Source organism: Heterodontus francisci, chromosome 32 (genome assembly GCF_036365525.1).
Source record: "Heterodontus francisci isolate sHetFra1 chromosome 32, sHetFra1.hap1, whole genome shotgun sequence".
Classification (NCBI taxonomy): Eukaryota; Metazoa; Chordata; class Chondrichthyes; order Heterodontiformes; family Heterodontidae; genus Heterodontus; species Heterodontus francisci.
The window spans coordinates 31,380,472-31,520,104 of record NC_090402.1 but is presented as its reverse complement, the minus strand read 5'-3'; the positions used below and the strand labels follow the sequence as shown (position 1 = coordinate 31,520,104).

Here is a 139,633-nt window from a genome sequence, read left to right as displayed (position 1 = left end):
GTGACACTCTTTTACTGCTGGGCACTCGCCTGTATGATTGAGGCGATTTGTCAGGACTCTAAAGATTTCTTTCATACCATAGAATGATGGTAGGTGCCAACTGAAGGCACACCCGATTGAACAGTCCTACCCAGAATATTCCAAGTGCTCATTTCACTGTCTGAAAACCATGTTAAATATTTACAAATAAGATAGGGTTGAACTGTGGGGCTTTAGAGTAAAAATAGGGTCATAATCTTGCTCCCTTTGCCAGCGTTATAAAAAGCAATAAGTTTATTGTACAATAACAACTCATATTTATATAGTGCCTTTATTGCAGGAAAACACCTAAAGACACTTCACAGGAACATTATCAAACAAAATTAGACACCAAGCCTCAGAAGGAGATATTAGGGCACGTGACCAAAAGCTTGCTCAAAGAGGTAGGTTTTGAAGCGGGAAAGAAAGGCAGAGAGGTTTAGGGAGGAAATCCAAAGCTTAGAACCTTGACACGGTTACCAATGGTGGAGCAATTACAATCGGGGATGCTCAAAGAGGCCAGAATTGGCGTAGAGCAGAGATCTCGGAGGGTTGTAGGGCTGGAGGAGATTACAGAGATAAGGAGGCAAGAGGACATGGAGGGATTTGTGAACAAGGATGAGAATTTTAAAATTGAGGCATTGCTTAAGCAGGAGCCAATGTAGGTCAGCGAGCACAGGCGAGATGGGTGAACGGGACTTTGTGTGGGTGAGGACAGGGCAACAGAGTTGACCTCAAGTTTATGGAGAGTAAAATGTGGGAGGTCGGCCAGAAATGCATTGGAATGGTCAGTCAGGCATGAATGAAGTTTTAAGCTGCAGATGAGCTGAGGTACAGGCAGAGTCAGATGATGTTATGGAGTTAGAAGTAGGCATTTACAGTGATGGTGTGGATATGTGGTTGGATGCTTATCTCGGGGGTCAAATATGACACCAAGGTTGTAAACAGTCCAGATCAGCCTCAGACAGTTACTGGGGAGAAATGAAGTCAGTGGCTAAGGAACAGAGTAAGTGATGGGGATTGAAAATAATGGCTTCAGTTTTCCCGATATTTAGTTGGTGGAAATTTCTGCTCATCCAGTACTGGATGTCAGTGTGAAAATTAAGTGAAAGTGGAGGGGTTGAGAGAGGTGGTGGTGAGGTAGAGCTGGGCGTCGTCAGCTTACATGTAGAAACTGCCACTGTGTTCTCAGGTGATGTTGCTGAGGGGTAGCATGTACATGCAATAGGAAGGGCTCAAGGATAGATCCTTGGGGAACACCAGAGATAACGGTGCTGGATTGGGAAGAGAAGCCATTGTAGGTGATTCTTGTGCATACTCATCGGAGTAGTGATTCCCATGTAAAATCATAGAATAGGTTGTTCTTGTTGATCGTGCCTGCAACTTTACTCTTATCAGTTTTTAGATTGCTTCTGCTGTATTTTAGGGTTTACAGAGTAACTAACGCTGCCAAGTCTTTCCAAAGTAGAAGTTTGTCCATGGGTGGGAAATCTCAGCACACAGTTCAACCAAGGGCGCAGATGGTCATTTTTGCGGAACAATATTTTGTCACAGAAAGGTTAACTGTTGCCGATCAGCTTTCTCAAATAGCATCCCCATGATCTCTTCTAGGGACTGGGCATCCTGTGAAACTTCTAACCACACACATTTTTAATCATTTTGGGAGTGAATTTCCATGTGGTGAGTTGCACCACTTTTACACCAATTGAAAAAGATTTGCACCACCGGAGTTCTAGATTTTCCTGGGTCAGCTTATTTGTTTACATTGAATCATAGAAAATAGCACAACACTGAAGGAGGTCAATTGGCCCATCGAGTCAGTGCCAGCTCTTTTCCAATGCATAATGGATGTAATTTGTTGGAGTATATGGAAATTAGAAGGCAACCTCTAAAAAGGCGATTCTGACTGAACACATCAGGAACAGACTGGGGGACAAGCAGATAATGGTGAACCTCTGATGTGCTTTTAAAATGTCCTGTAATCTTCCCGGGGTAACTGCTCACCTTCTCTCTGCAGGCTTTTGTGAAGCTCTCTTTTCTTATTTCACTTCTGATTTCCTTGTTTATCCATCTAGGACGGTGTTTTTTTTAAATCTACCATTATTAATCTTAGGTTCTATTTGCCCTGTGTGTGTCTCACTGGGCTTTTGGCAGCATCCTATTTATCCTGAACTGAGATGTTTATAAACAATTTCCCCAGCTAATCTGTTTTAGCTCTTCCTGCATATGCCTTTATAGTAGGCCTTTTTAAAATTGCATTCAATCACTGCGATTTGTTCTGAAAGTTAATATGTTACACATCACATGCTGAATTACTGGTGGTTATTCAGAGCAGGCTACAGATCTATTTGATACCTTTTTCAGTTAAATATATTCATGTAGGCCCAATGCACTCCTTAGTTGTGAAATACTGCCACCTCCTGGCTGGATGCACACTTGCTTTTGAGATTGAGAAATCGTGGGCAAATTACACAGCCTTTAAGTCATTAACTTAGAGAGAGAGAAAAAAGTCCAAATGTGAAGGAAAGAGAATGTGGTCTAGCAAATGTACATCTATAATACTGGTCACATTAGATCTCTGCCTGAGCATTCACCCAGATTTGGCATCGCCATCTACCCATTGGTTATACTTTCCAATTTATCAAGTCTGCACCTGAAATTGGCCTCCAATCAGAATTGATCTTCATGGGGAGACATGTATCCACTGTATTCAGTATACCTTCAAGTGGTTTTAAAATGTAGCATCCATCTGAAGCAATGCTAGATAGTCTCATACTGCTGCAATTCTTGCTTATTCCTGCCTTAGAAACACATTCCATCGTTAATGATTTTAGACCTTTGATGACAATCTCCATCTGTCTTGAAACTGCTTTAATGTATATTTACTCATCAGTGTGCTGGAAGCTAAGCTCTGCCCTGTTGCAAATTACAAAAATTATGGCAATAAATGTTTTTATTTCTTAAATTTCTTTGGTCTGAAATGTGAATGATTTTGAATTACTTTTCAGATGGTATCTGTCTTGTTCTGCTGGTCATGAACTATTTTGCTAGCATTGGGAATAGTCTTCAGAGCTCATTACATTTGCTTCAGTGTGAAAACCAATAGCATTCTAATCTAACGACTACGTTAAACCCCTGACAGAACTTGTTCAGACTGTTTTGTGTTGGTTCCTAAAACCATGAGGTTAGAAAGAGTGAAAACATGCACCAACTGGGTGCTGTGCTAATAAATCATATCTGTTTGAAAGTCTGGATTTAGTACTCAATTTTAGGCCTAACTGCTGTTTACCATAATTTGAACTTACCTGGAAGTGCTAAATCGACACCTGCAGGTTTAGCATTCAAGCGCTGATTAGAAGCAATTTTGGTGGAGCAGTACATGTGGGCTTCCTGCAGCCACTTCCACTGAAGATGTGGGATGGGCTGGCTGACACACAGCAGCAGGTTTCAGGATCACTCAGTGACTGACTGAGAGAGCGCACAAGTTCGCAAACACCGCACTGGAGGTCCTGGTGGAGGAGGTCCACGTACTATCTTGTTAATGTGCTATTAATATCGAATGAGGAAAGCAGATTCTGGTCAAATTAACAGGAGTTTATTTACAAGGGATCTTCTTACTAGAGTATCTGCATGAACACTGATCAGCACAGGTACAGGCATCACATCCTGTGATGATGCTTAAGGGTCTACATACATAAACTACCCAGCAACAGCTTACATACGTTATACAGTCCAGTGGAGAAGGGATGTCCTGTACCCACAGTGGGGAAGAAGCCCACCTATCCTTCCTGTCCCACACTCCTTTAGCAGCTGATTCTGCTCTGTCTGGCCTCATGTCCTCCTCCCATTCCTCTTCCAGAACAAGGAGTACTCCTAGCAAGATGTCCATGACCAAGCACTCCCTTTCTCCTGCTGATTCCTATAAGGTGTGCAAGAAGGAAGAGTAGCACAGCACTTACTCTTTTTAGGTGGTCATCAGAGAATTTCTGCAATAAATTTTTGCTTGACAAAGTATCCCAGAAAATCTCCCAAAGTGTCTTCTAACCTTGAGCAGCAAGTGAACAGTAAAAGGTGATGTACCTTTAAGTAGCACTCAAAATCCTCAACAGCGACATGTTTACTCCCGATCAGCTAGTCGCTGTTAGGAAAGGGCATTAGGTAAAGCACTATCAACCAAAATACTGTGCAGCCTTGTTAATGAGTGCTAACAGGCAAATTAAGTAACAACAGCTCCTTAATCATCCTCTAGGTGGCAGTACCTAGCTCATATTTCAACTCTTTTGAACTAAGTAAAACCAGCATTTCAGCTTGGCCACCTCGGAGACTCTTTAGTGCCTAAAATTTCCAGGGGAAATTATCCCCCATATACTTAGTAAGAATTTTTTTTTAAAACTGCTAAAAACATCAGGTGGTGATTTATTTTAAATTATGGTCCCATGTGCTGCAACTAAAGGTCAATTATGTGCATCAAACATACAAAAAACTGACTTCCAAAGGATGGTTTCAAGATTTGAAGATTAGAATTTTTTTTTACGAACAGTTTATATCTAAAACACAATGTCACGCAGCACAGAAAGGGTTAAAAGAAACAAACCAAAGTGCTTCACATCAAAGCGAGAGGGTTGAAGAAAAAATATAATTGAACAGTGTGTGCTTCCAAACTAGTTTTCACTAAATAAACGAATACTCTCAAGATCAAATAAGTTGCATAAATTCAATGATAAAGTAAATTGTATGTGATTTGTAGATGAAAAAGCTTTTCTTCACGTTCCCTGCTTTCTTATTCCAATATAATTAGACCCAAGAGTGAAAGGCTGGATGGTGAGAGTTATAAATATTTTAGTTATGGTGTATATTTCACAAATATTGTTAAAATTATGATGGATATTGGTACGAGTGAAGTAGAATTTCATCAGATCACTTTAACATTGCAAGAGACAGTTGTCAGTAAAAAGGATTTCTTTCAGAACTTCAAATGCTTTGCTACTGTTCCCAGCCCAAATTATCAGGGAGTTATAGTACACTTCAAAGTTGGGGGTGGGGGGGTAGGGGGTGCGGGTGGTGGTGAAGGAGAAATACATAAACTATAACAAATTTATAAGATATGGAAGGTTAAAAATATGCATGACCTATGAATAAGCGGCATACAATCACCATTGTGAAGCCTGGTGCTGCTGAAATCTATCTTTTCTATCTTTTACCTTGTTCACCTTCATTGCTTTCTATTTCCCTCCTGGTGTTTGGCCTTTGCTCCGTGACATTTTGGTCAGCTATGTGGCCTGGTCCAATCTAGACCTCCTTTGTTATCTCTTGCCCCACCCCCACCTCACTTGCTTATAACCTGTGACTTTTCTAATATTTGTCAGTTCCGATGAAGGGTCACGGACCCGAAACGTTAACTCTGCTTCTCTTTCCACAGATGCTGCCAGACCTGCTGAGTGGTTCCAGCATTTCTTGTTTTTATTTCTATCTTTTCTATCTTTGGCCTCCTTGTCTCGAGAGACAATGGGTAAGTGCCTAGAGGTGGTCAGTGGTTTGTGGAGCAGCACCTGGAGTGGCTGTAAAGGTCAATTCTAGAGTGACAGACTCTGCCACAGGTGCTGCAGATAAAATTGGTTGTCGGAGCTGTTACACAGTTGGCTCTCCCCTTGCACCTCTGTCTTTCTTCCTGCCAACTGCTAACTCTCTTCGACTCGCTACTCTTTAGCTCCACCTTTATGGCTGCCCGCCAGCTCTGGTGATCACTGGCAACTGACTCCCATGACTTGTGGTCAATGTCACAGGACTTCATGTCGCATTTGCAGAAGTCTTTAAAGTGAAGACATGGAAGGCTGGTGGGTCTGATACCAGTGACGAGCTCACTGTACAATGTATCCTTGGGGATCCTGCCATCTTCCATGCGGCTCACATGGCCAAGCCATCTCAAGTGCCGCTGGCTCAGTAGGGTGTATGTGCTGGGGATGTTGGCAGCCTCGAGGACTTCAAGATTGGAGATACGGTCCTGCCACCTGATGCCAAGGATTCTCCGGAGGCAGCGAAGATGGAATGAGTTGAGACGTCGCTCTTGGCTGACATACGCTGTCCAGGCCTCGCTGCCGTAGAGCAAGGTACTGAGGACACAGGCATGAAACACTCAGACTTTTGTGTTCCGTGTCAGTGCGCCATTTTCCCACATCCTCTTGGTCAGTCTGGACATAGCAGTGGACACCTTTCCCATGCGCTTGTTGATTTCTGCATCGAGAGGCAGGCTACTGGTGATAGTTGAGCCTAGGTAGGAGAACTCTTGAACCACTTCCAGAGCGTAGTCGCCGATATTGATGGATGGAGCATTTCTGACATCCTGTCCCATGATGTTCGTTTTCTTGAGGCTGATGGTTAGGCCAAATTCGGTGCAGGCAGCCGCAATCCTGTTGATGAGTTTCTGCAGACATTCTTCTGTGTGGGATGTTAATGCAGCATCATCAGCAAAGAGGAGTTCCCTGATGAGGACTTTCCGTACTTTGGTCTTCGCTCTAAGACGGGCAAGGTTGAACAAACTGCCATCTGATCTTGTGTGGAGGAAAATTCCTTCCTCTGAAGGCTTGAATGCATGTGAGAGCAGCAGGGAGAAGAAGATTCCAAACAGTGTAGCTGCAAGAACACAGCCCTGTTTCACACCACTCGGGATAGGAAAGGGGTCTGATGAGGCACCGCTATGCTGAATTGTGCCTTTCATATTGTCATGGAATGAGTTGATGATACTTAGTAGCTTTGGTGGCCATCCGATCTTTGCTAGTAGTCTGAAGAGACCACGTCTGCTGACGAGGTCAAACGCTTTGGTGAGATCTATGAAAGCAATGTAGAGGGGCATCTGTTGTTGCAGCATTTCTCCTGTAGCTGGCGAAGGGAGAACAGCATGTCAATGGTTAATCTCTCTGCTCAAAAGCCACACTGTGCCTCAGGGTAGACAAGCTCAGCCAGATTCTGGAGTCTGTTTAAAATGACTCAAGCGAAGACCTTCCTCACTATGCTGAGCAGGGAGATTCCACGGTAGTTGTTGCAGTCACCGCGGTCTTATAGAGGGTGATGATATTGGCTTTGCGCATGTCCTGTGGTACTGCTCCCTCATCCCAGCACAGGCAAAGCAGTTCATGGAGTGCTGAGAGTATAGCAGGCTTGGCACTCTTGATTATTTCAGGGGTAATGTCGTCCTTTCCAGGGGCTTTTCCACTGGCTAGAGAATCAATGGCATCACTGAGTTCCGATTTTGTTGGCTGTTCATCCAGCTGATCCATGACTGGCAGAGACTGGGCTGCATTGAGGGTGATATCAGTGAAATCAACATTTTCCCTGGAGTACAGTTCTAGGTAGTGTTACACCCAGCGGTCCATTTGCTTGCGTTGGTCAGTGATCGTTTCCCCTGATTTAGATTTGAGGGGGGCGATCTTCTTGATGGTTGGCCCAAAAGCTCTCTTAATGCCATCATACATTCCTCTGATGTTTCCGGTGTCGGTGGCCAGCTGACTACGACTGCATAGGTGTTGCCAGTAGTCATTTGCACAGTGCCTGGCTGTTCTTTGTGCAGCGCTTCTGGCTACTTTAAGTGCTACGGATGTTAGCTCGCTGAGGGCTTTCTTGTAGTTCAACAGTGCAATGCGCTTAGCGGCTATGACAGGTTCCAGCTCTTCAAAGTGAGATTGAAACCAGTCTGCATTCTGCTTCTCACGTGGTAATCAGTGGTAGCTTATTTATATTAACTTAGGAATGTATGAATGCTACAGACATCAGTAAGATCACACACTTCCACTGTTGCAATATTGCACACCTTCTCTCCATCACTGCTGAAATTTGATTTGTTATGCCAAGACTCAACTTCTCACTCATCCCACCTTCATGAGTTTCTGCCTACACGAACACAAAATCATCAAAAATATCCTGCTGTCCCACACCCTCTCCCCACCCCATCTGCACCGTGACCTAATACGTACGTACCAAATTCAGAATCCAAGGGCAGGGTTTTATGCGGACTTCAGGAATGGGAACGGAGGCGGGGGCATTAAATCAGGATGGGAGATGCAGACTGGAAAACATGGAGGGCAGACAGTTGACAGCAACGTGGCGGGCAGGCAATTAAGGCAGTTAAGAGGCTTATTGACAGCGGTTTTATTCTTAGTTTTAAATTTTACTAATGATGTTTGGGAATCACAGGGCTTCGGAGCTTCGCCTGGTTGACGGAGGTGACATGGAGGTGGGAGCTGATAGCTGGCTGCAAAGTGAGGCCATCGGGAGAGGCAGAATCGACTGACCGGCAGGGTGGAGAAGGGAGGGCATCGGGAATCATCTGAGGAGTAGTGGCAAAGGTGCCAACACTGCAGGGTTGCCATATCGAGGTAGGCAAAGGGCAAGTGCCATCTCATCAGAGGTGACAAGTTGGGGGAAGGGGGCAGTTGTTGGCAGTGAACGGATCGAATAATAGAATCATAGAAAGTGTATATCACAGAAAGAGGCCACTTGGCCCATCGTGTCTGTGCCAGCTGAAAAATGCGCCACCCCGCCCAATCCCACCTTCTGGCATTTGTTTCATTGCCCTGCAGGTTACAGCACTTGAAGTGCATATCCAGACTCCTTTTAAACGAGTTGAAGGTTTCTGCCTCTACTACTCTTTCAGGCAGTGAGTTCCAGACACCCACCAACCTCTGGATGAAAAAATATTTTCTCATCTCCCCTCTAATTTTTCTACCAATCACTTTAAATCTGTGCCCCCACATCACTGACCTCTCTGCTAAGGTAAATAGGCCCTTCCCATCCACTCTATCCAGGCCCCTCACAATTTTGCTTATTTCAATCAAATCTCCCCTCAGCCTTCTCTGTTCCAAGGAGAAAAATCCCAGCCTATCAAATCTTTCCTCATAGCTGCATTTTTCCAGTAAATCTCTGCACCCTCTCTAGTGCAATTACATCCTTTCTGTAATGAGGTGACCAGAACTGCACACAGTACTCAAGTTGTGGCCAACTAATGATTTATACAATTCCAGCTTAACCTTCCTGCTATTATATTCTATACTTTGGCTCATAAAGGAAAGGATTCCATACGCCTTCTTAACCACCTTATTGACTTGTCCTGCTACCTTTCAGGGATCTGTGGGCATTCTCTCCAAGGTCCCTCATTTCCTCTACACCTCTCAGTATTCTCCCATTAATTATGTATTCCTTTGCCTTGTTTGACCTCCCCAAATGTATCACCTCACACTTCTCCAGGCTGATTTCCATTTGCCACTTTTCTGCCCACCTGACCAATCCATTGATATCTTCCTGCAGCCTACAGTTATCCTCCTCGCTTTCAACCACATGGCCAATTTTTGTGTCGTCTGCAAACGTCTTGATCATGCCCCCTACATTTGCATCCAAATCGTTAATATATAGCACAAAAAACAGGGGACCCAGTACTGAGCCCTGTGGAACCCCACTGGAAACAGCCCTCCAGTCGCAAAAACACCCATCGACAATTACCCTTTGTTTCCTGCCACTGAGACAATTTTTGTATCCAGCTTGCTACATTTCCCTGAATTCCATGGGCTTTTATTTTTTAACCAATCTGCCATGTGGGACCTTGCTGAAAGCCTTGCTAAAATCCATGTAGACCACATCAACTACATTACCTTCATCAATCCTCCTTGTTACTTCTTCAAAAAATTTGATGGTCAATCAGACAAGATCTTCCCATTAACAAATCCATGCTAACTATCCTTGATTAACCCGTGCCCTTCCAAGTGACAGTTTATCCTGTCTCTCAGAATTTATTCCAATAATTTGCCCACTCCTGAGGTTAGACTGACTGGCCTGTAATTATTCAGTCTATCCCTTGCTTGCTTTTCAAAGGTACAATGTTCGTAGTCTTCCAATCCTCCAGCAATACACCTGTATCCAGTGAGGACTGGAAAATGATCGATAGATGCCACCATGCCCCCCCCCACCACCCCCCACCCCATTATTTCCTCTCTTCTTCTTTTAACAGCCTGGGATACATTTCATCCAGCCCTGGTGATTTATCAACTTTCAAGGATGCTAATCCCATTAATACTTCCTCTCTCCCTATATTTATAACATCCAATACTTCATTCACACTCTTCCTCCTTAACTACAAGACCTCCATCATCCCCCTCTTTTGAGTGGGGGTGGGAGAGGCCACCTATCATGGGCCTCATTCATCCAGACTTCAGGGACCCCATTGAAAAGGAGGTTCAGCAGAGTGGGAGAAAAGTCCAGGCACTGGCAGAAGCACTGCAACGACCTGTGAGCCCATAGGAGGGTCAGCATCGGCCTCCAGATGATGGAGAAGGCATAGAGGGGAAAGCCAGCAGCCTCCTCCATGCAGATGGAGGTATTCTCCAGAGAGGGTCTACCTGTCAAGGATAGACTACCTACAGAGGGCCCGAGTGGCAGTGCCAATGACGGCTTCACCTCTCCAGGGAGGCCATCACTGACGCATGTGCTCTGATGCAGGACGAGCTGTGCCCCAGGGGACTTGGTGTCATTAGTGCTGAAGGTCACTGTGGCGCTGAACTTCTACCCCTCTCAATCATTCCAGGGACCACTGGGGACATGTGTGGGATCTTACAGTCAGCGGCCCATTGGTGCTTCAAGGAGGTCACCAATGCCCTTTCCAGGAGGGCTGGCGACTATGTGCGTTTCTGCATGGATCCCAAATCTCAAGCTGAGAGGGCCATTGGGTTCGGGGTCTGTGACCACCGTAAACGAATTCTACAGGTCTGTGCATGCTTCCCGGGAAGTTGCCATGATGCCTACATTTTGAGGCAGGCGCCAGAACTTTTCCGATCTCCCGCGTGCCGACGGGGATGGATCCCTGGATACAGGGACTATCCACTGAGGACATGGCTACCAACGCCTGTGAGGATCTCTTGCACACATGTGGAGGAAATGTGCAACACATGTCACTGAACAATGTAAGCGACCATAGCGCAGGCCACTGGTCTGCTCAAGATGAGAATTAGGTGCCTAGATTGGTCCGGTGGAACAATTCAGTATACCCCAGCGAGGGTCTCACGTACCATGGTGGTCTCCTCTTGACTGCACAACCTCGTGATACAGAGTGCGGAGGCGTTGAACAATGAGGAATTCAAAGAGTGCGATGCCTCCTTGGGCGATGAGGATGTGGAGGAGGAAGTTAGCTAAGCATCGCCAGATGAAGACTGCAGGGACAACAGGAAAGATGCCATGAGATATGTGCAAGAGAGACTCACAGAGCCCTTATACATTCGTGTTTCCTTTGTTCTGTACTGCCAGTTAAGGTTGACCTATAAAGACTTACCTTTATGCAGCCCTATTGTTGCCTTCCTTCCTTCAGGGGGCATTCACTTAGCGCCCAGACGGACAGAGCTCAGCTGGCAAGGCTCCAGAATTGACTCTTCGCAGCAGGATCGCTCACCTTGAGCCCCTTGATGAAGGCAGGGTCGAAATGAAGACCTAAAGGCTATAAATAAGAGGAAGGCGATCTGGCGTGATGGAAAATTATCTTCATTATGCCTGACATACCCTTTCTATTTTCATTACACATTCACCCATGAAAACTCTATGCTTCTAGGTGCTCTTTATTCTTTTGCTATTTCTTTTCCTACGAAGTGCTCCCCCTGCGCTGTCAGCTGAGGTGGAGGCAGGCTGCTGACCTTGCTGCCCCTTGGTTAATGTGACCTTGGCGGTCGTCCTCTGAATGCCTTAGGCCTGGAGAGTCCCGGCATGCTGAGGGCCTTCAGCACAGAAGCAGAACTATGCTCTGTAGGCAAAGATAAAGGAGGAAATGGTGTCACTGGCAGAGGGGCAGAGGAACTGCTGCCCACACCAGGGGCACCCTGATAGAAACCCCCAGCTGTGGGAGGCAGCCACTCCTCTTCCCTAGCAAGGCAGACTTCTGCCTCCCTGCTGACCTGGGAGTCTGGAGGACCTGGTGGTGACTCCAGATCCCTGTCCCCCTCTTGCCTTGCCACTGCTGCCTTGTGGTCCTGGTCAAGATGAGGATATGCAGGTCTATACAAATGTCCTGCTGGATGTGGCCCTCCATCAGAGCCACCGATCTCTCAATGGAGGATGCCACCAGTCAGAGACAATGCTGAGCTCGAGACCTGGATGGACTCCTCCATCGTCCAGGTTTCTAAAAGCTTTCCCACCACTGAGGTTAGACTGACTGGCCTGTAATTGTTGGGCTGATCATTATATCCTTTTTTAAACAAGGGTGTAACATTTGCAATTCTCCAGTCCTCTGGCACCATCCCTGTATCTAAGGAGGATTGGAAGTTATGGCCAGTGAGTCTGCAATTTCCACCCTTACTTCCCTCAGTAACCTCGGTTGCATCTGATCTGTTCCGGGTGACTTATCAACTTTAAGTGCAGCCAGCCTTCCTAAAACCTCCTCTTTATCAATTTTTAACCCATCCAGTGTCTCAACTACCTCCCCTTTCACTATAATTTTGGCAGCATCTTCTTCCTTGGTAAAAACAGATGCAATGTACCATTTAGTACCTCAGCCGTTTTCTCTGCCACCACGTGTAAATCTTCATAGAACATAGAACAGTACAGGCCCTTCGGCCCACGATGTTGTGCCGAACCTTTAACCTACTCTAAGATCAAACTACCTACATACTCTTCATTCTACTATCATCCATGTACCTATCCAAGAGTCGCTTAAATGTCTCCAATGTATCTGCTTCTACTACCACCGCTGGCAGTGCATTCCACGCATCCACCACTCTCTGTGTAAAGAACCCACCTCTGACATCTCCCCGAAACCTTCCTCCAATCACCTTAAAATTATGGCCCTTGGTGATAGCCCTTTCCGCCCTGGGAAAAAGTCTCTGACTATCCACTCTATCTATGCCTCTCATCATCTTGTACCCCTCTATCAAAGTCACCTCTCATCCTTCTTCGCTCCAATGAGAAAAGCCCCAGCTCCCTCAACCTTTCTTCGTAAGACATGCCCTCCAGTCCAGGCAGCATCCTGGTAAATCTCCTCTGCACCCTCTCTAAAGCTTCCACATCCTTCCTATAATGAGGCGACCAGAACTGAACACAATATTCCAAGTGTGGTCTAACCGGGGCTTTATAGAGCTGCAGCATAACCTCGCGGCTCTTAAAGTCAATCCCCCTGTTAATGAAAGCCAACACACCATACACCTTCTTAACAACCCTATCAACTTGGGTGGCAACTTTGAGCGATCTATGGACATGGACCCCAAGATCCCTCTGTTCCTCCACACTACCAAGAATCCTGTCTTTAAGCCTGTATTCTGCATTCAAATTCGACCTTCCAAAATGAATCACTTCACACTTTTCCAGGTTGAACTCCATCTGCCACTTCTCAGCCCAGCTCTGCATCCTGTCAATGTCCTGTTGCAACCTACAACAGCCTTCCACACTATCCACAACTCCAGCAACCTTCGTGTCATCGGCAAACTTGCTAACCCAGCCTTTCACTTCTTCATCCAAGTCATTTATAAAAATCACAAAGAGCAGAGGTCCCAGAACAGATCGCTGCAGAACACCACTGGTCACCGAGCTCCATGCTGAATACTTTCCATCTACTACCACCCTCTGTCTTCTATGGGCTAGCCAATTTTGTATCCAGACAGCCAACTTTCCCTGTATCCCATGCCTCCTTACTTTCTGAATGAGCCTACAATGGGGAACCTTATCAAATGCCTTGCTAAAATCCATATACACCACATCCACTGCTCTTCCTTCATCAATGTGTTTTGTCACATCTTCAAAGAATTCAATAAGGCTTGTGAGGCATGACCTGCCCCTCACAAAGCCATGCTGACTGTCTCTAATCAAACCATGCTTTTCCAAATAATCATAAATCCTGTCTCTCAGAATCCTCTCCAATAATTTGCCCACTACCGACGTAAGACTGACTGGTCTATAATTCCCAGGGTTATCCCTATTCCCTTTCTTGAACAAGGGAATAACATTTGCCACCCTCCAATCATCCTGTTTCACGTTGTCCTCACAAACGACCAGGTCCCTCCCACTAGTGAATACTGAAGCAAAGTATTCATTTAGGACCTCCCCTACCTCCTCCGACTCCAGGCACAAGTTCCCTCCACTATCCCTGATCGGCCCTACCCTCACTCTGGCCATCCTCTTGTTCCTCACATAAGTGTAGAACGCCTTGGGATTTTCCTTAATCCTACCCGCCAAGACTTTTTCATGTCCCTTTCTAGCTCTCCTAAGTCCATTTTTCAGTTCCTTCCTGGCTACCTTGTAACCCTCTAGAGCCCTGTCTGACCCTTGCTTCCTCAACCTTAAGTAAGCTTCCTTCTTCCTCTTGACTAGCTGTTCCACATCTCTTGTCATCCAAGGTTCCTTCACCCTACCATCCCTTCATTGCCTCATCGGGACAAACCTATCCAGCAGTCGCAGCAAGTGCTCCCGAAGCAACCTCCACATTTCTGTCGTGCATTTCCCTGAGAACATCTGTTCCCAATTTATGCTCCCCAGTTCCTGCCTAATAGCATTGTAATTCCCCCTCCCCCAATTAAATATTTTCCCATCCCCTCTGCTCCTGTCCCTCTCCATGACTATAGTAAAGGTCAGGGAGTTGTGATCACTATCACCGAAATGCTCTCCCACCGAGAGATCTGCCACCTGGCCTGGATCGTTGCCAAGCACCAAGTCCAACATAGCCTCCCCTCTAGTCGGCCTATATACATATTGAGTCAGGAAACCTTCCTGGACACACCTGACAAAAACTGCTCCATCCAAACTATTTGCACTAAGGAGGTTCCAATCAATATTAGGGAAGTTGATGACAACAACCCATGACAACAACCCTGTTACTTCTGCACCTTTCCAAAATCTGCCTCCCAATCTGTTCCTCTGTGTCTCTGTTGCTATTGGGGGGTCTATAGAAAACTCCCAATAAAGTGACTGCTCCTTTCCTGTTTCTGACTTCCACCCATAATGACTCAGTAGACAAACCCTCCTCGACGACTTCCCTTTCTGCAGCTGTGATACTATCCCTGATTAGAAATGCCTCTCCCCCACCTCTTTTACCTCCCTCCCTATTCCTTTTGAAACATCTAAACCCTGGAACATCCAACATCCATTCCTGCCCCTGTGATATCCAAGTCTCCGTAATGGCCACAACATCGTAGCTCCAAGTACTGATCCATGCTCTAAGTTCATCACACTATTCCTGACACTTCTTGTGTTAAAATAGACACACTTCAACCCATCATACTGGCTGCAACTTTGCCCTGTCAACTGTCTAACCTTCCTCACAGACTCTCTGCACTCTGTATCTGCCTGTTCAACAGTTACCCCATCCACTGATCCGTAGCTCCGGTTCCAATCCGACTGCCAAACTAGTTTAAACCCTCCCGAAGAGCTCTAGCAAACCTCCCGCCCAGGATATTGGTGCCCCTCCAGTTCAGATGCAACCCGTCATTTCATTTTTGCTTCTCTAATTTCTTTTCTCATTTCCCTTCTGAAATTTCTATATTCAGCTTGGTTGTCACTTGTATTGTCAACTAAAGCCTGGCTACCCGACCCGAACCCGACTAGACCCGAGCACATGTGTTGGGTTCGGGTTGGGTCGGGTCGGATCTATATTCCGAGTCCAGCATTCGGGCTCGGGTTGGGTCCGCTGGACAGTGCTGCTTCCGGGAAGTCACGGGGTCAGGCTTACCCATGATTCCCCACAGCTCCATCTGTGGGAGTAGCCTGCTGCCGGAACGGATGAAGGATATTCATGTTGGGTCGGGTCAGGGCGGGCGCGAGAAATAATTGAAGGACTCAGGCTCAGGTTGGGTTCGGGTTGGCTGTGGTCGGGTCAGGTTTTAATTTTATACCCAAGCCAGGCTTTATTATCAACCTGACATCTGTCATATGCACCATTTTTCTGCTTCATCTTACTTTCTATCTCTTTCTGGCTTTGTTTGTTTTATCTGAACACACTTTAGAAACACTTCCTCCTCTGTGCCCTTTACACTATTACGATCCCAGTCTATATTCGGATAATTAAAATCCCTCTTTATAACTGCTCTATAGTTTTTGCACCTTTCTGTAATTTTCCTGAAAATTTGCTCCTCTGTATCTTTCCCATTAGTTGGTGGCCTATAGAATACACCCAGTAGTGTAATGTTACCTCTATTGTTTCTGAGATCTAACCAAATAGATTCTGTCCTTTACCATTGTAGGGCATCCTCTTTCTCCAGCACCGTAATGTTCTTCTTAATCTATAATGCCACCCCTCCGCCTTTCTTTCCTTCCCTATCTTTCCTGAACACTTTGTATCCAAGAATATTTAGTACCCAGTCCTGCCCATTTTGAGCCAAGTCTCCGTTATCACCAGGACATCATATTCCCACATGTCTAACTGTGCCTGCAGCTCACTAACCTTATTTACCATGTGTTCACTATAAACCTAATTTAGGCCGTATTGCATTCCCAGTTACTCAGACACCATCTAATATATCTTACATCTTACTCTAGTACTATCCGTCTCACCTAATTCTTTGTGCACCTTGTTTTTCCTCTCCAATGTTACCTCGTCATTCCCATCCTCCTGCTAACTTAGTTTAAACCCTCCACAATAGCGTGAGCAAACTGCCCCACAAGGATATTGGTCTTAACATCCTAGAGAGAAAAGATAACCCCTGGATTCTTTTCTACACTATCTCCTCTACTTATTCTCCTTAAACCTCTCTCCACTGCACCCTCCAGCTTCACCTCCAACCCATGTTAGGAGCTCATGAGCTTCTTTGTTAGTAAGATTCAGACCATTCTTTTCATGGGCTCTGCTGTTCCATCCCCCTTCAACACCTCTCGTCAGTTGTCCAGCTCAGTTGGTTCCACTTTTGATCATAGCCAGAGGATCTATGACAATGACCTATTTTCCTGTTCCTGTGCTATTTTCTGGTGTTCCCCCAAGGATCTATCCTTGGCTCCCTCCTCTTTTTCAACATGCAGCACCTTAGTGACATAATGTACAGACATGGAGGCAACATCCACATGTATACTGACAGACGGACAGCTCAACCTCTCCACCATCTATGTGTGCTCAGTTTGTTTGCCTGATGTCCAGTTTTGAGTGAGCCACAGTTTCCTCTAGGTAAATATTGGGAAGACTGAAGCCATTGTCTTCGGAGCCCATCACAAACTCCATAACCTTACTACTGCTTCCATCCACCTTCCGAACCACTCTCTCTGATTGAAACAGATTGTTCACAATCTCGGTTGAGGTTCTGACTTCATATCTCTCATCAAAAAGATCATCTACTTCAACCTTGCAACATCATCTACCTCCAAATCTTCCTCAGCCCAACCACTGACGAAACCTTTATCCACACCTCTGTAACCACCAAGTACCAGTCCCGCTTATCCATGACTCCTGTTCTTGCTTATCTACATTGGATCCCAGTTCCTCAATGCTTTCAATTTAAAATTCTCATCCTCCCTTCATGGCCTCACCCCTCCTTTATTCTGTAACCTCTTTTAGCTATAAAATCCCACTACCATCCCCACAAGACCTCTCCATTCCTCTGTCTCTGGCCTCCTCTGTATCCCTCCTCACTTCTCCCAACCATTGGTGGCTATGCCTTCAGTTGTCTAGGTCCAATGCTCTGAAACTACCCGACTGCCTCTGTATCACCCCTGTTACTATCTCCTTCCTTGGTCTGATTACATCTCCATGATGATCCCAGGATTTTTTATATGAAAGCTGCGATACAAATGCAAGCTGCTGTTGTCCAATCTTATGCTATTCCTCAGCTCAATACAAATTAATTCTATTTGGACAACTTCTCTATTTAAATCCTTATGTTCTGGGGCTACAATATTGTATCTCAATCATTCTCCCATTTCTTGCTTTCCTCCTGAAAGCTTTATAGCCTCGCTATTCCTCTCCCACCTAACATATTAGTTTAAACCCTATCCAACATATTCAATAAAGTATCCTGCCAGAGTATTGGTCCTAGTTCTATTCAACGTGCCCAGGTGGCTCGAGAGAGTGAGCCTGCAGTGTCTGCCAATATGCTTGATGCCTTCTGCGAACAGTGGGCACCGCAGGGTAGTGTGTTGTGGATATCAATAAGGGAAACATGATTTTGTTGGGAAGTTATCCTTTTCTTCTGATGGCACTTGCTGCTTAATTTGGCATGTTCTCAGTTTGATTGGACCATATTAGTGGTGTCCTAAAGGGGACATGTTTGTTTGATGGCCTTGGGCAACCCCTTATGGGGTCCATCAAAAAAGCCCAGTTTTATTCAAGTTCAAGTGTCTCCACTGCTGAAGGAGAAGAGCCTTCCTTGCTTCAGTTCATGAGAGCCTCACCTCTACCCCACACCAATCCCAACATCCATGCAGTTTCAGCGGAGCAGGGGAAAGCCTCCCACCAGCGCTTCCGGATCTGGAGGAAGGGGGCGTGGCCTAGAGTCGTTATGCCGTCACAGCAAGCTGTGTCACGTGACCCGATCAGCTGAGGCGCTCGAGCGAAGCTGGGGGAAATGGCGAGTCAGTCGCAAGGGATCCAGCAGCTGCTGCAGGCTGAAAAGCGGGCGGCCGAGAAAGTGGCCGAGGCTCGGAAGCGTGAGTGTTCTCTGTAGCTACATAAACATTAGGTCCGGGGAAAGTGTCTCCGGGCGGCTTTTATCGTGGGGTTGTGCTCTAATGCCGGGGCCTGGGATCCCGTTGGTTGGTGAGGGGTGTGTAGAGGCCTGGGGGAGGGGAGGGGGTAATGGGCGGGTGATGGGGTCACCCCGCCCTACCTCTACCGCCAGAGTGTATAACAGGCCTCCCGCAGTGGTTCCTCAATTGGACTTGACGTTGCACTAAACATGTAGCCACTCTTCTGTACTGGAGAGTATTCTATAACTACACATATGAACTAGTGTTAGCATAGCTTTTAGTTAACTTTGTGTTTGTTTTAATGTTTTCTTAGTTGCCAGACCAAGTTTTATTTTCCTTTTCAGCTTTCTCCTCTTCGCTGAAACTCCTCTTCCTTGCCTAAAGTATTGCAGACTGTACTTAACTAGCAAGTTAAATTCCCACCCTGGATGTTTAAGTTCAAATTGTTTTTTTAGCGTAAATATAATTTTGAATTAATGGACTGTGCTTCTATGGTTCCACTTGCCCTCTGATATGCCCTATTATTTTGAATGCTATTGATCATAGGAACATTACAGCTCATTTCCCAGACAAGACAAGCCAGATAGACTGGAAAGGTCTTTTCTGGTCTAATACTTTCTGCCAAGCCTGAATATGTTCTCACCCACAAACACAGCTGCACTTGCAGACTGAGTTTTTGTGTAACGATTTGGGCTGAGAACCTGGCTTTAACTCAACATGTGCTTGAAATTGTTTTGTGACACTTTTTGTTACAATTTTTGTTACAAACTTGAGTGAACTGGTACTGAAATTATTCACTACAAATAACCAATATCTTTTTCATATTTTCAACTCTATTCTTAGAATTTACTTTTTACTTTGGAATTAATTGTCATTTTTGTTTTTAAAAAAACATACTCCCTAAATGTGTGTTTGAAATATTTCTGGAGTTTGCTCAGTTAGCTTGTCAATGTACAGATTGTGTATTGGTTAAGTTCTGCTTTTCCTGCAGCACTTCAAAACTGGGAGCTTGTGTGTAAAAGGCTAAAACCGTTGTGTAACTTCCAAGTATTTTTTACTTGAATGTGCTTGTTAAATATTTTTGAATCAATGCTATCCTTTTATAGAAGAAAATTAGAATATTGTTAAATGTTCCTCCTTAGATTCTAGCTTTTTTCTTTTTTTAGGATGGTGTGTCACTAGTAACATTAGTGTTCCATGTCTTGAGTGAATTTAATAAATCGATACTATGGCAATATTTCTTAAAAGGGATGGTTATCTGAATTCACTGGGGCATTATATTTCATATTAGTCAAATAACCAGCAGCCCCAAACCTGTTGAGTTCATGTTCAAGATTGATAAATGTACTTAGCAAGCAAAGGCTTTGTTCAAGGCAAATGTGTAGATACAGGAGCTACCTAAAAATTCAATTTTTAAATGTCCTTGAGGAATTTTTTTGTATTTTTCTATTTAAAAACTAATGGCCTCCATAAACCTTTCTTCAATTACAGGAAAGAACCGCAGATTGAAGCAAGCAAAAGAGGAAGCTCAGGCTGAGATTGAGCAATACCGTCTACAGAGAGAAAAGGACTTTAAAGCTAAGGAAAATGCTGTATGTAGTAAAAGTACACTATATTGTAGTCTAAACTATAAAGATTGTAGTAGGTTAGGCTCAAAGTTACAAATTCTTGACATCTAATACTTTAATTTGAAATCCTACTCATGATTTTTAAATGCCTCTGTTTTCCCACTTTGGCCTTTTTTTATTTGTTCATGGAAGCATAGAAAATAGGAGCAGGAGTAGGCCATTCAGCCCTTCAGGTCAGCTCCGCCATTCAAAAAAGATCATGGCTGATCGTCTAATTCAGTACCAGGTTCCTGCTTTTTTCCCCATATCCCTTGATCCCTTTGGCATGAAGAAATATATCTATCTCCTTCTTGAATATATTTAATGATTTGGCCTCCACTGCCTTCTGTGGTAGAGAATTCAACAGGTTCACCACCCACTGAGTGAAGAAATTTCTCCTCATCTCTGTTCTAAATAGCATACCCTGTATCCTGAGACTGTGACCTCTGGTTCTGGACTCTAGCCATCGTGAACATCCTCCCTGCACCTAGCCTGTCTAGTCCTGTTAGAATTTTATAGGTTTCTATGAGATCTCCTCTCATTCTTCTAAACTCTAGTGAATATAGGCCTACTCGACCTAATCTCTCCTCATACGTCAATCCTGCCATCCCAGGAATAAGCCTAGTAAATATTCTTTGCACCCCTTCCATAGCAAGAACATCCTTCTTCAGATGAGACCAAAACTGCGCACAATGCTCCAGATGTGGTCTCACCAAGGTCCTGTATAACTGCACTTCAAGGGATGTGGGTGTCGCTGGCTAGGCCAGTATTTATTGCCCATCCCTAATTTCCTTTGAACTAAGGCCATTTCAGAGGGCAGTTAAGAGTCAACCCATTGCTGTAGGTCTGGAGTCACACGTAGGCCAGACCAGGTAAGGACAGCAGATTTCCTTCCCTAAAGGACGTTAGTGAACCATCACAACAATCGACAGTGGTTTCATAGTCATCATTAGACTAGCTTTTTAATTCCAGATTTATTAATTGAATTCAAATTTCACCATCTGCTGTGGTGGGATTCAAGCCCATGTCCCCAGGGCACTAGCCTGGGCCTCTGCATTGCTAGTCCAGTTACATTACCACTACGCCACCGCCTCTTCATAACATTTGCATTTACAGTAACCTTGTTAGTCGTAGTAAGGTTTCATGGAAGCAGGAGCTTTCTGGTTGAATACCACTGATATTTCTTGAGAAAGCAAACTGTTGAGCTTCAGTTAATTGCTTTCAACTCTGACCTTTTGTAGAAAATCCGAATTAATTTCAATTGTCTTGGTGTAAAACTGAATTTGTGGGGTCCAAGGCCGTGATTCTGCTTCCAATGCACTGTGCAGGCTTTGTACAGGTGCAGTTGCTGAATAAAGCCAGAAGGGCTGGTTTTGTTTTCAATTTGTATAGCTCAGTGATGCAATAGCTGATAAAATGAAGATCTGATGACTGGTTAGTAATTCCTCCATTGCATTTAGTTCAGTTACATGTTAAATGGGATATTTTCCCAAGTCAAGTTGTTTGCACAATTATATATTGAAATACATGGTCTGGTGCTAACATTAGAAGCTTAGAGGTGAAACTTTTCTGAAAAGATGCAGGGAAAAGTTGTGCAGAAATCCAGGCACATTTATTTGAATAGTACCTTTCTTGCTCTCCGGACATCCCAAAGAACTTTACAGCCAACTAGGTACTTTTGTAGTGTGTACACTCAGGCACAGGAGTAGGCCATTTAGTCCCACGAGCCACTTCCACCATTTAGTGAAATTGTGCTGATCTGCAGCCTAACTCCACATGCCTTTGCCCATATCCCAAAGATGTTATTAGTCTCAGATTTAAAATCTAACAATTGATCTAATATCAATTGCCATTTGCAGAAGAATGTTTCAAATTTCTACCCTTTCTGTGTAGAAGTGTTTCCTAATTTCACTGAAAGGTCTGGCTTTAATTCTTAGACTATGCCCCCTAGTCCTGGACTCCCTGACCAGTGGAAATGATTTCTCTATTTACCCTATCTTTTCCCCTTAATACCTTAAATTTCGATCAAATCACCCCTTAACTGTCTAAATTCCAAGAATTGCAACCCTGGTTTGTGTAATATCTCCTTGTAATTTAATCCTTGGGGTCCACTCCCTCGAAGGCCAATATACCTTTCCCAAGATGTGCGCAGAACTGTTCACCGTATTCTAGGTGTGGTGTAACCAGTGTTTTGAAGAGCTGTAGCATAACTACTTCCCCTTTGTATTTTAGTCCTTAAGAAGGGTAGCAGGGATAAACCAGGTAATTACAGGCCGGTGAGTCTAACAGTGGTAGGGAAAGTATTGGAAAAATTTCTGAGACGGGATTAATCTCCACTTGGAGAAGCAGGGATTAATCAGGGACAGTCAGCATGGCTTTGTCAGGGGGAGATCGTGTCTAACAAATTTGATTGAATTTTTGGAGGAGGTGACTAGATGTGTAGATGAGGGTAAAGCAGTTGATGTAGTCTATATGGACTTCAGTAAGGCTTTTGATAAGGTCCCGCATGGGAGATTCTTTAAGAAAGTAAAGGCCCATGGGATCCAGGGTAATTTGGCAAATTGGATCCAAAATTGGCGTAGTGGCAGGAGGCAGAGGGTGATGGTAGAGGGTTGTTTCTGCGAGTGGAAGCCTGTGACCAGTGGTGTACCGCAGGGATCGGTGCTGGGACCGTTACTGTTTGTCGTGTACATTAATGATTTAGAGGTGAATATAAGGGGTAAGATCAGTAAGTTCGCAGATGACACAAAAACTGGTGTCATAAATAGGGAGGAGAATAGCCTTAGTCTACAGGACAATATAGATGGGCTGGTAAGATGGGCGGAGCAGTGGCAGATGGAGTTTAATCCTGAGAAGTGTGAGGTGATGCACTTTGGGAGGTCTAACAAAGCAATGGATTATACAATGGATGGTAGGACCCTAGGGAGTACCGAGGCTCAGAGGGACCTTGGGGTGCTTGTCCATAGATCACTGAAGGCAGCAGCACAGGTGGTTAGGAAGGCTTATGGGATACTTGCCTTTATTAGCCGAGGCATAGAATATGAGTAGTGGGGTTATGATGGAGCTATATAAAACGCTGGTTCGGCCACACTTGGAATACTGTGTACAGTTCTGGTCGCCACACTACAGGAAGGATGTGATTGCAATGGATAGGTTGCAGAGGAGATTCACCAGGATGTTGCCTGGGCTGGAGCATTTCAGTTATGAAGGCCAACTAGATGGACTGGGGTTGTTTTCCTTGGAGCGGAGAAGGCTGATGGGGGACCTGATTGAGGTGTACAAAATTATGAGGGGCATTGATAGGATAGATAGGAAGAAACTTTTTGCCTTTGCCGAGAGGTCAATAACTAGGGGGCATAGAGTTAAGGTAAGGGGCAGGAGGTTTGGAGGGGAGTTGAGGAATTTTTTCACCCAGAGGGTGGTTGGTATATGGAACACACTGCCTGGAGGAGTGGTAGAGGCAGGGACACTTACGGCATTCAAGAAATATTTAAATGAGCACTTGAAACACCGTAACATACAAGGCTACGGGCCAAGTGCGGGGAAATGGGATTAGTTAGGTCAGGTGCTTGATGGTTGGCATAGGCACGTTGGGCCGAAGGGCCTGTTTCTGTGCTGTAAATCTGACTCTAAATATAAAGGCCAGCATTCCATTACTTTCTGTGCCTGTTCATTACATTTTACTGATCTATATACCTGGATCGCCGAGTCTCTTTGGACCTTCACTGTTTCTAGCTTTCATTTAGAAGGTACTATTGTCGTTTTTAGGTCCAAAGTAGAATTTGCCTACATTGAAATCCATTTGCCACAGTTTTGTCCATTCACTTAATCTATTAATATCTTTGCAACAGTATGCTTGCATACAATATTTACACTCACTGTTATAATGTATCCTAATTGAAAGGGAAGGGGGCACATACTCTTCATTCACTAAATGCTTCAATTGGGTTGATTCTCATACCCATTTACAAAGCTTTTTCTGAGTTAATTGATCTCAGCCAGAGCAGAATTAGGACACAGTCCCTAGGCAAAGTTTAACTGGGGTCTTCTAATCTTAATCCAATAATTTCCATTGCTGGCAAGTACATTTCAGTGGAAATTGACGATAGGATTGAAGTTGGCTGTGATCATCCCTAAAGCTTTCTGAAAAAACTTCACTTTCCACTCCTCATTCCATATCTTCATATGGGGAACGGTGTCTCGAGTGAGTTGCAAGAGGCCATTGGCAACTGTGTATCTTGTTAACCAATCAGGCTGAAGAATTGTGAAATTAATGGCGCAAGGACTGAACGAAATGTAAATTAGAGTGGCTAAATTCAATGTCAAATCAGGTACAGAAAGAAAGTGGGAATGAAAGATTGGATTGAGAGAAGAGGCACAAAGGAAAAAATGAAGAAAAATTTTCAACTTGAAATTTTTCACTTAATCTCGCAACAATGCAAACTTGAAGGAATGAGACTTCGAACTTGTAATAGTTAATTTTCAGTGTCAGGTTGATTAGCAGTAAAAACACCTATTCCATAATTAAAAGGACACTTGGAATGAAATGGACAGGTCCTATCTTAGTGTAGCAAGTTTGTTCTACTATGCAAGTACAGTAACTTGATGCCATTCAATGCATTTCAATGATTCTGGAAAAAAACACTCAATAGGCCTAGTACTTATTTTTTGAATTGTATTTTAATGAAATGCAAACCTATCTGTTCCAAAAGGAGCATTTATACTTCGGGGCCAATAAATGATTTACAATTGCACAGATTATTTCAGGCATATAGTTGCAATTTGGTCTACCTGCAAATTAGATTCGACTGGCAAAGCAATAATTTCCTTTATTTAATTTTGGAAAATGACCATATCCCTTTTTAGATCCAATACTTCAAATGCACAGAATTGTTGCTTCTCTCCTCTGCCTCCTCCCCAAAATCATCTTTCATTTATTAAAGACTTAATCCCATCTCCCCTTTTTTAAATAGTAAATCATTACAGTTATAACAGTTCTTGCTGAGGCAGACAGCAAGACACCGTTCTTGCGAAGCTAATGTGGAGCGGTGCATCTCCGACAGCAACTTTTGGATTATCGCACATCTGCTCTTGCCTTAAGTTGCTGTTGCAGCTACACATAAATAACAGCAGGTTGTTTAGCTATGCCCCTATTTTGACAGTAGATTATGGCCTATTAACTTGGATTTGAAAATTAAGTGGGAATAGAATGCCATTTGAATTTGGCAGGAAGGATTCACTGACAGTTAAGGAAACTGGTCTTTAACCAGATGTGACTGGTTCTGCATTGCATGCCATTCATGTCACCAAGTCATATTCTGAGATTGTTATTGGTATCATATGGTACAGTTATGTCTTATTCAACATGATTCACTGAGTCTTTGAGCAGCTCGTTTTGTTTGTCCATGAATTTTGAGCTTTGCTTGAAGGGAATTCAAACTTGTACTAGGTTACCAATTTTAATATTTAATGAACAGTTTTGCTACTAAAATGTTTACAATTTTAGGGGAAGGGTTCAATATGGGTCTTGTTTATAGAATTGAAGACACACTTGACATTTTTACATTTCTTTTTCAGGCACTTGGTTCACATGGTGATTCAGCAACTGAAGTAGACAAAGACACCCAAGAGAAAATTAAGAAAATTGGAGCAAACTATGAACAGCACAAGGAAATTGTCATGAATAACCTCCTTACCTTAATCTGTGACATAAAACCAGAAATTCATGTAAACTTTCGCATTAATGGTTAGAACTAGAATGTAGTTTTGCCTTAAACAATACCAAAGTACCATTGGGATAGCCATATTTTATGATATTACCATGGTTGTGCAAACTCTTAATTGTGCAGCATTTTTACTTAATAAAATCTGCATCAGATGAATTTGAAACGAGGGCAGTTTTGAGTTTCTACTGTGAAGTGTCCTTATTAATGCTGAAACTAAGTTCCTCATTTTCACTAGATTTCTCCAGACAAAACTGAAGGTGCTATAACTAATGACTTATATTTAAAAGAGGGGAGGTGGGGTTAAGTCTTTAATAAATGAAAGATGATTTTTGGGAGGAGGCAGAAGAGAGCAGTAACACAATTCTGTGCATTTGAAGTATTGGATCTAAAAAGGGATATGCTAGACATTTTCTAAAATTGAACAAGGAAATTTATTATTGCTTTGTCAGTTGGATCTAATTTGGAGGTAGACCAAGTTGCAACTATATGCCTGAAATGGTCTTGTTCAATTGTAAATCATTTATTGGTCCCAAAGTATAAATGCTCCTGTTAGAACAGATGTGTCTGCATGTCATTAAAATCCAATTCAAAAAATAAGCCTATTGAGTTTTTTCCAGAATCAAAGCTGTTTAATAGCTGGTTCAAATGTTTTCCAGGTTTGTGTTGAGATGTTTTGATTAGTGTTATGCAGTATGATATAGCGCAATAGTTCTGAGCAGTTTTTTCTTTCCACTTGCACTGCCTCTAGAAATGTTTTATGCTGCTTACTATTTTCTGTAAACTTTTTTGTTAAAAAAAAAACTGTCTTTCTCTCCTAATATACCTGTAGCAATAAAACAATCACTGTCCTCTCATTGTGTACACAGATTTGTGTTTTTGTTGCACATGCATGTCATGGGACTTTAACCACTTTCTCGGTCCTTCATCAATTGAACATGATTTTCTGTATTTGATCAGGAATCTACAATTGGTTTGGTTCTTGTGCTGAGAGTCTATTTACTGTACCTGATATTCATCCAGTGCACCATGTGCAAGCGTTTTTTTGTTCTGTTACTTAACTGGTATTGAATAAAAGATAATCAGTAAATATTTTTTAAAATGGACTGATCTCTAGCCTATTAATAAAATCTAAGTGGGTGCTCTGTACAAAATGGTTGCAGCATAGCAGTGACATTTCAATGGTAATCATTGATTGTAAAGAGCTTTAAGATGTCCAAATACAAGGTATTTATATAAATGTTTTTCATTCTGTGACCCCTGTTGCAAGTCTACATGTATGTAGGTTGGATGAGACTCCAATTCACTTGTGATTTTCCCCCCCCCCCCCCACAGGTAAATAGTCAATGTATATACTTTCTGCAGTACAGTGAAAAATGGCTGATTAGATTGCCAGTGCCCATGGAACCATATCCCAGCAGGTATCGAAGAAGCAGAGGAGGGAAGGGGGGGAAAAATTGCTCAACAAAACTTCTGATTTTTTGTTCTTGCTGTTACTGTCCTTCCTCTGTCCAGTAAAATATACCTGCATTCAGAATAAAACAACCTCTACAGTTCCCTGATAACATTCTTTCAGACCAGTTTCACAAAAGTGCTTTATAATGCATCAGTGTCACACTTCCATTTCGCAATATCATTAGCAGGTTGGAATGGCTCCATGCTTACCCACCCATAAGACTGTTACTTTTCAGTATGTATTGTAGCTACCTACTACCTTCCCTGTTTTCAAACCTTGGGCATAGAACGTTTAATGTCATCTTGGGGTGAATGCTTTATAAAGGTGCACAAGTCAAGCAAAAGTGGCAACAGCAATCCCCTATATTATGCCTCTAGCGCTCCATCAGGATAATAACTATGTTGAATGCTTTCCAACAACATTAACTGAACAGTATGCAGTTACGCTTGAGAGATAACATGATTTAGACACAAACATCTCAGATCTGTGTTTACACCGATCTGAGAGTACCAGCAACCTGTGATAATTCCTTACAAAAGCTGCCCTATGAATTGATGTTTACACAGAATGGGTTGGAGTGAGTTAGGATTGTCAACTAATAGGCAGAAGGGAAGATGGGGATAAATTGTACCTGTTGCAACCAGTCGATAGATTTGTATTAACAAAAGATTAAGGAAGTTTGAAATTTGGACATTTGATACTACTTGCTGAATACATTGGCAATTCTCCAACTGAAATCTAATGTCAGCTACAGTGAAAATGTCACAGTGCTTGTTTATTTTCTGAATTGGTAAATTGCTTTTGTTCTTTTTGATTGCATTTGTTAATAGTCTGCCTCAAGCTAGAATCAGTGGCAAATCTATCAATGAATGAAAGAAATAGAAAGGAAGTAGATAGCATAAATTTGAATTAAAGAATAGTAGGATGTGAGCACATAATTTAGGTTTCAATTCCAGTGCATTAGTGCAGGACTACTGCATTGGCGGAGGTACCCTCCTGTTGAGAAATTAAGCTGAAGCCAAGTTTGCCTGCTCAGCTGGATTTTGAAAATTCTGTAGCACTATTTGAAGAACAACGAGGGGCATTTCCAGTGTCTTGGGAAACATTCCTCCCTTGCTGAATACCACTATTTGATTCCTATTTGTGGAGCTTTTCTTTGAGAAAATGGACTGTCATGTAAATAACAAGAGTATGCAGCACTTGAAGAGTTGTTGATTGATTGGATGTGAAAATTTTGAGGACATGACAAGAATATATAGACATTAACAGAAACCTGCAAAATTTTTATGGTGAAATTAGTAACTTTAGTGCAATAGTATGTCTTTTAAATACAGGATTTCTGGTTATTCTTTCACCAAAGACCTTAACAGAACCAGAACTTCTGCTCTGGAAAAAGCTACCTATAGCTGTGCATGTGTAAAAACAGGCCTAGGAATGTAAACACAAATAGTGTCAAAAGTCAGGCTTTGTGACTTGTTTGTAGTCGTAGAATGTGAAAGTCTAATTGGGAACTGTTTCTCCTGAGCTGAAAAGGCAGGTTTACGATGTGCACATATCTCAAAAGTTTAATTTAATGCAATAAATGGAATTGGGTTTTTAAAAGATGCAGTTAGCAACCACTTCCCTGAAACAAAAAGTTTACAAATTTGTCATGTATCTCATCCTGCTGAAAAATGTTTTCATTTCTGCTACTCACCTTCGTCCCAGTTGAAATGGCGCCACTTGTGGACCATTGCTGCTCGGTGCGCGCACGAGGAATGGGCACATTGGTGATCTGCTTGAAAGGCTGGCACTGTACCCTGGAGGGTCAGCACCTCATCTGACTATACCCTGGGGAGAGAGAGAGAGAGGCAGTCGACACCTCGCCTGACTGCATTGGGGAGTCAGAGGCGACACCTTGCCTGACTGTACCCCAGAAAGACCCACCCCTCTGCCGCCACCAACTCTTAGCAGACGGGCAGGACAACACTTGCATATCTCAAAGTTTAATGTAATGAACAGAATTGTGTTTCTAAAAAAATTGCAGTTAACAACCACTTCCCTGAAACAGCATTTTAATAAATTTGTCATGCATCACATTCCACTAAAAAAAAGATTTCATTTCCACTACTCACCTCTGTTCCAGTCGAAAATGGTGCCAAAACCTAAACATGCCTCATGTGCCTCCCTATGCGCCAGACACTGTCCACCAATTAAACCCACCAACAGATGCACCCCTTAAACTGACCAATCAAAACAGTCCAGACAAAAACTGCATATTATTATAGATATATATGGGCATTCCTCCCTCTCTTCATGCCACTATTGACAGCTACATTCTGGAATTCCTTTCTTAAACCTCTTCTGCTCTCCACAGCCCATTCCTCCTTTCAGTGGCACTTTAATGCATGGGCCTACTGAATCCCAGCCAAATATGGGGCCCTGTGCATATATGTTTTGTTCAAAGGAGACCTACTGTTCAAAGGAGACCTGCCGTTTAGTATATTGTGATATGATGTGCTTTATTATTTATGTAGTGCGTAACCATTCTACTACCGGCCTATTTCTTCTTACATTTTTCTACACTTTTGTGTTTTAATAGATGGGAAAGGAGGTTATGCAAAGTTGAATGTGGCAGGGTCCCAAGATTTCTCAATCCAGTTCTGCCTCCTTTAAGATCCTCCTTACAACTTATCTCTAACTCGGCTTTTGGTCACGCCTCCTAATCTTTCATTCTTTGATTGGTGTCCATTTTCGTCTGATGGAGCTTCGAAAGTGCGTTGGAACGTTTTCTACTTTACAGGCGCAATACAAATGCACATTTTCGTTGTAGGTCTATCCTTTCTTGTTAATTAACTGCCATTGAATTCTTTCACTGGATTTTTTTTTCTTAATTTTGATAAATTTGAAGATAATTACAATGAATTTTTTTGGCTTTATGTGTTAACATAGGCGAATTTTCCACTAATCAAAGCAAGTAGTTGGCATGTCGTCAATGGAAGATCCATATAAATTCAAAGAACAAGGTTTGCTGTAGTTTCATTGCGTGACATAAGTGCAACATGATGAAAGTATGAATTAGGTGTCATGTGAAATAAACGTAAGTTATAATGCTGGAATTTTATTGCATTTCTTAAGAATAAACTACTTTATAAGAATAAAACCATTTTATCCGGCAACTATACTTTTGCTCTCCGTCAGATGCACAGATGTTACAAAACAGTTTTGATAGCAGTGCAGTTGAAGCATTTTATTTAAAAGTGTGCTTCTTCACACTAAGCGAGCTGATGGTATTTTCCACGTTAATTTATTTGGGCGTGATTGATTTTAGGCGTTTCTGTGGGTTAATAAAATCTCAATCCTTGAGTGGCTGAGAGTGGACTCTCCGAGTCAGTGGGGGAGGGAAAAGGAGGAAGGGATAGGCATGTGTGAACAGTGGCTGAGTGAGACGGATCAGAGGTCCAGGTCGAGGAGCATGGCTTGTGGAGCGGGACTCGCTGATTTACCCGAGTCTCTCTACAGCAGTACAGCAGAACGGGATGGCGCCGTCCAGTGGCTAAAAGGTCAGCTCCAAGTACTTTCCGCAGAAGTTGTGAAAAGTCACTAGAGCGCATCTGTTTAAGGAGTTTGGTTATTTCAGCGCTTTTCTTGATCAGTTGGTTGAGTTAAATCTAATTTAAAAACATGTTTTTGTATGGATAATTCTTCTGCCCAAACTGCGTTTAAAAATGTAACAATGATGGATAATAGTTTGTGTTCGGCTGGCTACTGACTGGGAATGCTTAATGAAAACTGATGTGCTCTACTGATGAACATCGGAAATGAAAGTACTTTGCTACTTGTTGCAATACTTTATAACTGGGCCGTAACTTTCCATGAGTGGACGATGGAACAGGGACTTGGGCAGTTAACCTCACGATTCACCACAAACGATTCAACTTATTTCTCTCTCTCTTTGGCCTCCTTATCTCGAGAGACAATGGATAAGCGCCTGGAGGTGGTCAGTGGTTTGTGAAGCAGCGCCTGGAGTGGCTATAAAGGCCAATTCTGGAGTGACAGGCTCTTCCACAGGCGCTGCAGAGAAATTTGTTTGTCGGGGCTGTTACACAGTTGGCTCTCCCCTTGCGCCTCTGGCTTTTTTCCTGCCAACTACTAAGTCTCTTCAACTCGCCACACTTTAGCCCCGTCCTTATGGCTGCCCGCCAGCTTTGGCGAACACTGGCAACTGACTCCCACGACTTGTGATCAATGTCACAGGATTTCATGTCGCGTTTGCAATTGTCTTTAAAGCGGAGACATGGACGGCCGGTGGGTCTGATACCAGTGGCGAGCTCGCTGTACAATGTGTCTTTGGGGATCCTGCCATCTTCCATGCGGCTCACATGGCTGACATACGTTGTCCAGGCCTCGCTGCCATAGAGCAAGGTACTGAGGACACAGGCCTGATACTTTTGTGTTCCGTGTCAGTGTGCCATTTTCCCACACTCTCTTGGCCAGTCTGGACATAGCAGTGGAAGCCTTTCCCATGCGCTTGTTGATTTCTGCATCTTGAGACAGGTTACTGGTGATAGTTGAGCCTAGGTAGGTGAACTCTTGAACCACTTCCAGAGCGTGGTCGCCAATATTGATGGATGGAGCATTTCTGACGTCCTGCCCCATGATGTTCGTTTTCTTGAGGCTGATGGTTAGGCCAAATTCATTTAGTTAACTTATTTAGTTGCTCTAAATTGCCCTAAACAATGTCAGTGAATGTAGTCCAGAGCTTCATTTGACAGGGAGTGCTCTCATCACTGAGTTAAAAGGTTGGGAGTTCAAGCCCTACTTCAATAAGAAAAACTTGTATTTATAAGTGCCTTTAACCTAATAAAATCTCCCAAGGCGCTTCGCAGAGCAGTATCAAACAAAATTTGATACCAAGTCACAGAAGGAGATATTAGGACAGATTGGTCAGAGAGATAAGGAGGCAGAGAGGTTTAAGAAGGGAATTACAGAGCTCAGGGTTTAAAACAGGGATGTCCAACCTTTTCGGGCGGAGGGCCGCATTGCGATTTTTGCTTGGTCCAGGTGCCCAGTGAGCAAATTTCGAAAGATAAAGGCATTAAAAATTTATCATACTAATAGTAATGACAGTGGCACAGTGGTTAGCACTGCAGCTTCACAGCTCCAGCGACCTGGGTTCGGTTCTGGGTACTGCCTGTGCGGAGTTTGAAAGTTCTCCCTATGACCGTGTGGGTTTCCTCCCACAGCCAAAGACTTGCAGGTTGGTAGGTAAATTGGCCATTGTAAATTGCCCCTAGTGTAGGTAGGGGAATGGTGGGGATGTGGTAGGGAATATGGGGTTTGGGTAGGATTAGTATAAGTGGGTGGTTGTTGGTCGGCACAGACTTGGTGGGCTGAAGGGCCTGTTTCAGTGCTGCATCTCTAAATAAATAAGCACCAAATGTGCATTTTTGTGGAGAAGCTTTAAATGAGAAGACTAATATATTGACTTACTGTCTCATCACTATGTTGAAAGCTGATTCAGTGATATACCTGGCATTGTTTTTGCTTTAATAAGTAGTCAATCTCTGCCCACACACTTGATGTAACTTGATGCAGAGTATTCTGGATAGATGTCTATCTTTCAGGAGAGACCTTGATCATTCCCCCTCCTCTCCTGCGCTCGGTGTGTGTGTGTCTCGTTCTCTCTTCCCTCCCTCCTCCCCTCTAGGGCTAGGAGACACAGATTGAAAGTTTTGTGCAAAAGATGCAGGGGAAATATGAGGAAGCACTTTTTTACGCAGCGGGTGGTAATAACCTGGAACTCACTGCTCACAAGGGTGGTGGAAGAGGAGACGATCAATAACTTCAAGAGGAAGTTGGATGGCGACCTGAGAGAAATAGACTTGCAGGGCTATGGGGACTGAGCCAGGGAGTCGGTCTGACTGCATAGCTCTGTGGAGAGCTGGCATGGACTTAATGGATAGAAGTGCCTCCTTCTGTGCCATAAGTAAATAACTGTTTGACTCTCTCTTGCCCCTCTCTCTCTGTCCCCCCTCTATCTCTCTCCCCTGTCTCTCTTCTGCCTCTCCCTGTTCCCCCCCTCCCTTTGTCTCTCCCCCTTTCTTCCTTGCTCCACCCTGTCTGTCTCACTCTCTCTCACGCAGAGAGTGGAATGCTCTTTTGAGGTTCTTTTAAAAGACAGTTGTTTTAAAAAAGTTTGTTGTCAGAAAACCCAGAGTCTGTTGGGAAACGACTGTTCTCGATGTCAACACCTGTCACCTGTGAAACTGACAACAAACTTTAAAAAAAATAAATTACTTTTAAAAGAACTTTAAAAGAGCATTCCTCTCTCTGCAACTGTGTCAGAGTCAACAGCTGTCACCTGTGAAAGTGACAGCACAATAGTTTAAAAGCCGGACTGACAAAGGGAAATTTCTCATCTCCAGTCACGGTGAGGTTGAGGAATGGCCCCGGGAACGGTTTACATCAGCGGGCCTGATGGAAACATTTGATGGGCCGGATCCTAGCCCCTGGACCATATGTTGGACAACCCTGGTTTAAAACATTTCTTCCTGTGAAAGGCATGTCAGTCTGTCACTACACCAACCCATGATGATGCTTCACTATCATAAAGACTATTACATATATCCTTCTAATGCTGGATGAGCTGGTGAATGTGTTGGCTATCCCTCAATCTGAGGATGATGTCTACTCAGGGTCACGACTTTCTGCCATTGGTCTCCATGTGACTGAGCAGGCCGATTTTTGACTGCAGATCTTTGTGCACAAGGGGCAGGACGTCCCACGAGCTAGTGGGATTCAGAGTGCAGTATTTGCTTTCTCTTCTTTCCTTCACTGCTGTTGCCCTGCCTCATCATTAAGGAGTTGGGACTCGAAACATGATGCAGCTTGGTGGACAAGTTGTCACCATTCTGAGTGGTTGGTAGCAAGCTCTTCCCAGTTGTTAAGGTCAATGAAGCCACACTTTGAGGAGAGTGTCAGAGTGTCTTCGAAGCATTTTCTATGTCCTGCCATGGAACGTTGGCCATTTGAGAGTTTGAGAATAGAACCTGGCAGAGGAGACTATGTTCAACCATGCAGACACAGTGGCTAGTCCATCGTACTGTCAGTACCACAGTGCAAGGTCTTTGTATGTTAGTTAGAGGATTGTTAACACGACGAGTAATTAAATTGTTGGTGTTATAAAGGCCAGCTTCAATTCAAAAACTCAGTTGTTTCAATGCATTTTTAATTTAGAATTGAATCGCCTCTATCTTAAGCAGGTCTGTATAAAATAGAAAGCGGATCTGTCCTGTTACTAAGATGCCACTTTAAAATCTCACTTACTTACAGTTTGATACACCAACATGTTAGTTATCATACAAATGAGTTTTGGGCTTGGTACAGATATGAATCTCGAACTGGTGTCACATGGCTCCAAATTACAATTCATGTTGGTGAATGAATGAAAGGCTTGACAAACACTGGATTGACATTATTGAGAAAATATGGTGGCTTGCAACAGCATACCGATGCACACCTTAGATTAGTAATAAAGTGAGTCTTTTGGAATACATATAACAACAGCCATAGATGAACAGATAAAACAATAGATCTAGGTCGATGGGCCAATTCTAATGTAAAAGACGTTATGTAGCTGGGCAGCAATAAGTTGCAATATTCTCATGTCGTTCACTTTGGTCACTATTTGATGTCTTTTTTTTCATATTTTAGTGCTTCATAATGGTCAAGTGATTCTGGTTTTAACCAGTGACAACTATTACTGGTCCCAAGGTTTTGATATGGATGCCTGTGCGAGGAGACTGGAAGGATTGGGATTTCAGGTATAGTAGTTTATTATAGCCAGTTCCGTATCCTAATGCTAACCTGTTTGCTCCCATGATCCATGAAAATTTGCATTTCACAGGGTGATGCAAAAATGTGGGAAGACAAGTTTTTTTTTAAACAGGTGAGTAAAAAGTTCTTAATATAACAAGTGCTAAATATCAGTGGCCTAGATTTTAGCTCTCTCAGTGTTGGTTTCAACGGTGCAGTTTATTATGTTTTCATCAGTTTCCCTTAATCATTTAATTCTTGATGCAAATTTCAACCACAGATATTACTAAATGAATTTCAAATGTCGATTGAGGATCAAGCTACAAAGATGTAATCTTTTCTGTGAATGATGCATTTGATTGTGGAATACAGTGGTAATTCTGACACAACATTTGAAAAGGATAATTAACAATAATGGAGAGCAACCTTCTACATCTTCTTCAATAACTATGACATTCACTACTTGTCTAAAGCTGACCTTTCTTTTCCTAACTACAGGTATCCCCAGGTGAATACAGAAATAAAATTGAGAGTTCACTAATGGATTCAGAGGTACGAAGATACATATTCTTTACCTCTCGGGCCTTCAGGTTGGTGCTGGTTGTGGTAAGTTTTATTGCACTGGGAGTGAGAAATTAAAAATGACCACAGCATAAAGAAAGCACAGCGGAATTCTGCAGTAATACTTGAGTAAAAGTATTGTTAATTATTTTGAGCATTAGAAGTTCTTGTGAAAATGGCCCAGTAGCCTTATAACATGCTAAAGAAATTCAACAATATAAAATTCAACACATTTGTTTCTCATGAGGGAAATCAAAATCTCACTCAAAGGGAGGAATTTGATTGTGTGCGAAAGTGTAAAATGGGTACTTGTGAACTGGCTGCCCATTTTACATCTCTCCCGAAGTCAATAAAAATATAAGTTGGGAGATGTATAAATTGGGCAGCCATCTTGCTATCACCTGATTTACAACATCACGCAGAGTCAAAATTAACCCCTGAGTATCTGAAATAGTTTTCATACTAGATCTGTGAATACTTGAACCTCCAATTTTAAGTTTTGACTCGGTTGCAGGAATGTTTAGAGCCACTGAAAATAAATGATTGGTTTCTACGTCTGGGACTTACTGACTCTGCATGACAAATGTTAGGAGAATGTTTAAAGTGGATGAGAAATTCCACAACTGTTAATGGAAATAACTCTCAGCAGGAGAGCAGTGAGGATGAGACTGCTTCTTTTGAAGTTGTCATGCTCACCATTATGAGGAATTTGTAACCTGGCTCCTATATTATTCTTTTAAAAAGTTTGACTCTCCAGCTGAATGCACTCTGCTTATTTAAACTCAGTTAGAAGTGACAGCTGGGATACAACAGACAATTATTTGTAAGCTTAGGAGCTCACTCTATTATCGAACAAAGCAAAAGTATTCACACATTATAAATGAGTCCAGTGAGCAAGGCCAATGATAAAATAACTAAAAGTAATCAAAAGCACAGAAAGACATGTGAACAGAAATTGTGTGGGAATTCCATATTTTGCTGTCATCACTAATTGGAGATTAAAACTGTCTAAATCATTATCAAATTCATTATGTATACATGCGGCTAGCACCGCAGCCTCACAGCTCCAGCGACCCGGGTTTGATTCTGGGTACCGCCTTTGTGGAGTTTGCAAGTTCTCCCTGTGACCGCGTGGGTTTCCGCCGGGTGCTCAGGTTTCCTCCCACAGCCAAAGACTTGCAGGTTGACAGGTAAACTGGCCATTGTAAATTGCCCCTAGTGTAGGTAGGTGGTAGGAAAATTGTGGGGATGTAGTAGGGGATATGGGATTAATGTAGGATTAGTATAAGATGGGTGGTTGATGGTTGGCACAGACACGGTGGGCCGAAGGGCCTGTTTCAGTGCTGCATCTCTAAATAAAAATAAATAAATAAATAAATAAAAAGGTCATAGCAGAAAAATGTTCAGAAAACACAGAGTTGGATAGGAGCTCAAACAGACTTTATCACCAGCAGAATGAAAGAATATTGTATAAAAATCCTTTTGAGGATAGTCCAGCTGGATTAAATAACTAGAGCCAAGATATAGCCAGGAATCTAAAGACCTCCATCCCCAATCTAGACTGCTTTGGTGCTCCAGCATGGACAGCATTCTTGCAGGTATCTCTGTATGTCCCACCTCCTATCCTTACGATAGCTGGGTAAAATGTTGATGAAAAGTGATGCTTCGAATCCATTTCCACTCCTGCCTAGATAATGCTGACATTAATTTCTTTGCAATTGATTGTATCATGTATACCTTTTTGCACCCAGACTGAAGCACTGTGGCTGAGGTGGCAGGTTTGAAAGGCTGTAGTTATTCTTCATAGATTAATCAACACATAGCAACAGAAATGAGCAGAAATTTCTGCAGCATCCCATATGTATTACTTATTAGTTAGCAGCTAAGTGTTTAACATCATTTAGTACAGCCCTCAATTCTCAAACATGCCATTTCATTAAGTTCTTCTCTTTAACAATAAGATTGACTCTTGATAGCGTCCAGGTACTGGAGCAAGACTAAAAATTATTCAGCAGAGACTGACAAGATCTGCAGAAAATGAAACGTGACATCAATGTTATGCAGATTTGCTAGAAAAGTATCTCCCTGCTATTACAACAGTTGTGAACCTCTGTACAATTGATGTTAATTTTTGCTTGAATGTTCCATTGTGTTACGATCATCTGGTTCATGGTTTTCACTAATATTTTAGAGGTCACTTTTAGATGTGGGGAATTAAAGTGTAGCTGTAAGAATTTCAAAAGGTTGCAGCCCACTCAAGATTCAAAGGTCAAAGATCTCTCCATGAGTGTTTACAGAGACAGAGTTAGAGAGGTGAGAGCCATAGAACAGCGGGTGGGCTTGTTTAGTTGGCAGTTGGCTTTTGGAAAGCTGTTGGCTTCAGACAAGCTGTTGGCCACAGAGAAAGCTGTTGGCTTTTGGAAAGCTGTTGGCTTTGAAAGCAACTGGGCTCAAGATCAAAGAGGCCATCAGGAACCAGGGGTGTTTCTGTTTTGAAGCAGGCCCCTGCTCAAGCTGAGAAGTCCAAATTTGGGAGATTTTATACCTCAGAAGATAGCTGAGAAATTAAGGAAATTGAAGTGAATTCCTAACAGCTGGTACACTTTGGATTGGTCCTAGGAGAAGTGAACCAAACCGCCAAGATCCTGTAAAGTATAGAGCAACTCTTGGGATGGAAGTAACAGTCAAACAGGGGTGTTCTGTTGAGATTTAGAGTTTAAAGTGTAAGTGTTTCCAAATTGTAATATTGTTAGTAGTGTTCTGCTTTGTTTAACTCTTAACTCTTGTACAGTAAAGTTTTTTGTTTAAAACATGCGTGGCATAATTCTTTCAGTAATAACTGGGAATTTGACTTTCTCTTTTTAAATGTTAACAGCCCCTAAAGGCTTTATAACAATAGTAATAATCATTTCATCAAAGTTTAGATTACACAAATATGGGTACTTTCCATTTGTATATACACTTCCCTTTTACAGATTTTCTACCTGACTGCTTGGGGGAACATATACTCCACCTTTCATCAGCTCAACATGAATGTTCTGTTTTACCTGCTTGTGAGCCTGGGTGCAACAGTTGTCACCATCATCATTATACTGCTCCTTGATCGATACACCAAGAAGGTATGGGGAAGAAAGCTGCTATTGCCCAATTTGTAGTGTAGAGGCAACTCTGTTATTATCCAACATGTAATACCCATGATTGTCATCTTAGGAAATTCTCAATCTTATCCATACCACGAGGTGAGGGTTCTAGATGGAAACTCATTGGAGTTTGAGACTGTTATTTGTTTATCAGTTGGGTTTAAATTGTATTCAGGTGGTGGGTATTAACTGGGGACTCACCTGTATTTTTATATATATATGTAACAATGTGTGCAGTCAGTGCAATTTGAATTCATGCTCTTTCCCAGTGTTTTCCTGTCCCGCTTTTAGTTTGCATGAGATCTGCACAAGTGAAATCAGTTACTAAAAGTGCAGATCCTGCACTGCTGGCTGCAAAATGAATCCAAAACCATTGGGACTCACGACTGTAATAAGCCAACGTGGGAACCGGTAATAGACTGGCAACTAAGATGACATTTTAGATATAATGGAGTCTGAGTTGGTTATCAAAAATGTGTTGGCGTTATTAACGACAGGAACTGGCTCATGGATCTAAAAGGAGTGTGGCTTGAAAGAGTCATTGAACATGACAGTGTGACAGAGCTGAATTGGTATGCAGAGGAAATCAGACTGCATAACCAAACTACCTTTTTAAAAATCAACAATCTCACTTGTTGAGACAACAGGGATCAGATATGGTGTGAGATATGGAAAAGTGTTAAAGTTGGTGTTAGTGATTTTGTGGCTAAGGCATCTTCCTGGGTCAAAGTAGAGGAGAAGCCTTTGTTTTGTATCTAACTGCTATTCTTGACCAGGGAGCCCTTGATGCTTGACACAATGTCCTTTAAACGTTGTGTGTTCCATTCCTGAGCAATAATCGCCATCAGCTTGAAGAGCCCAAAATGGAAGTTTAAAAGAAAACTGGAATGTGAATTGTAAAATCTACTAATATTGATGTTTTATCATTTGTAAGATGTTATTGATGACGCAGTGGATGGCCTCGAACTTGCCGAGTTTCCTCTGTATGGCTTATGACATTCTGGCTGCTGTGTGTATTGATTAGAAGCACACAAAGTGAGACAAGGATTTTGTAGTTGCAGATTTCAAAAAATGTAGTGAGTACTTTGCAGTATGCAGTTCAATATGATGTTGCAAGGTTTTTTGGGGCTTTCTTTTTCCATCAAACTTTTGCAGTGTTTAGCTCACATTACTTTTCAATTGACAGCACTATTGTGTTAGTATTGTTACAGCATTTGAGACTTTTATATTGCTTCAAAATTGGTGTTCACTTTTTTTAAGGACTGCACTTGTAATGTAAATTTAAACAAACTGTGGCACAACTGGGGAGGGATAGTGGTAATCATGCTTCTGCTAATAAATTCTAAACTTATACTCAAAAGTTAAATGCTAGAAATGAGAAAATACATAGAAACACAGAAAATAGGAGCAGGAGTCGGCCATTCGGCCCTACGAGCCTGCTCCGCCATTCATTATGATCATGGTTGATCATCCAGCTCAGTAACCTGTTCCCGCTTTCGCCCCATACCCTTTGATCCCTTTAGACCCAAGAGCTATATCTAACGGCACAGTGGCGCAGTGGTTAGCACTGCAGCCTCACAGCTCCAGCGACCCGGGTTCAATTCTGGGTACCTGCCTGTGTGGAGTTTGCAAGTTCTCCCTGTGTCTGTGTGGCTTTCCTCCGGGTGCTCCGGTTTCCTCCCACATGCCAAAGACTTGCAGGTTGATAGGTAAATTGGCCATTAGCAATTGCCCCTAGTATAGGTAGGTGGTAGGGAAATATGGGGACAGGTGGGGATGTGGTAGGAATATGGAATTAATGTAGGATTAGTGTAAATGGGTGGTTGATGGTCGGCACAGACTCGGTGGGCCGAAGGGCCTGTTTCAGTGCTGTATCTCTAAACTAAACTAAACTCCTTCTTGAAAACATACAATGTTTTGGCCTCAACTGCTTTCTGTGGTAGCAAATTCCACAGGCTCACCACTCTGGGTGAAGAAATTTCTCCTCATCTCAGTCCTGAAAGGTTTACCCCTTATCCTTAGAATATGACCCCTGTTTCTGGACTCCCCCACCATCGGGAACATCCTGCATCTACCCTGTCAAGTCCTATTAGAATTTTATAGGTTTCTATGAGATTCCCCCCTCACTCTTCTGAACTCCAGAGTAGATAGCCAGAGACTTTTTCCCAGGGTGGAAAGGGCTATCACCAGGGGGCATAATTTTAAGGTGATTGGAGGAAGGTTTCGGGGAGATGTCAGAGGTAGGTTCTTTACACAGAGTGGTGGGTGCATGGAATGCGCTGCCAGCGGTGGTGGTAGAAGCAGATACATTAGGGACATTTAAGCGACTCTTGGATAGGTACATGGATGATAGTAGAATGAAGGGTAGGTAGTTAGTTTGATCTTAGAGTAGGTTCAAGGTTCGGCACAACATCGTGGGCCGAAGGGCCTGTACTGTGCTGTACTGTTCTCTGTTCTATGTTCTATATATTCCAGTGTTCTATCCTTCATCGACTGGCTATCTGAGTTCTAACAGAGACTCCCAGACCAGTACATTAAATGCTTCCTGTCCACTGGGTGAAGAGCAACATCAGCACATGCCTCATAGGAGATTACTTGACTAGATGTTTTTGATTAAGGAATTACTTGTGGAATCTGAAAGAAGAGGGAAGTTGAAATAAAGTATATTTTGCAGTTTACTAGAGAGTAATTCTGTAGTTTTGGAGTAAAACCTGAAATTCAATTAGTGAAATATTTCACTTTATTAGTAAATTATTTTTAAGCGTAATGGCAGTTTGACTGTTTAGAATTCCAGAGTTTACATGGATTAACTGCAATCCTTGAAGATGAAAACTTTTTGGGAATCATAGCTCAATTGGTTTTTTGTTTTATATTTATTTTTTGTGAATCTTTTGCTCATCAGAATGAGAGGTATCAGTGGTAGGAATAGAACATTTCCACTTTTTGGAAACACTCGTAGGCAAAACATAGGTTAGATAGAAGACAAAACACCTTCTACTCCCCCCACGGGGAGGTGGTGGCGTAGTGGTATTGTCACTGGACTAGTAACCCAGAGACCCAGGGTATTGCTGTGGGGACATGGGTTTGAATCCCACCACAGCTGAAGGTGGAATTTGAATTCAATTAATAAATCTGGAATTAAAACCTAGTCTAATGATGGCTATGAAACCATTGTCGTTTGTTGTAAAAACCCTTCTGGTTTACTAATACCCTAAAGTTAAGGAAATCTGCTGTCCTTATCTAGTCTGGCCTACATGTGATTCCAGACCCACAGCAATGTAGTTGACTTTTAATTGCACTCTGAAACGGCCTAGCAAGCTTCTCAGTTGTATCTAACTGCTACGAAGCCAATAAAGAATGAAACCAGACAGACCAACTGGCATCGACCTAGGCACCGGAAACAACAACAGTAAACCCAGCCCTGTTGACCCTGCAAAGTCCTCCTTACTAATGTCTGGGGGCTTGTGCCAAAGTTGGAAGAGCTGTCCCACAGACTAGTCAAGCAACAGCCTGACATTGTCATACTCACGGAATCATACCTTACAGACAATGTCCCAGACACCGCCATCACAATCTCCAGGTATGACCTGTCCCACTGGCAGGACAGACCCAGCAGAGGTGGCGGCACAGTGGTATACAGTACGGAGGGAGTCGCTCTGGGAGTCCTTAACATCGACTCTGGACCCCATGAAGTCTCATGGCATCCGATCAAACATGGGCAAAGAAACCTCCTGCTGATTACCACCTACTGCCCTCCCTCAGCCGATGAATCAGTACTCCTCCATGTTGAACACCACTTGGAGGAAGCACTGAGGGTGGCAAGGGTGCAAAATGTACTCTGGGTGGGGGACTTCAATGTCCATCACCAAGAATGGCTCAGTAGCACAATGACTGACCCAGTCCTAAAGGACATAGCTGCTAGACTGGGTCTGTGGCAGGTGGTGAGGGAACCAACAAGAGGGAATAACATACTTGACCTTGTCCTCACCAATCTGCCTGCCGCAGAAGCATCTGTTCATGACAGTATTGGTAGGAGTGACCACTGCACAGTCCTTGTGGAGATGAAGTCCCGCCTTCACATTGAAGATACCCTCCATCGTGTGGTGTGGCACTACCACCGTGTTAAATGGCGTAGATTTCAAACAGATCTAGCAATGCAAAACTGGGCATCCATGAGGTGCTGTGGGCCATCAGCAGCAGTAGAATTGTACTCAACCACAATCTGTAACCTCATGGCCCGGCATATCCCCCACTCTACCATTACCATCAAGCCGGGCTTCAATGAAGAGTGCAGGAGAGCATGCCAGGAGCAGCACCAGGCATACCTCAAAATGAGGTGTCAACTTGGTGAAGCTACAGGCCAGGAATACTTACGTGCCAAACTGCATAAGCAGCATGTGATAGACAGAGCTAAGCAATCTCATAACCAAAGGATCAGATCTAAGCTCTGCAGTCCTGCCACATCCAGCTGTGAATGGTGGTGGGCAATTAAACAACTAACTGGAGGAGGTGGCTCCACAAATCTCCCCATCCTCAATGATGGGGGAGTCCAGCACACCAGTGCAAAAGATGAGGCTGAAACATTTGCAACAATCTTCAGCCAGAAGTGCCAAGTTGATGATCGATCTCGGCCTCCTCCCAAAGTCCCCAAGATCACAGACGCCAGACTTCAGCCAATTCGATTCCGCGTGATAACCAGAAACGACTGAAGACACTGGATACTGCAAAGACCATGGGCCCTGATGACATTCCGGCAATAGTACTGAAGACCTGTGCTCCAGAACTTGCCCACCCTTAGCCAAGCTGTTCCAGTACAGCTACAATACTGGTATCTACCCAACAATGTGGAAAATTGCCCAGGTATGTCCTGTACACAAAAAGCAGGACTAGTCCAACCTGGCCAATTACCACCCCATCAATCTACCCTCAATCATCAGTAAAGTAATGGAAAGTGTCATCAACAGTGCCATCAAGCAGCACTTGCTCAGCAATAACCTGCTCAGTGACGCTCAGTTTGGGTTCCGCCAAGGCCATTCAGCTCCTGACCTCATTACAGCTTTGGTTCAAACATGGACAAAAGAGCTGAACTCAAGAGATGAGGTGAGAGTGACTGCTCTTGACATCAAGGCAGCATTTGACAGAGTATGGCATCAAGGAGCTGTAGCAAAACTGAGGTCAATGGGAATCAGGGGGTAACTCTCCGCTGGTTGGAGTCATACCTAGCGCAAAGGAAGATGGTTGTGGTGGTTGAAGGTCAATCATCTGAGCTCCAGGACATCACTGCAGGAATTCCTCAGAGTAGTGTTCTAGGCCCAACCATCTTCAGCTGTTTCATCAATGACCTTCCTTCAAATCATAATGTCAGAAGTGGGGATGTTCACTGATGATTGCACAACGTTCAGCACCATTTGCTACTCCTCAGATACGAAGTAGTCCGTGTAGAAATGCAGCAAGACCCGAACAATCCAGGCTTGGGCCGATAAGTGGCAAGTAACATTCGCACCACACAAGTGCTAAGCTATGACCATCTCCAACAAGAGAGAATCCAACCATCTCCCCTTGACATTCAATGGCATTACGATCACTGAATCCCCCACTATCAACATCCTAGGGGTTACCATTGACCAGATACTGAACTGGAGTAGCCATATAAATACTGTGGCTACAAGGTCAGAAGCTTGGAATCCTGCGGCAAGTAACTCACCTCCTGACTCCCCAAAGCCTGTCCACCATCTACAAGGCACAAGTCAGGAGTGTGATGGAATACTCTCCACTTGCCTGGATGGGTGCAGCTCCAACACCACTCAAGAAGCTCGACACCATCCAGGACAAAGCAGCCAGCTTGATTGGAAACCCCTCCACAAACATTCACTCCCTCCACCACCGATGCAGAGTGGCAGCAGTGTGTACCATCTACAAGATGCACTGCAGCAACCCACCGAGGCTCTTTAGACAGCACCTTCCAAACCTGTGACCTCTACTACTTAGAAGGACAAGGGCAGCAAATGGTTGGGAACACCACCACCTGCAAGTTTCCCTCCAAGTCACACTCCATCCTGACTTGGAACTATATCGCCATTCCTTCACTGTCACTGGGTCAAAATCCTAGAACTGCCTTCCTAACAGCACTGTGGGTGTCCCTACCCCAAATGGACTGCAGCAGTTCAAGAAGGCAGCTCACCACCACCTTCTCAAGGGCAATTAGGGATGGGCAATAAATGCCGGCCTAGCCAGCAATGCCTACATCCCATAAATGAATAAAAAGAAAACAATGTGCCTTAAACCCAACCTCAGATGAAAATTCTCCACCAAACCAGTATTTTAAATTTCTAATTCCAACCATGTTTTCAAACTGTGAGATTTGGTATGGAGTTGTGGAAATTTAGCTTTTCATTGGATTTGTGCACACTTGATACTGGTTTGGTCACGACCTAATTTCAGTTCACTTTATAATTTCATCAGTCTGGGCTGGATTTAAATGTGGATCCCAGCAGTGGAAGGACAATTTGATAACCCTCCCAGTTCATTGATTCCTTTCTCAGCTATCGTTTATTGTATAAATGACATGTTTTACATTTGTTGTCTTCAGACACTTTATTTGTTTCTTTTCCAGATTAATGTAAACACAGATCTGCGTCTCGCTGTTGTGAATGAAACGCTAATGAGCCACAATCTATTGGTGGGGATCACAGACACCATGGAGGGTTTCAGAAGTATACTTCAAGTATCCCTTTTACTATTTAAGTCTGAAGTCTTGCCGTTAACAGATGCAGGAAAAAATAAATGGTGATGTCCACAATTATGTATTAGGATTTACCATATCTGCCTTAAGATTTATCAAATAAAGCCATATATAGCTTGTTTTGAACTGTCAAATATAATACATGTTGATTAATATGAATTAAGCCAACACTCAATTACCAACAGGACAAAGTGCAGCTTTAGGTAAAAACTATTCAAGAAAAGAATTGACATCCATTTAACACTTACCAACAAATGAGTTTTATATAGGTAAATTGAGCATTTTGTGCATAACCAGATCCTTTCAACAGTAAATGTATAATTAGATAATCTGGTAGTGTTGGTTTAGTTCACCCTACACTCTTCGAATAGGAAGCCTTTAAAGCCATTTGATAAACTGCTTTATCTGAAATAGAGCACTCCCACAGAAGCAGCACTGAAGTGTCATCTTAAATTATGTGTTCTAGCCTGTGAAGGGAATCAGATGAGAGTGCTACCAATTGGGCCAAGCTGACATTTTAGTAGATGAAGGACCGAGTGAGTGACAATAATGTTGGTAGTGACTTTATTTTCTGATTTCTGAACATGCAATATAATGTAATTACAAAAGTAATAGTTTTGTTCAAAACTGTAATAGCACAGTGTCATTCAGCTTTGCTCAGGTAGCAGTAGTCTTTGATAACATGATGCCCACCACTTGGTGCTGCTTTGGGGCTTCACTGTGGGCACTTTATCCAATGAAGTAACAATTTGTTTCCTGTGGCAACACTTATAGTCTAAGGATGAAAATGAAATGCATTATCTCTCCAATCGGGCAGTTGCAAGGTTGAACTAATCTTGCTGTATAATGGTTCAATTTTTGTCTGTGATCCAATAAATTGTTTCCAATGTTAGGTTACACCTCCAGTAAGTCAACGGCAATCTTCTTTATCCCTGATTGCTCAGGAATTTCTTTATCTTTTTCTGGTTAACTCTTTATTTCATAGCATGTTAAGGAGCTCTTTTTTTTGTTTTTGATGAGTTGACCTGCATTCACTTCGGTCTGAATCAATCCTTGTAACTCTTGCAAACAATAAGGAAATTTGACTCACTCACTGAAACATACACCAGTGGTTTGTAGTCGAGACTAGAGGCCTGCATTAGGTCGGGAAAAAGAACTCGACCCGACCCCGCCCGAGCCCAACCCAGCCTGACCCTGACCCGACCATCCCTTTACTTACCTTCCTGATATCGAACCTGCAAGAAGCTGCAGCGCATGCGTGAGACGTCATAGTGACATCACTCACTCACGGCGCAGACTCAGTTTCGTCCCGGACTCCCAGCTCAGGTAAGTTTTTATTTTTAATACTTACCAGCAGAGCACTTACAATGTGTGTCCGGCCCGACCCGATCTGACTCGATCTGGACTCGGCCCGACATGACCCGAGCTTGAAAGCCAGCCCCAGAAGATGGGCCCGACCCAACCCGACCCGACCCAAACCCAACATATGTTGTCGGGTCCTGTCGGGTTCGGGTCGGGTAGCAGGCCTCTAGTAGTAGTAGCTGAGTAGTGGTGGGTTCGGGTCGGGTCGGGGTCAGGGTCAGGTCGGGCTTAGGGTCAGGTCGGGCTTGGGGCAAACTCGGAGGGAGTCGGGCCTGCTCGGGCTCCGGCTCGCTGTGGTTCGGTTGGGTTTGGGTTGGGTTCTTTTTCCCAATCTAAAGCAGGCCTCTAGTTTGTAGCAGTCTTTTGCTTCTTTTGTACTCCAAGATTAAAGCTTTTAAATGGAGGCTTCTTGTGTATCTTTGGACTAATATTTGGACATTTCCTTTCAATCCAAACTTATCAACCCTTAATATGTGCATTGTATCATCAGTTTCTCTGGCTCCCGTTGACCCCTATTGATCATCGACACCCTAGCATATATCAAAGAATTTTCATGTCTTTATTTTGTATCAGGATTATCCTTATCCTTGTCCTCATAATTTTTCTACAAGATAATAGAGGCATACACAAGGGGGAGAAATTCAAACTCATTTTAACTGATTTTTGGGAGAATAATTAATGTGGGGGGTTGGGACACAAATTTCAGACTCCAATGCAAAATTGTTGAGCAAATGGGCACGGTTGGTGCAAGTCTTCTATGGCCTAACCTTGGTGCTTAAAGTGACGTCTGGAGACCGCCCGCATAAACGTAAGCAAACTTTATTTCCTCCTCCTAGCTCCACAAAAAAATATTGTGGACTGCTGCCAGCCTGGGCTCACACACAAGCTCCACCCCGCCACCCACCCACCAACGTCCCAGGACCTACCTGCAAGTTGGCTTGACATCAGAGTCGAATAAAATTCCTAAAACCCCAACTGGCAAGCTACATCAGAACGTTGATGCAGCTGAGGCCCGAGTTTCAATGGGTTTCAGTGGATGTTTCCAGTCCCATTAAACTGGCATAAGTTGAAATTCTCCCCCAAGCAAACAAAGTCTTTTCAGTATAAATCCATATATCTTAATTTCCTCTTTCTACTTTGAATTGCTTTGAATCAATGGATTAAGATAATCTTTGTGTGCGCTGTTCTCCTGGCAAATCAAGGCAATTATATTTTTCTTGCTTCTCTTCTGAAACATCATGAAATGATGAATGGACTTATAATAAAACACTAAACTACAGAGTACAAGATTAAACACCATACATAATTTCCTTTTATAATTTTCTATCAATGCATATAAAGCCTCACTAGGCCCTATGATATTACATTGTACACTCAGTAGACTTGTCAGGCATGAACCTTAACAATTTCTATCAGCTATTATTCATATATTTTAACCTTGAGAAATGCAAAGAAATACTGACAACCCTACTTGAGCAAAGGAAGATGGATTTCTTCTTCCAGGTAATATATGCATGTTTGACTTTTAAAATGAAACTCCAGTCTCAATCAAGAGATGTCAGTGTTGAGGAATGGAACAATTTCCCACTCCCCTGTCCTCCATGCCAGCCTGTAGCACTGACAGGGTTAAATGCAGATTAAAGAATCACTAATTACAAAAGAGAATTTCCTCATGCATCAGTTTGACATTTCTATTCTCCTTTGGGTCTTGCTAAATATCAAAGGTTGCCACTTTGACAGCAGTTAGTTTTTAAAAAATCATTCAAGGGATGTGGGACTTGCTGGCAAGGTCAGCATTTATTTCCCATCCCTAATTGCCCTTGACAAGGTGCCAGTGAGCCACTTTCTTGAACCGCTGCAGTCCATGCTCTGAAGGTGCCCCCACAGTGCTGTTAGGGAAAGAGTTCCAGAACGTTGAGCCAGCAACAGTGAAGAAACAGTGAAATATTTCCAAATCAGGATGATGCGTGTCTTGGAGGGGAGCTTGTAGGTGGTGGTGTTCGCATGCACCTGCTGCCCTTGTCCTTCTAGGTGTTAGAGATCAAGGGTTTTGGGAGGCGCTGTCGAAGAAACCTTGACGAGTTGCTGGAGTGCATCTGTAGATGGTACTGCTGCCATGGTATAGTGGTGATAGAGGGACTTGTGGATGAAGTGCCAATAAAGCAGTTTGCTTTGTCCTGAATGGTGTCTAATGATTTGTGTATTGTTGGAGCTGCACTCATTCAGGCAAGTGGAGAGTATTCTGTCACACTCCTGACTTGTGCCTTGTAGATGCTGGAAAGGCTTTGGGGAGGTGAGTAATTCATACAGAATGCTCAGCTTCTGACCTACTCTTATAACCACGTTATTGATATGGCTGAAACAAAAACAGAAAATGCTGGAAAGACTCAGCAGGTCAGGCAGCATCTTTGGAGAGAAAAAGAATTAACTTTTTTGGCCGTTAACTCTGTTTTTCCCTTTACAGATGCTGCCTGACCTGCTGAGTATTTCCAGAATTTTCTGTTTTAGTTTCAGATTTCCAGCATCCACAGAATTTTGCACTCATGTGGTGGATCCAGTTAAGTTCCTGGTCAATGGTGACCCCAAGGATACTGAGGGGAGGGAGGATTTTTTTTTGTTCCATCATGGGATGTGAGTGCCGCTGGCAAGTCAGCATCTGTTGCCCATCCCTAATTGTCTTTGAGAAGGTGGCAGTGAGCTCACTTCTTGAACCGCTGCAGTCCATGTGGTGTAGGTACACCCAGAGTATGGTTAGGAAGGGAGTTGGTGCTGGTAATCCCATTCAATGCCAAAGGGAGCTGGTTAGACTCTTATTGGGGATGGTCATTGCCTGGCACTTATAGAGTCATAGAGCCATTACAGCACAAAAAGAGGCCATTTGGCCCATTGAGTCCATGCTGGCTCTCTGCAGAGAGCAATCCAGTCAGTCCCATTTCTCCACCCCCCCCTCCCCCCACCCCACCCCGTAGTCCTGCAAGTTTATTTCTTTCAAGTGCCCATCCAGTTTTCTTCTGAAATAATTGAACTTTCCTGCTTTCACCAGCCTGAACAAGCCCAGCTTCTCCAAGCTAACCTTATACCTAAAATCCCTCATCCTTGGAACCATTCTGGTAAATCTCCTCTGCACTTTCTCAAGAACCCTCACATGCTTCCAATAGTGTGCTTACCAGAACTGGATGCAATAATCTAGTTGTGGTCTAACCAGAGCTTTTTAAAGGCTCAGCATATCCCTGCTTTTATACTCAATGCCTTTATTTATAAAGCCCAAGATCCCATATGCTTTGCTTAACACTCTTTCAATATGTTCTGGCACCTTCAAAGATTGATACACATGAACTCAGGTTATCCTGTCCCTGCACACTCTTTCGAACTGGGCCATTAAGTATATATTGCCTCTCCCTATACAGGTCTTGCTGCATATGGACATGGACAGTGAGCAAGTGAGCAGGTTATTGGTGAGTTACTGCCACTTGATAGTACTGTCATGACCCCATTCATCACTTTACTGATGATTGACAGTCAGCAAATGGGATTGGCTAGATTGGATTTCTCTTGCCTTTTGTGGGCAGGATATACCTGGGAAATGTTCCACTTTGTCGGGTAGATGCTAGTTTTGTAGCTGTACTGGAATAACTTGGCTAGAAGCCCAGCTAATTCTGGAGCACGGGTCTTCAGCACTACAGTTGGGATGTTGTCAGAGCCCGTAGCCTTTGCTTCATCCAGTGCACGGCTGTTTTTTGATGTCACATTGAGTGAATCGAATTGGCTGAAGACTGGCTTCTGTGATGGAGGCGACCTCAGGATTATGTTGGGATAGATCATTCACTTGGCATTTCTGGCTGAAGATGGCTGCAATCCTTTGCAAAGGCATTCTTGGCTTTTGTACTCAAATGCTGAGTTCCACCATCATTGAGAATGTTCATGGAGCCTCCCATCTTGTTCTTTGTTTAATTGTCCACCACCATTCATGACTGGATGTGGCAGGACTGCAGAGCTTTGGTCGAATCCATTGGTCGTAGGATCATTTAGCTCTGTCTATAGCATGCTACTTCCATTGTTTGGCATGGATGTAGTCCTGTGTTGTACCTTCAGCAAGTTAGTACCTCATTTTCAGGTGCACTTGGTGCTGCTCCTGATATGCTTTTCTAGACTCCTTATTGAACCAGGGTTGGCCACCTTGCTTGATGGTAATGGTAGAGTGAGGAATATGTCACAAGGATACAGATTGTGGTGGAATACAATTCTGCTGCTACAGATGGCCCACAGCACATCAGGGATGCACAGTTTTGAGTTCTGTTCTGAATCTATCCCACTCAACATGATGGACAGCATCCTCAGTGCTAATTTGAGACTTTGACTCCTACCACTCCTGTCATGGACGGATGAACCTGCAACAGGTAGGTTAGTGAGGCTGAGGTAAAGTGGCTTTGACACGCTAGTTCTCTCACAACCTGCCGCAAGCACAGTCTGGCAGTTACGTCCTTCAGTACTCAGCTGGCAATGGTGGTACCGAGTGTACAATCTGTACCGTTGCTACCCTCAGTGTTTCTTCCAAGTGCTATTCAACATGGAGGAAAACTGCTTCAACAGCTGAGGGAGGATGGTAGGTGGTAATCAGTAGGAGGTTTCCTTGCATGTGTTTGACATGACGCTATGAGACGTCATGCCGTCCAGAGTCGAGAACTCCCAGGGCTACTCCTTCCTGACTGTATACCACAGTGCTGGTGCATCTGTCTTGCTGGTGGGACAGGTACAACTGGGTGGCTTACTAGGCTATTTCGGAGGGCAGTCGAGAATTAACCACTTTGCTATGGGTCCAAAGTCATATATAGCCCAGATCAAGCAAGGACATGAGTGAACCACATGGGTTTTTAACAATAATCCAGTAGTTACATGGTCACTATTACTGAGACGAGCTTTTTATTCCAAGTTTATTAAACTGAATTTAAATTCCTCAGCTGCCAAGGTGGGATTAATATTCATATCCCTGGAGCATTAGTCCAGGCCTCTAGATTACTAGTCCAGTAACAGAGCCATTAAAGCCACTGTTCCCGCAATAAGGGCAGTTTTGTATTGAAGGCCAGGAACCTCTGCCTAAAGTAGGTACAAGTTGTGAATATGACATGAACTTCTTTGATACTACTTCAAGATATTAACAGGAAAAGACAGGCTAGATAAAGATAAACTATTTCCACTGGTTGGAGATTCTAAAATTAGGAGCAGACCGATCAGGAGTGATGTTAGGAAGCACTTCTTCATGCAAAGGGTGGTAGAGGTTTCAAACTCTCTCCAACAAACAGCAGTTGAAGGTAGAACAGTTGTTAATTTTAAATCTGAGATAGATAGATTTTTGTTAAGCAAAGATATTAAGGGATATAGGCCAAAGGCAGGTAGATGGAGTTAGACCGCAGATCAGCCATGATCTCATTGAATGGCAGGACAGGCTCGAATGGCTGAATGGCCTACTCCTGTTCCTATCTTCCTATGTTCCTAAAACAGAATCACTCTGAAAGACGGCTTTATAAGAAGCAGTTGCAATTTGACACAATTCATTCGGTTACAGTACTTTGCCCAGCTTGCCCATTTTTCTTGTATGACCCTAGACAATGGGAGGGAGTTTTTACAGGAAGTGGGGGGGGGGGGGGGGGGGTGGAAAGGTTGGTGTGCGCATGGGGAGTTAAATCCCCTGAAATTTACATTGGGTTGCGATTCTGACATCATCCCATCGTCTTCTGGGTTTCTGCAGGTGGGATTGAAGGCGAGCAGGGAACCCCCTTGGATCTGTTGGGTAAGTTATTAAGGTAATTAAAAATGTTTTAACCCTTATTTCTGGATTTTCCAGCTGGGGATCAGTTTCCCAACAGGGGTCACCAAGGCACATGCACAGTGGGAAGAGCTTCTTCAGTGAAACTGACAAACTGGGAAGGCTTTGATCAGTGAAACTGAAGATCTCCAGCCATGGTCATTGGAAGACTGCTGTTCAAAGCACTTCTTCTTTCAGAGAATGCTTTAACTCCTTGGCAGGTGATTGCCAACGTCTTGAAGGGACTTCACCTGTCTAGCACCTTCAGCTGCACTTGTTGCCAACCTTCACCATGGCATGGGAGCATCTTATGCACCTCTGATAAGGGGTAAGAGCAGAAGCACTAGCTGCCTTCTCCTCAGTTGCATGCCCCTCCACAGGGCAGAGGGGATGGACAGCAAGATCCAGCTGGAAGGAGGTGAGACCCCCAGCACAGGGTCTACAGGCAGAAGATCAGCTCTCCTGATGTGTCTGAGCACCAGTGCCTCAGGAGGCTCAGGGTCTCATAGCAGGTCACTGCTGACATCTGCAACCTCTTGGAACAAGACCTCCTTCCCAGTGGACCAAGTGGGCATGCAACTGCCAGGTGCCTGTCACTGGAGGGCCACCTCCTCCCCAGGGTCACTGCGTATCACCAAGTTGTGTGCTCTCTTCTGCACGGAGAGAAAGTAGAGAGTTGTGAGTCTTCATAAAGTCTATTGTGGAGAGGAGGAAAGGACAACATTTGTGGAGGGTGACTGTAAGGCATGAGTGCGAGAGGGCAATAGGCTGGCTGTGTGTGTTTGCATGTGTGTGTGCACGTGTATGTTGCTCAGATGGGGATATGAGGAGGTGCCTGGAAATAGAGGAATGATTGGAGCTGCAAGGTGCGTTGTTCTGTGGAGTGCTGTGCGAGGCAGTGCTGAGAAAATCAGAGTGTGGGGCTTGGTACCTGGAAGTGTTATGCCTCTCACCTGCCATACCCTCCAGAGGTCCTGGATCCTCTTGGTGCATTGTCTCCAGTTTGGAGGGATAACACTACTGCTGCTCACTTCCTTGGCCACTTGGAGAGGTTGTCCTCTTCCACACATCCTTGGGAGAGCTCACCTCACTGCGGCCCCATAGATTTTAATCCCGATTTTAATCATTCCTCCATTGCCAATTATGCCTTCAGCTGTCTAGGCCCACGTTCTGAAATTCCCTCCATAATCCTTTCCAATTCTCTAATTTTCTCCTTCTTTAGGACACCCCTTAAAATCTACCCCTTTGATCAATGGTATGGTCATCTGTCCTAATATCTCCTTATGTGGCTCAGTGCCAAATTCTCTTTGATAACGCTTTTGTGAAGCACCTTTGGATATTTTGCTACATTAAAGGCGTGATATAAATAAATGGTGGTGTTATTAAGAATCCTTTGATTGAAATATGCAACTCAAATTAATGAATTTTACATGGGTAACTGATCTGAAAATTTATTTAGGTTGTGTAAACTTTCCTTACCTGCCCCTCTGGTGTGTCATCTCCATTCTTTGTTTAACTTGTGACCTGGTCGCAATGCCAGTTGGCAGTTCTTAGTAGTGTTGACTGATAACCAAATAATAGTCTCAGCTAAAGTTTATAAGTGTCTCTATCAGATCTGCTGATTTAAATTTGTTGTACATTGCTGAGCTTTCCAGTGGTGTTTTCTTGTAAGCCAAATAATTACTTCAAGTTGTACCAAAGCATGCTTTGTGTAATATACTGCACAAGTTGTCTAATGCCAGTTTATGTCTGATTATAGTCAGAGTTGCAAAAACAGCTGAATCATCTGTACGTGATACCAGGACACACTGTGGCTCTGCACAAAGAAGTCCAGAGTCAAGTAGTTGTCACCTCTGAGGAACAACAACCCCTGTTATCCAGCAATAACAAGAATCATAAATCTAAGGTTACCTTCAGCGACGTAACCAGTTTCGACCCTCAGGGTACTTCTGAGGTAATATCATTTGTTATCTTGAATTGCAAGTGAAGCAGAAATGATGGATCTTCTAATTTAGTTTAGTTTGTGTTTTATGTTTTCCCTGTGCTGAGGATTTTTTTACGTGGTGGGTTGTTATGATCTGGTATGCACTGCCTGAAAGGGTGGTGGAGGCAGATTCAGTGATAACTTTCAAACGGAAATTGGATAAATAATTAAAAGGAAAACATTGCAGGGATATGTGGAAAGAGCAGGGGAGTGGGACTAATTGGACAGCTCTTTCAAAAAGACAGCATGAGCACGATGCATGGCCTCCTGTGCTGTATGATTCTCTGTTAGAGAGTTTCTTGGTATGTTTTTCTGCAGTAAACGTGCTAAATAAATGTAAGTTATTGTTGTTCCAAACTATGATGATGATCCATATGCAGTCTGCAGACCCCCAAAGGCTCAGGCAGCTTTACCTCTACTATATTTAAATTTTACTCTATTTGTTTCTTCCACTTGAATTTCACGGATATGATGGTTTGGAAAGGTTTGTTCTCAGCACTGCTCCTTAATTGGAAGATAAATCCTAAAACTGAACACTGAGGTCTGTTAGTATTAACATGAGGTATTTGCATTTGCAGTATGAATTGCAATGTAGCAAGGTTCCAAATGTAATAGCTATTGCTTTCAGTCCAGTGCTCATAAATTCAATGACAGCAGAAATAAAAGTATTCTCCAGAATCTTACCACAGAAGTGTCAATGAGTGCAAGACTTTTTCACGTGGAATGTATCAAGGCAGTGGGATGAATACTTATAATTAACAGGCAGCCTGCCGTGTTCTGCCTTTACTGGTGCTCCACACCAATTTGAATTCCTTTGTAGCTCACCAGGCAAATGGGATTCTGGATTTTCTAAAAGGAAATATTGAATATATAGGAAAGGAAATACTGTTGAATTTGTATAAGACATTGGTTAGGTCACAGTTGGAATTGTCAATATATTTCTGGGCACCTCACAATAGGAAGTTTATCAGAACCATGGTAACAGTACGGCAAGGATTGACTACAACAATATCAGAAATGAGAATTTATATTTACGAAGAAATGCTTAAAAAGTCTGTACATTTTTTAAACTGGAACAGAGAAGAACAGAAGGGTAGAAGTTTTTAAAATTCAGGAAAAGTTTTGGGAAGGTAAATAATGAGAGATTGTTTCTCTATTTGGCAAATTGGAATCAAGTGGTCATTGACACAGGATTATCACAACAAGAATGAAGGGGAGTAGCTTGTTTAACAGTAAATTAAATATTTGAAAAGGTAAAATATAAAAGAATAAGAGGAAGAGCAGGGAAAATGGGATTGCAATAGTTGGCTGTAGTTCAGGACCTAGCACAGGCCGAATGTCCTCATTCTATCGACCTGTGATCTACATGTTAACCGGAGTAGCAAAGGACCTGCAGACATTCACACAGCAGAACCTGAGACATATCAAGCTTATCAAAAACATTTTAAAATTCCTTGTCACTTTATATTTTCTTGAAATATAAGTTCAACTTGGTAGTTACATTGGTTGTGTAAATGAGATGAGTTTGACAATATTGTAGATTACTTCTGCAGAAACTGGACTTTTAAAATTAAGTGGATTATTTCAATTAGATCGACCTTTTCAACAAGTACACTGGAACCTGCTATAATGCGGAACTCGGTCAAATGTGGGTCCGTCTTGGACTCCAAACTTTTCATTTAACTATCTTGACGAGCAGTGCAAAGGCAAAATTAGATCTACCTTGTAAAGGCCTGCTCAGGTCAGGAAAAAGAAACCCAACCCGAACCCAACAGAACCACATTGGACCTGAGCCCGAACTGGCCCAAATCCCTCCATTTTCTCCCGCGCCCGACCGGACCCGAGCCCGACCCGACCACCTTCCGATTCTGAATCCGTTTCTTTTTAAACGATCTTTCAAGTCCAATTAATACTCTGTGTGCCCGACCCGGCCCTGGCCCAACCCGGACCCGGCCCCGGCCCCGGCCCTACCTGACCTGAGCCCGAAAGCCAGACCCGGAGGAGCAACCCGACCTGACCCGAACCCGACACATGTCGTCGGGACCCGTCAGGTTCGGTCGGGTAGCAGGTCTTTACTGCCTTGGTGCTCCAAAACAGAATATCACAACGCACTGAAATATCAGTAGTCAGTCTGTTCACTATTTTATATTGCATCCATTGGAAAAAGTATTACACTGTACAAAAGTTAAACATTTTCTGCTGAGATTATCATAAGCATTTAGAAGTCCAACTTTTCCTTTTTGTAACTTTAATGTCAATTTAAGTTTCACAAATATATGGAATAGAACAGTAGTGTGCATACACTCAGTCCTCTAAAATCTAACTTCCAAAATAGAAGCTTACATGGAAATAATCAGTAATTTTGATGCTTGTATAGATGAGATTCAACAAGTAAAAGTTTGTTTTGAAAAGAACTTAGTGAAATATTTTCTTGTAAAACGTGCACATCAAAAATTACACATTCATTTGGATTGATGTTCAGATTATCTGATCGTCCCACACAGGTAAAGAATAGCAGACTAGAAGGTTGATTGCAGTCCACCATTTTGGGCGGCACAGTGGCGCAATGGTTAGCACCGCAGCCTCACAGCTGCAGTGACCCAGGTTCAATTCTGGGTATTGCCTGTGTGGAGTTTGCAAGTTCTGCCTGTGTCTGCGTGGGTTTCCTCCCACAGCCAAAAGACTTGCAGGTTAGTAGGTAAATTGGCCATTATAAATTGCCCCTAGTATAGGTAGGTGGTAGGGAAATATAGGGACAGGTGGAGATGTGGTAGGAATATGGGATTAGTGTAGGATTAGTATAAATGGGTGGTTGATGGTCGGCACAGACTCGGTGGGCTGAAGGGCCAGTTTCAGTGCTGTCTCTCTAAATTGGCTGGAATTTTACCCTTGGCAGACAGGAGCCATCCACTGACTGAAAAGTTGGGGGCGATCCCGCCTCCTCCTGGCCTGAGGATCCAATCTGCATTTTGCGGTCCCCAAGCCCTTAATTGGTCCCCAAGCCTCATTGAGGCAGGAAGTCCCACCTAATGGAGCTGCTGGCCAATTAGCGGGCCGACAGGTATCTGTCTCAGCAGCGCCACTGGGAGCGGTGGCCACTACTGGGACTGTAACCCAGCCATCGCAAAGAAGATTAAAAGCAAAATACTGCAGATGCTGGAAATCTGAAATAAAAACAAGAAATGCTGGAAATACTCAGCAGGTCTGGCAGCATCTGTGGAGAGAGAAGCAGAGTTAATTTTTCAGGTCCTGTTCTGAAGAAGGGTCACTGACCTGAAACGTTAACTCTGCCTCTCTCTCCACAGATGCTGCCAGACCTGCTGAGTATTTCCAGCATTTCTTGTTTTTATCGCAAAGCAGATGTCGGGGAGCCCCGGAACCAATGTATGTTTTTGGTGCCTCACCAGGGGTGATCAGTTGGTCCCTGGTGAGGCAAGGGTGGTTAATTGGGAGGACAGGGGGCGTGTTGGGTGCTGGGGGTGGCTGGGGCAGCGGGGGCAGCCCTCTGTCAGGTGGCTTCTCTTGGGCCTGGGCCACATGACCGGCCCTGGGTAAAATCCCTGTGGTGGTGGGCTGGTTTTCGCCGCTGCCCTGCGTAAAGTGGCGGCAGAGGTGGGAGCGGGTTGGGAAGGGCCCCCTGAGCCTCCTGCTCCATCTTACAACCGCCCCCCGCCACCTTCTCGCTCTTTGGGGAGGTGGGGGGGAGTGTAAATTTACAGCCATCCTTACAGTTTTCTACTTCTATTTGTAATCAAGTGAAATGCATCTCCGTACCATATATTTTGGCCTATTTAAATAGTTAAGTTAATCACCAGCTTTGATTAAAATGTTTTGCAATAAAACTATTTTTCACCACTATTATAGATAGAAATAATAAAAACAATCCAATTTCTGAAAATTGGAACATATGAAGCAAGTGAAGAACATAATTAAAGCAGATCTATTTGCTTGTATTAATTCATTTCGCCCTAATTGACCAAGAAAAATCTTTACACAGTGCCGTTGAAAGGACTTTGTCATAATGCAATCTCACCGAAAATGCGATCTCAAGATTTGGACCCCATGGGTCGAGCCACAGCCGGGTCACAGTGTATATCAGGAGCACTTTTCACTGTAGTCTTCTCAAACAAAACTTCTGCATCATTTTTATGTTTGTGGCGACTGGACTGAGTGGAGTTCTATGACAACGTGAAGTGTGCAACATGCATATATAATAAATACATTTTAAAAAGTTTGGATTTTTGGAAACAATTGTAGCTTTCAGATATATTCACTGAAAAGGTGAAGGATTTGTAAACTTCCCTTCATTATCCTTCAAGTTATTTCTGCCACATTAAGCTGTACAGCAGAGGTCATGAAGCATTTTTCTTCATGCGTCGCCCAGGTCCATGCTATGGAGCCAGTTGGTGACAAACATATATAACATTTAAATATATGTTCCTGTTACTTTGCATTCATTTGCAACTGCTGATACAAATGGATCTTGGTATTCTAATTTTCGTTTGATCCAGCAATAATATAGTAGTCCTATGATGAGCCCTCTCCAAACATACACATTTCAAATCAGTGAGCAAGAAATATTATCACACATGGGATTGAGTTACCTAGGCTGCAAGGGTCACATATAGTCTCACTAACTCATTTTATTTTTACTTTATCTTGCAGGAAATGGCACATCAGCTGCTGATCACATACAGTGGAGTTTATGTCAGGCTTTTAGTGACTGGTCAGCTGCCTCCATCACCTATAGTTCACCACGCTGATCAGATCCCTGCTCCATGCCTTTGTCAGTATATACAGAACAGTATACTGAACCTCAAGAATATCTAAGAGGCCATACTACTAAAAACAAACTAAATACTAGAATGCTTGTGCATAAAATAAGTCAACATTTTAAGATTTTAAGTTATTACATGACATTGTGAGTGTAATTTAGCTATTGTATCATTTATACTGAATGAACACGGTGTTGCAGGTGAAGAGTGAAATGAAGATTTCTGCTCTATGTTCTGATGTGAAGTGTGGCCATTGGAAGGTATTCTAACTGAGTTTTGTACCTTTTTGGACTTTAAAACCAAAGCGACAGCCAATTTTAAAATCAAGGAATAGAAACACAGTAACAGCAATGGGCACTTGGGCTAAGGCGAGTATTTGGTTAGTCTGTCCTTTTGGCACTGGATGGTGCAGTGAATTGGAGTACCATCTTTTGGGCCTGAGTTTCAAACCAATAAGATCAAAGTCTCCTTGTAGGGGCTGCTGAGATACCATATGAATTATGAAATATGAACTAAAGATATATGTCCCTCACTTCAACCTACCTGTTCAGTGATTACTTTTGTTTATGTATAGGTCAGTTGTATTTTCTGCATCAGCACTCCTGGGATTTTGTTTTCTAGGGGAATATTCCATGATACATAGATTTTTTTTCTTGTTAATATTCTCCCCTTTAGTCTACCCTCAGTGTTGGCTCCTCTCCCAGTCCATGGCTGACGCCCTCTGGACACTGGCCCAATGAAATACCAGGCAAATGAATTTCACCGAGGTTTCCTGCATATTGTACATGAACAACTCGCAATCCAACCTCAATCCGTTTTAAATTAATAAATGACAGTTTAACTTGGCTGTAGGAGGAACTATAAATTCATAGTATCAACTTCAACATTCACCAGAAAAAACATTTCTGGTATGGAATTTTATAAAATAATTTGTTGATTTTTAAAATATTTAAATGCATAATAATTTGGGAAAAGTTATATTTTTCTATTTTGGTAAGGTGCAAGCAATGGTTCCCACATAAAACTGAACATTTTTTCTTTGAAGAGAACCATCAAGTGGAATAGTATTGCATTTCCCACATCCTTTGTCTCTTCTGAGATTAATTTACTGCAAATTGAATCGGAAGTAAATTAGTTTGTTACTGAAGGTGCATGTCAACAAGCAACTGGTTTGAGGATCTTAAAAATCATGAAAAGAGAACAATTGTTTTATGTATGGTAGACTACTTTTTTAGTTTAGTTTAGACATACAGCACTGAAACAGGCCCTTCGGCCCACCGAGTCTGTGCCGACCATCAACCACCCATTTATACTAATCCTACACTAATCCCATATTCCTACCAAACATCCCCACCTGTCCCTATATTTCCCTACCACCTACCTATACTAGTGGCAATTTATAATGGCCAATTTACCTACCAACCTGCAAGTCTTTTGGCTTGTGGGAGGAAACCGGAGCACCCGGAGAAAACCCACGCCGACACAGGGAGAACTTGCAAACTCCACACAGGCAGTACCCAGAATTGAACCTGGGTCGCTGCAGCAGGTCACCCAGGGTGATCTCGGCGGCAAGCTCAAAAAATGACACGCCAAAAAACCCTCTCAATCTCCTGCATGGCGGCTCATTTAAATAGCTGGGGCAGCCCAAACCCCCCCCAATCATGTGGAGGGAGCAGATTGTCCGTCACCAGCAATGGTGACAGCTGCCTGTGCACAGGTGCTGGCACCATTTTTACAGGACAGTCGGCCCGGCCAGCACACTTAAATTTTTAAAGAAGTAACCCCGCCCCCCGCCCCCCCCCGCCAAAATTAAATGAATTTCTAACGCCTCTTTCCACCCCCATAATAATTACAGTAACTATTTGCCCTTTCCCCTAAAACACTTACATCTGACCTTCCCCACCCCCCCCCCCCCCCAAACTGCACAAAGTTTAAAGTGCAACCCTTTCCACCATCTCCTACACCCATTACATTTATTTGACCCTGTTCCCCACTACCACCGCACTAAAGATCTTACCTCCTCCCCACCACTCCCCCCACCAGTGTGGCACCATGTTTCCCCGGACAGGGTTTTGAAGGCATGGGAGTGCCAGCCGCCATGCCAAAGATCACGGTGGGCCCTCAAGATCGCAGGTAAGTCTATTTAAATGTATTCAATTTATTGATTTGAATATTGAGGTCCCATTGCCCAGCGGCGGGGGACTGCCACTGAGCCTTACCACCATCAGGAGAATCGGGGTGCGTCCTCCCGGCGTCGAGGTCTGTGGTGGGCCTCATCCGGAGCTGTCTTCAGGCCCCACCGCCACAGAACCAGACCCCTGGGGGAGAACAAAATCCAGCATCTAGTATTCTGCAATTGTATAGTTTTTTTTCATTATTAGTGAAATTTAGTTGGAAGAAGCATCTTCCCGGGTAAAAGCAGCTTCTCCACATGTATAGAGAATATAATGGGGTGATTTAGGTCAAGTCAACTGACATGGCCTTAAAATATTATTTGGAAGCAGGGCAAAAAATGTTTGGATGATCTTATAAAATATGTTGTGGTTTTAAAATGAACTTATGTCGATTGGTGAGGAGGATCTTACTCATTAAAGGGTGCAGGCTGCATATCTATGATCCAGCTTCCCAAGAGTATACATTTTAACTTCATACCATCATTTATAATCGACAGTGGACTTAATTGTGCTTCATGAATTTGAAAGGGTTGAACATTGCTTTGCATCAAGATAATGAAGTAAGCTGCACATTAATCCAACTTGACAATTGTAATGAGTTCTTTTATGTTGTCTGATGCAACATAAATGAGATGTGTGGAGTCCAGTTTGCTGAAGATCTCGAACAAGTTTTTTAACAGCTAACAAGCATATACAGTATAGAGCTAACTATTTACAGAACCTTACTCTGGGTGTTAGTTGCAGGGTGACGCTGGCTTCAAGTCACATGACTGCATCTTGGTACTTAGCTCATTAGCATATTAAGATCTTAAAGGGACATCACTCTTAAAGGCAATCATACAACGATAGATAATACAAAGCAAAACTAAAGCAAAATGTCATACATGATTAATTGCAGGTAACGGGAGGTGAGAACTAGAATCTAATTAAGAAGTTCAGATGACCATCATACACTGCTTGAATGCTGGTAATGACATATTTTGAACTGCTTGATTAAATTACTGCCTTGCAGTTTATTGACTGGTGCCCATTCTCCACATTATTCTCTCAGAAGTACAAAACATTAAAATAGATATGATTTATACACAAAGCCGCATGAAAGCAAATGCAATGCAAACTAAATCGCATGTCCTGTAAATTGAGCGCACTGTGTTTCTAATCTGTTTTTAGATGGCCTTGTCTGAATTTCATCACGAATGATTATTAAAAAATAGAAAAGGCGACAGCACATTATCCAACATTTATTGAGGAAAGATATGGACAAGAGTGTAACTTCATTGGCAGAATATCATGAAAATAGAAAGCCAGTTAAAAGTTACAGTTTAAAATACAATTTCTTTTATATTTTACAGTTGAGTGCTTTAAAACATTGTTAAAAATTGAGACACATTTAAGATAGAACAGAAAGCAACAGAACTTATTTGCTTTGAAATGGTCTGTATCGAGAGAGTGGATTTCAATATTTGGCAGAATTTAATATGCAAGCTTTCAGTTTTGTGCTGTGGTGAATACCGTATTCAGCATTGTGTGAGAGACAGGTTTCATTCCTTCAGCAGTCAGACAATCTGTTACATTGCAGAACCCCAAGATCAGGATTATAAGAGCTAGTAAATTATATTTTTAATCATATTAAGCTGAATGGAACCTTCTTTCCAAATCTATTTGGTTAATATAAGGTATGAATATTTCAATTCTTTTAAAGAGTTGACTTTGATTTAAAAAAATATCAATCTAGAAGAAGGCTAATGTCCATTTGATGGATCAGTTCAAGAAAAGTAAATGTGATAACTAGTCTGTTTTTGATCTTGCTTTTTAACTTTACCCAATTGAGTCATTTTTCATGTTTATTTTCGGTAACAAAATATAGAGGGGGTGGAAAATAAGTAACTTTAAAATGTTTCTGCTACTTGAGGAAGTAGTAATGGCAGATATTCATATTGGTTCAGAGAAAGAATCCAATCAAATAAAAGGCACAGAATGTTTAGCGTTTTTAAACATGAACCAGGAATGATATAGAAGAAAATAAAACTAATGACAGTAATGTTTGCTCAAAAGGTTTCCTGCAAAATAAGCTCTAAGGAGCCCAATTAAACTTTTACTGTCTTCCATAAGATAGATTTTCTTTTAGCTGGTATGGTTGTGAAGTCAGAGCCTTGCTCCCATTAAAAAAAACACTCATGAATCATATCACAACTTCACCAAAGAATTCCATAAGGGAAAGTGATGTATGAATAAATGTGGAACAGGCTAGTGGGTCTATTTTAAACTTCATGGAAACAGGTGCTATTAGAGGTTGAAAATATACAAAAAGGTGTTTAATTCAGAACATTATACTTGCATTCTTTGTTGTGGTAAGAGAAACTTAATATCATATGTGAAAATTTCTAGATGCTGCTGTTTTAGAGGAACAGGTGAAGTATTTTCAGACGAGTTCATTTCTGCAATGAGAGGTTGTGAACAAGCCTTCATCAATCATTGCACCAGAACAACAGTTTCTTTCATGGTTTACTGTTGGGAAAGCAGCCATGTTTCCAAAATGCATGGAGGAAGAAGTTGAATGAGGCCCCTTTACGTGGAGCTATGCTTTACCCTCAGGAGCCACATTTGGATCTTCAGATGCACAGAGGTGGCATCTCCTTGTGAACAGACCTGTTTGCACTTTTCCACAATCTACATTTGGATCTAAACAAAAGTGAAAGCAAAAATGAGGTGAAGCAGTTCATGTTGCAAATGAGTAATTGTTACCGTATCATTCACTACAAGCTTTAATAACTTGAGCTTTTCTTCCTTGTGTCAGGTGTAGTTCGGAGAACCTGCAAAGCTTACTGTTGTGTGGGGAGCGGAGAGAAAAGTTTTATGGGCCTGAAAAAGCTGATAATTTTATACTATAATAGAAAGGATAATGCAGCTAGAAACGTATTAAAATTTATATTGTTCAGATGCCAACATATGATTCTTTAGAAATACTCCAGTAACACTAACATTGGAGTAAAAGCAAAATACTGTGGATGTTGGAAATCTGAAACAAAAACAAGAAATGCTGGAAATACTCAGCAGGTCTGGCAGCATCTGTGGAGAGAGAAGCAGAGTTAATGTTTCAGGTCAGTGACCCTTCTTCAGAACTGGCAAATATTAGAAATGTGAAAGGTTATAAGCAAGTAAAGTGGGGGTGGGGCAAGAGATAACAAAGGAGAAGGTGTAGAGAGGACAAGGTCACAGAATAGCTGACCAGAAGGTCATGGAGCAAAGGCAAACAATATGTTATGGTGTGTTGAAAGACAAAGCAGTAGTACAGATAGGGTGTTATTGGACTGAAAACTGAACAGCTGCAAGTACAAACATGAAAAAAAAACAATGGGTAAGCAAACTGAACAAACTATGAAATAAAACAAAACAATCACAAAAAAAAGAGAAAAAAACAACTAAAAATAAAAGTAAAATGGGAGGGGGGGGGGGCCGTCATGCTCTGAAATTATTGAACTCAGTGTTCCGTCCGACAGGCTATAGTGTGCCTAATCGGTAAATGAGATGCTTTTCCTCGAGCTTGTGTTGATGTTCACTGGAACACTGCAGCAAGCCCAGGATAGAGATGTGAGCATGAGAGCAGGGCGGGGGGGGGGGGGGAGAAAGTGTTGAAATGGCAAGCAACCGGAAGCTCGGGGGTCATGCTTTTGGACTGAGCAGAGGTGTTCTGCAAAGCGGTCACCCAGTCTGCGTTTGGCCTCCCCAGTGTAGAGGAGACCGCATTGTGAGCAGCGAATACAGTATACTACACTGAAAGAAGCAAAAGTAAATCGTTGCTTCACCTGAAAGGAGTATTTGGGGCCTTGGATAGTGAGGAGAGTGGAGGTAAATGGGCAGGTATTACACCACCTGTGATTGCAGGGGAAGGTGCCATGAGAAGGGGACGAGGTAGTGGGGGTAATGGAGGAGTGGACCAGGGTGTTGCGGAGGGAATGATCCCTTTGGAATGCTGACAGTGGAAGGGAGGGGAAAGATGCGTTTGGTAGTGGCATCACGCTGGAGGTGGTGGAAATGGCAGAGGATGATCCTTTGGATATGGAGGCTGGTGGGGTGGAAAGTGAGGACAAGGGGAACCCTTTCCCTGGGAGGGAGGGGAAGGGGAGAGAGTGGAGGTGCAGGAAATGGGTTGGACAGAGTTAAGGGTCCTGTCAGCCACAGTGGGGGGGAATCCTCGCTTGAGGAAAAACGAAGACATATCAGACGCACTGTCATGGAAGGTAGCATCATCAGAGCAGATGCGTCGGAGACGGAGAAACTGGGAGAATGGAATGGAGTTCTTACAGTAGGCAGGGTGTGAAGAAGTGTAGTCGAGGTAGCTGAGAGAGTCGGTGGGCTTATAATGGATATTAGTGGACAGCCTATCCACAGAGATGAAGACAGAGAAGTCGAGGAAGGGAAGGGAAGTGTTGGAGATGGACCATGTAAAAGGAGAGAGAAGGGTGGAAATTAGGAGCAAAGTTGATAAAGTTTTCCAGTTCGGGGCGGGAGCAGGAAACGGCACCGATACAGTCATCAATATACCGGAAAAAGAGTTGGGGGAGGGGGCCTGAGTAGGACTGGAACAAAGAATGCTCGACATATCCCACAAAAAGACAGGCATAACTAGGACCCATGCGGGCACCCATAGCAAAACCTTTTACTTGAAGGAAGTGAGTGGAGTTGAAGGAAAAGTTGTTCAATGTGAGAAAAAGTTCAGCCAGGCAGAGGAGGGTGGTGGTGGATGGGGACTGGTTGGGCCTCTGTTCAAGGAAGAAGCAGAAAACTGTCCTGGTGGGGGATGGAGGTGTAGAGCGATTGGACGTCCATAGTGAAGAGGAGGCGATTAGGGCCAGGAAACTGGAAATTGTCAAAATGACGTAATCAATTCCAGTGAATACCAGCACTCCAATCTGATAGTGAAGTTAACAGTTAGACTTCTCCAAGAGAAGACGACAAAAATGCAATTGAATTCTACTATCAAGCAAGCTGGCTGGATTTACTCTCTACCTTCTTCCTCAAACACTGCTTTGTATTAATTGAGCATTGCAAGAGCAAAGAAAATCCTGCCAATCAAGATAAAGTCCCACATTCTGCAAATATTACCTGCCATATTCATGTTCTATAAGAATGCCGTGGGGCATAATTTCCAACTTGCTTTCCCAGTAGTGAATTAGCTGCTTATTATTCTGGCAGACGCTTCTAATCTATTTAATTAATGAAGTTCAACTTACTAAACAGGTACTTCCTGTTATTAGAGATCAGAACATTGCAAAGTCATGCTGACAGCTGCATTGCTCAAGCAGTTATTCGTCTGATTTATTGTTTAATGTTCCTCTGGCATTTTATTGAGATGATTTCAAGAAAACTGGAATCTCAGTAACCTGGCTGCATTTTCAATAATGAACAAAAAATGTACAAATTCAAGAGATTGCCTGAAATTAAACTAGAAATGTAGATGTTCAGCAATGCATTACAGTATATTAAGAGTAATAAGATATCTGTACACTTACTCTTGGGCTGACAGACTGAAGCTGGAGTCGACACGGCTGCCACTTGATCTTCCCCTTTTCCCCCGCAAAGGGCGGAGATCTTCCGTGCCACATAGCTGCACGCTTGGAGAAAGAAAAATGGAAAATAAAACTAGTTGAACGGTGAATGATTACACATTCTGGACACTTGTATACATTTGTTCAATACATCAGTTCCCATAGCAGGATTTTAGTTTTGTTTTGTCACTGAATGCTTTGTTAACAAGTTTTAAACAGGCTTAGAAAAGGTAAACATAAAAAAGGTCTCCAGCATTGAATCTGTGCCAAGGGAAAAAGTGAATTTGCGCTCTTATTGAAAAATGACAATTGCAATTATTTAAAAATGTTATTCACTGGATGCAAAATTCAATGTTATTTTTGTTAATGTTACTATCTTTCTAGACCATTGAGTTTTAACTTTTCCTTTTTTTTTGCCGCTTACATCATACCTGCCTGCCCTTTGCTGATGACTGGTGTAACTCACTACCAGGACATTCTTTAATTGGCTGTGTAAGTCGCATAGGTTGACTTACTCTCCAATTTTACTTCACTGCGGTTCAGAAGGAAGTGCCACTGTCAACCTACATCATATACTGCCGTGGATAGGAACCCAAGGTCCAAAGCTACACACACACATACACATAAATATATAACAAACACTGCAGGTTACTTTTCCAACACAATGAATTTAGAAATGCATATTCTGATAAAGACTTATATCATCCATCCACTCCTAAAACAGATTTTCCTTGTATGATGCAGCACTAACCTGGGGTAGCATGTAATTGTCTCAGTAAACAAAAAAACACATTTTCTGTCTGCCTCAGATTAAACAAAATTTAAAAAAAGTTAGAAGCTACAACGCTGGCACCTTACCATTAATTAGAACTCACACCATGTTGCTCCTTCTTCTTCCACTCACAGTTGGTGGGTGCCGTTTCTACTTGGAAACTACCTTGTCCTTAACACTCTCAATCTTACGTGCCTGGGCCTTTTAATTCTACCTATAGTGAAAAAACATAGCACTCAGATTTGTGTTACTGTGAGCGAAATCTTAAAAGGACAATTAGGCCTCATTGCTACCTTTCAGTAAACATGACAGAATACAAGCAGCGAGCGTTTATGGAAAAAAAACATATTAGCAACACCTAGCTCCAGAATAATTTCATCATCAGTTGTGTCTCTGCTGGAGGCTACAATATCAATAATTTTGCACCAGCAACCAGAAGAGTTCAACCTGACAAATACCTGTTAAACTTGCATCAAGCCACATTACACAACAAAAATATAATACCTGCTGAGCACTACACAGACTCTGCTGCTCACTGAACTATGATCTTCAATACAGCTGAAACCTACCCTTCAGCACACCTACCTGGAATCACGTGGCAAACCTTCATAATTTAAGGTTTTTATTGATAGGCTGTTACTCTACCCTTCGTTACCCAAGCAACCATGTAACTCGTGAATGAAAAGGAATTAGCCAATTGAAACAAGGCAGAATGTCAGCTCATCTAAGTATTCAGTTACCCAGTCCTCACTAGTCAGGTTTATCCAGTCTTTATTTGCAAGACTTTTGCTTACTGCTTGGCCTTTTACCAATATGCCACTTGAGCAGCTTCAAATGCTTCCTGACTGCTTTTCTGTGGACTTCAAGAATCACAGAATCATTTCAGTGCAGAAGGAGGCCATTCAGCCCATCATCTCTGCACCCGGCTCTCTAAAAGAGCAACTCCCTCAGTTCCATTCCCCTGCCTTCTCCACATAACCCAGCACATTCTTCCTTTTCATATATTTGTCTAATTCCCTTTTGAATGCTTCAATTAAACCTGCCTCCAACACGTTCTCAGGCAGTGCATTCCAGACCTTAACCACTCGCTGTGTGAAAAAGTTTTTCCTCGTGTCACTTTTGCTTCTCTTACCAAATACTTTAAATCTGTGCCCTCTCGTTCTCGATCCCATCACAAGTGGGAACAGTTTCTCTCCATCTACTCTGTCCAGACCCTTCATGATTTTGAAAAGCTCTGTCAAATCACCTCTGAGCCTTCTCTTCTCCAAGGAAAATTGTCCTAACTTCTCCAATCTATTTTCACAGCTGAAATTCCTCATCCCTAGAACCATTCTCGTGAATCCCTTCTGTACTCTCCAATGCCCTCATGTCTTTCCTCAAGAGCGGCACCCAGAATTGGACGCAATACTCCAGCTGAGGCCGAACTAGTGTCTTATACAAGTTCAACATAACTTCTTTGCTCTTGTACTCTATACCCTTATTAATAAAGCCCAGGATACTGTATGCTTTATTAACCATTCTCTCAACCTGTCCTGCCACCTTCAATGACTTATGCACATATACACCTGGGTCCCTCTGCTCCTGCACCCCATTTAGAATTGTACCTTTATTCTCTATTGTCTCTTCATGTTCTTTCTACCAAAATGAATCACTTCACATTTCTCTGCATTGAACTTCATCTGCCACCTGTCTGTCCATTCCACCAACTTGTCTATGGCCATTTGAAGTTCTACACTGTCCTCCTCACAGTTCACAATGCTTCCAAGTTTTGTATCATCTGCAAACTTTGAAATTGTGTCCTGTACACCAAGGTCTAGGTCATTAATATATATCAGCACAAGCAAGGGTCCCAACACTGATCCCTGGAAAACTCCACTACAAACCTTCCTCCAGCCCGAAAAACATCCATTAACCACTACTCTTTGTTTCCTGTCACTCAGCCAATTTCATATCCATGTTGCTACTGTCCCTTTTATTCCATGAGCTACAAGTTTTCTCATGTCTGTTGTGTGGCACGGTATGAAACGTCTTTTGAAAGTCCATGTACATCATACCAACAGAATTGCCCTCATCAACCCTCTCTATTACCTCCTCAAGAAACTCCAGCAAGTTAGTTAAACATGATTTTCCCTTAAGAAATCCATGCTGGCTGTCCTTAATTAACTCGCATTTGTACATGTGACTATTGATTTTGTGCCTAATTATTTTTTCTAGAAGTTTTCCCACCACCGAAGTTAATCTGACTGGCCTGTAGTTGCTGGGCTTATCTTTACACCCTTTTTTGAACAAGAGTGTAATGTTTGCAATTCTCCAGTCCTCTGGCACCACCCCTGGGTCCAAGGAAGACTGAAAAATTATGGCCAGTGCCTCTGTGATTTCAACCCTCACTTTCCTCAGTATCTCAGGATGCACCTCATGCGGCCCTGGTGCTTTATCCACTTTATGTACAGACAGCCGATCTAAAACATCTTTATCAATTTTAAACCCGTCTAATGTCTGACTGATCTCCTCTTCAACATTCCCTGGGTTGCATCTTCTTCCTTGGTAAAGACAGTTGCAAAGTATTCATGTAATACCTCAGTTATGCCCTCTGCCTCCATGTGTAAATTCCCTTTCCCGTCCCTAATCGGCCCCACTCCTCCACTTACCACCCTTTTAAAATTTATGTGCCTATAGAAAACTTCGGGATTTCCTTTAATGCTAGCTGCCAGTCCCTTTTCATGTTCTTTCTTTGCTTCTCTTAGTTGCTTCTTATTTGCTTTTTCACTTCCCCTCTGGACTTTCTTTACATTGCAATTATGCACTATTTTAATAAGCAATAAGTGAAAATGTTGTTTTCTAGGCAGCTATTATTGTTAAGGAGGAGGGTAAATGATAAAACATGGTTTGGATATAGTGCAGAGTTAGGAGCCGATGGGGGAGGGGACTGATATTTGGAGAAGGCCTGGAAAGGTTGTGGGCGGGGGAGGGGTGGAATTTACATGCTCCCCTGTGGCGAGTTTGGAGGCAGGAGGACCATGTAATGAGGTGAGATGGTGGGGGGGGGTGGGGTGGGGTGGGGTGGGGTGGGGTGGGGTGGGGCCCTCCCTGCCTCCCTGCCTCCCTGCCTCCCTGCCTCCACCGAAATTAATTCCCGGATAGGAAGCCCTGTGAATGACCTTCCTGCCCGATCATCAATTGAGGCCCTTAAGTGGGCAATTAATACCCACTTAAGGACCTCATCACTCACAACTGTCACTGCACAGGGAGCATGGCAAGAAAAACTGTGGGGGTTGCTTGCCTGCCTCGGTTGTGGGGGTGGTCCTTTGTTAAAAGGCACTTAATGCCTGAACAACAGACCCAGCATCAGGAAGAAGGGGCCCACTGAGATTCACCCCCTGTCCTTGCTACTGCGCCCCCACCCTGCAAAACCCCTCCTGCTGAGACTTACCTGTGGCCTGGGCCCAGGGCCTCGTGTGAGACCAGTACCAGCAGCCATCACCGCCTTTGCGGTGGCATTGGTCAGTTAAAGAGCTGCTGGCTTCTGTTTGGTTGGCAGATCTCAGGGGCGGCCCTTCCATCAACAGGGTCCTTGATCCCATGTCAGGCCCACCGCTGTCCAGTTAAGTGCCTAATTTGCACTTGATTCAGCAGGTCTCCCACAGAAGGGGCGACGTGAGGATCACGCCGGTGCTTTTGCCAGAGGTTGAGACCCCCATCACCTGGATAAAATCTCAGCCAGGGTGTGGGGATTGTGATGCTCCCTGCTAATTTAAATGATAGTAGCCTGATGCCCAGAATTAAATGCACTGCCAAATGGCTGCAAACCTCAGCAGAGGACCCGAGTTTGTGTGAGGCTGGCAGCACTTAAAGATAGCTTGAACTACTTAAAGTTAGCCTGTACCTCTTAAAGACAAGGTGCACTCTGGCCTTGGTGGAGGAAGTGGACGAGAGGACCTCTACCCAGGTGGGGCCAGGAGACCCTCCAGACAGACACTAAGAAGGCCGTGGGAGCAGATAGCCATTGCGGTCAATGCAAACAGTGTAGCCCTGATGACCTGAATGCAGTACAGGAATAAATTTAATGACCTCACAACTGAGGCTGTGGCCAGCAGAGGGGATGAAACCATTGAAGACGACGGTACACTCATAACTAATCCTCCTTGTCACATCGCACTTCCCTCTCATCCCACACATTCTTCTGATTTAAAAGCTTGTCCCCCCTCCCTCAGGCAAGCCCATGAGCCTTTCTCCTTTCAGATACCCAAGAACTGCCACTTGGTCAAGTGTGGGAGCACGAAGTCCAAGAGGACCAAGAGGCTGCTGATGATGAAACACCATCACTTGATTTCACCAGCTCAGAAACTGACACTACACATACTTTAGAGGGTAGCACAGAGATAGGATCTGCAAGTATTGAGTCACCGAGCACATGTGGCCCGTGTTGTATGATCACCTGAAGAGTGATGTCCCTTTAAGAACTCAGTATGCTAATGAGGTCATGTGACTAGAAGCCATAGTCACTCTGTAACTGTAGTACCCTAGACATAGGTTCTGTACATAGTTTGCTCTGTATTGTATATACTAGTTTAACTATTAATAAACCCTCCAGAGATCTTCAACCAACTGGAAGCCACGTACTTCATTGTGTTGCTTAAAATAACACAAAGAACTCATGACAGCCTGCAGCCAGGGCAGGTGGAAAGGGTCCCGCAAATGCCAGCTTCCCAGAGGGTGAGGTTGCAAAGAAGTTCTTCTGCAGAGCACTCAGATGAGGACTTTGAAGGGGTGGCGTACTGATAAACATTTGGAATAGTTGTTTTGTGATGGCTCTTATTTCAGCATTGTGGCCGAGAGGATGCTGCGATGATCAGTAACGGAGGGAGGGTAAGGTGTGCGACTGTTGTAGAATGGGCATTTGGGGTTGTGTTCACTGGTACCATAGTCAGATGAGGTGATCATGGACAGCCTCCTTTCTCCTCCTTCTTCTCCTCCTTTTCAGCAGCTCACTTTATCCCCGCTGGCAAGGCTGTGCCCTCATGATGGCGATGTTGTGCAGGATACAGCAGACCATGATGAATTGTAACACACACTTTAGCAAGTACTGCAGAGCTCCTCCAGAGTGGTCCAGGCAGTGGAAGCATTGCTTGAGCACATCCATGGTCTGCTCAATGATGTCCCTATGGAAGCATGGCTCTTATATACATACTGGCCATAAGTGGTTGCATTGCACACCAGAGTCACCAGCCGGGTGGTCAGTGGCTAGCCCTTGTTGATGAGCAGTCAACCTCTGGTTTGACATCTAGGCTCAAATTTAAAAAAAAATTCTTTCATGGGATGTGGACGTCGCTGGCAAACCCAGCACTTATTACCTATACCTAATTGCACTTGAGAAGGTGGTGGTGAGCTGCCTTCTTGAACTGCTGCAGTCCATTTGGTGTTATACATCAACAGTGCTATTAGGAAGGGAGTTCCAGGTTTTTGACCTAGCAACAGTGAAGGAACAGTGATACAAATCTAAGTCAGGATGATGAGTGCTGTGGAGGGGAACTTGCAGGTGGTGGTGTTCCAATGTGGCTGCTGCCCTTGTCCTTCTAGGTGGTAGAGGTCATGGATTTGGAAGGTGCTGTCGAAGGAAGCTTGGTGTGTTGCTGCAGTGCACCTTGTATATGGTACACTCTGCTGCCACTGTGCATTGGTGGTGGAGGGAGTGTGGATGGGGTGCCAATCAAATGGGTTGCTTTGCCCTGAAGCTTCTTGAGAGTAGTTGGAGCTGCACTCATCCAGCCAAGTGGAGAGTTTTCCATCACTCTCCTGACTTGTGCCTTGAAGATGGTGGACAGGATTTGGGGAGTCAGGAGATGAGTTACTCGCCACAGGATTCCTAGCCTCTGATCTGCTCTTGTAGCCATTGTATTTATATGGCTGGTCCAGTTAAGTTTCTGATCAATGGTAACCCCCAAGATGTTGATGGTGGGGGATTCAGCAATGGTAGTGATATTGAATGTCAAGGAGAGATAGTTAGATTCTCTTTTGTTGGAGATGGTCATTGCCTGACACTTGTGTGGTCAAATATTACTTGCCACTTATCAGCCGAAGCTGTTTTTTTTATTTGTGCATGGGATGTGGGCATCACTGGTTAGGCCAGCATTTATTGCCCGTCCTTAATTGCCCTTGAGAAGGTGGTGGTGAACTGTCTTCTTGAACCACTGCAGTCCTTGGGGTGCAGATACATAAATAGTGAGTGAACAGCAGACTGGCATAGAATGAAAGCATCATGAGTGTTGCCAGGATGCCAGGTATTCATCTTCACGATGTCCTGAACATGGTTGCACACGAATTACACATTCAGGAAGTGGAACCCTTTGTGGTTGTAGTACACTTACGAACATATGAACATACAAATTAGAAGCAGGAGTAGGCCACTTGGCCCTTCGAGCCTCCTCCGCCATTCAATATGTTCATGGCTGAACTGATTACTCCACATTTCCACCTACCCCGATAACCTTCCACCCCCTTGCTTATCAAGAATCTATCTACCTCTGCCTTAAAAATATTCAAAGACTCTGCTTCCATCGCCTTTTGAAGAAGAGAATTTCAAAGACTCACGTTCCTCTGAGAGAAAAAATTTCTCCTCATCTCTGCCTTAAATGCGCGACCCCTTATTTTTAAACAGTGACCCCTAGTTCTAGATTCTCCCACAAGGGGAAACATCCTTTCCACATTCACCCTGCCTAGACCCCTCAGGATCTTATATGTTTCAATCAGGTCGCCTCTTACTCTTCTAAATTCCAGTGGATACAAGCCTAGCCTGCCCATTCCAAGTATTAGTCTAATAAACCTTCTCTGTAATGCCTCCAATGCATTTACATCCTTCCTTAAATATTGGACACAGTACTCCAGATGTGGTCTCACCAATATCCTGTATAGCTGAAGCATAACCTCCCTACTTTTGTATTCAATTCCCCTTGCGATAAATGACAACATTCTATTAGCTTTCCTAATTATGTGCTGTACCTGCATACTAACCTTTTGCGATTCATGCACTAGGACACCCAGATCCCTCTGCATCTCAGAGCTCTGCAATCTCTCACCATTTAGATAATATGCTTCTTTTTTATTCTTCTTGCCAAAGTGGACAATTTCACACTAACATATACTCCATTTGCCAGGTCTTTGCCCACTCACTTAACCTATCTATATCCCTTTGTAGCCTCCTTATGTCCTCTTCACAGTTACTTTCCTACCTACCTTTGTGTCATCAGCAAATTTAGTAACCATACCTTTGGTCCCTTCATCTAAGTCATTTATACAAATTGTAAAAAGTTGAGGCCCCAGCACAGATCCGAGTGGCACACCACTCGTTACATCTTGCCAACCAGAAAATGAGCCATTTATGCCTACTCTCTGTTTCTTGTTAGCTAGCCAATCTTCTATCCATGCCAATATGTTACCCCCTACACCATGAGCTTTATTTTCTGCAATAACCTTTGATGTGGCACCTTATCAAATGCCTTCTGGAAATCTAAGTACAATACATCCACTGATTCCCCTTTAGCCACAGCACATGTAACTCCCTTAAAGAACTCCAATAAAATGGTTAAACACTTCTGTATTTAGATTCAGCTCTGCAAAGCCATGTGTGTGCAGTTGATGACACCATGCACCATGCACCATGGACAAAGCCACGTGCACACTCTGACACTCTGACTGCTTCACTCTGCTCAGAGAGGACACAATGTCCTCCCCTTTCCTGGCATAAAGGGGTTCAGTCACCTCCCTTATACAGCAGGGGCTGGTGAACTGGGAGATGTCAGCAATGTCACCTGTTTCAGTCTGGAAGGGTACCAATGCATAAAATTCTTGAATATGGTTGTACAATCTCACATTGTTTAAGCACACGACACTACCTTCTAGATTGCTGCTGTAAACTGAAACTTTATTATCGACTCTCTCGAGCGGCACACTGTACATACTACACCAAGGATGTATGGTGACTTCAAATGACCAATGCGCTACATAGCAAATGAATAATACACTAGATCCCTCCCCATGTTGGTAAATGAGCATTTCAATAGTTTTCTTACATTGTTCTGTTAGGACATGACTTTTCAGTTTGTAACATAATCACTTAAGTATGGAGGACGTTTCGGCTCATGAGTAGGATATTGAGGTGTGACATCAGGTGTTGTCTCATTTAACTCATGCTCCATATGAAGTGTTGATGTCTGGATCGGATGCAATGCTTGCCGATGGAATTTGCAACACTTTGAAGAATGATGCGTTTCATGTGATGATTTGTGAACCACGCTTCGCAGTGATCAGTGATCCTTTTGTATTGGTCACAACAAATGGCTGGATTCCATGGAGGTTGTTTGCTTTTCACCATAACCATCACGTATTACCACACCTTATCTCCTGGCTTTAGCGGCGTAGTTTTGAATTTCATGTTTCACTCTGCATTTGCTTTCATGTGATCTTTCTTTCCTTGATCACGCTCATGTATGTGGTGATCATGAGTTTTGTGGGGTAACTCTGGAAGACATCTGCGCATAGGATGTGTGAAGATGAGCGTAGCTGGAGGCTTTCCAGTGATCGAGTGAAGAGTCACTCTGTAATGGCAAAGAAAACGATACAACTCCTGCTTCTATGTCTTGCTGTCAGCAGCAGCTGTACGGATCACTTTTTTCAAGGTGCACATGAACCTCTCAACTTCTCCATTAGCTCTTGGATAATGGGGTGTGATTTTTTTGTTGACTGAAGCTCAGGTAGTTCATGAATTTACTGAGCTCATCGCTGTTGAATGGGGGTCCATTGCCCCTTCTCACATTTTGAGGAACTCCATACAAAGCAACAATCTGGTCAAGTTTTGGGACGACTGCTTTTGCTGAGGTAGATGCAACAATTCTATGACTAGAAGTCTGCAGTCACCGTGGGCAAGTCTGCGAAGTCTATGCTAACTTCAGTTCATGGGCCTGCAGGTAGCCCAGCGGATCACAAAGATTTGACATTCTGGTTTCTTGACGTGGCAAACATTGATTGATTTTGTGCTCCGCCATGCAGTCAATTCCTGGGAACCACCTTTTCCCAAAGAAGTTGCTTGGTTTTGGCAGTTCCCTGGTGAACCTCATGTGCTATTTTTACAACACATTCTCTCAATGCCTGTGGAAGACAATGCAGTAGTTGCGTAACACGAGATCAAAAGTGGTTACAACTGTGAGCACATTTCAAACATTGTGAAGACCTTGTAGCCTGCGAGCGATTTCTTTTTTAGACGCTCTCTCAATCACATCTTTCCATTTTTGTGATTTCATAGCTGTTATACAGGGCTGCAACACTTCATCTTGTTTTTTTGCCACTTGGATCCAGTTAATTTTAACAACTTTGGCACTGTCTTTATGCTCACATAGTTAAGATGTTGTTCAGCAGTCTGTTCTTCGCTGCTATCAGGACTGCTTGTTGCCATAGGATGGCGAAAAAAGGTAACCCACTGGGATAAGCTTGCCTGGCTGATACTCAATAAGGAACTCATACTCTTGTAGTTTGAGTATCCATTGCTCTATTTGAGTAGGTGGCTTGCTATGCAGATTGTTGGGCAGGCTCACTGGTGGCCTATGATCAGTAATCACTTCATACTCACTTCTATACAAATATAGATGATAGTGTAGCATGCTCCATGTGATTAAGAGTGCTCTCTCTGCTTGTGAATATCATTGTCGTGTGGGCGTTAACAATCTGCTTGTTAGCGTGATGATTGATGGGTGACCTGCTTTGACTTTCTGCATCAGAACTGCACCTAAGCCAACCGGGTCCACATCCACGAGTAGCTGGGTGGTTCTCTCGGGGTTGAAGTTGGCATTTGTGCAACTTGCTGACAACTGTTGTTTGAACTGATGTATAGCTTTTTTGTGCAATTTAGTCCACTCCCACTTGGTGATCTCTTTGTCAGATTGCTTGATGAGGCAGCCAGCGTAGCAAGGCCAAGAATGAAACGGCTACAGTATGTGATGAACCCAAACAGACTCGGACTTCAAGCACATTCGCAGGATCTGCAGCTTTTGCATTGGCTTCAACTTTCCATGAATCAGGTGATACTCCTTCACCGCTGAATACATGACTGAAGAATTTGATTCTGCTTTAATTGAACAGGCATTTGTCTTTGTTCAAGGTGAGGTTGCATTCTCTAAGACATTGTAATTGTGCATGTAGGTGTGTCTTGAGTTCACTTTCAGTGTAACCACAGATGACAATGTCATCACTGATATTCAGTGTGCCCCCAAGTCTTTGCAGTGCAGACTGAGTCATGTGCTGAAATGCCTCAGCTGCAGAGTTGACTCCAAAGTTGAGCCTCATGCATCGAAAGAGCCAGATGTGAAGGAGAACACTGTAAGAGACCTCAATTCTTCTGCAAGCTTGATTTGATTGTAGTCTGCATTGAGGTCAAGTTTAACAAAACGTTTGGCACCATTCACTTTCTCAATGATATGGTCAATTGTTGGTGTCAAATGTCTTACTCGTTGTATTGCCTGTTTGGTGACCGAATAGCGACACAGATTCTGAACTTGCTCTTACTCTTGGGTTTGTTGACAACTTGGATGGGTAAGACCCAAAGGCGTGGGCTCATCCCTAACATTCTCAATGATGTCAAGGTCAAGCAATCGCTGAAGTTCTTTCTCTGCTTTCAGACATGGAACGGTATTCGTCTATGTTGACACACAACTGGACGCACCTTGGAATCCATATGTAGCTTGCATTTATTTTATTCATTCGTGGGATGGGCCAGCGTTTATTGCCCATCCTTGATTGCCCTTGAGAAGGTGATGAGCTGCCACCTTGAACCGCTGCAGTCCTTGGGGTGTAGGTACACTCACAGTGCTGTTAGGGAGGGAGTTCCAGGATTTTGACCCAGTGACAGTGAAGGAATGGCGATAATAGTTCCAAGTCAGGAGGTATGTGGCTTGGAGGGGAACTTGCAGGTAGTGGTGTTTCCATGCATCTGCTGCATCCAGCACCTTTCAGTTTGCTGATACCCATGAAGCAGTCGGCATACAGTTCATGAATGTTGTTGGTACATGTAGGAACTGTGCATGTGACTGCAATCGTGCACATATCTATTGCTGTGTGGAGCTGATGAGCATGTCACATTCTCCAGATATGACACAGAATACAGCATTTGTTCTGGTGTCTTTGAATGTGACTAGCATTTCAAAAATCACAAGAACTTTCAGTGGTTTATTACTATTGTAGGGGAAGAGTTTTGTATTTCCTGGTTTTCAAAGGATGGGTCAGTCCTGAAGTTTGTTGAATGTTTTATCTTCCATGATGTTAACAGATGCTCCTGTATCTATGAGAGCAGCCATTGGTCACTTTCACATGTGGCTGGTTGCTGTGTCAGGAAGAAAGCACAGAAGTATATTCTACATAGGCTACATTCTCTTGCGCCTTTGGTGTGATACGTGTATATAGCACCCTTTTGCTAGTATTGGTCTTAACAGTTGATTTTGCTGATGAGCAGCAAACACGAGCAAAATGATTGAGTTTCCCACAAGCTTTACATTGCCGGTGTGGATAGCACCGTGTGACGGAAACCACACCTGCCAAATGGAAACATATTAATTTCGTCAGATGGAACACTATTTGAACCCTTTTGCTGGACATTACACAGAACTTGTTTAAAAAAGACCACACAGTTGGACAGCTGAAACATGGCTGCACATTTGTATTCTGAACGACAGTTGAATAGAGAGTCAATGGGAGTGCTCACAGATTCAATTAACAAGATTGGTCTGGGCAATCATAATAATCAACCTTCTTTGTCTGTGTAAGAGCCAGAGCTCTACACCCCACTGAGTGTGACTGGAGAACTTTGAGAATCAACAACCCTTGCAGACGATGCTGTTTCAAACAAAGAGCTGGTCACATGACTTATCTGCTGGCCAAACTAGGAACTGTTTGAATTGTGCCTCACAGAAAGGTTTGAGCAGACTACAATTTGAAGATAAAAGAGAAGGAAGGTCTCTCCACGTCTGTCTCTCAAGCCAAATCCCAGGGACCCATAGAAGCAGCTTAAGCGTCAAGAGAGAGGACCTCTTCAGCCTTCTGGTACCAGAGAAGCAAGTTTGAAAGTGTACACTGGGCTCCAGCTAGAACTGTAAGACCTCAACTCCAAGCAAGGACTTCACAGCAAAACCAAAAGAAAGTAACTGAATTCTATTTATTGCCAACCCCACCTAAACCTCCCCTTTTAATTCTTTCTTCCCCTCTGTATCTATTTGTGTGCATTTTTATCTTGTTGCGTCATGTAGTTTAGTAATTTTAACGGAGTTAGAGTGATAAGGTTAATAAACTTACATCTTTTTTGTTTAAACCTGAGAAAACCTGTCTGGTTGGTTCATTTACAATTACAGTTAGAGAGCAGTGAGCAAGGACTCATTGAGATGCTAAGCTAAAAACACTGTGTTTTTAAAGGTAAATCCTGTTACAGCCAAACCAGGAAAGGGCAAAGCGGGGAGCCTGAGACCCCTTCCTTACCCGGTCATAACAACCGCCACAGTGGAAGCATTGCTTGGACAAGTCATGATCCTGTTTACGAGATTGCTGTTGTTGCTTTGCAGCTGGTTGCCTGGCACATGACTGGGGAACGCTGTTCATAGAGGTTGAGCTTGAAGTGTGGCAGTTGCTGTTGGCAGCCTCAACTTCAGCAGCTCTGGACTTAGAGGGATAGTGATCTTGCTAACTCCAGCAGCTCTGACAGGTTTCTGTCATTCTCTAGTGCTTTTCTGCACATTTGACTACAGAGACAAACTTAAATAATTTGTGTTTTAATTTCCCGTTCAATATATTTGACGTCACCAAAGTCATATTTGGTTTCCATGTGTCTCTGTTATATGATTTACATAGACACAATCAATGAACTAAAAGGTTGCTTCTTTTATTGAAGGTGCAAACATCCACAGCAACATTGGGAGACCTGTGCTTGGTGGTTACATTGCTAGCTGCTTACAGTGAGTAACTGACAGTCACATCATATCCTGTCTGGGTGCTGGACAGCTGTTTAGGATACACCCCTTAAAGCAACACTGCAGCATTTAAAGCAATAACACAACAGTTTTGATCATATGTAATATTGATCATTTGTCTGATTTGCTTCTTGCTTTGTTTGTTGGAAAGTAATTTTTTGATATATTGCATACTTCTTGGGTGTGAATTAAGTTAGTGCATTTTTTGCTGAGTCATAGTAATCTTGTGTAGCTGTAAAATATTTTCTATTTCTTCACCTCTATAGTGGAGAAATAAGGCTTTTTTCTCTTATCATCGGTGATTCCAAAGCCCACCATTGTGCCCTCGAATCGTTACAGCCACTTAGGAGCTCGGCGTGCACGTCAAAATGTGATAGGTGGGGCATAGCCATCGGCATCTGGATTGTCAGTGCAGTGATAGTGTGTGATCAAGGATCTAGGATAGCGTTCCGCAGGCACAAACGTTGTCAAAAGTAATAATGGCAGGTGGAAGAAACAAATGCACAGTTCGTGGGGGTACGACAATCCTGCAATAAATTCTTCTCTAAGGTAGAACAACCTACCCTTGCATTGGTGTATGAAACAAAATGTGGAGCTCTACAAGGGGATTGAGTTTGAAGATGGGGGACTCTGAGAATGTATAGGTTGTGTTTGTTAGAGGTCATTAAAGGGGAGTTTTAATGGAGTTGGTACAGTAATGATAACTCGCATTTATTGAAATGTTGTGAGACTGACATTAATCCATGCTATAGAGCTACCACAGGCATCCTGCAGAATCAAAATTTACACATTTCTTTGCCCAGGCAGGTTTACTTTAGCTTTTGAAGGATGCAGAAGGTCCAAGAAGAATAGCGATGGTGTATGCAGGGCTGGCAGCCTTTTAAATATGGCACCAGCACCCGCTCCAACATCAGGTGAGGCCGTGAACAGTATCTCCACTGCCGCCCTCGCTGCATGATTGGCCGGGGGGCGGTGGGGGGGGAGGTGCTGGTGGGGGGATGGCCGTCTCCGTTCTGCTAAATGGCCACCCACCATGTAATCGTGATGATGCGGCCGCTGACGTCACAGGCGGGACTGCCGCCACTTTGCGCTCAGCGGTGGGTAAGTAAAATTTAAACCTCTGTTCTTGGCTTAGGTTGAAGTAAGAAAAAAGCTGCCTGGGTGGATAAAGTCTCCAGCTGAAAGCCCATCTCCTCCTCCTCCTCCCTTTGCATGTAGCTTGTTCTGTCCTCTGTGCTGCCTGTCCTCAATCTCGCTTCACTCTGCAGGTAAAGGGGGATGGAAACTACAGCACCAATGGCTGGGTGGAAGTGGTCTGATCAGAACCCTTGAAGTCAGAACCAAGGCCTTCACCACGTATAGCACCACTCTCTCCTGACTTCACCAACTTTAAACAGCACTTCTATAAATGCAGACAGAACCAGTTGAAATCAAGCAGTAACTAACCAGCAAGCTATTGATCCTTTTAAATAGCATTAAATAAATGGTGGTAGGAGTGGAGTGGGGTGGGGCAGAGTTAGGGGTCCTTCCTGTTGCTGAATACGTGCTTAGCTGTACATACTTAAGAGAGGCTGTTAGCTGGAATAGCAAGGTCAAAATGGTAGCGCTGGCATCAAATCAGAAATATACACTGACTGATGTCACAATCTCCCTATTCTGCTTAATTTTGGCATGCACTAACGTCCGCACTAATGCCCTCACCAAAATGGTGTCCAGTGCGGGCCACCCCAGAAGTCTGAGCAAGCAACATTAACGCCATTTTGGTACCAAAACGGTTCCACCAGCATTGAAACTACAAGAGTTGCAGGAAGTGAGCATCTCTGCGACAGTTTATAAATAGACCTGGTTGGCATTCTTCCATCTATGAAAGATGATGGACGTGCAGCAAACAATCCATTTAGGTGAGTTGTCTTCTCCTGGTGCACCTTTGCTGATGGCTGTGAAGGCCAATGCTTGAGAGGCAGGTTCTGCCACGTGCTGCATATGAAGCTGCCAAGTGACACTGTGAATTGTTGTTTTTGACATTGGCAGCTGTTGCCAAGCTGCTGTCGCAAATGGTCATTGTGGTAGTGCACACCAGTCCACAGGATGCGTTGACATTTAGGGCCTTCATGTCACCCTTGCAAGCATCCCTGAAGCGGAACTTCGGGCACCCCACTGGTCGTTTGGCCCCAGCTACCTCACCATACAGCAGGTCCTTGGGTATGCAACTGCCTTCCATCCTGCGCACGTGTTCAATGCACCGAAGCTGCCTCTATTTGATTAGTGCCAACACACTTGGGAGCTCTGCCTTTGAGAGGACTGCCACGTTTGTAATTTGTGATAAATGGACCATATGATGTGATATGCTGCAATGAAGGCACAGAAGATCAGAAGCTCCAGCTACATCCAGCCAGGGTTCAAGTCCCTGACTGCTCTTCAGTGATCCACTAATGGAAGTGCACCTGTTGGCAACATGGCATCAAATGAGAGTAAGATTCAGTTGTGCCCATGGTCCAAAAGCTGTCAATACTCCATATCCTGACTCACACATGAAGAATTGTTGTGTGAGTGTGGTATCGAGCAGCCAGCACTGTAGAAGAGTCAGTACCTCAGAGAAGGGGAACTGAGATGAAAAAAAATTAGAGAAAAATTGCCAGCAAGGGGGAAGTAAAAATGAAAATAATCACAGCAGTTTTGTTCCACCTAGCAAGAGATTTAAATCTGATTCATCCGTTCACCTTAAAACTTAAATAGAATGTTTAGTCAGGTGATGGCAGTAGAGGTTTAGGAATCATGAGACCTACATTTGAGAAATCTTTCAATGCTTTTCTCTCTTCCAGTTCTCAATCTGATTTTATTCACTTGTATGAAGGTGGTGACTACTGAGGGGGTCAGCTCCACATAGCACTGCCTGTTATGATTTTTTTCTTTTACCTCAATCTCATTCTGGGCTTCCACAAAGGACATTCACCACATCAGTCAGTCTGCAATTCATAAACCAATAAAGTGGATGATTGACATGTTCTGCCAAAGCAAACTGCTTCAGCACTTCCCCAATGGCGAACCATAAAAAGCAGAAGTCCTAGGGTTTTACCCACATTGCAAAATTCCGCAAAGTCCAGGGTACGATAGGTTGGAAGCCTGTAACTCTGCATTCTACCCAGAACAACAGAACCTGCATGTACTTCAGGGGTTCCCAGCTGTTGCTACTTCACAGTTATGCAATGACCATCCACACTGAATCATGCAAGTGAATACTCACATTCCTGGCAACAGCAAGGTTACCTTTATTTTATAACATTTCACTGTTCCCCACTTTGTTTGAGCCTGAATAAAGTGTAAGGTTAGGTCCTCAGAGACCAAGCTATCCACTGCAGGCCTGGACTATGATGCTGAATGGCATCCATACACACCTGCATTAGTGAGAGCAATTATCATACACCATAGGCATAGTGAGGTCAGCTTTCAAATGTCTTGAGTAATTTGGGGCTTCCTACAAGCTGTGAACTGGGGCTAGGCCTCCTGCTCTGCTACCTCTGAGGAATGCCTTCTGTTAATTGTATATCAATTGGGGGTTAATTGTATTCAGTTGATGGGCATTAATTGGGGACTGGCTTGTGCTCATATATATAGGAGCAGGCTGAAGTTGGTATGGTATGGTAGTAAGTAGAAAGACTAGGCTCCAGTTCTATCCTTCACTTGTGGTTATCTCCTCTTCTGTGGCCAGGATATTTTGTACTGCCCTCTCAGGAGGTGGCAGATTTGGGGAGTGGGGCTCTTCCTCCAATACACCTCTTTAGGATTTTTCAAGTACTCTTCTGCAAAAAAAAAAAGTGGAAGGGGTTAAATGATTGACAGTAGCACCTGTATATCAGCATCCTACCTGTAGTGGATATGATTACAGTTGATGGAAGGAGTTGTCAGGGGGTACAGCAGTTCAGGTTATCAGGAAGGGATTTGTGCAAAAAGGTGCAGCACAATGGACAAATATGAGAAACTCTTGAGTACCACAATATTGTGTGGGTGCAGGGGTACATTTGTGGTTGATACTCGACATTAATAGGAAATGGGTGTGGTTTTCAACCATGCTTCACCTGGTGAGATTATGAAACTACTTCAAGCACTGCATCACAGTCTTCAAAAAGTGCTATAAGCATTTATATTATATTGAGATACAGCACTGAAACAGGCCCTTCGGCCCACTGAGTCTGTGCTGACCAAGAACCAGCCATTTATACTAACCCCAAAGTAATCCCATATTCCCTATCACCTGTCTGCACTAGGGGCAATTTACCTATCACCTGCAAGTTTTTGGCAGTGGGAGGAAACCAGAGCACCCAGCAAAAACCCACACGGTCACAGGGAAAACTTGCAAACTCCGCACAGGCAGTACCCAGAATTGAACCCGGGTCCCTGGAGCTGCGAGGCTGCTGTGCTAACCACTGCGCTGCCCGCATGCCTGACTCATTTAAATAAAAGCAAAATACTGCAGATGCTGGAAATCTGAAACAAGAACAAGAAATGCTGGAGTCACTCAGCAGGTCTGGCAGCATCTGTGGAAAGAGAAGCAGAGTTAACGTTTCTGGTCAGTGACCCTTCTTTGGAACTGACAAATATTAGAAAAGTCACAGATCATAAACAAGTGAGGTGGGGGTGGGGCAAGAGATAACACATGTGGCCTGGTCCAATCTGCACCTTCTCCTTTGTTATCTCTTGCCCCACCCCCACCTCACTTGTTTATGATCTGTGACTTTTCTAATATTTGTCAGTTCCGAAGAAGGGTCGCTAACCAGAAACGTTAACTCTGCTTCTCTTTCCACAGATGCTGCCAGACCTGCTGAGTGACTCCAGCATTTCTTGTTTTTGTGCCTGACTTATTTGTTGTGACAGAAGGAACCCTCTACTGCACTTGCTCCAGTATAGTTTCCACATTTATAGAGGCTGCTGATTTGTTCACAATCAAAGCTCCATGTACTGCAGATGAACTGTTCCACCATTGGCAGTGTGCGTTCAGCTGACTAGAGCCTAATTTGTTACTTTGATGGTATTGGCTGAGGTCTGAATTGTAGCCAGGACACCTGAATTACTTGTGAATTTCTTTGAAAAGGAGCGGTCATCTTTTTACGTCCATTTGAACAGATGTTGGTTGGAAAATTGTGAGCAGGTCACAGTTCAATTTCTGACCTGCTGTTTGTCAAAGCTCCTTGCTGTTAATGGGTTGCTTTAAAGAATTGTAGATCTGCTGCTTGCATATTCCAATTGCACAAACCCAGCATCAACAACATTTCCACAGAAAGCTTCGAATCACTGGTTAAACATTGACATATTCCACACTTCAGTGTGGTGAAAGTCATAAATGCAGAAAAAAAGTATTAAATATGACCCAAAACAAGGGGGCAAAATATTGATGCAGTTACAACATTTGTAAGAATCTAACTGCATTAACTAGCCATGCATACAGTTAAAGAAAACTCTGCTGTTCTGTAAACCACACTAGCCTGCAAAGATATCAAGTAGCTTTTGTCCATGACTAAAATAAAAGGTTGATTCATTTGTATTGAGGCATTTCTCTTGCATTAGAGAAATCACAATCTAATCGAAGCATCAAATGTGTAAATTATACCCAACGACAAGAAAAATATGACAAATATTTGAGGTGTTTTTTTTTAATTGGGAGGATGGTTGCTTGGTCTGATTAATCTATATCTAGCCAATTGGACCACATCTGCTCTCATTCTTTCTGGCCACTAATAAAAAGTCAATGATCAACTCCTTTTGCCAGTTGTGATGATAAAATATCCCAATAAAACCTCTTTCTTGCTTTTGGAGGTTGTACAACTTAGTACTTTCACAGTTAAGCCAAAAATTGCAGTCAATTTTTGGCAGTGCGTATGGACACAGCTCACTGAGAATAGATAGGTGCTTGATGGCTGGCATGGACATGATGGGCCAAAGGGCTTGTTTCTGTGCTGCATAACTCTATGACTCTATGAACACATTCATCCTGACATAAGAGACGAAAATGATCCTGTTTGTGTTTGGAAGGCAACATCCCCAAGAGGTCACTCATTAAGAGTGAACCAGCAAAGTCTTTTTTTTGAATCAAATAATATTTTTGTCTTTTTGGTGTCCTAGTGATAGACAGCATTTCCATTTATTCTTTCACTAACTTCTCAATCCTGAAGATGTAATGTTACTTGACTTTTGGATGATAATGGAATTTGTTTCAGTTGGCTCTCTCCCCAAAAGTTTGAGAAATATAATTGCCTCAATATTCAACATCCAAGCACAAAATTGATATGACTTCACAAACTATTATCCTGTGCTCTGCCCATCAGATATTGCTTAATTCAGTGCGGTTCTGAGGGAGTGCTGCACTGTTGGAGGTGCCATCTTTACAGATGAGGGATTAAACCAACTCCTCATCTGCTCGATCAGGTGGATGTAAAAGGCCCCACAGCTCTATTCCAAGACGAGCAGAGGATTTCTCCTGTTGTCTTTTTATCTTATGAACACTCCTCATTTCTGTTTATCTCCATTTCTACTTCATTGTGGATTCTCAGGTTGGAATATTTGACAGTCAAGTGCATACAGTAACTTGTGGATAAGGTACTATATTAAGGATAAGAAAAATGGATCCGATTCAGTCAGATCACTGTGACTAAAAGGTAATCGTTGATGTGAATGAAGTTATCAATATCAGCGTAACATTTCTATGCCTTCTTAACCCAGAAAAATTGATGAAATTAATAAAATTATTAGAATAATGAACATGTGAGACTTTTACAGAACTAGACGTGGTTATGAGCTCATTTTTTCCCTTTGTTTCTTTAAAACAGAAGTATAAATAATTTCAAATGGTCATTTAACTGGTTGTACACTAATATTGTCACTGATTAACACAGCATGAAGAACATAAAAATTGATGCAGGAGTAGGCCATTTGCCCCTTTGAGCCTGCTCCACCATTCAACAAGATCATGGCTAATCTTCTACCTCGACTCCACTTTCCCACACTATCCCCATATCCCTTAATTCCCTGAGTTCCCAAAAGTTTGTCGACATCTGCCTTGAATATACTCACTGAATGAGCATCCACAGCTCTCTGGGTGAGAGAATTCCAAAGATTCACAACCCTTTGAGTGAAGAAACTTCATCTCAGTTCTAAATGGCAGGACCTTTATTCTGAGACTGTCAATTCCTGAATTCTGAGAATTCCTCCAATTTCGATAAATGAGCTCAGTGTGCTCCTTTACTGTACTACTACAACAACAACTTACTTACAATAATAACATATTTATATAGTGCCTTTAACATAATAAAATGTGCCAAGGTGCCTCACAGGAGAATTATAAAACAAAGTATGACACCGAGCCATAAAAGGAGAAATTAGGTCAGAGGACCAAAAGCTTGGTCAAAGGGGTAGGTTTTAAGGAGTGTCTGAAAGGACAAAAGCAAGGGTGGGGAGGCAGAGAGGTGTAGGGAGGGTATTCCAGAGCTTGGGGCCGAGGCAACTGAAGACGCGGCAACCAATGGTGGGAGCAATTAAAATCAGGGATACACAAGAGGCCAGAGTTAGAGGAACGCAAATATCTAGGAGGATTGTGGGGCTGGAAGAGATTACAGAGGTGGGGAGGGGTGTGGCCATGGAGGGATTTGAAAACAAGGGTGGGAATTTTAAAATCAAGATGCTGCTTAGCCAGGAGCTAATGTAGGTCAGTGAACACAGGGGTGAGAAGGAAACAGAACTTGGTGCGAGTTAAGACACGGGCAGCAGAGTTTTGGATAACCTCATGTTTATGGAGAGTAGAATGTGGTAGTCCAGCCAAAACTGCATTGGAATAGTCAAGTCTAGAGGTAACGAAAGCACAGGTGAGGGTTTCAGCAGTAGAAGAACTGAGAGAGTAGCGAAGTCAGGCAATGTTACGGAGGTGGAAATAGGTGGTCTTAGTGATGGCACAAATATGAGGTCAGAAGCTCATCTCGGGGTCAAATGTGACACCAAGTTTGTGAACAGACTGGCTTAATCTCAGACTGTTCTTAGGGAGAGGGTTGGAGTTGGTAGTTAGGGAACAGAGTTTGCAGCAGGGTCTGAAAACAATAGCTTCAATCTTTCCAATATTTAATTGGAAGAAATTTCTGCTCATGCACTGGATGTTGGATAAACAGTCTGATAATGGAGGAGTCAAGAGAAGTGTTGGTGAGGTCGAGCTGAGTGTCGTCAGCATATGTGAGAAAACTAATGCCATGCTTTTGGATAATGTTGCCAAGGGGGCAGCATGTAAATGAGAAATAGGAGGAAATAACAACAAAAGCTTTAATTCATATAGCTCCTTTAATATAGTAAAGCATTGCAAAGTTCTTCACTGGAGCAATTTCACTGGAGGACTGGTAACCAAAAACTTGGTCAATGTGGGATGTACAATTTATTGCAATGAAAAAGATTTGTGATTGCAATATCTCACGAAATAAGACAACTTTTAAGGAGAGGAGCAATACCTGAGTTTGAAACCAAATTATACCGGCAACAACAAAACGCTTTTGTAAGGTGTTCTTGATGTCTGGCCGAAATACCAACAGTAATAGGCAGCACTAAAAGTTGCCATCTCACTCTAAGCCTCATTACTAGTTATTGGTAGCAGCATTACGACGATGCAGTCCATGCAATGGCACAGGGCTCTGAGCCAGCTCTGGAAATGGTGGTGAACTGGTGCAACCTCGCATTCTTCATTTTTCAATGAGTTCCATCTGTCTCCCACTGCAGTTATTTTTTTTATTCTTTCATTGCCCTTGACAACTGAGCAGCTTGCTAGGCCATTTCAGAGGGCAGTTAAGAGTCAACCACATTGCTGTGGGTCTGGAGTCACATGTAGGCCAGACCAGGTAAGGATGGCAGATTTCCTTCCCTAGCGAACCAGATGGGTTTTTACAACAATTGATAGTTTCATGGTACCATTACTGAGACTAGCTTTCAATTGCAGATTTTTATTAATTAATTGAATGTATTAATTCATTGAATTTAAATTCCACCAGGTGCCATGGTGGGATTTGAACCTGTGTCCCTCGGGCATTAGCCTGGGCCTCTGGATTATTAGTCCAGTGACATTACCACTATGCCACCATCTCCCCATCGCAGGGAGTGACCTGCATATCTCCCAAGGAACTGTGGCCCCTCAATGCCTCTAAATGTCTCTTCTTTTCCTTGCGTTGCTTCCCATTGCTGCACCTAATCATATGTTTCTAAGTTTCTTTTTATTCTTTGGTGTGAAGATCACCTCAGTCATCTGCCTCTGCATTTCTTCTAAGCAAGTTGCAGGCCATTCCAAAAATACTCTCCCTTGTGTTTTCTGTTCCTCCCCCTCCCTCTTTGCTCTGATTTTACTTAAATGCTTCTTCATCTTTCATTTCTTCAGTTCTAATGCAGGGCAGTATGTTGGAAACATTAACCTATCTGTTGGCTCCACAGATGCTGCCTGACTTGCTTTGTGTTTCCATTATTTTCTGTGCTGCTGTTAAATATTCAATCTTTACAGAATGTTTGTTTTTATTTGTAAAAGTATCTGAGGCTGGTCATTTCTCTACAACACCAGGTTAACTTATGGCTAAGCTAGTGTTATTGTTAAGCTAGTCGCGGGGAGAAAGTGTACACATTCGGAGCACGCATAGGGTTTCCCCATCCCCCTAGCCAGCCAAGATTTTTAATATATTTAAATTACATGTCAGTGCAGAAGTAGATACTTCATCTAATCAAAGGATCCAGCTACCACAAGGATTTCTGTGTGTGCAGGAAAACCCCACTAAAAAGCTGCTCTGTATACGGACACTCTCACTACCATTACTGCCTCTGATCTGATCTCCCTGCCATGCTATTTGATCTTTTTTGTTTCCACACATTACATCCTGTGATTGTAATGCATTGAAAATAATCCCAATATCTATATCATCGAGTAGCAGGTTAAAAACATTTGTACATTTAGGAGATCCCTTTTCAATAGGCAAATAACCTTGCTGATGTTTGATCTCTCCCTGAAAGAAGTAACCTTGAGGGCCATATTGCCCATTTTGAATAAGTGAGCTCAGGGAAAGACATAAATTAAGGACTGTGGCATAATATTTTTATTAGATTAACGGATATGAGGCTATGGTGGGTAAATGGAGTTGAGGTGCAGATCAGCCATGTTGAAAGGCAGAGCAGGTTTGAGGAGCTGAATGACCTACTTCTGTTCCTATGTTCCTAACTCCAACATTTTACATTGTATTTCACTGTTTAATGAAGCTTTCTCAAATTCTGCATGAAAGTGAATAATGCCTGTGGGAAAACAGGAACAGGAAGTTGCACAATCTGCAAATTCTGCAGGGAACTGATGAGGTCACAGATTTCCTTTGTTTTAACTTCTGCTCACCGGTTCCCACAGGTTTTGTCAAATGGAATTTTTACCTGATAGATAAACAGAAACCTATTGAAATCGGTGCAAGGACAATTTACCCATCCTCCTTAAATATTCTTTATCTCCTTGTGAAAATCAGTACAATGTACAGCAGTTCCTTCAGCTATAATTGAACAGTTTCAAAATTAGTGTTGAGTTCTTTGTTTAGACAGTGAAGCATTCTACAATCATTCGGCAGGCTGTGTACCGGAAAGAACCGGGGCATTAGTGGAGCGGTGTTAGAGGGCATTGAATGTAAAGTACAAACTGATGTGTCGATATCACAAACCACTTTAAAGTACATTTATCTTTACACTTGCTTCCCTTTGTTCACCAAAAGAGTGTTACAGAAAAGCTGAGTCAAACTGAAAACACATGCTTTACCTATTAAAAGTTATGAACAATGCACAGCAACCCAATGCTTTCAGTATGATTATTATTTGACGATAGCCTATATGTTTAAAGTGCCCCCAGTGGTGATTACCATTCTTGGCCAAGAGAATGGACATTACCCAATTGCTATTCCCAGGGATCAACCAAGAGATATTACAATAGTCAATACACTCAAAAAGTACTTCATTGGCTATAAAGCCTGAGGTTGTGAAAGGTGCTATATAAGTGCAGGCTATTTCTTTGTTCTTTCAATAGGAGGTTCACGAGAATAAACTTGTCCAGTATAATGTGTTCCACAACTAGAGTCCAACAATTACCACATCATGTGGGTTCCAGTTTGGATTGAATGCAGTCTTTCACTGATAGTTTTCGTAATAGTGACTGTCACCAAGTTTTTTTAGACATCCCAACATTAAGTTCTGATGATTATGAGCTGTCACTGGGACCCAGCAAAAGGAGTGGACCAGTTGTAAAGATGTAAGTTCCTAGTACTGCTACCTGTTATTGAGATTGTAGAGTTGTGTTGGCAGTCTGGAAATCTGTTCCCAAAGGGGTAGGATCTAGCTCTGAATATAGACGGTATTTTTTGAATTTGTTCAGTTTATTTTTTAATCACGAATATTCTAATCTCTCCATGACTTTTGCAGTCGGTGGTACATCTCTGAGTATTGGTGGCCCTCCAGTATCTTGACCAAGTGCCTAATCTTTTTGTGTGAGTCTAGATTGTTAGTGTTACCGGGCTATTCATGCACATAAGGCATCACAGCTGAGCCAAATATTGTTCTTAACCAACATTCACACATATACACTTTTCAGCAGGAGTCATTGAATCAAGACATTAGCCCAACTGAGCACATTCCCGGAACTGAGTCTGTGGCCTCCTGGTCTGTATGGCTTTCGTTCTACACCAATATCCATTTTATCCATTAGCCCAATGTGGGAACTTTGAATTCATTTTATATCTGTGTACTTAATGCACCAACAGGGTTAACTTCATTCTCTGAACATATGATAAGGAAAGTGATAAGCACAGCATGAACACTCAAAAGTGACTACTCTTCAAAAGTACTTCATTAGCAGTACAGTGCTTTGGGATGTCCTGAGGTCATGAAAGGTGCGATATAAGTGCAAGTCAGTCTTTCTTTCCAGAGCCATTTAGAGCCAGCTCGTCTTCACCTTTTACCCTTGATCGATTTTTTTGGGCTTCCATTTATACCCTACCTGACTGTGGGAAGTTGATTGAATTAGCATTCAGTACTGTGGGATTTATTGCTATTCTACTCTTCGACAAAATAGGCAAAGAAAATGCTCAAAGACAAGAATTTTCCATATTCCATATGGCAACAAAGGGCCTTGTTAAAATAGAACTATTTAATATAACTGTTGGTCCAATCATTTTTATATCGCTTTCTGTGGGGAGGTGGCTGGTGGCCACTGGTCTATTCATGTTAGTGGCAGAATGAAATCAGAAGCTACTAATTTAGTATGGTTATGTCTGGAGTTCCAGGACTTTGACCCAACAATGATGAAGGAATGGTGATATATGTCTACATCAGGATCGTGTGTGACTTGGAGGGGAACATGGTGATGGTTTTCTCATGCGTCTACTACATACATTGGCTTGTCTCATTTTGCTTATCGACAGCTTGAAACTTTCTAAGCACTTAGGGTTCTAACCATAAATATTAATTAAGAACTTAGAAAATGTTAAAAGGTAGGGTATATAACTGAATACAGTCTGACCAAAGAGCTAAACAAAAAAGAAAACGTTTGAACTACACAAGTCCACCAGTACCTGAAAAGTGAACAAAGATACTGGGCTGAATTTTATGAGCCCTTCGGCATTGGGGGTCGTGGCAGAGAAACCGGAAAATTCCTCCAGGAGAGGCCCGCCACGACTCCTGACATTGAGAAGACCCTGCCACATTTTACCGGCGGCGGCAAGGCCTCGGTGCAGCCCCCCACTCCCTGCCACTCGGCGGAGGGGTCTTCATTTTAATATTAAAATTAAGTTTTAAAAGATGCAAATGAGCTTACCTTGTTCTGGCAGCTGTCCCACGCCGATATTCTGGCTGCTGGCCGGAACTCCGATGCCTTCAGAACTCCATTGGGAGTTCCGAGGTGTGACACTGGTGGGGAGGGGTGAGTAGTGAGTTAATCAGTATGTGAGGGGGCGGGAGTGGTGGGGAGGGGAGAAAACACTGTATTGGCTGTGGGGATGGTAGAAAGGGGTTGAAGGGAAAATGTTATGAGGTGGGGAGGATAGTTTAGGTTGGAAATAAAGTTTATTTTGGTGATATAGTCCCAAAAACAAACATTGTGGGGGTGGGTGGGGTGCTGGGAAAGCATTTATTTAAGTTTTTAAAAACAATGCAACATAATATAACTTTAAAAATTAAAATTTCTTCTCAGGGCTTGAAGCCCTTTAAAAATGGCGCTGGACACCACTGCTGGGGACGGAGCGGCCACCCCTTTATGTCATCAGGGGTGGCTGCTCCACCCCCTCTATTTATCGCGGGGGCTCAGCGATGGCGCATCCGAGCTGGAAGACCACTGAGATCAGAGCACGCTGTCGCAATTTGCAACCCGCTCATAAAATTCAGCCCACTATCATCTCGGGTAAAGAGCTTTCATCAGAATTGATGAAGAAAATTGTTATCAATTCCTTTTATACAGGGATATAGTGGAAGGCACACTCATTTTGAAGTTTTATTCATTTTTATTTTATTTAGAGATACAGCACTGAAACAGGCCCTTCGGCCCACCGAGTCTGTGCCGACCATCAACCACCCATTTATACTAATCCTACATTAATCCCATATTCCTACCACATCCCCACCTTCCCTCAATTCCCCTACCAATACTAGGGGCAATTTATAAAGGCCAATTTACCTATCAACCTGCAAGTCTTTGGCTGTGGGAGGAAACCGGAGCACCCGGCGGAAACCCACGCGGTCACAGGGAGAACTTGCAAACTCCGCACAGGCAGTACCCAGAATTGAACCCAGGTCGCTGGAGCTGTGAGGCTGCGGTGCTAACCTCTGCGCCACTGTGCTGCCCAAATATAGGCAAATGTAGGTTAATTTTGGCATTATGTAACTGAGCATATATTGGAACATATTCATTTTTCATATTTAGAGGAAAGGTCAGAGTGAAGATTAAACACAAGGGGATAGATAGATTCTCTGATTGAACCTTCAATTAGGCATGTCAGATGGTGCTTTAATAGTACATTACTCTGTCTGATTTTGTGGTGTCAGCTTCATTTACATAGTGTGTGGAAATTCCCAGGCACTTGTATACATTGTGAGAGATTGCATTGTAAAAGATGTTACCAGGACCTAATTTTATTGTCATAAACTATAAACTGGTAGGGATTTCACATACATGGGGTGGGTACAAAATTATTAGTTCTTATTAACATAGCTTCCCTAAATCCACTTCAGCATAATCAGCCATCCTGCATTTCCAAGCGGGAAAGACATGTTTGAAGGGAGCATGGGTTGGAGGCAGGCGCCGCTCCCCCCATCCCGTTCTCCAACATGCACTTAATTTGAACTTGGCTTCCCGATGGGAGTGCAGGAACAATAATTTACCTGGATGTTTAATTCCGTAAAATTTAACACAGAGCTGAGGAAAATTTTTTTCTCTCAGAGGGTCATGAGCCTTTGGAATTCTCTTCCTCAAAAGGCAGTGGAAGCTGAGTCTTTGAATATTTTTAAGGCAGAGGTAGATAGATTCTTGATAAGCAAGGGGGTGGAAGGTTATCGGGGGTAGGTGGAAATGTGGAGTAATCAGTTCAGCCATGAACTTATTGAATGGCAGAGCAGGCTTGAAGGGCCAAGTGGCCTACTCCTGCTTCTAATTTGTATGTTCGTACATAAGGCATAAACTTGACTGGAACTGGAGGTCTGAGAACAGCAACCTCCCAATCTACCATGTACTGCTTTCAGAGGCGTGTATTGTTTATATTCTCCGAAGGCAGCGAAGATGGAATGAATTGAGACGTCGCTCTTGGCTGGCATACGTTGTCCAGGCCTCGCTGCCGTAGAGCAAGGTACTGAGGACACAGGCCTGATACACTCGGACTTTTGTGTTCCGTGTCAGTGCGCCATTTTCCCACACTCTCTTGGCCAGTCTGGACATATCTCCAACACAGAAGTCCTTGAAGCGTCCAACACCCCCAGCTTATACACACTACTGAGTCAGCGGCGCTTGAGATGGCTTGGCCATGTGAGCCGCATGGAAGATGGCAGGATCCCCAAAGACACATTGTACAGCGAGCTCGCCACTGGTATCAGACCCACCGGCCGTCCATGTCTCCGTTATAAAGACGTCTGCAAACGCGACATGAAATCGTGTGACATTGATCACAAGTCGTGGGAGTCAGTTGCCAGCATTCGCCAGAGCTGGCGGGCAGCCATAAAGACAGGGCTAAATTGTGGCGAGTCGAAGAGACTTAGTAGTTGGCAGGAAAAAAGACAGAGGCGCAAGGGGAGAGCCAACTGTGCAACAGCCCCAACAAACAAATTTCTCTGCAGCACCTGTGGAAGAGCCTGTCACTCCAGAATTGGCCTTTATAGCCACTCCAGGCGCTGCTTCACAAACCACTGACCACCTCCAGGCGCGTATCCATTGTCTCTCGAGATAAGGAGGCCCAAAAGAAGAATTGTTTATATATTTTTGGGGAATTCCCAACATGGAAAACACCTATTGCTTAATGAGAAACTGCATGCTGCTGCTCGCATGCTCTCTAGCAGGCTCTCTACCATCTTGCAATAAAAATACAACTGGTTTACTAGTTCCCTTCAGGGGAAGGAACCTGCCAACCGTTACTTGGCCTGGCCTACATCTATGTCGCTAACCCTGGGGATGGGTAATAAATATTTCCATGCCCATGTTGTCCACATCAGAAGAAGTTTAATCATCGTACCAGATGAGACACCGTAAGAGAATTATGTACTAAGCATCTATGACATTTAGAATTAGAATTAGAATATTACAGCGCAGTACAGGCCCTTCGGCCCTCGATGTTGCGCCGATCATCTGACCTACACTATTCCATTTACATCCATATGTCTATCCAATGACCACTTAAATGCCCTTAAAGTTGGCGAGTCTACTACTGTTGCAGGCAGGGCGTTCCACGCCCCTACTACTCTCTGCGTAAAGAAACTACCTCTGACATCTGTCCTATATCTTTCACCCCTCAACTTAAAGCTATGTCCCCTCGTGTTTGCCATCCTCATCCGAGGAAAAAGACTCTCACTATCCACCCTATCTAACCCTCTGATTATCTTGTATGTCTCTATTAAGTCACCTCTCCTCCTCCTTCTCTCTAACGAAAACAACCCCAAGTCCCTCAGCCTTTCCTCGTAAGACCTTCCTTCCATACCAGGCAACATCCTAGTAAATCTCCTCTGCACCCTTTCCAAAGCTTCCACATCCTTCCTATAATGCGGTGACCAGAACTGCACGCAATACTCAAGGTGCGGCCTCACCAGAGTTTTGTACAGCTGCATCATGACCCCGTGGCTCCGAAACTCGATCCCCCTACTAATAAAAGCTAACACACCATATGCCTTCTTAACAGCCCTATTAACCTGGGTAGCAACTTTCAGGGATTTATGTACCTGGATACCAAGATCTCTCTGCTCATCTACACTACCAAGAATCTTCCCATTAGCCCAGTACTCTGCATTGCTGTTACTCCTTCCAAAGTGAATCACCTCACACTTCTCCGCATTAAACTCCATTTGCCATCTCTCAGCCCAGCTCTTCAGCCTATCTATGTCCCTCTGTACCCTACAACACCCTTCGACACTATCCACAACTCCACCGACCTTCGTGTCATCCGCAAATTTACTAACCCACCCTTCTACACCCTCATCCAGGTCGTTTATAAAAATGACAAACAGCAGTGGCCCCAAAACAGAACCTTGCGGTACACCACTAGTAACTAAACTCCAGGATGAACATTTGCCATCAACCACCACCCTCTGTCTTCTTTCAGCTAGCCAATTTCTGATCCAAAGCTCTAAATCACCTTCAACCCCATACTTCCGTATTTTCTGCAATAGCCTACCGTGGGGAACCTTATCAAACGCCTTACTGAAATCCATATACACCACATCCACGGCTTTACCCTCATCCACCTGTTTGGTCACCTTCTCGAAAAACTCAATAAGGTTTGTGAGGCACGACCTACCTTTCACAAAACCGTGCTGACTATCGCAAATGAACTTATTCTTTTCAAGATGATTATAAATCCTGTCTCTTATAACCTTTTCCAACATTTTACCCACAACCAAAGTAAGGCTCACAGGTCTATAATTACCAGGGCTGTCTCCTTTTTTTAAAATTTGGGATGTGAGCACCACTGGCTAGGACAGCATTTGTTTCCCATTTCTAATTGCCCTTGAGCAGGTGATGGTGACGCACCTTCTTGATCTGCTACAGTCCATGTAGTGTAGGCCCACCCACAATGTTGTTAGGAAGGGAATTCCAGGATTTTGATCCAGTGACAGTGAAGGAGTAGCGATATAGTTCCAAATCAGGATGGTTTGTGGCTTGGAGGGGAATATGCAGGTGGTGATGTTCCCATGTATCTGCTGTCCTTGTCCTTCTTGGTGGTAGAGTTTCAGGTTTGGAAGATGCAGTCAAAGGAACTTTGACGAGTTTCTGCAGTACATCTTGTAGATGGTACAGACTGCTGCCACTGTGCATTGGTGGTGAAGGGAGTGAATGTTTAAGATGGTGGATGGGGTGCTGATCAAGTGGGCTGCTTTGTCTTGGATGGTGTTGAACTTCTTGAGTCTTAGAGAGTCACTGAGAGATACAGCACTGAAAGAGGCTCTTCGGCCCACTGAGTCTGTGCTGACCATCAACCACCCATTTATACTAACCCTACATTAATCCCATTTCCCTCTCACATCCCCACCTTCCCTCAATTCTCCTATCACCTACCTACACTAGGGGCAATTTACAATGGCCAATTTACCTGTCAACCCGCAAGTCTTTTGGCACGTGGGAGGAAACCGGAGGACCCGGAGGAAACCCACGCAGTCACAGGGAGAACTTGCAAACTCTGCACAGGCAGCACCCAGAACCAAACCCGGGTCGCTGGAGCTGTGAGACTGCAGTGCTAACCACTGTGCCGTCCTATAATTGTTGGAACTGTATTCATTCAGGCAAGTGGAGAGTATTCCATCATACTCTTGATTTGTGCTTTGTAGATGGCGGACAGGTTTTGGGGAGTCAAAAGTTGAGTTACTTGCCACAGAATTCTGAGCCTCTGACCTGCCCTTGTAGCCACAGTATATATGCGGCTCGTCCAGTTAAGTTTCTGGTCAATGGTAACACCCACGATGTTGATGGTGAGTATTCAGTGATGGTAATGCCGTTGAATGTCAAGGGGAGATGTTGTTGGAGATGGTCATCGCCTGGCACTTGTGTGGCATGAATGTTACTTGCCATTTATCAGCTCAAGCCTGCATATTGTCCAGATCTTGCACCATTCAGGCACAGACTGCTACAGTATCAGAGGAGTTTCAAATCGTACTAAACATCATGCAATCATCAGCAAACTTCCCCACTTCTGAATTTATGTTGGAGGAAAGGTCATTGATGAAGCAGCTGAATATGGTTAGGCCTAGGACACTACCCTGAGGAACTACTACAGCGATGTCCTGGAGCTGAGATGATTGGCCTCCAACAACCGCAACCATTTTCCTTTGTGCTAGGTATGAGTCCAACCAGTGAAGAGTTTTCCCCGATTACCATTGACTTCAATTTTGCTAAAGCTCCGTGATGCTGCATTTGGGCAAATGCTGCTTTGATGTCAAGGGCAGTCACTCTCACCTCACCTATTTTCCTAAATTATTTTCAATGCTTGCCATGAATTACTTGCAGAAGGGGAGTATTAAGTATGGTTATACTTAGTACAGTCTCCCTATGGAAGTGTTCCTTCATCAATATTCTTACATGCATTCAGCCAAAGTAATTCTTCCATCTAATTTAGCTGTGTAGTTCACGTACATGGTCTAACATGCATTACATCATGTATACTGACATGTGGGTGTCATTGCATCTCATCGAGGCTGTTGTGATTTTTCACTTTTACTTTGCTTACAGGAGAAGTCACCTGAAAACTAAGAGTCAGACCATATACATGAGCTGGAGGTGTCCCTAACCTTTGCAAATTTGCCCTGTATTAGGGTGAACCCTGTAGAGAGGGGCCATAGAGGATGTTGAAGATGGGGAAGGAGGAGGGCTAGCCCTAGTTCAGGGACTCTGGTGACCATTTTCTCATGCTCTTTCTTCTAATCTTATTCTTTCAGTCACTCACAAACATTGAAGCAATTGAATATGTTACTTGTTTTCTTCATTGGAAGCTGTGTGTGTAAAATTCTCATAAGATTGAGGCCAGTCCCAATAATAATGACCTCCTTTGCAGTTCCCATCGCAGACCATCACTCACTCTCTCCGACGCACCAGCCGGCTAGTTGTCTCTTTACACCCTTTTATGAGCAGTCAGGTGGCCGGTGAACTGTAAATGAAGCCCAGGTCTTAAAATCGCCTCGGCTTCAAACTGATGTCAGAAGGACAACTTGGCACTCACCTTCCCCACTTGTCCGAAACCCGTTCCCAGTCAAAATTCACACACCCCTTCCCCCACCCCATGTTGTAGGACTTTCCACAGTCCACTTGAGATGTTATTTCCTCAAAACATCAAGCGGGTTGGTCAGATAGTGTTCGTTCCTTCAGGATCTTTGTTGGCTGCTATGCTTTTGTCATACAGATATTTATTCTTGATAATCAATTCCATTATTTTACTTGGAATTAAACTGAAACTAACAAGAATGCAGAGGTTTTTTCTCTTCCTTATTTCACGTCTGAGTACAATGGCACGTCTTTGTCCTACTCAGTCTTTCCTGCTAAGATGTGCCAATTTGTTTATACTGAACTATTTTTGGAAGAAGTCCCATCAACACTATTTGCTTAAGCCGTTTCCTCATTCCTTTTAAAATTATATACTTGACTCTTGGTGTTCAGTACTTCTAAATCTCAAACCATTTTGAACTTGATCATTCTGTGCTCTGTCCTAAACGTGACTTCCATTTCTTGTATGCCACCGAGATCACTTACCATTGCCAATTTAGGATGTACACTGCCTGTAGTGGCTTCCTGGCTCAACAAGCAGTCATAAATTACATTGATGAACTTGGAGTTCAAATCAGATGTAGTTTTCCAATTTATATTTAATTGATTGAAATTCCTGATTCAAATAACCTTCCTGTTTTCACATACCCTTTTCATCAATAATGCACTCATTAGGTGGAGTTTTAACATAGGTGAGCATTTGCATTTGATGCCGGCAAGTACAGCCAGAACCCAGCTCCAACACAGCAACTTCCGCATTTCACGTCAGTGCATTCGATTTGAGTGATATTGACTTGAGTATTGCAGTTTAACTTTGGTTCCATGGATTTCCCGGGCTTCCTGGAACTTGCCAGTGAAAACAAAGCAAGAACACAACAGCAATTGAGGGGACTGAAGTCATGACGGGCAATATGCCAATAAGTACTCAGTATTAATTGCTGCTTTCTTAACCGCTTGTGTGAAAGGGTTTGTTCACAGTACTGGTGCTGGAAGATAACTTTACACACTTTGAAGGTAACTTTACACTCTTTGGAGGTGTCACCTGCACTTTGGAGCTCAGATCTATCAGATCAGCATAGATTCTCGGGGAGCTACCATGATGCTTTTGTCATGTGGCAGTCCACCTCCCCTGATCTTTTCACACCAGAATGCAGAGTTACAGGCCGGCTGCTCAGAGACAAGGTATACCCATTTAAAATGTGGCTGATAACTCCTCCCAGTTACCCAAGGAATGTGGCCCAGACCAATGCAATGAAAGCCATATGACCACCAGATGTATCACTGAAAAAGCCATCAGCATGCTGAAGCTGCACTTCAGATGCCTGGATCGATCTTGAGGTGCCCTTCATTTCGCACCAGCCTGAGTCTCCAGGATGGTTGTGGTGTGTCGCACTTTGCACAACACAGCAATATTTGGATTGCAGGAGGAACAAGGCGCAGCGCACAGAGCCTCTTGAAGGGGAGGAGGAGAAGGGGCAGGGGAAAGATGGGGAAAGAGGAAGCAGAAGGTAATGCAGGCAATGTACCAGTAACAGCACTCTTCGCTGCCTGGGATGTCCTCATTATTATGAGGTTCACTTAGGTTCCATCTGTTCATGCATCTGATAACCACCTGCAAAAGCTACCTTTGAGCCTCGTTCCCCCTGCTTCATTGGCACTAGCACAATGACGTCCTGCAAACAACCAAACATCCCTTTCACAGCACCCAGTTTCTCACAGTCAATTCATGTCTTCCCATTCATCATCATACAACTGATCCAGTGGATGGCGTGCATTTGTTGAGTGTGACTATGAGGGAATGACATGACATTGCATAATGATTAGGGCAAGTGTGAGTGGTGGATATATAGATGGGAATATGATGAACTGCATAGAAAGAGAATGATGGTGCACCTGCAAGGTAAATGGATGTAAGAAGTGATTTGCTGGAGTAGTCTTCAGAAGGCAGAGTGATGGGGTGGGGTAATACATATATCAGGTGAATGTGCCACTGTACTTACCTTTCTTGACCTGCTTAGGTCAGTAAAGCACTTTCAGCATTGAATCCAGATGTGTGGTACCATTCTCTTGCTGCTGACATCCTCACACCTTCTTGGTGTTAGCTTCAGGCTTCTTGCTCATGTTGGTAGGGACAATTATCTTTCTCTGACTCATCACAATCCCCAGCAGCACATCCAGGGCAGTGTCACTGAAGTGAGGTGCAGCCTTTGCCTGTGTGCAATCTATTGTGTTACTTGCTTCTCTTTTCGTCCCAACTCCAAAATGCTTCAACTTCCATGTAAGGAGTGTCACTTTAAATACTGGAGTTGTGTTCGCGTCATGTGGGTCCACATCACTCCCGCTGCCACTGATTGCTGGCCTCTACATTTTTTGGCTAACTCTCCCCATTTTCCCCTTCCCATCTTGTACTGGCTCAGTTAGGGGTAACAGTTAGAGGTGGGAAGAGGTCAGTGCAGGGATCTCCTGTGGTCGTTCCCCTCAACAACAAGTATACAGTTTTAGATACTGTTGGGGGGGACGGCCTATCGGGGGCAGGCTGCAGTGACCGGGCCTCTGGCACGGGGTCCTGCACTGTGGCTCAGAAGGGAAGGAGGGAGAATGGGAGAGCACTAGTCATCGGGGACTCGATGGTGAGGAGTACGGACAGGCGGTTCTGTGGGCGCAGGCGAGACGCACGGATGGTTTGTTGCCTCCCTGGTGCCAGGGTCCGTGATGTTTGTGATCGCGTCTTCAGGATCCTTAAAGGGGAGGGGGAGCAGCCAGAGGTCGTGGTGCACATTGGCACCAACGACGTAGGAAGGAAGGGTGGCACAGATGTTAGAAGTGAGTTTAGGGAGTTAGGCTGGAAGCTGAAAGCTCGGACGGACAGAGTTGTTATCTCTGGTTTGTTGCCGGCGCCACGTGATAGTGAGGCTAGGAATAGGGAGAGAGCACAGCTGAACACGTGGCTGCAGGAATGGTGTAGGAGGGAGGGCTTCCAGTTCTTGGATAATTGGACTGCATTCTGGGGAAGATGGGACCTGTTCAAACAGGACGGGCTGCATCTGAACCAGAGGGGCACCAATATCCTGGGAGGGAGGTTTGCTAGTACTGTTCGGGAGGGTTTAAACTAGTTTGGGAGGGGGATGGGAACCGGACTTGTAATCCAGGGACCAGTGGGTCCACTCAGAAAGACAAAGAGTGTAGTGAGGTATTGGGGAAGGTAGCACTGTCACAGAGGACAGATGGGCACGGAGAAGGGTTAAAGTGCGTATACTTCAACGCAAGAAGCATCAGGAATAAGGTGAGTGAATTGAAGGCGTGGATGGGCACTTGGGACTACGATGTTGTGGCCATCACTGAAACGTGGATAGGTGAGGGGGAGGAATGGTTTTTGGAGGTACCTGGTTATAGATGTTTTCATAAGATTAGGAATGGTGGTAAAAGAGGTGGGGGGGTGGCATTGTTAGTTAGAAATAGTGTAACAACTGCTGAAATAATTTTCGAGGAGGATCTGCCGACTGAGGCACTGTGGGTTGAGGTCAGGAACAGGAAAGGAGCAGTCACCTTGATGGGAGTTTTCTATAGGCCCCCCAATAGCAGCAGGGAGGTGGAAGAGCAGATTGGGAAACAGATTTTGGAAAGGAGCAGAAGTCACAGGGTAGTAATTATGGGGGATTTCAACTTCCCAAATATTGATTGGCAACTCTTTAGATCGAATAGTTTGGATGGGGTAGTGTTTGTGCAGTATGTCCAGGAAGCTTTTCTGACTCAGTATGTAGACTGCCCGACCAGAGGGGAGGCAATATTGGATTTGGTACTAGGTAATGAACCAGGGCAAGTGATAGAGCTGTTGGTGGGCGAGCACTTTGGAGATAGTGATCACAATTCTGTAGCATTCACTGTGGTAATGGAGAGGGATAGGTATGTGCAACAGGGCAAGGTTTACAATTGGGGGAAGGGTAGATATGATGCTGTCAGGCAGGAACTGAGGAGCATAAGTTGGGAGCATATGCTGGCAGGGAAGGGCACGGTCGAAATGTGGAACTTTTTCAAGGAGCAGATAGTAGGGGCCATTGATAAGCATGTCCCTGTCAGACAGGGAAGGGATGGTCATGTGAGGGAACCGTGGTTGACAAGAGAGGTTGAGAGTCTTGTTAGGAAGAAGAAGGATGCGTATATAAAGTTGAGGAAAAAGGGCACAGGCACAGCTCTGGAGGGATACAAGATGGCCAGGAAGGATCTGAAGAAAGGGATTAGGAGAGCTAAGAGAGGGCATGAAAAATGCTTGGCGGGTAGGATAAAAGAAAACCCCAAGGCCTTTTACGCGTATGTCAGAAATATGAGGATGACTAGGGGGACCATAGGTCCGGTCAAGGACAATAGCGGGAGACTGTGTGTTGAGCCGGAAGAGATAAGTGAGGTTTTGAATGAGTACTTCTCTTCGGTATTTACGAATGAGAAGGGGTGTATTACTGAAGAGGACGGTGGGAAGCAGACTGGTAAGCTCGAGGAAGTGCTCGTTAGGAGGGAAGATGTGTTGGGGTTTTTGAATAACTTGAAGATAGACAAGTCTCCCGGGCCTGACGGGGTATATCCAAGGATGTTATGGGAAGCAAGGGATGAAATTGCAGAGCCGCTGGCAATGATCTTTTCATCTTCTCTGCTGACGGGGGTGGTACCAGGTGATTGGAGGGTGGCAAATGTTGTGCCCCTGTTCAAGAAAGGGAATAAGAACAACCCTGGGAATTACAGGCCAGTTAGTCTTACTTCGGTGGTAGGCAAGTTGATGGAAAAGGTGCTGAGGGATAGGATTTCTGAGCATCTGGAAAGACACTGCTTGATTCGGGACAGTCAGCACGGTTTTGTGAGGGGTAGGTCTTGCCTCACAAGCCTGATTGAATTCTTTGAGCAGGTGACCAAGCAAGTGGATGAGGGTAAACCAGTGGATGTGGTGTACATGGATTTTAGTAAGGCATTTGATAAGGTCCCCCATGGTAGACTTATGGAGAAAGTCAGGAGGCATGGGATAGTGGGGAATGTGGCCAGTTGGATTAAGAATTGGCTAACTGATAGAAGGCAGAGAGTGGTCTTAGATGGTAAATACTCAGCCTGGAGCCCAGTTACCAGTGGCGTGCCGCAGGGATCAGTTCTGGGTCCTCTCCTGTTTGTGATTTTTATTAACGACTTGGATGAGGAAGTCGAAGGGTGGGTCAGTAAATTTGCAGATGATACAAAGGTTGGTGGAGTTGTGGATACCGAGGAGGGCTATTGTCGTCTGCAAAGGGACTTGGATAGGTTGCAGTGCTGGGCTGAAAAGTGGCAGATGGAGTTTAACCCTGAAAAGTGTGAGGTCGTCCATTTTGGAAGGACAAACATGAATGCAAAATACTGGGTTAACGGTAGGGTTCTTGGGCATGTGGAGGAGCAGAGAGACCTTGGGGTCTATGTGCATAGATCATTGAAAGTTGCAACTCAAGTGGATAGGGCTGTGAAGAAGGCATATGGGGTGTTAGCGTTCATTAGCAGAGGGATTGAATTTAAGAGCCGTGAGGTGATGATGCAGCTGTACAGGACCTTGGTAAGGCCTCATTTGGAGTACTGTGTGCAGTTCTGGTCGCCTCATTTTAGGAAGGATGTGGAAGCCTTGGAGAGGGTGCAGAGGAGATTTACCAGGATGTTGCCTGGAATGGAGAATAAGTCTTACGAGGAAAGGCTGAACATTCTAGGCCTCTTCTCATTAGAACGGAGAAGGATGAGGGGTGACATGATAGAGGTTTATAAGATGATCAGGGGAATAGATAGGGTAGACAGTCAGAAACTTTTTCCCCGGGTGGAGCAAAGCGTTACAAGGGGTCATAAATTTAAGGTGAAGGGTGGGAGATATAAGGGGGATGTCAGGGGAAGGTTCTTTACCCAGAGAGTGGTCGAGGCATGGAATGCCTTGCCCGGGGAAGTTGTTGAGTCGGAAACTTTAGGGACTTTCAAAAGGCTTTTGGATAGGTATATGGATAAAGGAGAATGATGGGGTATAGATTAAATTGTCCTTGACAGAGGACAAAGGATCGGCACAACATTGTGGGCCGAAGGGCCTGTTCTGTGCTGTATGTTCTATGTTCTATATGTTCTAATACTACACCACATGGCGCTAGTATTTTGCCCATATAATTGTTTTTCTTGCATGACACGAGGTAGAATATTTACCCATGCAGGGCATTGCTGCTTGGCCCTATCCTTGTCCTCCCCTGATGTGTCAGCACTTTCACTTTCCAGAAAAGATCATTTCATTGTGAATAGCTATCCTGATGTCATTGTCTATTTTCCCCATTCCCTATCAAAGAGTACTGAAGCCAATTGTAGATTTCCAGCTGCTGCCCTGGCTAAGGATAAACACAGACCAACAATTGAATTTAGGATCTTCTGAGTTGTACAGCTTAATTCTATGCTTGGTACTGTCTTTGCTAGGTTATTACTGTGCTTTTACCAATTGCTAATCCACCATTTTCTGTTCTGAATAGTGGAGAAAATAAAAGTGGGTTTTTGAAGCTCATTTTGGCAGATTTTATTGGCTGCCTATGTGCTTATATACTGATAACTTGTTAAATATGGAGTGAAATTTCCTATATAGTAGTTTAGGCAGCTCACCTGCCTGTGGCAGTGTTTACGTCTTATTGAATTAATCAGTTGAAGTGTTTTGACACGGCTGACTAATTTCCAATTGATTGAACGAGGACCTGTCCAACTTGTAATGCCTAACTGACTGGTTTCAATGATCTCAAGTAATACCTTCCATTTCTATCGTTGAAAAACAATCTTTCAATAAATTAGTTATGCGGAATTGAATACTGTCTGTCATTTATTCACAGAATCATAGAATCACAGAATTGTTACAGCACAGACCTGAATCATTCAGTTGTTTTGGCCCAGGTACCTCACTTTACCATGCTTGTAATTCCCCATTCAATGGTTTTCAGGCAGTATTTGCACAATTAGCATAGTTCACATAACCCTTTCCTTCCAGGTTTGGATGGAGTCTTGTGAGTTTTGAGGATTCTCATCAAGACCACAATCACTGAAAGCGAACATTCATCTTTGCACACACTATATGGTTTTGCCTTTGTGAAGGAGGGTGTATAAACATTTTTTTAAATTTGCACTTGCACAACACAGCACAGACTGCAGATGTTGAAAAGACTGGAAATTTTAAACTTAAGAATACATTGCACAGCGTATGTACTAGTCATTCACACCAATGAAAGAGCAGTCTTGTAAAAAAGCATTATATAAAAACAATGGAGAGAAATATTGAGCTATTAATACTCTCCATACAGCATCTCAACATTCCACATCAGCCTTGCACAATTTGTCAAATGTGGGGCCTGAGTTCAACCACCAGTTGTTCTTATAATGTAAGTCTGAAGAAAATTCAGTGCTCAGAATCTGTAATCTTTCATTTTCAATTAAAATCTAGATCTTCCGTGATGTGCACAGGTCATCAAGACCAGCTGTAATCTTCAGATGAAATGAGATTGAGAATGGGGATAAATGGACCAAGCTACGCAGATATACTCCAGTCAAAGTTTTCAAGTAATGCAGTCTGTCCTCATTTTTATTAACTTTTTATTGCTTAATATGGGTTTCTCTGTAGCACACGCTGAGGAAGTGGGAGATGCAATACTTGGAGGGTAAAATTGCAGTGTGTGACAAGTTTACATTGGGAATTTCCATTATATTATTATGTAAAAAGTTGATAAATATCTGAAAATATTGTGACTAGAAATGCACATTACTAGGTGCAAGATTGTTTCTACACTAATTGCACACTGAGTCCAGAACAGTGTTATCTTCACGTTAAGTAGTGTTGGAGGCCCAAGCAGCAAAATTGGGCTCCTTAGTGCCCTTTTTTTGAGCTATGAGTGCCATTTAGCTTCAAAAAGGCATCTGGCGTGCACATGCACACTTCTGGTGCGAGCTGCACCAGACGCTATTTTGGTGAGGATATTAGCACATGCGCAGGGAGCATCTGGTGGAAGTATGCAAAGTAGGCAGATCATGACATCAATCACTGTGTAATACTGATTCAATGCTGGCTCTGCCATTTTGGAGCTCATCGCTCCAGCTAATGTTGGCTAAACACAAACAGCTGAACAGCAGTCAGTGTATGAAGGACCCCTGCTCATGCATACAGCCACTCAATGATGCCCTAATTCATACAAATTAGCAGGCAGCAGGAAGTTGGCGTGTTGCCTGCACCAGAAGCAACGGGCAAGGGTTAATCATTCATCATGATCCTGACACCCGTTTTCAGGGACTATTGAATTCTGTGCTCTCCCCACCCCACAGTTTCTCTGGAGTATGTGATAAAGCCGACAGTGCCACCAATGGCTGGAGGGTGTAATTACAGTGGCAATATTACACATAGAGTTTCCATTACAAATATGGACAGAAGCGTTTATAATGGGAAAACTTTGACACAGTAAGTGTGCACGCACATATGAATAAATATACAACTAAACATACTTCAGTTGTAAAACAGTTTCTACAAAAACATACATGGTTTAATGTTTAGCAAACAAAATAGTGTTCAATTATTTTAATGCTGTGAAGTTGAATCAGTCAGGAGCACATATTGAATAAGGGATTTGTTTGGATGAGCATCTTATCACTCAATCTGATTTATGGGATACTGCTGAATCTGAACCCGAGGAATGTTTAAATTCGTACGCCTGAAGTTTGCGAGGTGGTGGGAGAGGTCGGACACACACACAGGAAGATGAGTTTCTATTTAAACATTACCACTCCGGAGCAGCAGACCAGAGCACGACTTGAAAGGAATGCACCAGCACCTCCAGCACCGCTTAAAAAGCACCTCCCTTGTGACTTCCAATTATAATCCCAGCTTCTGCTGATGATTTAGGTTTTAAGTGCGATTTCTTTTTTAATTGGCATTCTTCCTGTCTCATTACTGGTCAGACCAGTTATGCTCCTAAAGTCACTTGACTGGAGCTAATTGAACCTTCCTTGGGCTGTGGACTTACTCATTTCAAAATTCTAATGGCATTTTATATGTAAATCAATAACCAGTGCTGAAAACATGATGTATAATCTACACAATACAAATCGAAAACTATGCCAATGTCTTGAAACCAAAGAATGTTCCTCTGTCTTTCAGATGATATATTTCTGCGATGAGTCGTACTTGGATTTATGGTTTGTAGCATAGATTCATTTTGATTCATACACTAGAGATTACCTTTTGCTCTCTGTGAAAATGTGAGATGATGGCTGTTGTGGAGAAACAGTTGTGCTGTCCAGACTGTCCCCCACTCCTGACTCGAGGAAATTCTGTTACATCAAGCAGCCTAGAAGTTGAAAAAAGAATAAATAAACAGTTTCAGTGCAGAAAAATGGATTGGCAATGTCAGGTTAGACTAAATATCTTGAAATTCATAAAATAAATGAATGTGAATGCTTTTCTTCTCTGTAAATGTTAGGCTTTATTCTTATTCATCACCGAGCCTAAATAATAAAGAATTCATAGGTTAAGTGCAATCTACTTTTTATTTCACGCGAAGTGTCCTAGACACCTCTAATACTCATGAGTGATTAGATTTTGATATAGAATGAGTCCAAAACACCGAGCTTTCATTTGTGATAAAGCTTGTATAAATATGCAAAGCTGTTGTACTTCACACCAGAAAAAACTTTCTTTGTATCCAGATTGTGCTAACGTGTGAATGTGTATTTTCCTCTATTTTTGTTGGAAGCAATCCAATGCTTGCTCTCCCATGCAAGAATCACTTCTCTATTCTGGATACCTAGCACAATTAGCTTCAAGCGCAAAAAGTCCTAAGTCAAGTAAATTTGTTTATGACATGAACAGTGACTCCGTGGTTAGAGTGTTTGATCATTAAAGTGTCAGTTTTGACTCACTGGTGACATTCTCAGCTCTGAGTAAGAAGGTTGTGGGTTCAAGCCCCACTCCAGGACTTCAGCACAGTGATGCTGGGCTACAAATTCATCTGGATCCATTTTCGAACATGGGGGTCACAATTCATGGTCTGCCCCTGCCTGCTTCTGCTCCCATTGAGGCAGACAGCTTGCAATCTTCTTGGTGCCACATTTGCCTGATTGTAGTGTGAAGCCGAGAGCAACCCATGCTGCTGGCTGGCCTAGTGTTCAACAGGGGGTATAACAGTGTGAGGCTCGCACATGTTCCAGCTAGCCCCCAGCTCTTAAAGGTAGTCTGTCCCTCTTAAATGGAAGCTGCACTGACTGAAAGAAAGCTGCTGCTGACTACCAGTACTGCAATTGGCTGCAAGAAGAAACAAAACATATGGAGCACCAGGGAAGAGGGAGGGCTCCCAGGTTCTCACATAAGGCCTGGAGGTCTTGGTGATGGAGGCCAACAGGAGGCCATATTTCTGCAGTGGGCCAGAAAATGCTCAAGGAACACATTCCAAAGGGAATGCGAGCAGGTGGCCAGGAAAGTCAATGCAAGGAGTCTGGCCTGAGAACATGGTAGCAGTGCTGGACAAAGTTCAATGACCTCACGCGGTTGGTCATGGTCAGTGAATGCATCTTTACATGACATGTCCTTCCCACCTTTCAACCTCTCATACTACTCAATGCACCACATCTCCATCTGTTAAGGTTCTCCCCCACTGTCTCCATTACCACCCCCAAGGTCCGCACTAAATTCAGCCCTCACGTTGGACTGATACCTTTGTTTTCATTCCACTTAACTGCCTTTGCACTCATTTAGTTTCTGCAATTTTCAGCTTCCTAGTGTACTCTAAACCATTGTTGATAATCTATGCTGCTTGAACTCCAGTTGAAATTGCAAAGCTTCTCAATTGAAAATGATTGAGTACTGAATTTTTGTGTTTACTGAACCATCCTATTTGCCTGGTTCAATATAGCAACACATTTATAGCAAAAGTAAAAGTGAGATGTTTACTGATTAATGGCAAAATGTCCTACAATTTTAAATGCAGTTTTGTGTGTTGGTAATGTTTTGACCAGGAGAAAGTTGGGTTTGTATTGTTCGTAGCTTTTCTTTTGTCAGAAATCTAAATAAGTGGTATCCAACTGGTAAGTTGAGAAAGAAATGAGATTCAGGTGCCTGGATCGGTGCGGGGGAGCCCGTCAGTATGCCCTGGCGAGGATCATATGTATAGCGGTAGTCTGCTGTGTACTGCACAATCTGGCGATACAGAGGGTTGAGATGTTGAACAATGAGGAATATGAGGTGCGCGATGCCTCCTCAGAAGATGAGGATGCTGAGGAGGAAGCTGGCCTAGCATCACCAGATGAAGGATCCCAGGGACAATAGGAGAGACGCCATGAGATACGTGCAAAGGAGGCACACGATGTCCTTATGCATTCGTGTTTCATTTGATCCTTACTGCCAGTAGACCTTGACCAATAGACTCACCTTTATTTTATCTTTATTTATTTTTTATTTATTTAGAGATACAGCACTGAAACAGGCCCTTCGGCCCACTGAGTCTGTGCCGACCAACAACCACCCATTTATACTAACCCTACAGTAATCCCATGTTCCCTACCACCAACCGCCACTAGGGGCAATTTACAACAGCCAATTTACCTATCACCTGCAAGTCTTTGGCTGTGGGAGGAAACCAGAGCACCCGACGAAATCCCACGCGGTCACAGGGAGAACTTGCAAACTCCGCACAGGCAGTACCCAGAATCGAACCCAGGTCCCTGGAGCTGTGAGGCTGCAGTGCTAACCATATAACAGTCTAATTCCCTATTGAATGCTTCAGTTGAACCTGCCTCCACTGCACTCAGGCAACGCATTCCAGACCTTAACCACTCGCTGCGTGAAAAGGTTTTTCCTCATTTCGCTTTTGCTTCTCTTACCCATTACTTTACATCTGTGCCCTCTCGTTCTCGATCCTTTCATGAGTGAGAACAGTTTCTCCCTATCTACTATATCCAGGCCCTTCATGATTATAATACCTATATCAAATCGCCTCTCAGCATTCTCTTCTCCAAGGAAAACAGTCCCAACTTCTCCAATCTATCTTCACAACTCAAGTTGTTCATCCCTGGAACCACTCTCGTGAATCTTTTCTGTACTCTCTCCACTGCACTCGCACCTTTGCTAAAGTGTGATGCCGAGAACTGGATGCATTACTCCAGGGAGGTCAAACTAGTATCTTATACTAGTTCAACATAACTTCCTTGCTCTTGTATTCTATGCCCCTATTAATAAAGCCCAGGATGCTGTATGCTTTATTAACCGTTCTCTCAATCCACCCTGCCACCTTCAATGACTTCTGCACATATACATCAAGGTCCCTCCGCTCCTGCACTCCCTGTAGAACTGTACCCTTTATTTTATATTGTCTTACCAAGATATTTTCACTCACCTTCTGCACTGAGCGACTCCTCATCCGCAGGTGATTGCAACCGCCATCTCAACTCACCTTACCCTCTCTCCTATACTTCTGCAACCTCTTTCTCCATATAAACTTATGCAGCCCTGTTGTCACTTACTTTCCTTCAGGGAATAAATGCTCATTGATCTGTTGCACAGCACTGTGCAGGCAAGGCTCCAGACTGGACTCTTCGTAGCATGATACCTTGCCTTGAGCTTCTTCACTGAGACTGGGTTGATATGAAACACTAAAGGCCTTGCAGAAGAGGAAGGAGATCTTGTTTGTTGGAAATAAATTCTTTAATGACCATGACAGCAAGTGCTACCCTTTCCATCTACAATATGCATTTACCCGTGGAAACCTTGTGCTTTTGGGTGCTCTTCTTCATTCTTTTGCATGCACGCCTATGCGATGCTTCCCCTGCGCTGACAGCTGAAGTGGAGGCAGGCTGCTGAACTTGCTGCCTCTTGGTGGTTGCCCTCTGGTTGCATGAGGCCTGGTGGGTCCTGGCATGTTGGACACCGCATGCACAGAAGTGACAACACCCTCTGTTGTCAGGGCTGATGGAGGCCCCTTTGCCAGAGGAACTGCTGGCCGCATCAGGAGCACCCTGAGAGGAGACCTAAGCAGCAGTGAGAAGCCATTCCTCCTACCTTGCAAGGCACACTTGTGCCTCTCTGCTGACCTGAGAGGGTGGAGGACCTGGTGGTGACTCCAGGTGACCTGTCCTCCTTTTGCCTTGCCACTGCTGCCTTGCGCTCATGGTCAAGATGAGGGTATGCAGGTCTGCTCGAATGTCCTGCAGAATCTAAGTGCTCTGCTGGATGTGGCTCTCCATCAGAGCTGCCAGTGTCTCAATGGAGCATGCCACTCATGTACCAGTCAGAGACAGTGCAGAGCTCAAGGCCTAGATGGACTCCTCCATCATCCACTCTTGGGTATGCATTATGTCCGGCATCTCTGCTGGATGTTGCTTGATTGCTCTCCACAATTGTGTGCAATCTTCTCCTGCAGACACAAGGATGAATGCTGTTGGTCTCCCAGTGAGAATAATCCCAAGACACAGGCTGGTGTTTATCCATTACAGATAGGGGCACACAGATGCCTCCTGCATCTGACCCCTTTCCAGGGACCTCGTGAGGGTCTCCAGTGACAAATGACCTCCTTTCAGGACCATTTTGCCATCTCTCAGGCAGTTTGTCTTCATCCTGTGACCTTGTGCCCACATCTGGGTGGGCAACCCCTCTCCACCCAACACACCCTCCTGCTTTGCCAGATGCAAGGCCCAAGAGGTGAAGGCTTTAAGAAGTACTCATTTTTGCTGCCTGGATGAGGTCATTGAGCCATTTGCAGCACTGAATCCAGGTCCTTGGGGTGATCCTACGGCTGCTGACCTCCTCTGCAATCTGCAGCCAGACTTGCTTGGTGAGGCTCTCCTCCTGTCTCTCGGGAATAGTATATCTTGCCTTTCCCTGGCAGCCTATAAGACCACCTGGAGAGACATATCACTAAAGCGTGGGCCCAACCAGGGTCTACTGTCCGTCATTACTCTGCAGCTTTTCAGCACTCTACAAATCCTCTCAGTGCACACAGCGAGATTGAATGCAGGGCAGGCAGCCCTTTAAAAATTGTGCCAGCCCCCGCCATGACGTCAGCTGACGCCATCATCTCTGCCTCTGCCACTAACCTTGTGATTGGCCGGCCTCCGCGCCTCATTGCCCTTAATTGGCCGGCCACCGCTGGATCGCGTGCGGCTGGCCTCTCCTGGCCCTGACATAATGCACACCCGCTTCCTGTCCTGATGGAGGGATTGGCATCTATGAAACAAAATACGGCCCAATTATTCTCAAAGGCTTACACGAGGAGTAAAAGCAGTGTCAATGTATGCAATGTTTAAAAACAAAACTTGAACCAAAATCTTGCTTAACCAATGGTCCATGTACTGCACCCCACACTTAAACAATTTTACACGAGGACGATAAGTATTTGCTAATTTTCAGTATATAGCTTATAAACCTGGCATTAGTGTATGGGTATAACATTCTTAGGTAAATGAGGGGCTTTCCCTTTACCAATAGGTATCCTTCTGGCAACCTGTCACATGTTCTGAGTTTGTTTTGAAGTTCTCCTTATCACCCACAGGCTGACTAAGCAGCAATTAGAAGTTGTTGACATTTTCAATCTTGTACAAATCTAACGGACTTACAGGTAGTTCCCCTGATTTGCGCGCTTGTCACAAAGAGGAATTAGGCATTTCCCCGCATCATAGTGTTCCCGGTGAGGTACAGATATTGATGTCTTACTGCAACGTATGGTTTATACTTTTTAGCTCAAATTTTTGTTTTTTGCAATGGAATAGTTTTGAGATGGGAGTTGATATCTGGAGTTTTCTTGCCAGTCTTATGCCAAAATGAGATATTTAAGCAACTATTGTGAAGACTATTGAGAGAAGTGATATTGCAGTCATCTAATTGAAAATGAAGGGAATGTCACAGCCCTTGTGTACCTCAAAACTTGGTGAAAAGCATCAACACAGCTGAGAAACTGATAGAATCAAAAAGACCAAAAAGTGAGGGAGGAATCTGAAAATTTAAAAGCAATGTTAGTCATCTAGCGATGGTTATAAACCTTTACCCAAACAATGAGGAAATGGTATTGCCACAAAAGAAGAAAAGAGAATAAGCATAAACGTAAATTGAGGATAACCTTAAATAAAACTGACCGACTAATTATGGGAACAGTGGCAGAGCCGACTTAAAAAAGGAAAGGAAAGGCCGTGAGAATGCAATGGGGAAAAGGTGTACCCCTGGCCTCACAACTCAGCTTTCTCATGGTTCACTCTGACTCTCAGTTGGTTTTCAATTTAAGAGTGCAGACTACAGCTGGATAAGGCTGTTTATTGAGGCACAAAACAAGAAACCAACCAGAACAGCAATATTGCCTGTCATGAGGAATAAAAATAGGCTTATATCTGTGGATTCCAATCTCTGCACAGCTAAGTACAAGAGCTAAAATCAAACACTCTGCTTTTGCCCACCTGTTTCTTCTTAAATTATCAGGATGCTGGACAACCATGGGGATGAATGGTCAAGAAGCGACATAAAAAGAGAGCAGCTGAAGGCTGAATTAAAAGGAAATTGAGTTGGAAGTTTTACTTGCAACTGTATTCGGACTTCTCCCATCAAGCCATGATGTCTTGTTGCCAATTACACTCTATTAAGTCAGCCTCTGAAATCTCTGATGGTCTTCTACTGTTTTATCATACTGTTGCTTACTCTTCCCGTTCCATCCCAAGCTGAGGTGATTTATGAATCATTCAACATGTAGTAATACCTAGATTTCCAAAAGGATTTTGACAAATTTCCATATGAAAGATTATAGATGATGTTCAAAGCTACAGGAATTCAGGGGAAATCTTGGGAATGGATAAGAAATTGGCTGAAGGGTAGAAAGCAATGGGTAGAGACTGAGGAGTTGTCTTGAGATGGTAGGGAAGCACTGAGTGTGGTGCCCCAGGGCTCCCTATTGATTCTAATTTATATCAATAACATGGATTCAGAAACTGAAAGCTAATTAATCAAACTTGCTGGATGCCAGTTAGAAGGGACAATGGAATTGAAGGAGGCAGCTCAAATTACAGAATGAGTTGGGCAAAATGTGAGTGAGCAGCAAAAGTGACAGACAAGATTTAATGTAGACAAATGTAAAGTACTGCGCATAGAAAGGAAAAAATGGGACCTCAGGTGAATGGTACTGAGAAAACTAAGGATGAGATTGAAAGAAAAACCGAAGAGACTTAGAATTAATGCTAAACATGTCCAATCAACGCAGAGCGGCAATCAATAAAGAACTGAATAGCCAAAACAATAGCATGCAAGTCAGAGGAGTACCTGATTTAAACTGTACACTGCTCTGATCAGATTGCAGCCTGAGTACTTTATCCAATTCTAGTTTCATTCATGCAATTTCTAATTTATGAATATACTAGTGAATCTATAGCTATCTTTTTGGGAAAGTAAGCAGGAGATCTGAACACTTGCCATTTTGAAATCCTTTGTTTTACAAGTTTAGATTGTTTTTCTCATCTGTTAGATTTGCACCTGGATCACAGTCATCATTTCCTCATTAGTGACACATTTCCTTTAACTTGTCAGATTCTTTTTCCAATTTTGTTAAGCGATGATACAAGTATGACATTAGTAACAAACACCTTAATACATTTGTAAGAAATCCTCATTGACGAGGCTGTTAGCCTATTAAACAAGTTTATATTCTCATTGAAATAACAAAGAAATTTCAGATGAACATTAATGCAATCAATATTAATGTAATGAAAATTGATTATGACCCTTCAGTCACCTTTCATCTTGTATGCAAACCTATAAATTGTATTATCCCTTTTTATCCTAAATAATATTATGTCGATTTTTTTTTTCAATTTATAGTGATCGTGTACTGATTCACCTTTGAGATGGTAGATGAATCATCTGAAGTCAATAAGCCTTCGCCATGAAAAAAATCCATTTGGTATAAATATATTGCTTTATATTTACTTTTTTCTATGACTTTGTTAAATGAATATAAAAATTTTACATGAAATGTATGCAATCTAATTATAACAAAAATCTGTTAGCTGTGTGCACTGCTGTCTACAAAACCATTTTCACTGTTGTATGAGAACTGAAAGTGCCGGAAATATTCTGCAGGTCTGGCAGCATCTGTGTAGAGAGAAGCAGAGTTAATGTTTCAGTGTTCTGATGAAGAGTCACAGACCTGAAATGTTAACTCTGTTTCTCTCTACACAGCTGCTGCCAGACCTGCTGATTATTTCCGGCACTTTCTGTTCTCATTTCAGAGTTCCAGCATCTGCAGTATTTTGCTCTTATTTCACTGTTGTTATTTTTTTATTACATGTATGTGTTAATTTGTTCCATTGTAAATTCCTATGCGAACATTTATAATGGGAACCACCTATGTTAAATTGTCACACTGTAATGGCATCGTCTTGCCAGTGGTGGTGATTTAGAGCCTCTACTGCAGAGAAACTCTTTTATTTGAACCAATTCTACTTCTCTGTTTCTAAAATTGCCATACGTTTTGCTAATTATATTAATAATATTAAAAAAGGTCAGAATGTATGATTTTAAAATGTGACTGAATTGGATCTGTGCTCCATGTTGCATTTATCCCCCACTCTGTAACTCCACTTCTCCTGCAGACTATACTTGGTCTCAACTCCCTATGTGCCGCAACATAGAAGATTGACCATCAAACATAAATCCATAGTAAATAGGAATTACTGGATGGAGTAAAGAAACTCTCTGAGGCAAGCCTGAAAAATATCTGCCAGTGAGATAGTGGTTTGGTGGTGCATCACATTTGCGTGCTGACATTCTGTGATATAAAGCATTTCTTAACCTCAGCCAGCCATCAGAGAGGTGGTGAACATAAGGGAGAATTGATTGGAAGGTGTGTCTACTTTTGTGGGCAGTAAAAAGCTGACAGAATTCTGGAGTAGGTTAATAATGTCACCTTCTTGGTTAGGAATGGTGTGACCTAAAGAGGTAGAGAAAAAACAACAGTGTCAAAACGTTATGTAACATGTATAACCTTCACAACAATACTTGTCAAGCATGAATAAAATTATTCAGTATCCTATATGGTTCTGCAAAATCATCAAAGATATCAGTTTAAATCCAAACATTCTTAATCGTGGTCTTCCAGCATTTTAAAGCTGCTCTATTACAAGCCTCCATTAGCTTTTAATGTCATAATAGTTAAAATGATCTTAGATTTAGAGAAGTGAATTGTTATAAATGTGTAAGAATTATTATTTGTTCAGTAATATAGAGGTTAATCATGCCACACAATATGAAGTGCAGGGACTTTTCTTTACACTGCTGATTTTTGTTGTGTGCAGCAGGTCAAACCACTGTTCCAGAACAAAGCTTGGCTCAGCAAATGAGAAAATTAGAGGAAGCTTGAATTCCTGCTGAAAACAAGACTGTGTGATCCGATCACATTTGTCTAGTAAAATTCTAGCAATACCCTAACTTGGACCAAAGTCCGATCATCCTGTGTTCGCGAACCTACATTGGGGGTGGTAATGCTTGAATTTTAAAATTCTGATTCTTGAGTTCAAAATCCCTCCATTGCATCACCCCTCCCTAACTCATTGACATCCCTGTGCTCCTCCAATTCTGGCCTGTTGCGCATCCCCGATTTCTATCACTCCACCATTAGTGGCTGTGCCTTCAGCTGACTCGGCCCTAAGCTCTGGAATTCCCTCCTTAAACCACCCTGCCACTCTCTACCTCTATGCTTCTTTAAGTTGCTTCATAAAACTGACCTCTTTGACCTAGCTTTTGGTCACGTATTGTAATATCTCTTTACGTGATTCGGTGTCAAATTTTGTCTGATAATATTCCTGTGAAGCATGCTGGGATGTTTTATTACATTAGGCGACATGTTTAGATAGAGGATCTGGATCGGCGCAGGCTTGGATGGCTGAAGGGCCTGTTCCTGTGCTGTAATTTTCTTTGTTCTTCTTTGTAAAGACGTGATATAAATGCAAGCTGTTGTTTTAGAATATAGAAGATTTTCACTGTGACCAATAATACACTTAATACGACCACTAGTGAAGATGTTTTTTCTTTTTTTATTATTAACCTGATGGCAGCAATAAAACTGAGATCCCATCTTTTTCCATTCTCTCTCACCCAATCACTGCTCATATGGTATTCAGTTCTGAATACTGGTGAGGATGATGGTTCCTCTGTAGAACACAGCAAGAGCCAAGTCCATGGTACCATGGGTGGCTCAGGTGTACAGCGGGTCAAGAGAAAGATTGGGAAATCAACAGTGATAGGGGATTCTATATTTAGGGGAACAGACAGGTGTTTCTACGGCCACAGAGGTGATTCCAGGATGGTATGTTGCCTCCCTGGTGCCACTGAGCAACTGTAGAGCACTCTAAGGGGGAGGGTGAACAGCCAGAGGTCATGGTCCATATCAGTACCAACGACATAGATAGAAAGAGGGGTGAGGCCCTGCAGGAAGATTTTGGGGACCTAGGAAGGAGATTAGTAAACAGGACCTCAAAGGTAGTAATCACTGGATTACTGCTGGTGTCAGACACTAGGGAGTATAGAAATAGGAGGATAGAAAATGTGGCGTGAGATATGGTGCAGGAGGAAGGGCTTCAGATTCCTGGAACTTTGGGACCGGTTCTTAAGAGGTAGGACCTATACAGGTCTGACGGGTTGCACCACAACAGAGCTGGGACCAATGCCCTTGTGCGGCGGTTTGCCAGTGGGGGAGTGTTTAAATTAACGTGGCAGGAGGATGAGAACTAGGATGTAGCATTAGAAAGGAGAAATAAGGTGCACAGGGGTCAGAATGAGAGAACATGAATAAGGCCTAAATTAGGTTTACAGTGCAGATACGTAAACACACAAATTGTAGTAAATAAGGGTAGTGAGCTGCAGGCTCATATAGCCACATGGGAATATGATATTGTGGTGCTAATGGACGCCTGGCTCAAAAAAGGGCAGGACTGGGTATTAAATATTCCTCTATACAATGTGTTCAGGAAAGATAGGGAGGAAAGAAAGGAGGAGGGGTGGCAGTATTACAGTGTTGAAGAGAGAGTGGGTCTAAAGTGGGTCAAGAACAGAATCTATTTGGTTAGAATTAAGAAACAATAGAGATACCATTACACTACTTGATGTATTCTATAGGCCACCAACTAGTAGGAAAGGTATAGAGGAGCAAATTTTCAGGGAAATTACAGAGAGGTGTAAAAACTAGAGAATACTGATAATGGAGGACTTCAGTTATCCTAATATAGTGCAAAGGGCAGAGACGAGGAAGAGTTTCTGAAGTGTGTTCTAGAAAATTTTCTTGATCAGTATCCTTCCAGCCCCATGAGGAAGGAAACATTGCTGGATCTGGTTCAAGGGAATGAGGTGGGTCAAGTGAATCAATTGTCAGGAAGAGAACAGTTAAGGAACAGTGATCATAGTATCAGAAGATTTAGTTTAATTATGGAAAATGACAAGGAGCAATCTAGAGTAAATATACTTAACTGGAAGAGTGCCAATTTCAGTGGGGTGAGAATGTATCTGGCCCTGGTAAATTGGAATCAAAGATTGGCAGGCAAAAACTATAATGGGACAATGGGCTGCCTTTAAAGAGGAGGTAGTTTGGGTCAAGCCATGAGGGGGAAAGGTAGGGCAACCAGAGCAAAGCTCCCGGGATAATAAAAGAGATATGGAGTAAGATGAAACAGAAAAGGCTGCATATGACAGATGTCAGGTTGTTAATACAAGCAAGAACCAGGCTGAATATAGAAAATTCAGAGGTTAAGTGAAAAAAGAATTGAGAAGCCAAGTGAGAGTATGGGAAAAGAATAGCAGCGAACAAAAAGGAATCCAAAAGTCTTCTACAGGCATATAAATAGTAAAAGGTGGTAAAAGGAGGAGTGGGACTGATTAGGGGCCAAAAAGCAGTTTTACACGTGGAGGCAGAGGGCATGGCTGAAGTACTAAAAGATGCTGCCAAAGTCATAGTGAAAGTGGAAGTAGTTGAGACACTGGATGGGCTAAAATTTGATAAAGAGGAGGTATTAGAAAGGCTGGCTGTACTCAAAGTTCATCAGGACCAGATGGGATACATCTGAGAATGCTGAGGGTAGTAAGAGTGGAAATTGTGGAAGCACTTCCAAATCTCCTTGGATATAGGAGCGGTGCCAGATGACCGGAGAATATTACACCCTTGTTCAAAAAGGGTGTAAGGATAAACTCAGCAACTACATGTCAGTCAGTTCAACCTTGGTGGTGGGAAGGATTTTAGAAATGATAATCTGGGACAAAACTAAAAGACACTTGGGGAAATGTGGATTAATTAAGGAAAACCAGTCAGAACCTGTTAAAGGAAAATTGTGTTGAACTAACTTGATTGAGTTTTTTGATGAGGTAACAGAGAGGGTTGATGAGGGTAATATGGTTGATGTAGTATACATGGACTTCCAAAAGGCATTTGATCAAGTGCCATATAAGCTTGCCAGCAAAGTTGAAGCCCATGGAATAAAAGGGACAGTGGCAGCTGGATACAAAGTTGGTTGTGTTGCAGGAGAAAGAGAATAGTGGTTCACGGTTGTTTTTCAGTCTGGAGGAAGGTAACAGTGGGATTCCACGATGGTCGATGCTAGGACCACTGCTTTTCTTGATATATGCTAATGACCTAGACTTGAGTGTGCAGGGCATAATTTCAAAATTTGCAGATGACACAAAACTTGAAAGTATTGTGAACTGTGAGAAGGATTATGATAGACTTCAAGAGGATGTAGACAGACAAGTGGAATGTGCAGACGCATGGCAGATGAAATTTAATGCAGAGAAGTGTGAATTGAAACATTTTGGTATGATGACTGAGGAGAGGCAATATAAAATAAAGGATACAATTCTAAAGGGGTTGTCATTGGTTGTTCCAATTGTGTGACTAAATGTAGGTCAAAATCATTGCTGAAAATGGGTCATGCTTTCATTGCTGGTTTGTCAGATGAAATCTTCACCTTTGTTCTCTCAACAGGCTGCCAGTGTACCATAGAAGAACCATAGAAAACTTATGGCACAGAAGAAGGCCATTCAGCCTGCCGTGTCTGTGCCGGCCGAAAAAACTAGCCGCCCAATCTAATCCCACCTTCCAGCACCTGGTTCATAGCCTTGCAGGTTACAGTACTTCAGGTGCACATCCAGGTAGCTTTTAAAAGAGTTGAGGGTTTCTGCCTCCACCACCATTCCTGGCAGTGAATTCCAGACACTCACCACCCTCTGGGTGAAAAAGTGTTTCCTCATGTCCCCTCGATCGTTCTACTAATCACCTTAAATCTGTGTCCCCTGGTAATTGACCTTTCTGCTAGGGGAAACAGGTCCTTTCTGTCTACTCTGTCTAGACCCCTCGTAATTTTGTACACCTCACTTAAGGCAGCCCTCAGCCTCCTCTGTTCTGAGGAAAACAACCTTAGCCTATCCAATCTTGCCTCATAGCTGCAACTTTCCAACCCTGGAAACATTCTTGCAAACCTCCTCTGTACTCTCTCCAGAGCAATTATGTCCTTCCTGTAATGTGGTGACCAGAACTGTAAGCAATATTCCAGCTGCGGCCTAACCAGCGTTTTATACAGTTCAAGTATTACATCCCTGCTTTTGTATTCTATACCTCGGCCAATAAAGGAAAGCATTCCATATGCCTTCTTCACTACTCTATCTACCTGTCCTGCCACCTTCAGGGACCTGCCACCTTCAGTGGACATGCACTCCAAGGTCTCTCATTTCTTCTACACCTTTCAATATTCTCCCCTTTATTGTGTATTCCCTCACTTTATTTGCCCTCCCCGAATGCATTACCTCACACTTCTCTGGATTGAATTCCATTTGCCACTTTACCGCCCACTCAACCAAATCACTGATATCATTCTGGAGTCCACGGTTTTCCTCTTCACTATCAACTACACAACCAATTTTTGTGTCATCAGCAAATTTCCCAATCATGCCTCCCACATTTAAATCCAAATCATTAATGTATACCACAAATAGCAAAGGATCCAACACAGCCCTGTGGAACGCCAATGGAAACAGCTTTCCATTGGCAAAAACATCCATTGACTACTACCCTTTGTTTCCTGTCACTGAGCCAATTTTGGATCCAACCTGCCAGCTTCCCCTGTATCCCATGGGCTTTCATTTTGCTAACCAGTCTGCCATAAGGGACCTTGTCAAATGCCTTACTAAAATCCATGTAGACCACATCCATTGCACTACCCTCATCAATCCTCCTTGTTACTTCCTCAAAAAACTTAATTAAGTTAGTAAGACATGACCTTCCCTTAACAAATCTATGCTGACTATCCCTGATTAATCCGTGCCTTTCTAAGTGGTAGTTTGTTCTGTCCCTCAGAATTGATTCTAATAATTTACCTACCACCAAGGTCAGACTGACCGGCCTATAATTGTTTGGTCTATTCCTTGCACCCTTTTCAAACAATGGTACAATGTTCACAGACCTCCAATTGTCTGGTACCTCTCCTGTACCTAGTGAGGATTTGAAGTTGATCCTCAGCGCATCCGTTATTTCCTCCCTGGCTTCCTTTAACAACCTGGGATGCAAAACATCCGGCCCTGGCAATTTATTCACTTTCAAGGATGTCAGACCCTCTAGCACTTCCTCTCTCGTTATGCTTATCGTATCCAATATTTCACGCTTCTCCACTTTAACTACAATGTCTGAATCAACCCTTTCCTTTTTGAAGGCAGAGACAGAAAACTCATTAAGAACCCTGTCCACATCTTCTGCATCCATGCATAAGTTCCCTTGTACATCTCTGATCGGCCCTACTCTTTCCTTAGTTATTCTCTTGCTCTTAATGCGCTGATAAAACATCTTCGGGTTTTCCTTGATTTTACCTGCCAATAATTTTCCATGTCCTCTTTTTGCTTTTCTAATTTCCTTTTTTACTTCACCTGCACTTTCTATACTCCTCTAGGCTTTTTAAATTATTAAGATTTTTGTGATAATCATAAGCTTTCTTTTTCTGCTTCTAGATAACCAGGGGGCTCTAGATTTGGCAGTCCCACCCTTTATCTTTGTGGGGACATGCCTACACTGTGCCTGTTGTATTTTGCTTTTGAATGCCTCCCACTGATTTGCCCCTGATTTTTCATCAAGTAGCTGTATCCAGTCCACTTTTGCCAGGTCACCTCTCAGTTTCATAAAATTTGCCTTCCCCCAATTTCGAACTTTTTTTATCTTTGTCCTTTTCCATAATTATGCTAAAATTAACTGTATTATGGTCACTATCTCCAAAATGGTCATCCACTGTTACTTCATCCACTTGCCCAGCTTCATTACCGACGACTAAATCTAGAATTGCACTCCCTCTTGTTGGGCTTGTTACGTGCTGGCTAAAGAAATTCTCTTGCATGCAGTTCAAGAATTTTGTCCCTTCTGTGCCCTTCACACTGTTTGTAGCCCAGTTGATATTGGGGAAGTTGAAATCCCCAACTATTATTGCCCTATAGTTTTTGCACTCAGAAATTTACCTACATATTTGTTCTTCTATCTCCCTCTCACTATTTGGGGGTCTATTGTACACACCTAGTAGTGTGGCTGCCCCTTTTTTATTTATGAGCTCCACCCATATGGCCTTGTTTGATGATTCATTCAGCATATTATCCCTTCTCAAAGCTGTTATTGATTCCTTAATTAATAATGCTACACCCCCTCCTTTTTTATCCCCCTCTCTATCCTGCCTGAAAACTCCATATCCAGGGATGTTGAGCTGCCATTCTTGCCCCTCTTTAAGCCAAGTATCCGTTATAGCAATGATATCGTGTTGCCATGTGTCTATCTGTGCCCTCAGCTCATCGGCTTTATTTATTATACTCCTTGCATTTAAATAAATACCCTTTAACACTGCCAAATTCCTGTGCTGCACACTTTTTAACCTTTGCTTCTTCTGTCTTTCAGAGTCACTCGCTAATTTTCTGCCTACTGTTCCCTGCCCTGAAATTGTCCTAATTGTTCCCATCCCCCTGCCAAACTAGTTTAAACCATCCCCAACAGCATTAGCAGACCTTCCTGCAAGGATATATGTCCCAGTCCTGTTCAGGTGTAGATCGTCCGGCTTGTACAGGTCCCACCTTCCCCAGAACAGGTCCCAATGCCCCAGAAATCTGAAGCCCTTCTTCCTGCACCATCTCTTCAGCCATGCATTCATCTGGTGTATTTTCTTATTTCTATACTCACTAGCACGTGGCCTTGGGAGTAATCTGGGGATTACTTCGTTTGAGATCCTGCTTGCTAATCTCGTTCCTAACTCCCTAAACTCAGCCTGCAAGACCTCATCCCTCTTTCTTCCTAAATTGTTGGTACCAATGTGGACTACGACCTTTGGCTGTGCACTCTCACCCTTCAGAATGCTCTGTACCTGCTCAGTGATATCCATGACCCTTGCACCAGGGAGGGAACATACCATCCCGAAATCACGGCTGTGACCACAGAAACGCCTATCTGTTCCCCTAACTGTAGAATTACCAACCACTATTGCACTCTTGTCCTTTCTCCTCCCTCCCTGCACAGCTGAGTCAGCCATGATGCTCTGGTCCTGACTCTCCAGAGGAACCCTTTCTCCCATCGGTATTCAGAACTGAATACCAGCTAGAAAGTGGGATGCCCCCCAGGGACTCCTGCACGACTTGCCTTGACCTTCTTGTCTGTCTGGCAGCCACCCAGTCCCTCTCTGCCTGTGCTCTCTTCAGCTCCGTGGTGACTATCTCCTGAAACGTGCTATCCACATAGTTCTCTGCATCGCAGATGCACCACAATGACTCGAGCCGCCGCTCGAGTTCCAAAACCCGGAGCTCAAGCTTCTGCAGCCTGTGACACGTCTGTCAAGGACACGTGTGCATCCACGACATCCCACATGGCACAGGAGGCACATTCCACTTGGCCGAGCTGCTCTGCCATTACTTAGCTTCACAAAAAATTATTGCTAATGAAATAAGTAGAATAACTTACCAGTTATTTGCCAATCAATTCTTCCCTTGTACCGTGGAGGCAACCAATCAACTTACAGATCTCCCGTGATGTCACTGTTAGTTTTCTTTTCACTTTTCAAACGCAGTACGTGCCAGCACAGCCACAGAGAGAGAGACTGCCGACTGCTGCTCCGGTCCATAGTAGGTGTAGGCCTCGAGCCCCGCTCTTTATATACAGCTCCCGTTCTGGTCCCGTTTCCACACAGGTCCGTCGCCGACTGCTGCTCCAGTCCTCAGGTAGGTGTAGGCACAGGCTGTGTTTGGTCAGCGTCTCAGATGTGTCAGAGCGCGTGGTGAACCTTGCCGCTGGGCACTGGAGGTGATAGGAAAGAAGCGACAGGTGGAAAACAGTGTGGTGAATCTTTATTCAGATCCCTTTGAGAGGCCATCATGGTGGCAGAAACAGGATATGTATGAGAATGTGCAGTGCTTCCCTTGCACTTCTCTCAATGGCCCTGTCCTCCGGTGCAAGGGAATCAAGATCCAGTTGTACGGCTGGATTTTACGTTGGGCGGACAGGAGATGGCCACCGACGTAAAGGTTGGTGGTGAACCCACTTCCGCCCAACCCAGGGATCCAACCTGCATTTTACGGGACCCCGGGCTTTAATTGTTCCAAGGCAGGACTTCCACCTGCTTGAGGGAGGAAGTCCTGCCTCATTCAGCTGCTGGCCAATCATCGGGCTGGCAACTGTTAGTCCCAGCAGTGCCACCGGGAGCGGTGGCCACTGCTGGGACTGCAGTCCAGCCGAAGACATGGAGCCAGGAAGTCCAGGTAAGTTCGGGTTGCCTCGCCGGGCTAATCGGTCGCGGCCCGGCAAGGCAATGATCGTCATTTTGGGGGAAGGGGGGCCCAGGAAGGTTTCACTGGGCGGGCTTTCACATCTCCCAGACGCCTGCTTGACACGGGTAAAATTCCCGTGGAGGCGGGCGAAGGCCCTTAAGTGGCTGTTAAATGGCCACTTAAGGGCCTTGATTGGCCTGGGGCAGGCGGCCCGTTTCTCGCACCCCCCCCACCCCAGCCCACATAAAGTGGGGTGGAGGCGGGAGCGGGTCAGGAAGGCCTCCCGCAGCCTCCCGCTTAATTTTACGCCAACCCTCCACCTGCATCCGGCTCGCTGGGGTGGCGTAAAATCCCGGCCGTAATCTGTTGTAAGGTTCCTCCTCCTTACTAGTAATGGACATGATAAAATATCAGTTGTGAATCTACTTTACTGAGACAATGTCAGAACTAGTTTATTAAGTTTTACTCAAACTAAAACAATAAATTCGGGCAGCGATTTAGTCTAATGCGGGCTATATACTTTCCGTATTCGTTCTGGATGGAAAGGTACAGGTCTTTTCCTTGCGGCTTTTGATCTTCAGTCTTCAAATTTCTCTCTCTCTCTCTCTCTTACTCTCTCCGTCTCCTTGACTTCTTGTTTGTTGTCTTCTTTGCTGTACAGACCCAATCGGGCAGGTCTATTTAATCCTGGCTCTTCTCCAATTAACCCCTCCCAGTGCCCAATCATGCTCATCCCTATGGTGATCATGTCTGTGCATGCTTTCCTCAGCCAAACATGAGCAGTTCACGTAAAATGCAGAAGGATACATACCCTATTACGATTTCTTCATTCATCATTATCTCAGTATCCCGTTCTCTCAGTCTACTATATTCCTTCAGTCACTAATCTCTTGCAGCTCCAGAACATACTATGTTTTCAGCTTTTTAAAAATTCATTCTTGGGATGTGGGCGTCGCTGACAAGGCCAGCATTTATTGCCCATCCCTAATTGCCCTTGAGAAGGTGGTGGTGAGCTGCCTTCTTGAACGGCTGCAGTCCATATGGGGTAGGTACACCCACAGTGCTGTTAGGAAGGAATTTTGTCCCAGCGACAATTAAGGAATGGTGATATAATTCCAAGTCAGGATGGTGTGAGGCTTGGAGGGGAACTTGCAGGTAGTGGTGTATCATTGCAACTGCTGCCCTTGTCCTTCTAGGTGGAACAGGTCATGGGTTTGGAAGGTGCTGTCGAAGGAGTCTTGGTGCATTGCTACAGTGCATCTTGTAGCTGGCACACACTGCTGCCACAAGCAGTTAATGTCTCTGCAAAGTGTTTTGTCTGACACACATGGTTTGAAGCTTGGCATTGTACCATAATTCTTCTACCTTGACATTAGTATATAATATGTTGTACTTCAACATTTTATCTGAATAAACTAAGAATTTTATATAAGGCACTCTTAATTTCCTACCCAGTGCTGGCTGCTCAGTAGCCTTCTCCAGATCCTCCATATCAGATGAGGACTGGCAATCAATCATGTCCTCTTCGTGCTAAAGCCTTGCTACCCGACCCGAACCCAACCAAACCCAACAACGTATGTCAGGTTCGGGTTGAGTCGGGTCTGTATTCTGTGTCCAGCATTCGGGCTCGGGTCAGGTTGGGTCAGGCTGGACTACTGTTGTGTTTTGTATTGTTTTCGTTTTTTAATCTACGATTTTTTTTTCTGTTTCATTAATATGTTTGTTATTTTCCGGTCGGGTCGGGCATTCAAAAATATTAAAGGACTCGGGCCCGGGTCGGGTTGGGGTTGGCTGTTATCGGTTCAGGCCCGGGTCGGGTTTTAATTTTATACCTGAGCCAGGCTTTACTTCATGCAAGGCCTCCCCCCTCTACAGTGCTAGATTGTGCAGAGCATAGCAGACCACCACAAAACACAAGATCCTCCTTGGGGCATACTGCAGGGCTCCACTGTATCGATCCAAGCTTTGGAATTTCATCTTTAGCAGCCCAAAGGCCTGCTCGATGGCCACTCAGGGGGACTTGTGGCAGGTGTTGTACCTCTCCTCTGCTGCAGTGCGAGGGTTCCTCACAGGCATCTGTAGATATGTCTTCAATGGGCAACCCTGTCCCTGAGAATCCATCCCTGAAGGCGAGTGGAGGGGCCTGAAAACCTGTGGCACCTGGGACTTTTGAAGTATGTAGGCATTGTGGCTGCTTCCTGGGAAGTGGGCACACACCTGCAGGAAATGCATCTGGTGGTCACAGGTCAGTTGCACATTGATGAAATGGAAGCCCTTCCTGTTGAAGGTCACTGGTGGCTCCATCAGAGCCTTGATGACCACATGCATCCAGTCGATGACACCTAGCACCTGGGGGAATCCAGCGATGGCACCGAAGCCAATGGCCTGACTGTCTGGGTCGGTCCAGCATCACACATAGTCGCTGGCTCTCTTAAACAAGGGATTGTCACCTCCTTGTTGTAGCAATGGGCTGCTGCTTGGGACAATATGTCCCCAGTGGATCCCTGATGAAAGGTCACAGACCTGAAATGTTAACTCTGTTTCTCTCTCCACCAATGCTGCCAGACCTGCTGAGTATTTCCAGCACTTTCCATTTTTATTTAAGATTTCCAGCATCCGCAGTTTTTTGCTTTCATTTATTGTAGGGATTCATCCTTGGCTCCTGCTGTTTCCAATCTAAATGAAAGATTTTGCAAATGAAAGATCAAGCAAACATAAGTCTGCCAAAAATACTGCTAATGTTAGACAAACAAGAATAGAATACAAAATTTGGAGAAAAGCATTTCAAGAAGGATTTAGTTTGCTCATGGAATTAGACAATTAAATGGCCAAGGAAATGTAATATTAATAAATGGAAAGTATTTCATGCCAATATGGAAAAAGTATGTTATGAGTTTGCAAAGATTAGAATTGAATTAGCACAAGCAGGCTGGGGAAAGTACCTGGGAGTGGTGGTAGATTGGTCTGTGTTCAACGAATTGTAAAAAACAAAGTAAGGTCATGTAATGCCGGGATATATAAGCATTGCAATAGGGAGCTAAACTGAGATTGACTGATTGCTGATATTTTGGCACCAGTAGTTGCGCATTCAAAAGTTACTCTGGTGTTCAAAACTTACCCTAAGGATTTACAGTAGACTGGTTAGACCTCGCTTGTACCATATTCAATTCTTGTTACCACATCACCAAACATATATGTAGATTACAGTGGGCAGATAAGAGCAACAAGATTTAATTCCAAGTGTAAAGGGGAAGAGCTCTGAAAAAGAGTAGGTTAAGTTCATGATCTGGAATTATTAAATTACGTAGAATATACAGCACAGAGAAAAGTCATTTGGCCCAACTGGGTTTTGCGGGTGTTTATACTCTATAGGAGCCTCCTCCCACTCTGCTGTTCTTGCTATAGAGGGAGTGCAACAAAGTTTACCAGACTGATTCCTGGGATGGCGGGACTGACATATGAAGAGAGACTGAGTCGGTTAGGATTATATTCGCTGGAGTTCAGAGGAGTGAGGGGGGATCTCATAGAAACCTATAAAATTCTGACAGGACTTGACAGGGTAGATGCAGAAAGGATGTTCCTGATGGTGGGGGAGTCCAGAACTAGGAGTCATAGTCTAAGGATACGGGGTAAACCTTTCAGGACTGAGATGAGAAGAAATTTCTTCACCCAGAGAGTGGTGAACCTGTGGAATTCGCTACCACAGAAAGCAGTTGAAACCAAAACATTGTATGTTTTCAAGAAGAGTTTTAGTTTTAGAGATACAGCACTGAAACAGGCCCTTCGGCCCACCGAGTCTGTGCCGACCATCAACCACCCATTTGTTACTAATCCTACACTAATTCCATATTCCTACCACATCCCCACCTTCCCTATATTTCCCTACCAATACTAGGGGCAATTGATAAGGGCCAATTAACCTATTAACCAGCAAGTCTTTGGCATGTGGGAGGAAACCGGAGCACCCAGAGGAAACCCACGCAGACACAGGGAGAACTTGCAAACTCCACACAGGCAGTACCCAGAATTGAACCCGGGTCGCTTGAGCTGTGAGGCTGCGGTGCTAACCACTGCGCCACTGTGCCGCTGTGCCCAAGAATTGAATATGGTACAAGCGAGGTCTAACCAGTCTACTGTAAATCCTTAGGGTAAGTTTTGAACACCAGCGTAACTTTTGAATGAGCAACTACTGGTGCCAAACTATCAGCAATCAGTTAGATATAGCTCTTGGGTCTAAAGGGATCAAAGGATATGGGGTGAAAACGGGAACAGGTTACTGAGTTGGATGATCAGCCATGATCATAATGAATGACGGAGCAGGCTCAAAGGGCTGAATGACCTACTCCTGCTCCTATTTTTTTATGTTTCTATGTTAACCTGTCAGCATATCCTTCTTTTGTTTTCTCCCTCAGGTACTCACCTAACTTCCCTTTAAATGCATCTATGCTGTTAGCCTCTGCAACTCAATGTGATAGCAAGGTCCACATTTTAACCAGTCTCTATGTAAAGAAGTTTCTAATGAATTCCTTTTGAATTTATTAGTGACTATCTTAAAGTTATGATTTTTAGACTCTCCCTGCAAGAGGAAGCATCTTTTCTATGTCTACCCTGTCAAACCCATTCATAATTTTAAAGACCTCGATAGGCCACCCTTCTCTTTTCTCGAGAAATTATGAGGGGACTTCATCACAATGTATAAAATATTGAATGGTATTGATGAGTTAAACCAAAAACCTATTTCAAAAGAAACTAGGAAAGCAGAGCCAAATGACTTTAAATGTAAATTTGATATTCAGAAGAACTTCTTTTACTGAAAGAATGATAAAGGCCAGGTAGAGTAATAGACACAAAATATTTAGGACATTCAAAATACTGTTGGATAGCTCAGGCTTGAGAGGGGTGAGCTTCATTGGGCCAAATTATCTTTTCCTGCTTTAGTATGCATCCAAGCTATTTAATCTCAAATGAACATATGTATTAGGAGCAGGAGTAGACCACTTGGCCCTTAGAGCCTGCTCTGCCATTCAATAAGTTCATGGCTGAACTGATTACTCCACATTCCCACCTACCCCCGATAACCTTCCACCCCCTTGCTTATCAAGAATCTATCTACCTCTGCCTTAATAATATTCAAAGACTCTGCTTCAGCCGCCTTTTGAGGAAGAGAATTCCAAAGACTCACGACCCTCTGAGAGAAAAAAAATTCTCCTCATCTCTGTCTTAAATGGGCGACCCCTTATTTTTAAACAGTGACCCCTAGTTGAAGATTCTCCCACAAGGGGAAACATCCTTTCCACATCCACCCTGTCAAGACCCCTCAGGATCTTATATGTTTCAATCAAGTCGCCTCTTACTCTTTTAAATTCCAGTGGATAGTCTTTCATGAGGAAAGATTTTACAAAGTTCCTCCCTATTTCATCAAGAGGCAGATTATACTAAGCTTCAGAAATATGTAGCAAGCCATACTTCATGAATTATTTATTCTTGACTCACTGGCCCACTTGGCTTGGTTTTTCCATTGTCCCAGCAGCTCAGGAACCTTTCTATTCAAGAAAATGTGATTTCTGTGATGCTGCGCTAATTTTAAACAAAGCACTGTCTATAACACTGTTGCTTCTTTATGAATATAAGCTGGTATTTATGATATTGCATTTCAGACTACATTTCACAGAATCACAGAATAATACAGTGCAGAAGAGGCCCTTCGGCCCATCGAGTCTGCACCGATGCATTAAAGACACCTGACCTGTTTACCTAATCCCATTTGCCAGCACTTGGCCCATAGCCTTGAATGTTATGACGTGCCAAGTGCTCATCCAGGTACTTTTTAAAGGATGTGAGGCAATCCGCCTCTACCACCCTCCCAGGCAGGGCATTCTAGACCGTCACCACCCTCTGGGTAAAAAAGTTCTTCCTCAAATCCCCCTTAAACCTCCCGCCCCTCACCTTAAACTTGTGACCCCTCGTAACTGACCCTTCAACTAAGGGGAACAGCTGCTCCCTATCCACCCTGTCCATGCCCCTCATAATCTTGTACACCTCGATCGGGTCACCCCTCAGTCTTCTCTGCTCCAGCGAAAACAATGCAAGCCTATCCAACCTCTCTTCATAGCTTAAATGTTCCATCCCAGGCAACATCCTGGTGAATCACCTCTGCACCCCCTCCAATGCAATCACATCCTTCCTATTATGTGGCGACCAGAATTGCACACAGTACAGCTGTGGCCTTACCAAAGTTCTGTACAACTCCAACATGACATCCCTGCTTTTGTAATCTATGCCTCGATTGATAAAGGCAAATGTCCCATATGCCTTTTTCACCACCCTATTAACCTGCCGTTCTGCCTTCAGAGATCTATGGACAAACACGCCAAGGTCCCTTTGTTTCTCGGAACTTCCCAGTGTCAGGCCATTCATTGAATACTTCCGTGTCACATTACTCCTTCCAAAGTGTATCACCTCACACTTTTCAGGGTTAAATTCCATCTGCCACTTTTCTGCCCATTTGACCATCCCGTCTATATCTTCCTGTAACTTAACACACTCCACCTCACTGTTAACCACTCGTCCAATCTTTGTGTCATCCGCGAACTTACTGATCCTACCCCCCCATGGTCACCTATGTCATTTATATAAATGACAAACAATAGGGGACCCAGCACAGATCCCTGTGGTACGCCACTGGACACTGGATTCCAGTCACTAAAACAGCCGTCTGTCATCACTCTCTGTCTCCTACAGCTAAGCCAATTTTGAATCCACCTTATCAAGTAACCTTGTATCCCATGTGCATTTGCTTTCTTGATAAGTCTCCCATGTGGGACCTTGCCAAAGGCTTTGCTGAAATCCATGTAAACTACATCAACTGCACTACCCTCATCTACACACCTGGTCACATGCTCAAAAAATTCAATCAAATTTGTTACGCATGACCTCCCTCTGACAAAGCCATGCTGACTATTCCTAATCAAATTTTGCCTCTCCAAGTGGAGATAGATTCTCTCCTTCAGAATTTTCTCCAATAGTTTCCCTACCACTGACGTGAGACTCACTGGTCTGTAGTCCCCTGGCTTATCTCTACAACCTTTCTTAAATAGTGGGACCACATTAGCTGTTCTCCAGTCCTCTGGCACCTCCCCCGTGGCCAGAGAGGAATTAAAAATTTGGGTCAGAGCCCCTGCAATCTCCACCCTCACCTCCCACAGCATCCTGGGACACAAATCGTCCGGACCTGGAGATTTGTCCACTTTTAAGCCTGCCAAAACCTCCAATACCTTGTCACTCCCTATGACAATTTGCTCAAGAACCTCACATTCTCTCTGTCTAAATTCCATATCTACATCCTCATTCTTTTGGGTGAAGACAGATGTGAAGTATTCATTCAACACCCTACCAATGTCCTCTGGCTCCACCCACAAATTTCCCCCTTGGTCCCTAATGGGTCCTACTCTTTCCCTAGTTATCCTCTTCCCATTGATATACTTATAGAATATCTTGGGATTTTCCCTACTTTTACCAGCCAGAGCTTTCTCATATCCCCTCTTTGCTCTCCTAATTTCTTTCTTAAGCTCCATCCTACACTTTCTGTACTCCACTAATGCTTCCATTGATTTACTCTCCTTGTATTTGCTAAAAGCCTCTCTTTTCCTTCTCATCGTACCCTGAATGTTTCTGGTCATCCATGGTTCTCTGGGCTTGTTGCTCCTACCTATTACCCTAGAGGGAACATGTTGGGCCTGTACCCTCCCCATTTCCTTTTTGAATGCCCCCCACCGCTCTTTAGTTTAGAGATACAGCACTGAAACAGGCCCTTCGGCCCACCGAGTCTGTGCCGACCATCAACCACCCATTTATACTAATCCTACACTAATCCCATATTCCTACCACATCCCCACCTGTCCCTATATTTCCCTACCACCTACCTCTACTAGGAGCAATTTACCTACCAACCTGCAAGTCTTTTGGCTTGTGGGAGGAAACCGGAGCACCCGGAGAAAACCCACGCAGACACAGGGAGAACTTGCAAACTCCACACAGGCAGTACCCAGAATTGAACCCAGGACACTGGAGCTGTGAGGCTGCGGTGCTAACCACTGCGCCACTGTGCTGCCCCGTATCTCTTCCGTAGATTTCCCGACAAGTAACTCTTTCCAGTCTACCTTGGCCAGATCCTGCCTTATTTTACTAAAATCCGCTCTCCCCCAATCGAAAACCTTTTTTTGCAACTTGTCTATTTTTTTTCTACATAACAAGCTTAAATTGTACCATGTTGTGGTCGCTATCACCAAAATGTTACCCCCACCAACACATCAACCACCTGCCCTGCTTCATTCCCCAGAATCAGGTCCAGCACTGCACCCTCCCTTGTTGGATCCTCTACATATTGAGCTAAAAGGTTCTCCTGTATGCATTTTAAGAACTCCACTCCATCTAAGCCCTTAAGACGATGACTATCCCAATTAATGTTGGGAAAGTTGAAATTACCCTATTATTTTTACACACCTCTGCAAATTGCGCACATATTTGCTCCTCAATTTCCCGCTGACTATCTGGGGGTCGATAATAAACACCTAGCAATGTGGCTGTCCCTTTTTTATTCCTAAACTCTACCCATAAAGCTTCATTTAATGCCCCCTCCAAGATATCATCTCTCCTTACTGCAGTAACTGATTCCTTAACTAATATTGCAATGCCTCCTCCTCTTTTACCCCCTCCTTTGTCTAGCCCGAAGATTCTATATCCCGGGATATTGAGCTGCCAATCCTGCCCCTCCCTCAACCATGTCTCCGTGATGGCTACTATATCACAATTCCACGTGTCAATCCTTGCCCTTAACTCATCCGTTTTACCTGCAATACACCTGGCATTAAAGTAGAGGCCTTCCATCCTGGTCTTACTCCCTTACATGACAAATACACTTTATTATACTAGCTGTTTCTCCTTGAGTTCCCTCTGTCTAAATGCAGATGAATTATAACCATTAAACTAGGAAGGATCAGCAACACTTAGACAATTGATATCCACATCAGCACAGGGGCTTCTCTTCAGTTTTCACTGCCACAAAAAGAATATTTATTAGAGGGAGGTGATGCAACAACACACCAATGGACAAAATGAGGATGTGAGAATGAAACATCAGCCCATCCTACTGAGAGGGCTTAAAATTGTAATTAGGTAGATGGAGCACATTAGGATGCAGTTGTCCTACATTACAGCAGTGAGTATACTTCAAAGGTTCTCAAGCACTTAGGGACTATCCTGGGGTTCTGAAATGCAAATTCTTTCTCACCTGGTATCAGGAAGATTCTGTTCACAGAACTATCACTTACTCATTATCATACACAGAAAAGGAACAAGCAACATTTCATTAGGTAAAAGGAAATTTTTACTCAATAAATACTAGTTCATGTAAGCAGAAAATGTACTTCTGCTTACTCTAGGATGTTGATTAGTTATCTGAAAAATATTCTAACCAAGTGGAGGAAATAACAGATGTTTTAGAAGATCATTAGAAGTATTAATCATGTGGCTACTGAAGTAAAATTCTGCTTCAACCTATGTTCGTGACCATCTTTATCATTGCTTTGTTGTTTGCATTACAGATCTAATTGATTTTGATATGAATTTTTAAACCAGTACAAGAAAGAGGAATAGTCTCTGTGGTGTTGTGTTCCAGGAATGCAAAAAAGTTGAACAAACAATGAATTAGAGGAAATTACAACATGGCTGTACTAGGAGAGACTGCTGATAGTTTAGTCCCCTTATAATGACATAAAAAGCACTGAGATCATAATTAAAATGTAATCAAAATGTATTTCCTAATTCAGGTGTCGGCCTTGGCTCAATGCTAAGACACTTAGAGGGAGAAATTCGTTCTTAGAGTGCCACAATTGTTCCGGACAGGTGGGAAATGACAGGGGTGGTTTCTGCTCACTGCCGCTCTTGGCGGCCAGCTTGAAAGAAGGCCCGGTGCACGCGTGGGTTGTGCGCCACTGTGCCGCCGCGATATTTCACACGGCGGCTCATTTACATGGAGGGGGTGGAACACCCACCCCTGATGATGGAGAGGGGGCGGCCGCTCCATCCCTGGAAATGGCGTCCGGCGCCACCGTGCAGGCACCGCTGCCATTTTTAAAGGGCTTCAAACCCTTCAGTTTAAGTTAAATTTTGAAAGGTCCCGTTGTTCCAAAAATTAAAATAAAATTTTATTGTCACTTTGAATCCCCTCTCCCACCCCGCCCCCCCCACACTGAGTTCTCAATATAAAAGTTGCCCTTCCCCCTAAAAACAAACATTTTTTGCGATCCCGCACTTTCCCCCCCAAGCTTCATTACCTTTGACCATCAACCCCTTCCCACCATCCCTGCAACAAATAGGAACAGTTTTTCCCACTCCCCAGTCCTGAAAACTTCACTCCTCCCCGATCCCCACCAGCGTTCTGCCTCGCATCTCCGAAGGGAGATCCGAAGGCACGGGAGTTTCGGCCACGGGCCGGAATATAGGCGTGGGACAGCTGTCACGACAGGATAAGTATTTATTCAGTTATTTAAATAGATTTAAATATTTTAATGAAGTTCCCCTTGCCGAGCAGCAAGGGGGCCACCACAAGGCCTTGCCACCGCCAATAATATAGGGGTCTTCCCAGTGTTGAGTCCTGTGGCGGCCCTCTCCTGGAAGTATTTTCTGCCGCCCCAGCTATGACCCCGACATCGAAGGCTGGTAATTAGAGTGAACGTTTTAATGGTCAATAAAGAGGCAAATTACAGGTTTTCACATAGGTTTAAAGAAAGATAAATGTTTATTTCACAATACCCGAAAATATTTGCAACCTCACCCACTCCCACACACATGCACACACACAAGGAAATTATGAATGGGTTTGATAGGACAGACGTAGAAAAGATGCTTTCAGCTCTGATGGTTTTAAAAAGGGTGCGTTGTGAAACCTTGTTTGTTTCCCGGGAGGTAGATTTAAAAATGGTGCAGGCCTGTTTTTCCTTTTTCCTGGTTCACTGGTGTTAAACTTTGGAAACTTTCAAGTGGACGGATGCTTTGGTTGCAGACTTCTTCGGTCAAATTTCAGTCACAGTTCAATGGCGAAGATCCTGTTACCATTTCTCAGGTAGGGAATTTCAAAGGTCACCTTTACCTCTACCTCTAAGATGGTAGTCCAGCAGGGTCTTTCTTCTTGCTAGGATGGGTCTCTCTCTTCCTTCTGGCTTCTGGCTTTCTGATTTCTCGGCACAGAAAATGTCTCTCATTAAAATTCTTTTTCAGAGGTTTGGTGACCAAAGTTTCTCACCCATTGCTTTTGATAAATGATGTTTGATGGTGTGGCCATTGTTAGACAATGAGTTTGGATATTGCTCATCTCTATGCCATCTTGATAAAATGATATTTTTTCCATGTCTGCCAAGTCATTATTAGCCCAACTTGTTGAAGAGGGGTAGCCACAAATGTTGAATGGGCCATTTACATTTCTAATGCTTTCTTCAAGACTTGATCAGACATGACGATTTGTTCAGGTTCCAGCAGTTACCGTGTGTATTTGCAGTACAGGAGAGGTCACCTGACCTCTTACTCCATCTTGATTTGCAGCAAAAGATTGAGTTCAATTCATCAGTTCATTTTATAGTTCATAATTTCTCCATGCATGGGTGTGACAACAATGCAGACTTATATCGATTCCCTGGGGATAGAGAGCATCACGGGCCAGTACCTGCAAGGTGTTCGTCATTGATATCATTGAAGAAACCTATGCAGACTGCACAGGTCGCAGCCCATGCATTGCCTGCCCTGGAGGAGTTGATGTAAGTCTGCGTAGCACCACTCAAAGCAGTGCTACGAGAATCAATTTCTTCCCCATAATCAGAAGGTTGTGGGTTCAATCTCCACTCCAGACTTTGGCACATAATCTAGGTTGGCACATCAGTGCAGTACAAAGGATTTACTGTAGTGTTGGTGCTGCTGCTTCTCAAATGAGATGTAAAACTGAGGCCCCATTGGCTGTTTCAGTTGGATATGTAAGATTTCATGGCACTATTCAAAAAAAGTATGTCATTGCTGTTTGTGGGACCTTGATATGTGCAAATTGATTTCTGTGTTTCCCCTACATCACAATAGCAACGACATATCAGACGTCCCTCATTGAATGTGAAGAGTTTTGGAACATTTGGATGTCATAAAAAATGCTATATAAATACAATTTCTTTCTTTCTTAAGTTACAATGGTATTCAGACAATTTGAGTGCTTATTCGGAACATATAAACTTAGGAACAGGATGAAGCAATTTAGCCCCTCAAGCCTGTTCTGCCATTCAAT

At 43.5% G+C, this 139,633-nt stretch overlaps 2 protein-coding genes and 2 long non-coding RNA genes across 4 annotated transcripts; 2 read left to right on the top strand and 2 right to left on the bottom strand.

The window, feature by feature from the left end:
- The first annotated feature begins 18,463 nt into the window (after window positions 1-18,463).
- LOC137347742 (V-type proton ATPase subunit G 1-like) lies at window positions 18,464-26,823 on the top strand. Its single transcript, XM_068012638.1, has 3 exons — window positions 18,464-18,597; window positions 20,128-20,228; window positions 25,821-26,823. The coding sequence occupies exons 1-3, from the start codon at window positions 18,516-18,518 to the stop codon at window positions 25,992-25,994; spliced, it is 357 nt and encodes a 118-aa protein (XP_067868739.1). The 5' UTR covers window positions 18,464-18,515; the 3' UTR covers window positions 25,995-26,823.
- Window positions 26,824-30,837: 4,014 nt separating this feature from the next.
- Window positions 30,838-60,188, top strand: LOC137347443 (transmembrane protein 268-like). Its single transcript, XM_068011887.1, has 8 exons — window positions 30,838-30,964; window positions 35,118-35,227; window positions 35,718-35,825; window positions 38,756-38,899; window positions 45,534-45,644; window positions 48,441-48,527; window positions 54,587-54,781; window positions 59,477-60,188. Exons 1-8 carry the CDS (start codon window positions 30,877-30,879, stop codon window positions 59,639-59,641), a joined length of 1,008 nt encoding a protein of 335 aa, XP_067867988.1. The 5' UTR covers window positions 30,838-30,876; the 3' UTR covers window positions 59,642-60,188.
- Window positions 60,189-62,985: 2,797 nt separating this feature from the next.
- On the bottom strand, window positions 62,986-68,658 carry LOC137347442 (uncharacterized). Its single transcript, XR_010968964.1, has 4 exons — window positions 68,586-68,658; window positions 68,168-68,295; window positions 67,274-67,375; window positions 62,986-64,442 (listed from the first exon to the last, which is right to left on the bottom strand). It is a non-coding gene; the product is annotated as an uncharacterized lncRNA (long non-coding RNA).
- Window positions 68,659-108,822: 40,164 nt separating this feature from the next.
- LOC137347441 (uncharacterized) lies at window positions 108,823-126,642 on the bottom strand. The gene is made up of 4 exons (XR_010968963.1): window positions 126,509-126,642; window positions 118,463-118,486; window positions 114,618-114,747; window positions 108,823-109,882 (listed from the first exon to the last, which is right to left on the bottom strand). It is a non-coding gene; the product is annotated as an uncharacterized lncRNA (long non-coding RNA).
- Window positions 126,643-139,633: the final 12,991 nt, after the last annotated feature.

What these genes read in the sequence shown, in the direction of transcription:
- LOC137347742 (XM_068012638.1), top strand. Translation starts at nt 18,516, where the DNA reads ATGGCGAGTCAGTCGCAAGGGATCCAGCAGCTGCTGCAGGCTGAAAAG. An exon ending in AGTGGCCGAGGCTCGGAAGC is followed by an intron (nt 18,598 to 20,127) that starts GTGAGTGTTCTC and finishes CTTCAATTACAG; the next exon opens with GAAAGAACCGCAGATTGAAG. An exon ending in TTAAAGCTAAGGAAAATGCT is followed by an intron (nt 20,229 to 25,820) that starts GTATGTAGTAAA and finishes TTTCTTTTTCAG; the next exon opens with GCACTTGGTTCACATGGTGA.
- LOC137347443 (XM_068011887.1), top strand. Translation starts at nt 30,877, where the DNA reads ATGGCTTGTGGAGCGGGACTCGCTGATTTACCCGAGTCTCTCTACAGC. An exon ending in TGGAAGGATTGGGATTTCAG is followed by an intron (nt 35,228 to 35,717) that starts GTATAGTAGTTT and finishes TCCTAACTACAG; the next exon opens with GTATCCCCAGGTGAATACAG. An exon ending in TTGATCGATACACCAAGAAG is followed by an intron (nt 38,900 to 45,533) that starts GTATGGGGAAGA and finishes TTTCTTTTCCAG; the next exon opens with ATTAATGTAAACACAGATCT.